Source organism: Cetorhinus maximus, chromosome 4 (assembly GCF_964194155.1).
Source record: "Cetorhinus maximus chromosome 4, sCetMax3.hap1.1, whole genome shotgun sequence".
Lineage (NCBI taxonomy): Eukaryota > Metazoa > Chordata > Chondrichthyes > Lamniformes > Cetorhinidae > Cetorhinus > Cetorhinus maximus.
This window is the reverse complement of record NC_135882.1, coordinates 164,187,221-164,319,929: the sequence shown is the minus strand read 5'-3', so window position 1 is coordinate 164,319,929 and position 132,709 is coordinate 164,187,221. Positions and strand designations below refer to the sequence as shown.

Below are 132,709 nucleotides of genomic sequence, written 5' to 3'. Positions count from 1 at the left end.
ACCACTATGCTACCCAAGACTGGTGCGTTGGATACAGCAATGGATTGTCCTAGGAACACTTATTTGAATGAATGTATCAAAAACAAATCTCCTAGTCGGTAGATATTAAAATTAGACGCTGGCGTAGTGGTAATGTCACTGGACTCAGACTCAGCCTTAATGCTCTGGGAGCATGGATTCAAATCCCACCTTGGCAGATGGTGGAATTTAAATTCAGTTAATAAAATGGAACACAAAGCTAATCTCACTTGATGGCAACCATGAAACTATCACTGATTGTTGTAAAAACCCATCACTCATGCCAATTAAGAAAGGAAATCTGCCATTCTTACCTGGTCTGGCCTACATGTGACTCCAGGGGCAGGTGGTGCCAAAGTGGTATTGTCACTGGTATTCCAGAACACCCAGGGTAATTCTCTGGAGGGCTGGTTTCGAATCCCACCAAGGCAGATGGTGAAATTTGAATTAAAAGTCTGATGATGATGAAACCACTGACAATTGTCATAAAGACTCTATAAGTGAGCCCTATAGAGGGAAGGAAACTCTTAACTGCCCTCTGAATAGGGCAATTAGGAATCGGCAATAAAGGGCAATAAATGCTGGCCATCCCATGAACAAATAAAAAAGACCCACAGCTCTGAAATAACCTGGGAAGCCACTCAGTTGAAGGACAATTAGGGATGAGCAACAAATACCGGCCAACCTTGCCAGCCACACCCACATGAAAGAATACAGAAAATAAGCCGAGCAGCTAATGAGACGTTAACCGAATTCAGAAGAAATTGTCCCCTTTATGAAATTCAGACATTATTGATACATAGCAATTGGTTTCACTACTCTGCGCATTCAAGGTTACTGTACCACAAGAATATTCTGATCCTGCTGAAGGCAGAGTGTAATTTTTGAGGAAAGGGTTAAAGGTTGGATTTACTGGGAGAGGTAAAAAGGATGGTGACTCAAATGAAGTATTCAAACTTATGAAAGCAAAGAGACTGATGAAGCTGATCCAGATAAATTGTTCACAAAGGTGGGGGGGGGGGGGGGGAGGAAAAAAGTTCAACCACTAGGAAAATAACTGAGCTACTTCACAAAGAAAACATATCACATTACTGGTGAAGATGGCTGAAGTAAATAGTGTAAAATGGGTTCAAAAGATGGCCAGATTATGTTTCTTTAGCAAACGCACGAACACGAAGCTTTGGTTACGCCGTTTGACGCCAGTGTGTTCAGAAACTCAAATCACAGGCAGTGAGACCAATAAAAGCTCTTTTGTAAGTATTTTTTTTAATAATAATATATTTAACAACCAATTCAACTTTCTAACATCATCATTTCTTGAACTTGGTCATCCTAAAAAATAAAAAGTTCAGTATCCAAAAATGTTTTAAACAAAAGTATATACTGGCAGGTAAAACAAAAATCAAGTAATGAACAGAGAAAGTTAACGAAAAAAACAAACACATTCCAGCAAGACATCGCTTCTTGTACATCTAACAACTCGGAAAACTGGTCCACTGAGGGCTTCAGCTTGAATCCACAATCATCCAAAATATCTTGCAGATTTAACTGGCATGTCAGTCTTAAAACACTGTACGTCAAAGCAGTCTTCAAGGGGTTAACTGCTGCAGTTAAGTCCTCTCTATTACTGCAGCTTCATGTCTTCAGGTACCAAAGAAGTTCCCAGCGAAAAATAGAGGTTTGCTCGCCTGCTTATGGCAGCTTTTCAAATGCAAAAACTAAGTATATGCCTGAGAAGAAAGTATGCAAAAAAAGAGTGGTTATTGTGGCTCTAATGACAATGTTCGTTTTCAGATACAAATGAACTGTCAGACATCACTATGTGCAATGGACGCCAAGATTTTCACAAATAGCTTACTTTATTATTGTTACTCACACCTTGACATGATATTAATCAGGAAATTAGGGGGAGAGTTCGGATATAAAGCGTGTGAAAAAGAAATAAAGGCTTGCATCTATACAGTGATTTTCACAACCATGACTTCGCAAAGCGCTTTGCAGCTAAATTAAGTATTTTCGAAGTATTGTAATGTAGGATGAGAGATCAAGAATTGAGAGCTTGATATACATGGATGGTCATCGCTGCCGAAAACATTTTTTATTCTTTCGTGGGATGTGGCGAGGCCAGTATCTGTTGCCCATCCCCAAGTTCCCTTGAACGGAGTGACTTGCTAGGCCATTTCAGAGGACAGTTAAGAGTCCATCACACTGCTGTGGGTCTGGAGTCACATGTAGGACAGATAAGGTAAGGATGGCATATTTCCTTCCCTAAAGGGAACTTGTTAATCAGATGGGCTTTTACCACAATTGATGCTGGTTTCATGGCCATCATTAGTGAGACAAGCTTTAAATTCCAGGTTTATTAATTGAATTTAAATTCCACCAGCTGCCATGGTGGGATCTGAACCAATGTTCTCCATTATCAGTCTCGTGATATTACCACTACACCGTCATCTTCCCCATTTATTGATCTTCCGCAAGAACGGCTAGCATTTACATAGTGCCTTTCACAGCCTCTGAACCCCCCCCAACATTTTTATAGCCAATTAAGTGCTTTTGAAGAGTAGTCACTGTTGTAGGAAATGCAGTACACAAGGCAAGGCTCCACAAAGTGCAATGTGGTAATGACCAGATGATCTGGTTGTGATTGTTGACTGAGGTGTAAATATTGGCCAGAGCAGCAGAGAGAACTCCCCTTCTCTGCTTTGAAGTAGTGTCACGAGATCTTTCACATCCAGCTTGTTCAACATCTCACCTAAAAGGCGACACCTCTTTATAACTCAGAACTCCCTCAGCACTGAACTGCTCCCGAACGTCAACATAGATATTTGTGTTAAGGTCTCTCAAGTGGGACTTCAAAAGACAACCTCCTGACTCAGGGGAGACAGTATGCCCCACTGAGCCACATGTGACACCTAGTGGTCACTGAGACACAGTGAGTCAAGACCTTTAAGACAGAGCAGGGTAAAAATTGTGAAAGGACAAGGAAAATGCGAGAAAATACAACCAGAGCGAGCTGCTGATAGTTTCACAGTGGAACACTACAATTAGCCAAATGTGCATTTCTGTCTAACTTCTTTCATAGAATCAAAGCAAGATGACAGCACAGAAGGAGGCCATTCGGGCCTTCAAGTTCATGCTGGCTCTCTGCAAGGGCAACTCAGCTAATCCCACTTGCCCACCATTTCTGAATAGCCCTATCAATTCCACAAATTCTCTCTCTTCAGATAATTATCCAATTCCTTTTTGAATGCCTTGATTGAGTCTCCCTCTACCACACTCCCAGGCAGTGCATTCCACAGCCTAACCATTTGCTGCTTGAAGAAGTTTTTCCTTAAGTTGCCATTGCTTCTTTTGCCAGTTACCTTTAAATCTGTGCCCTCTGGTTCCTGATACTTCCACTAATGGGAACAGTTTCGCCCTATACACTGTGTCCAGACCCCTCATGATTTTGAATACCTCTATCAAATCTTAACTTTCTCTTCTCCAAGGAAACAGCCCAGCATCTCCAATCTTTCCACAAAACTGAAGTCCCTTGTGCCTGCAGCTATTCTCATAAATCTTTTCTGCACCCTCTCTAATGCCTTCACATTCTCCCCAAGGTTGCGCTCGCAACTGGACACAATACTCCAGTTGAGGCTGAACCAGTGTTTAACACAGGTTTGCCATAAAATCTTTTGCTTTTCTACTCTATGCCTTCAATTATAAAGCCCAGGATTCTCTATGCCTTATTAACCACTTTCTCAAGGTGCCCCACCACCTTCAACATTCGTGCACCTATACCCACAGATCCTACCGCTCCTCTTCAGGATTGTTTTACATTGCCTCTCCTCATTCTTCCAAGCAAAACTTCTTCCAACACTTCTCTGCCAAATGTCTGTCCTTCCACCCTTAACACAGTATTCAGCTAGGACGCAGAGAAAGAGGAAAAGGAGGAAAGACAGAACTACTCCATTTTATAAACAAAGCCATAAGAATGTTGAAAAGCCCAGAAAGCACATCACATAATATAAAGAACTGGAAAAATGTGTTTCTTACGTGAGGCACAGCAGCTTTCTATTCTTACAGTACATACTATATCTACACCATCTATTGGCAGCAATAGTATACTGCAAGTTTTATTGCATTTTCATTCACACTTGCAGATCAAAACCAGGGAACTATGACATTATAATGGTTTCCAAAGTTTAAGAAACATTCCATCCACATTCAACTATTTTGGATAAACGTGAACCCGGTAAGAGATGACAAATCAATTTCCTTTATTTCAGAATATGCAATATAGCAAAATGAACGTGGATTGTACAAATCAGATTGGCAAGGGTGCCCTGATGTAAGCAAAACAATTTCTTGGAGCAGTAGTTTCTAGCGTCAACCAGAAAGCGGGCTATTCCTAACATGCAACGATTAATAAACGACCTCAAAGGAAAGGGGCATTGAGGCGACAGCAATCATAACATGATAGAATTTCGCATTCAGTTTGAAGGTGAAAAGTGTGGGTCTAAGGCCGTGTTTTAAAGGTAATTAAAAGGGTATGAAGGCAAAATCGGCTAGCTAAAGTAAACCGGAAAACTAGGTTACAAGGTAGGACAGTAGAGATGTAGTGGCAGACTTTAAAGATATATAATAACTCTCAGCAAAGATTTACCCCCGCGAAAAAGAAAGACTCTGAGAAGGATGCAACATCCATGGCTAAATAAGGACGTTAAGGACAGTATAAAATTGAAAGAAATACTGTACTGATCTGCAAAGATTAGTGGTAGGGCAGAAGATTGGACAGATATTAAGAACTAGCAAAGGAAAATGCTTTTGAGCTTGTAAAGTGCCTGGAAGCAGCAGAAACCAACTCGTTTGGAAATGAATTGTGCAGTATAACATTTCAGAAGAAGGGCGAATATCTACTTTTTGGCTGCCAGTATGGCTGAAACTTGGAGGAAGTAGTTAATGTCCCTGAGTTCCTTGTTTATTTTCCACTGTTTGAAGAACAAGTTATCTGACTGGATTGCACTGGTGAACAAGCAGTTCTGATTCAAAATTAGTTAAGATAGATTACCAATGCTGCCTCACTTGACTTATTGCTTTGGAAATTTAAATACGATTGTTGCAAGGAGGAAGAGGCACCACAATGTTTAAAATTAACATCTCCAAAAAATTAAATACAATTTTCAGACAATTGTATTGTTTTAATTGTTGGAATATGACTTTTAGTTAAAATGTCACCCACAGAATTATAGCGTTGTTACAGCACAGAAGGAGGCTGTTCCCCATAGTGCTTTAATTAGAATTTTTTTGTGCAGTACCAGTAAACTATTTAATATAAAAGTGGGCAGTCACAAATAGCAGTTTTGAGTTTGCACTGAGTTCATGAGAAACTTAACTTTTACACTGAATGGTAAAACATATCTGCCTTTGCAGTATGAAAAAAGATGGAATGTACAGTAACCAAGTGCTTTTCACACACAGAACATCCCAAAGCCAATGAATGACTATTGAAGTGAGGCCATTGCTGTAGGAAACATGGCAGCCATTTTGCTCGGATTTAAACTAAATTGTCAGGGGGATGGGATCCTGAAAAGTAGTTCAGAGGGGAGAGAAGCTGAGATGGAATTAGAAGTTAAAAACGCTAATGAGCGAGTCTGGAAGGCAGAGGAAACATAGGCTAAAAAGAAAGTGAGTTTAGCAAGGCTAAATGGAATATATTTTAATGCAAGGAGGGTGAGGAATAAGACAGGCGAGCTGAAGGAACAGACAGGCACGTGAGATATCATAGCTATGACCGGGATTTGGCCAAAAGGGCAAGATTGGCAGCTCAACATTCCTGGTTATAGGGTATTCAGATGAGATAGAGAGGCGGGGTAGAAGAGGAGGGGGGGTCGCAACATTGATCAAGGAATCAATTATAGCAGTGAGGAGGGATGATATCTTGGAAGGATCATCAAATGAAGCCATATGGGTAGAAGTAAAAAAACACAAAAGGGGCAAACACGTTGGTGAGTGTGTACTATAGACCCCCAAACAGTCACAGAGAGATAGAGGATCAAATATGTAATCAAATTTCAGAGAAGTGTAAGAACAATACGAGAGTAATAGTAGGGAATTTTAACTACCCAAATATTAACTGGGGTAGTTTTAGTGTGCAAGGTAGGGAGAGAGCAAAATTCTTAAGTTGCATCCAGGAGGATTTTTTAGCCAGTAAAGGGAGGAGGCAATTCTGGACCTAGTATTCAGAAATGAGTGTGGGCAGATGGAAGGCGTATCAGTAGGGGAGCATTTTGGAGATAGTGACCATAACCCAGTTAGATTAGAATAGTTATGGAAAAGGATATGGTTGGGCCTGGAATAAAAGTTCTAAAGTGGGGAAAGGCTAATTTTACTAAGATGAGATTCGATTTGGCCCAAGTGGACCGGGAGCAGCTACTTGCTGATAAAACTGTGTCAGAGCAGTGGGGTGCATTCAAGGAGGAAATAGCAAGAGTACAGAGCAAATATGTTCCTGTAAAGACAAAGGGGGGGGGGCCAAGTCCAGGGGAGACCAAGTCCGGAGAACCCTTGGGTGTCAAGGGATATAAAGGTTAGGATAAGGAAAGAGAAGCTTATGGCAGATAACGAGGGCTCAATACGGCACAGTCCTTAGAGGAGTATAAAAAGTGCAGGGAGGAACTTTTAAGAAGTATTTAGATATTCACTTGCATTGCCATAGCTTCCAGGGCTATGGGCCAAGCGCTGGATTATGGGATTAGTGTCTTCAGATCTTTGTTGACCAGTGCAGATATGATGGGCCAAATAGCCTTTCTGTGCTGTAAACGTTTGAATCAATGAGCAAGCTCCCACGAACAGCAATGTGACAATGTGATAATGACTAAAAGGAGGGAGAAATTAGAGTATGAGAGAAAGCTAGCTAGAAACATAAAAACAGACAGTAAGACAGTAAGAGTTTCTACAAGTATTTAAAAACTAAAGTGAGTGTTGGTCCTTGAAACAGTCTGGGAAGTTAATAATCGAAAACAAGGAAATGATGGAAGCGTTGAACAGATACTTTGTTTCTGTCTTCACTGTAGGAGACTTCGAAAACTTCCCAAAGATAATTGAAAATCAAGTGGTGAACGGGAGGGAAGAACTTAAAAATAACCACCATCACCCAGGGAAAAGGTACTGGGAAAACTATTAAAACCTAAAGTATGACAAACCCCCAGGACTTGATGGCCTGCATCCTAGGGTATTAAAAGAAGTGGCTGCAGTGAGAGCAGAGGCATGGGTTATAATCTTTCAGAATTCATTAGGTTCCGAAGGGCTCCAGCAGATTGGAAAATAGCAAATTTAACACCTTTATTCAAAAAAGGAGGAAGACAGAAAGCAGAAAACTATAGGCCAGTTGGCCTAACATGTCATAGGGAAATTGCTAGAGTTCATTATTAAGGGGGTTATAGCAATCATAATTTGATCAGGCAGAGTCAACATGGTTTTGTGAAAGGGAAATTGTGTTTCATTAGTTTATCAGAATTCTTTAAGGAAGTAACAAGCAAGGTGGATAAAAGGGAATATCTAGATGTGGTGTACTTGGATTTCAAAATACATTTGATAAGGTGCCACATCAAAGATTACCACATGCGATAAGAGAACATGGTGTAGGGGTAACATATTAGCATGGATAGAGGACTGGTTAGCTAACAGGAAGCCGAGAGTAGAGATAAATGGGTAATTTTTTTGATGACAATCTATAATCATTGGAGTGGCAAAAGGATCAGCGCTGGGGCCTCAATTGTTTATAATCTAGATCAAATGATTTGGATGAAGGGACAGATTTTATGGTAGCCAAATTTGCCAAATGACACCAAGACAGGTAGGAAAGTAAGTTGTCATGAGGAAGTAAAGTCTACAAAGGGATAGAGATAGGTTAAGAGAGTGGGCAAAACTTTGGCAAATGAAATATAACGTGTGAAAACGTGAATTTGTCCACTTTGACAGGAAGAATAGAAAAATCAGTATACTCTATGGCAAGAGACTGCAAAACTCAATGGTACAGAGGGATCTGGATTTCCTGGTACATGAATCACAAAGTTAGTATGCAGGTACAGCAAATGATTAGGAAGGTAAACTGAATGTTGCCATTTGTTGCAAGGGGAATAGAATATAAAAGTAGGGAAATTTTACTGCAGCCATACAGGACCTTGGTGAAACCACAACTGGAGTACTGTGTACAGTTTTGGTCTCCTTATTTGAAAAAAGATAAAATTGCATTAGCAGTTCAGAGAAGACTCACTCAACTCATTCTTGGAATGAAGTGCTTGTCTTACGAAGAAAGGTTAAACAGATTAGGCCTATATCCATCAGAATTTAGAAGAGTGAGAGGTGATCTTATTGAAACATTTAAGATCCTGAGGGGACTTGATAGGCTGGATACCGGGAGGATCTTTCCTCTTGTGGGAGAGACTAGAAGTAAGGAATACAGTTTAAAAATAAGAAGTCTCCCACTTAAGATTGAGAGAAAAAAAATTATCCTCGTCTTCGAGGGTCATTCCCCAGAAGGCAACAGAGGCTGGGTCACTGAATTTAATCAAGGCTGAGTTATAAGGATTTTTAATCGACAAGGAAGTCAAGGATTATAGGAGGCAGACAGGAAAGTAAAGTTGAGACCACAATCAGATCAGCCATGATGTTATCGAATAGCGGAGCAGGCTCAAAGAGCCTACTCCTGCTCCTAACTTCTTTAAATTCGTTCACAGGATGTGGGCGCCACAGGCCAGGTCAGCTTTTATTGCCCACCACTAGCTGCCCCTGAGAAGCACTGCAGGAACACCCACATGTAACAGGTCCTACATAAAATAGAGAACGTCGTTACTGGATCCCTCTATACTACTGAGTATTTTTGAAGGAGGAATTGATATCAAATGTTAATCAGGGCTTATTTAACTCCATATGGTGAAGAAACACTTATTTACAATTTGATAATCCAGTACTGGATAAGCAGAAATTTCCTTCAACTAAATATTAAGACTGAAGCCATTGTTTTCAGTCCCTGCTCCAAATTCTGCTCCCTAGCTACCAACTCCATCCCTCTCCCTGGCAACTGTCTGAGACTAAACCAAATTGTTCACAACCTTGGTGTCACAATTGACTCTAAAGTGAGCTTCTGCAGCAAGAGAACTGCTCCTTGGGGCAGACAGCACAGGCATGATGGGCCGAATGGCCTTCTGTGCTCTAACGACTCTGTGCTGATTCTATATTCACATCACCGCAAACACAACCTATTTCCACCTATTGCCTGACTTCACCTGTCTCAGCTCACCTGCTGCTGAAACCCTCATTTATGCCTTTGTTACCACATACTTAACTATTCTAACGCTGGTCTCCCACATTCTACCCTCCATAAACCTGAGGCCATCCAAAACTCTGTTGCCAGTGTTTTAACTCACAGCAAGCCCCATTCCCTTATTACCTATATAACGTGCTACATCGGATCCCGGTGAAGCAAGGTCTTGATTTTAAAATTCTCATCCTTGTTTTTACATAACTCCATCCCTATCTCTGCAATTCCTCCAGCTTCACAACCCTCCAAGATATCTGCACTCCTCTAATCTGGCCTTTTGCGTAACCCTGATTTTAATCACTCCACCACTGGTGGCCACGCCTTTAGTTGCCAAGGCCCAAAGCTCTGCAATACCCTCTCTCCCTCACTTTCCTTCTTTAAGATACTCCTTAAAATCTACCTCTTTCACAAAGCTTTTGGTCACCTGACCTAATATCTCCTTTTGCGACTCGGTATCATATTTTGTTTTACTGTGCTTCTCTGAAGCACCTCGGAACATTTTATTACATTAAAGGCACTATACAAATACAAGTTGTTGCTTTAGTTGTTGATATGAGTGGTGTCTGAGAGTTATACTTACTTGTAGCCTCCCACTCCGATTTGCTTAATGTTCCCTGTAAAACAAATATCACAAGAAAATAATTTTTTGCAGTGGCTCAATTGAAAAATTCATAAATGCATCGCCCATGAATTCTTGAATATCCTTGCTCAACATTTTAAATACTCATTGGCCCATCTTCAAAAAAAAAACTTTCATTTCCTGCTTCCCACAGGTGAGATCCTAAAATGGCTTTCCCTGCAGGTAACTTCAACAACTTTTTCTAATATAAAATGGTTATCAATTCTACAGCAGTGCAACACTTTCACAGGGCTTATTTTGACTGTTATGAACTCTACAAGGTAACCCAGCTTCAAAGTATTGCTGTCACTCTGTTCCAGAGTCAAATTATGGTGGGGAAGGGAGGGGGGGGCAGAGGGAGAAGGTAAACTAGAATTACCTAAGCATTTAAAAAACATTTCAGCATGTTACCTTAAGAAGCATGTTACCTTAATTACCTTAAGAAGTCTGAACAGCACAAGCACCTTGTCCCAAACTATCAGTATACTAAACAACACATGCACACTTGTGGCAATTTGCCATGGCAATTTACATTAATGGTTAGGCATTCATACAATGGATTTGAAATCAGAATCCTTACAGTGAAGGAGGCCATTCAGCCACCTTGTCTGCACCAGCTCTCCAAATGAGCAATTAACCTCGTGCCATTCCCCCGTCTTTTCCCTGTAACCCTGCATATTCTTCCCCTTCAGATAACAGTCTAATTCTCTTTTGAATGCCTCAATTGCTCCTCCACAGTCTCAGGTAGTGCATTCCAGACCTTAACCCCTGCGTGAAAAAGTTTTTTCTCATTTTGCTATTGCTTCTTTTGCCAATTACTTTAAATGTGCGCCCTCTTGTTCTTGGCCTGTGCCCAAACTCTTTTCTTTCAAGGCGGCCCACTGTCCCCGAAATGTTCTCCTACTGATATTCAATCCACTTGGCCCACCTCATTCCCAAGAACCAGGTCCAGCAGTCTTATTGGACTGGAAACATACTGTAGAAAATTTTCCTGAACACACTCTAGGTACTCTGGTCCCTCTGCCCTTTCCACTATTACCATCCCAGTCTATATTTGATTGGTAAACAGGGTCAGGTGAGTTCTTCTACTTTTTCTAATTAAACTGCTGCAGTCCATTAGCTTCAACAAAATAAGGTGAGGACTTTGGACTGTAGTAGGAGTGTGTGGAGTGGAACAAGGCCTCTATCTCAATTAGTATTATTCTTCTTGGGAGTTGCCAAAAATTAATTTCCCATTAATCTCTTATACGCATTATAAAACTGACAGTCACATAAGGAATAGCTCTGGCAATCTCCATTATTTGGCCTTTCGATTGGAAGGAATTAAAATGGGGATCCGGAAAAATTGCAAGTGACTTTTCAGCACAAAGGAAGGCCTAGGGTAATTAATTCGAAGTTATTAAAGTGGCACCATGTTCATTTAATTGCTCAAGATAAAAAGGAACTATTGAAACTTACGAGTGGCGCTCTTGCTTGTGGGTTCTTCAGGTAATGTTCTGCATGCACATAATTTTCCTTATTAAACCCATGGCTACCAATATTCTCTGCGCTAGGATATTGCTGTAAAATACACAAAAATAGTATAAATATTATAATTAAAGAGTTTTAAAACACATAATCTAAGTTGAAAACTTATTCTATTCATCAGTCTACCAGCTTCCACTTTACACTCAAATGCTTTAAGAAATTTAGAAAACCAGGTTCAGAAAACAAATTCATTAGTGAAGCGAGCGAACTTAACTGCTCAACGTTGAGGCGATGGGAAAACTTTCTATCACAACAGATTTCATACACAAAGCTTTTTCCAATTCATTCACAGGATTTGCTGTCGATAGCAAGGCCAACATTTACTGCCTACCCCTAAACACCCTTGTGAAGGTGCCTTCTTGAACTGCTGCAGTCCATGTGGTGTAGGTACACCCAAGTACTGTTAGGCAGGGAGTTGCAGGATTTTGACCCAGTAACAGTGAAAGAATGGTGATATAGTTCCAAGTCAGAATGGTGTGGCTTGAAGGGAAATTACAAGTGGTGGTGTTCCCATGCATCTGCTGTTCTTATCCTTCTAGAAGGTAGAGATCACAGGTTTGGAAGAAGCCTTAAGTTCCTGCAGTGCATCTTGTACACACTGCTGCCACTGTGCACCAGTGGTGGAGGGAGTGGATATTTAAGGTAGTAGATGGGGTGCTAATCAAGCAGGCTGATTTGTCCTGGATAGTGTCAAGACTCTTCAGTGTTGTTGGAGCCGCACTCATCCAAGCAAGTGGAGAGTATTCCATCACACTCCTGACTCGTGCCTTGTAGATGGTTCACAGGCTTTGGGGATACAGTAGGTGAGTTGCACACTACAGAATTCCCAGCCCCTGACCTGTTTTGTTTTAAATTCATTCATTCATAGGATGTGGGAGTCGCTGGCTAGGCCAGCATTTATTGCCCATTCCTAATTGCACTCGAGAAGATGGTGCTAAGCTGCCTTCTTGAAACGCTGCAGTCCATGTCGCGTAGGCACACACTCAATTCTGTTAGGGAGGGGACAATATTTAAATGGCTGGTTCCAATTAAGTTTCTGGTCAATGATAACCTCAGCATTTTGATGGGGGGAAATTCAGTAATGGCAGTGCCATCCTGGGGAGGTGGTTAGACTCGGTCTTGTTAGAAATATTGCCTGGCATTTGTGTGGTATGAATGCTGCTTGCCTTTTACCAGCCCAAGCCTGAATGCTGTCCAGGTCTTACTGCATGTTGGTACAAAGTGCTCCAGTGTCTGAGGACTTGCGAATAATGAACACTGTGGAATCAGCAAATAACCTCTCCTCTGGCCTTACGCTGGAGGGAAGTTCATTGCTGAAACAGCTGAAGATGGTTAGGCCGAGGACACTATTCTGAGGAATGTTTGCAGCAATCCCCAAGGGCTGAGATGATTTGTCTCCAACAACTATCTTCCTTTGTGCTATGTATGACGCCAACTAGTGGAGAGTTCTCCCAAAATCCCCCAATTTCCACTGATTCCAGTTTTGCTGAGGTTTCTTGGTGCCATAAACAGTCAAGTGCTGCCTTGATGTCGAGTACAGTAACTCATGTCACCTCGAGTTCAGCTCTTTTGTCCATGGCTGGACCAAGGCTGCAATGAGGTCAGGGGCCAAGAGGCCCTTGCAAAATTCAAACCGAGCATCGGTGAGCAGGTTATTGATCAGTAAGTGTCACTTGATAGCACTGTCAATAACCTCTTTCGTCATTTTACTGATGATTGAGAATAGATTGGTGGTGATAATTGGCTAAGTTTGGATTCGTCCTGTTTTTTGTGGACAGGACATAGGTGGATGCCAGCATTGTAGCTGTACTGGAACAGCTTGGCTAAAAACAAGGTTAGTTCCACAGCACTCCCTCCATCCCCAGCCCCTTTCCGATCCCCCTTTTTCCAATAATTTATATTTTTTAAATATATTTTTCATTTCCCACCTATTTTTAAATCTATCGTTTTACCTCCACCTTTTAGCCCATTTCGATCCCTTTCCCCCCACCCCACCCCCACTAGGGCTATCTGCCACTAGCTTGTCCTGCTTTCTACCCTTAATGTCCCCATTAGCACATTCCTTAGATATCACCCCCGTCAACGCCCCTTTGTCCTTTTGTCTACATCTTTGACAATCTCTTCTTTGCCTCCACCTAACAGTGGCCCTCCATCCAGCTCCACCTGTCCCACCGCCCCCTCTACCAGCTTATTTCACCGCATTTCTATTTTTTTGTTTAGTTCTGATGAAGAGTCATTCATACTCGAAACATTAACTGTATTCCTCTCCGCAGATGCTGTCAGGCCTGCTGAGTTTTTCCAGCTATTTTTGTTTTTGTTTTAGTTCCGCAGCACCAGTCTTCAGCATTTCAGCTGGGATGTTACTGGGGGCCATAGCCTCTGCTGCATCCAATACGATGTGCCATTTCCTGATATCTCATGCAGTGAATCGCATCAGCTGAAGACTGGTACCTGTGATGCTAGGAATCTCACAAGGAAACCAAGATGAATCACCCAATTGACAGTCCCAGCTGAAGATGGCTGCAAATGCTTCAGCCTTGTCTTCTGCACTGGCGCTCTGGGCTCCTCCATCATTGAGGATGGGATTGTTCATGAAGCCTCCCCTTTCTCCGGTTAGCTGTTTATTTGTCCTTCACTATTCATGGCTGGATGTGGCAGGATTGCAGAGTTTTGATCCGGTCTGTTGGTTGGATCCAATATGGATGGCCTCACAATTTTCCACATTGAACTCCATCTGCTACAGTTTGGCCCACTAACTTCATCAGTCCCTTTGCAATTTCCTGCTTCCATATGCACTGTTTATCTTTGGAGGCCCAGGCAAGTTAGGATGGAAGAGGGCAGGAACATGTCAGAAATGTGACGTAAACAGCCCCACCTGCCATCATAACCAACGCTGGGGATAAAGGGATGTAGCCGGAGGGTTATAAATCAGAATTACTGGAAAAATGAACAGCCAGGGCTTAATTAAATGTTGTTAATTCAAATTATTGGATAATTCAGTTTTTTTTTTTAAAAAGGACAAAATAGGCTCAAAAGCATAATTACATTTTGGAAAACAAAGTGAGACACGAAAATGCTGGTGTTATGCGAAATACAATTAGATTCCATGATAGCCAAGCTAATGTACAGAGAAACGATGGACCAAATGGCCTTTTATCATGACTTTTCTCATGTTGTCGTACAGACAGGGCAGCTTGGAAGGGGATAGCAAGATATCCTTAACTTCAAAAGATTTTAGGATATCCTTTTTTTTGGGAAACCGAGCAAAATACAGAGTCAAGCTCCAGCAAACGGGAATATCCAAACAGGGAGCTGGAGAAGCAATCCGCTTTATTGATGCAGAAGTTGCAATTTGTAATTTCTGTCACAAGATGTCAGTAATGCACTTTATAAATTCTGTCTCATTTGTAAAGCATTATGACGCTGAATTGCAACACAAATTTAAAATATAATCTGTGTCCGGGGGAATTTAGGGTTTTTTGTTTAATTTTATTTAAAACTTTTCCTCTATCCTGCCCCTCTTTACTAAAGTCCCTGTATAATGTTTCTAATGACATGCACCTACCCTTGTTAGAGAACACATACAGATGGGCCTATTCCTATGTTGTTCCAGTGTTATTCCATGTGTTCACGAGTGACAAGCTGACATAGCTCCCTACTCAGTGAATTGTCTTCTGTACTGGTTCTCATGAGAAACCTAGAATTCTCCCACTTGGAACTGGTCTATTTGAATAAAGTTCTTGATCACTGCACCTTCAATTCAAACACCTCTACTCATCTGCAAGTACTTACACTGAAAATTTTCTCTTTCCCTCCCCTTTTAAAAGTTTTACGGTGGCTTTACCCTCTTCTTTGGCCTCGATTGTTGCTAAAAAGCTTCCGGTCCTTCATGCATTCTATGGTTAACCTGTGGCATGTGCTAACCCTGTACAATCAACATTGTTGTTCAACAATTAAATCCTCTACATGTATTGCAAATCTCTCTTGCTGCAGCACGCTCTTTGCAACAGCTGCGCATCAAGTAGACATGTCTGCAAAACATATTTCAGTTTCAAAGTGCCCACTTCATATGAAATAAATTTTCAGTTTCATTTGTTTGCTGTTCAGCTCAACCTTTAGAAGTTCGCTGTACCACCATTACTTATCTAGCTATGACTTGCTGAAAGTATCATTCTGCATGAGTACGTCAGGCTGTTGCTCGACTAATCTGCAAGCCAGCTCTCCCAAATGTTGGCACACGTTCCTAGATGGTAGGTGAGGTAGTCTTTACAGGTTCGACTGGTCTGGGTGTACCTTTGATGTGGTTCTAATAGAAGCCTAGGTCAATGCCAAGTGCATCCAGTTTTCTTATACTTGCGTAGCAGTTTAGTACAACCGTGTGAAGGACGGTTAAGGGGCGACCACTTTGCTGCAGGTCTGGAATCACACATCAGCCACTCGGGGTAAGGATGGCAGATTTCCTTCCTTAAAGGACATTCGTAGACCAGGTGGGTTTTTATGAGAATCTGACAGCTATCAATACTAGTTTTACATTCCAGACATACTTAATTAACTGAATTTAAATTGCAGTAGATACACAAACTGTTTTCAATGAAAATCTAAAGGGCCCCCTAGATGGTTTAACTGCGTGGTGTCAAGAAAAACCCCATAAGAACTTAATCAACTGAAATAAATTCAACAATTTGCTTTTATACAGCATTTTTAACATAGTTAAATGTCCCAAAGTATTTCACAGGAGTGTCATCAAACAGAATTTGATACAGGTCCACGTAAGGAGATATTAGGACAGTTGACCAAAAGCGCAGTCAAAGAGGTAGGCTTTAAGGGGCATCTTAAAAGAGGAAAGAGAGGTAGAAGTTTAGGTTGAAAGGTTTAGGGCCCTATGTTATATCAACAATTTCCAGTTTCCTGGCCAAAACCGCCTCCTCTTCATCATGGACGTCCAGTCCATCAACACCTCCATTCCCCACCAGAATGGTCTGAGGGCTCTCCACTTCTTCCTTGAAGAGGCCTGAACAGCCTCCATCCACCACTACTCTCCTCCACCTGGCTGAACTTGATCCCTCACTGAACAATTTCTCCTTTAACTTGTCTCATTTCCTTCAAATAAAAGGTGTGGCTATGGATACACTCATGGGCCCCAATTACGGAACATTCCTTGTTCCAGTCCTACTCAGGCCCCCCCAAAATTCTTTTCCCGGCACATCGATGACTGTATCGGTGCCACTCCATGCTCTCGTCAGGACCTGGAAAAATGTATCTATTTTGCTTCCAATTTGCACCTGTCTCACATTCACATGGTCCATCTCGACACTTCCTTTCCCTTCCTCAACTTCTGTTTCCATTTCTGGTGGTAGACTGCCTACCAATAATCAGTACAAACCCACCAACTCCCACAGCCAACTCAACTACAACTCTTCACACACTGCTTCCTGGAAGGACTCCATCACATTCTCCCAGTTCCTGCGCCGCATCTGTTCTGACGATGCTATCTTCCAAAATGGTGCTTCTGATTATAGCTTCCTTTTTCCTGAGCAGAGATTTCCCCACCACTGTGGTTGACAGCGCCCTGAACCACGTCTGACTCATCTCCTGCACCTCTGCCCTCATCCCCTTCCCTCCCCCCACAATAGGGTTGTCCTTGTCCACACTTTTCACCCCACCAGCCTCCACATTCAAAGCATCATCCTCCACCAAACACATCTTCCCCTCAACTCCCCTGTTAGCATTCCGTAGGGACCGTTCCCTCCGCGACACCCTGGTCCACTCCTCCGTAACCCCCAAGAACTCATCACCGTCCCATGCAATTGCAGAAAGTGCAACACCTGCCCCTTTAGCTACTCCCTTCTCACCGTTGAAGGCTGGCTGTATGCCATGGTGATCAGTGCTGGAACCTCAACTTTTTGCAATTTATATAAATGATTTGGATGAAGGGACCGAAGGAATGGTTGCTAAATTTGCTGATGACACAGAGGTAGGTAGGTAAGTAAATTATGAAGAGGATATAAGGAGGCTACAAAGGGACATAGATAGGTTAAGTGAGTGGCCAAAGATCTGGCAAATGGAGTATAATGTGGGCAAATGTGAAATTGTCCATTTTGGCAGGAAGAATAAAAAGGCTTGTAATCTAAATGGTGAGAGATTGCAGAGCTGAGATTGAGAGGGATCTGGGTGTCCTACTGCATGAATCACAAAAGGCTAGCATGCAGGTACAGCAAGTAATTAGGGAAGCTAATAGAATGTTATCGTTTATTGGGAGGGGAATTGATTACAAAAGTAGGGAGGTTATGCTTCAGTTGTACCGGGCACTGGTGAGGCGACATCTCGAGTAGTCTGTACATTACTGGACTCCTTATGTAAGGAAAGGTGTAAATGCATTAGAAGCAGTGCAGAGAAGGTTTACTAGCCTAATACCACGAATGGGCAGGTTGTCTTATGAGGAAAGGTTGGACAGGTTAGGTTTGTATCCACTGGAGTTTAGCAGAGTAAGAGATGACTTGATTGAAACCTTTAAGATTCTGAGGGGTCTTGACAGGGTGGATGTGGAGAGGATGTTTCCTCTTGTGGGAGAATCCAGAACTAGGGGTCACTGTTTAAAAATAATGGGTCGCTCATTTAAAGCAGTGATGAGAATTTTTTTCTCTGAGGGTTTAGTGTTTTTGGAACTCTTTGTCAAAAGGCAGTTGAAGCAGAGTCTTTTAATATTTTTAAGGCAGAGCTAGACAGATCCTCGATTATCAGGAGTAGGCAGGAATGTGGGGCTCAGGTTACAATCAGATCAGCCATGATCTTATTGAATGGCAGAGCAGGCTCGAAGAGCCAAGTGGCCTACTCCTGCTCCCAATTTGTATGTACGTATGTAAGGCCCCAGACATTCCTTTCTGGTGAAGCAGCAATTCACTTACATCTCTTTCAATTTGGTCTACTATATTCGCTGCTCACAATGCAGTCTCTTCTACATTGTGGAGGCTAAACTCAGACTGGGTGACTACTTTGCAGAACACCTTTGCTCATCCCGCAAATATGACCCCAACATTCCGGTTGCTAGCCATTTCAATTCATCATCTTGCTCTCATTCTCACATTTCTGTCCTTGTCGACTGCAATGTTCCAGCGGAGCCCAACACAACCTGGAGGAACAACACCTCATCTTCCGATTCAGTGTTTTATAGCCTTCTGGACTTAACATCAAGTTCAACAACTTCAGGCCATTTTGATCTTTTTCTAATTTTTTTTCCCCCATAACCCTCTCTCCACAGGGTCATCTGCAATTTGTTCTCTCTCCACAGATGCTGCCAGGTGCTGCTGAGTTTTTCCAGCATTTTCTGATCTTATTTGAGGTTTAGGGTAGCACTTTCAGAGCTTGGGGCATGGATAGGTTAACAGCAACCAAAAGCACCTACTGACTTTCACAACTGAACAGCCAATTTTTTTTTTTTATTTGCTCATAGGATGTGGGCATCACTGGCTAGGCCAGCATTTATTGCCATCCCTAATTGCCCTTGTTCAGATGGAAGTTAAGAGTCAACCACAATGTTGTGGGTCTGGAGTCACATGTAGTCCAGACCAGGTAAGGACAGCAGATTTCCTTCCCTAAAGGACTAATGGGTTTTTGCGACAATCAACAATGGTTTCATGGTCATCATCAGACTTTTAAGTCCAGATTTTTATTGAATTCGAATTTCACCATCTGCCATGGTGGGATTCAAACCCGGGTCCCCAGAGCATTATCCTGGCTCTCTGGATTACTAGCCCAGTGACAATACCACTATGCCACCACCTCCCCAAAAATATGAAGTGTGACTATCAATACTAAAATATAATAAATGTAACTCAATCTTCAGATTCAACACAGGAGTCTGTGGGTTCTATAAAGTTCTGACTTCTGCCAAATTGAGACTATAAAGCTTTCTGTATTAACTCATGCCCTCCCACTGGGAAAGAAAACTGAGCCTTTCATTCACCACATATGCCTGAAAAACATCCCAATTATGACTCCTGATTTCAGCCATTCTAAACATGCTGAATTTTGCACCAAAACTTAATATTTCAAGTATTTTACCATTAACAAAAGAAAGTCAACACCAGAAAACCAATGATGCTTGCCCAGTGAGATGTGGCCATAATCTTCACCAGCTACTATTTCACATTACCTCTAATGACTTCATTTTCTTCAGCAGCATTTTATGTTCTGAATTCTGGACTTTATCTTTGAAAAATTCTGAAAAGGTCTTTTTTAAAACGAGTTTCATCTTGTGCTTTTTAGCCATCCTAGAAGGACAAAGAGCAATCATATAGTTTCTGTAAAATTACACTGAGCTTCATACTAAGAAACTATACCAAAAAGTAGCTGACCAATTGGGTGTGAGAGGGGGCAATAATGCATGGTAAAGGCTTTTATTCCCACAACAACCTCAATTGTTACAATTTAATTACCACACAAACACATTTACTAAACACACTAAAATGCTCACTTTAAAGTTTGTTGCAAGAAGTGGGTGACCATGAGCTAATGAAATTCTCTTTAGCAAGTCTACAATCCAGCACAAAATAAATTGGAACTTTAAAACTCCTTTTGTATTTCCTGATGTACGAGCTATTACTTCAAGAGTGGTAAGTCTCTTGCCCAAAATGAAAAAAAATATACACAATATTGAGAGACTACATAGCCAATTCATTCTACTTGTGCTTTGATTCCTTTAAAATTTTTAGCTGGGGGTAAAATGGTTAGAGGACAAAAAGTGGAAGATTCAATGCAAATAAAGGTATGTTTTCTCAAAAATAATCGACTGGGAGACTAAATAATGGAACAAATTACAAAGAAAGAGAGAGGAAAAAATGCAGAACATTCTTTTCAGAAAAGAGCCACAAAACCACATTTACATCTCTTCAGTGAACTGTACTATAGTTCAATTAAGAATTGCCTAGAACCCTGCAAGATCCCCAAAGCCTATGAAATATCCCCAGTTCAGCTTGGAGGAAGCCACCAGCAAAAGCTCTGACCTACCCCCAAAAGTATGGCTCTCAGCGTTACAGGGTGAACAACCTCAATAATTCACTTTCTACTGCACAGTATCACATGATTTTTAGGTTGACTCTCCTGTGCAGTACTGAGAGAGTGCTGTACTGAAAGAGGCACCATTTTAGACCTTACACTGGAGCCCTGTTTACCTTCATGCATGAATCCCAAAAAGCTAGCATACAAGTTTAGCAGGTAATAGGGAGGGCAAATGGACTGTTGGCCTTTATTTCAAAGGGAATGGAGTATAAAAATAGGGAAGTCTTGCTAAAACTATATAAGGCACTAATTAGACCTTATCTAGAATACTGTGAACAGTTTTAGTCCCCTTATCTAAGGAAAAATAAACTGGCATTGGAGGCAGTCCAGAGAAGGTTCACTAGGTTGATCCCAGGTATGGAGGGATTTTCTTATGAGGGAAGGATGAGCCTGTACTCATTGGAGTTTATACGAATGAGAGGCGAGCTTTTTGAAACATAAGATTCTTAGGGAGCTTGACAGGGCAGATCCAAGAGGTTGTTTTCCCTTGTGGGTGAGTCTAGGACCAGAGGGCGTAATCTCAGAGTGAGGGGTCACCCATTTAAAACAGAGATGAGGAAGAATTTCTTCTCCCAAAGGATTGTTAATCTGTGGAATTCTTTACCACGGAGGGCTGTAGAAACTGGGTCATTAAGCATATTCAAGGCTGAGATAAGACAGATTTTTAATTAGTAAGGGAATCAAGGGTTATGGGGAAAAGGCAAGAAAGGGGAGTTCAGGACTATTAGATCAACCATGATCTCACTGAATGGCAGAGCAGACTCGATGGGCTGAATAGACTACTTCTGCTCCTCCTTATGGTCTCATGGATATGAAAGATCCCAAAGCACTATTTCAAACAGGGGAATTCTCCCTCATTATCTTGGTTAATATTTATTTCTTAATCAACATCACTAAAAAAACAGATTATCTGGTCATAATCACGATGCTGTTTGTGGGAGCTTGCTGTGAGCAAAATGGCTGCCATGTTTCCTACAACAATGGCTTCACTTCAATAGTCAGTCATTCATTGGCTTTGGGATGTTCTGAGTGCGAAAAGCACTTGGTTACTGTAGGTTCCATCTTTTTCGTACTGCAAAGGCAGATATGTTTTACCATTCAGTGTAAAAGTTAAGTTTCTCATGAACTCAATGCAAGGATTAAACCTTACTGCTATTTGTGACTGTCCACTTTTAGATTAAATAGTTTACTTGGACTGCACACAGAAATTCTAACTGAAACACTATGGGGAACAGCCTCCTTCTGTGCTGTAACAATTCTATGATCCTGTGGGTGGCATTTTAACTGAAGGTCATATTCCAACAATTAAAACAATACAATTGTCTGAAAATTGTATTTAATTTTTTTAGAGATGTTAATTTTGAACATTGTGGTGCCTCTTCCTCCTTGCAACAATCGTATTTAAATTTCCAAAGCAATAAGTCAAGTGAGGCAGCATTGGTAATCTAGCTTAACTAATTTTGAATCAGAACTGCTTGTTCACCAGTGCAATCCAGTCAGATAACTTACTCTTCAAACAGTGGAAAATAAACAAGGAACTCAGGGACATTAACTACTCCTTCCAAGTTAAAGTCGTACTGGCAGCCAAAGAGTGGGTATTCGCCCTTCTTCTGAAATGTTACACTGTACAATTCATTTCCAAACGAGTTGGTTTCTGATGCTTCCAGGCGTTTTCTGAAGAGGAAAGAAAAAAGTAGAAGTAACACCAATGTCATTTAAAAACAGCATGTGAATAATGGTTATAAAAATGTAAAATCCTCAAACTAGATAAGATACCTAGATGACAAATTTGCATTGTGATCAGAGATAAGGCCAGATAAGGCTTGATTGGCACCACATCCACAAATATTCGCTTCCTCCACCACTGATGCACAGTGGCAGCAGCGTGTACACCAAAAGGCACTGCAGAAACACACCAAGGCTCCTTAGACAGTGCCTTCCAAACCGACGACCGCTACCATTTAGAAGGGCAAAGGCAGCAGATAGATGGGAACGCCACCACATGGAAGTTCCCCTCCAAGCCACTCACCATCCTGACTTGGAAATAAATCCTTCACTGTCGCTGGGTCAAAATCCTGGAACTCCCTCCCTAACAGCACTGTGGGTGTACCTACACCACATGGACTTCACTGGTTCAAGGCGGCAGCTCACCACCACCTTCTCAATGGCAATTAGGGACGGGTAATAAATGCTGGCCTAGCCAGCAACACCCACATCCCTTGAATGAATTTTAAAAAAGACTTACCAAATTCAGGATTGGAAAGTAGCTCACAGAACTGCAAAGGATCAAGAGGCAGAGCTGGAAACTAGAAATATTTGTTGTTGGGGGGAAACAAAGCTAAATTTTGAGGTCAAGTGGGTAAACACTTGGGAAAGTATAATTTGTGAAAGAAGGGTCAAAATGGATTGGGATAAGGCTCTTTTTTTTGGAAGATATCACCAACATAATAAACAAGCTTCCATGTTAGCAATTCATAGGCAAAAAGAAGGGCCCAGGAATAAGAGACAAAATTTAGTACTTCACAGAAAAAAGATTGAATTACAGGAAAATTGGGATAAGCATAAAATTCAACGTTGGCAAAAGATTACGAAATAGGTTCCAACGGGGTTAGTATTGGGACCCAAGATACCTCTAAAATACAGCATCAACTTGGATGGCATTTCAAAATAAGAAATAAGAATAAGACCTCAAAATTGGTGGTTACAAAGTTAGGAAGTCAGCCAAATTCAGTAAGATGAAGATTTCGCAAATATCCTTTCCAGCTATTTGCCAAGTGCTCGAGGCTCAGCTATTCACAACCCCTATCAATGACAGCAAGGTGGGCCGAGTGCAATGTGTTCAAGTTTGCTGAGGATACAAAGTTAGGTGGGGAAGTTAGCTATGAGGATGCAAAAAGGCTACAATGGGATATATGATAGATAGTTTAGTAGGCAAGGATGTGGCAAATGGTATTTAGAGTGGAGGAATATAACATTCGTGCCACACAAGTGCCAGGCAATGAACATCTCCAACAAGAGAGAATCTAACCATCGCTGCTTGACGTTCAATGGCATTACCATCACTGAATCCCCCATTATCAGCATCCTGGGGGATTACCATTGACCAGAAACAGAACTGGACCAGCCATATAAATACTGTGGCTACTAGAGCAAGACAGAGGCTAGGAATCCTGCAGTGAGTAACTCACCTCCTAACTCCCCAAAGCCTGTCCGCCATCTACAAGGCACAAGTCAGGAGTGTGATGGAATACTCTCCACTTGACTGGATGAGTGCAGCTCCAACAACACTGGGGGGGGTCAAGGGGTGAACCATTCACCACAGATCATTCTGTTTCTAATTTGGGAATAAATAATCAGGAGGGCAAATTCAGGAAAGTTATGAGGGTTCGAGTTGATAAATCTACAAACCCATCAGAACAGTATTTGGGTACAGCGTAAAAGACAAGGTACTGAACTGCATAAGAGGAATCAAGTTCAAGCCCAAACATATTGTTGTTGAACAAAGCACTCTTCAGACCACCTAATATGAGAAAAGATAATATGACAGGAGGTAGGTACAGAGGTGAATAACAAAAGGCAATTTCAAGGAGAAATGGTGGGGTAGCTGAGCGTGTTTTCTTTGGGAAGGAGTAATTTCAAGGCAATATAATTAAAGTTATGACTGTGAAGTAAACTTTCAAAAAACATTGGCCCCCACAGATAAATATTCAAATTCTTAGTTGAACATTAGCAAGGGAAGCAAAGTGTAACTTCTTCATGCAAAAGATACAGCTGTGCAATAGTTGCCAGGGAAGGCCTTTGAAGCAGAACATTTAACTAAGTTAGACACAACTGAATGCAGTTCTGGAAACTTGGGTCCAATTTAGGGTTTTGTCATTCGATCTTCCTGCCATTTATTTCCTCCCACACCCATGTTTCAATTTTGGTAAGGATGAAAATAGTTTACTCCAAGATAAATTCAGACTCACACAAGTTCAAATGCATTTGGTGTAGTGCCAATGAAGTACCCTCCAGGGCGCAAGCGATCACAGGCATTCTTCAGCATGGTGTCTGCCTGTTGCAATGTCTCGAAGGAATAATGGTAGACAAACTGACAGCTACAGATATCAAACATTATGTCAGGATTCTGATATTTCTCAGTCAGCAACTCCTAAAAAAAAAACAAGGCATTTACATTAAACGTACACGACTGAAACCAAAACCATAACCAAACAGGCTAAGAATGTAGGTTAATAATAAAGAAATATATGGTTCTTAAACACTTTTCTCCCAACTTCCTCTAAGAGCCTAATTGTGTCACACACTATGATCAGTTACTTTTGTTTAAACTAAAAGTTAATTGTACATTTTCCACCTTACTCCTTGTCATGACAATCTTAGCTAATTTTCTAAATTTCTTTAAATGGACAACATTTACAAAGGATATCGAGGGTTGTCAGAGGGTGCAGAGAAGATTTACTAGACATTGTTTCAGGCATGAATGGATAGGCTGGAGAAACTGGATTGCTCTCCTTGCAGTAGAGAAGGTTATGGGGAAATTTGATAGAGGCTTTGAAAATCATGAAGGGTTTTGATAAGAGTAAGGAGAGACCGCTTCCCATGACAGAAGAATCAGTAACTAGAGGGCACAGATTTAAGGAAATTGGCAAAAGGGCCAGAGGCAACACAAGGAGGAAAAAAACCTAACCTAGTTATGATAATCTGGATGCAAGAAAAGGTGATGGAAGCAGATTCAATAACAACATTCAATAGGGAGCTACATGAATATTGGAAGGGGAAAAAGTTGCAGGGCTATGGGAAAGAGCTGGTACAGGCATTATGGGCCAAACAGCCTCCTTCTGTGCTATTTTGTTATATGATTCTAACAATTGAAAATACTGCCACCTTAAGGGCAATTAGGGATGGCAATAATTGCTGGCCTAGCCAGTGAAGCCCTTGTCCCGTGAAAGAAAAAACAATACAGTTTTTAGTTAAAAATTGAATTTGTTACAATCACAATAATAGTGTTTGGTACTTAATTCAGCTTAGTTAGTTAGCATACACTCACCTCCCATATCTAGTCTCCCTCAATCTCCAGATAAGAAAGAATGCAATGCTGGTGAACTAACTCTACTTCCTTGGATGAAAGCTAAATGAGTTTGATGTCACAGATTATACACATTTAAGTGAATGATTAACAGCTGAGTAAATGGGTATAAAGTAAAATTGAGATTGCAACCAACTTCTGTACTGCAGAGATTTTTTGGAACCATCCTACACCACACAAGCAGGCCATTCAGCTCATCACCTTTATACCAGTTCTTTCCAAGAACAGACCGAATTTAATCCCTTTGTCCTACCCTACATCTTCCCACAGTTATTATAAAATCAGCAAAAACTCCAAATTACTGAATCACAGAATCTTAACAGCACAGGAGGCCATTCGGCCCATTGTGTCTGCACCGACTCTCCAAATGAGCATTATGACCTCGTGCCATTGCTCTGCCTTTTCCCCGTACCCCTGCACATTGCTTCTATTTAATAATCATCTAATATCCTCTTGAATGCCTTAATTGAACCTGCCTCCACCACACATCCAGACAGTGCATTCCAGACCCAAACCACTCGCTGTGTGAAAAAGTTTTTTCTCATGTCACATTTGCTTCTTTTGCAAATCACTTTAAATCTGTGCCCTCTTGTTCTTGATCTTTTTACGAGCAGGAACAGCTTCTCCCTGTCTACTCTGTTCAGCCCCAGCATGATTTTGAACATCTCTATCAAATCTCCTCTTAGCCTTCTCTCTAAGAACAACAGTCCCAACATCTCCAATCTATCGAAGTTTCTCATCCCTGGAACCATTCTTGTAAACTTCTTCTCATTCTCCCCAATGTGCTCACATCCTTCCCATAGTGTGGCACCCAGAACTGCACACAATACTCCAGCTGAGGTCTAACAAGTGTTTTATATAAATGCAGCATAACCTCCCTGCTCTTGTACTCTATGCCCCTATTAATAAAGCCCAGAATACTATATGCTTTATTAACTGAGGTCCGTGTACAGTTTACTGCATTCAATTTAAAGTTGCTAAACACAAATTATCTGCTAATCCAATTCTCAAACACTAAATTCCAAGTTAGCCTAATTGACCTTATTGGATAAAGCACTGAAAATAAATGTGAAGCAGACCATTTAAATTGGAAGAGCATTGGAAAAGTACAGGCATTTATAAATTTATATATTTATGTATTATGGTAGATTATAGAACTGAAGCATGTCCTAAACTTGAAGCATTTTACCTTGGTGCAGTCTGCTCTTACAAACTCTGCAGCAAAAAGCTGTTCGTTAGAGTAACATCTGTTTTTCATGTCACCATATCGCTGAACGCACTGTTCCACAGAAATATCAGCAATATCTGTTAGAGGAGAAAGGGAGAAAAAGAATTTTAGCAATTATTTTCATGAATTAAACATAAACTTAATTTTTTTAACCAACTTTATATTCATCATCATCTCTGTCTCTCTCTCTCTCTCCCCCAATTCCTAAGTAAATTCTGAGAGATGCTGTCTCTGGAACTGAGACAAGAGACCAATGCCCAGTCCAGCCTGAGATGGCAATGGGCAAATCCTGAGCCTAATTTAAGACAGGAAAGACAATAAGGCAATATTTAACACAAAAAGCATGTCTTCTTTCCAAGGCACTCGAGAAGGTCAACACCATCCAAGACAAAGCAGCCTGCTTGATTGGCACTCCATCCACCATCTTAAGCGTTGACTCCCTCCATCAGTAGCACTCCACCGAAGCACTGTGTACCAACTACAAGATGCACTGCCAATGTTTCTTTGATAGCTCCTCCCAAACATGCAACTTTTACCAACTAGAACAACATGGGCAGCAGGCCACACCACCACCTGCAAGTTCTCCTGCATGTCTCACACCATTCTGACTTGAAAATATCATTATAGGTGGGTCAAGATCAAGGAACTCTATCTCTAACAGCACCTTCGCCACAGGGACCAGGGCAGTTCGCCACCACCTTCTCAAGGACAATTAGTGACGGGCAATAACTACTGGCCTTGGCAACAATACCCACATCCCTGGGATGGACAACCAAGAAAAACCCTATGAAAATCTTATTTAACAATTTAACTGCTAAAATAGATTGTTTTGTGATCCAAAAAGATAAGCTTCATTTCACAAAGGGGTTAAGAAATAGTGAGAGAAATGTATTAAATTAAGTGGTCACCATTAACCTCGTTGGAAGAAACTGGCTTAAAAGGGCCTAAAAGCAAAAATTATGATGGAACAGAATGAAATTAGAAAATTATTCTTCAGTGACCAAATAAATTGGACTACATGCTAATTCTATTGGACTTAATAACTGCTAAACAGTTCCCATCGATGGGTTGAATGGCCTATTCCTGCTCCTATGTCGGTTAAAGCTTAAGTGCTGATGACTTAGTTTAAAACAGACAGCAAAAACATGTTTAGGGCGTTTTTTCCAACTATTTTATTTCTTTTTAAACAGGATTAAAAATTATCAATTTTAAAACACTATAGTTAGAATTTGCACGTCATTCGAGTCGTAAAATAAAGGTATATTTTAATGAAATTAACAAAATATTAATTCATGCATCAATGCAAAGATGAAAGCAAAGCACATAATTCAAATATTTTATAAACTGCTTGATTCTGGACCAATTTCCAAAACGGATTAAGTTTCTTCTCTCGTCTCTCCCGCAAATTACTTACCAACACAAACCAGTTTGTTAATCTGTCCTTTTTTCCACTTCAGTAAATCACCACCTTTTCCACAACCTAGGTCCAAGACAGAGATGTTGTGCCTATTCTTCTGCTTCACCTTTTCAAGATACTCTCCTGCAATAAAAAGCAAGTTTACCTCAAAATTCCTTGAACTTCAGAGTCTGCCTTTTATGAACTATTAATCATGTTTTTACCTGGAGGCCGGTTTGTTAGTAGTGGGCCATGAAATGGTAGCAGAAAATGTTAAGACGTGCACAGCTAGAGGTCGAGGTTACATTTGATCTATAAACTTGTTATCCTGTTTGGATGAATAGTCAGGTCCAAATTATAAACCCATCTTTCTCTTTCAGATGCTTGCCTTCCTACTGCACATTTTTAGTTTCAGGTTTCTAGTATTTTCTAGTCTTTCTACAATATAAAATGACCTGCTTGGTTACAACTTTATAAGCATATAATGGTATAGCCTAACTATTTTAGATTAATACTGACCACTCAAAGTTGTAGCAATTGCTCTCCAATGAATAAGTTTTCTGTGACCCAATAACTCCCCCTCCAATGGCATCACTATACCCAACAAACAAAACTCTCCCTATTTCCACAATCTTATGTTCTGCAGGAAAAATATGCAATGAATATACAGCAGTGATCGCCAAGTATTTCTGTGATCAGGCGATGGGAATAAATTGATCGATCTTCATTCTCATGATTTAGGCTGTCTTCGGAACCTTGCCAGGTTACCATTGACATATGCATGTAAAATTGAATGTAAATACCTTTGTCAATTCCACAGTTTCAGCTATTGGATGTTAAAATACAAATACGATAGCCTGTGATTTGGATGCTTTCTGCTGAACCACAGATTTGGCAGTCTATTCCGACATATTCAGCCTATGTGCGTTTCAATTTAAAGCGCCCTACATCAAGTGATATTTCACACCCTCGAGGTGGATGCAAAAGATCCCATGGCAGTGCTTTGAAAACAAGCAGGGGAGTTCTCCGCGGTGCTCTGGCCAATATTCTGGCGCAACTAACACCTGAAGGCAAATTATCTGGTTGCCACCGCCAATTATGGGAGCTTGCTATGAGAAATTATGCCAAAATTAGGAGAGCTAGTTCACAGACTAGTCAAGCAACAGCCGGGCAGTCATACTCACAGAATCATACCTTACAGGCAATGTCCCAGACACCACCATCACCATCCCTGGGTATGTTCTGTCCCATCGGCAGGACAAAGCCAGCAGAGGTTGCAACACAGTGGCATACGGTTGGGAGGGAGTTGCCCTGGGAGTCCTCAACATCAACTCCGGCCCCCAGGAAGTCTCATGGCACCAGGTCAAACATGAGCAAGGAAACCTCCTGCTGATTACAACATACCATCCCTCAGCTGATGAATAAGAACTCCTGCACGTTGAACACCACTTGGAGGAAGCACTGAGGGGGCAAGGATGCAGAATGTACTCTGGGTAGGGGACTTCAATGTCCATCACATCAGTAGGACAACTACTGAACAAGTCTTAAAGAACATAGCTGCTACACTGGGTCTGCGGCAGCTGGTGAGGGACCCAACAAGAGAGAAAAACATAGTTGACCTCATCCTCACCAACCTGCCTGCAGCAGATGCATCTGTCCATGACAGTATCGGTAGGAGTGACAACCGCACAGTCCTTGTGAAGATAAAGACCCGCCTTCACATTGAGGATACCCTCCATCATGTTGTGAGACACTACCACCGTGCTAAATGGGATAGATTTCAAACAGATCTAGCAACTCAAGACTGGGCATCCATGAGGCGCTGTGGGCCATCAGCAGCCGCAGCATTGTACTCGAACACAATCTGTAACCTCATGGCCCAGCATATCCCCCACTCTACCATTACCATCAAGCCAGGGGATCAACCCTGGTTCAATGAAAAGTGCAGGGGAACATGCCAGCAGTAGTTCCAGGCAGACCTAAAAACAAGGTGTCAACCTGGTGAAGCAACAACACAGGACTACTTGCATGACAAACAGCACAAGCAGCAAGCAATCGACAGAGCTAAGTGATTCAAGAACCAATGGGTGAGATCTAAGCTCTGCAGTCCTACCACATCCAGTAATGATTGGTGGTGGCCAATTAAACAACTCACTGGAGGATGAGCCTCCACAATCTTCAGCCAGAAGTGCCGATGATCCATCGCAGCTTCATCCTGGAGGTCCTCAGCATCACACGGTGCCAGTCTTCAGCCAATTCGATTCACTCCATGTGATATCAAGAAACTGCTAAAGGCACTGGGATACTGCAAAGGCTATCGGCCCCGACAACAATCCGGCAATAGTACTGAAGACCTGTGCTCCAGAACTTGCTGCACCCCTAGCCAAGCTGTTCCAGTACAGTTACAACACTGGCATCAACCCACCTATATGGAACACTGCCCATGTATGCCCTGTACTCAAAAAGCAGGACAATTCCAACCCAGACAATTACCGCCCCATCAGTCTACTCTCCATCATCAGTAAAGGAAGGAGTCATCAACAGTGCTATTAAGTAGCACTTGCTTAGCAATAATTTGCTCACTGGCACTCCATTTGGGTTCCGCCAGGGCTACTCAACTTCTGACCTCATTACAGCCTTGAATCAAACATGGACAAAAGAGCTGAACTCCCAAGGTGAGGTGAGAGTGACTGCTCTGGACAGCAAGGCAGCATTTGACTGGGTGTGGCATCAAGGAGCTCTAGCAGAATTGGAGTCAATGGGAATCAGGGGGAAAACTCTCCACTAGTTGAAGTCACACCTAGCACAAGGGAGATGGTTGTGGTTGTTAGTGGTCAATCTCACTTCCAGTACATCACTGCAGGAGTTCCTCAGGGTAGTGTCCCCGGTCCAACCACCTTCAGCTGCTTCATCAATGGCCTTCCTTCCACCATAAGGTCAGAAGTGGGGATGTTCGCTGATGATTGCACAATGTTCAGCTCCATTCGCGACTCCTCAGATATGGAAGCAGTACATGTCCAAATGCAGCAAGACCTGGACAATATTCAGGCGTGGGCTGTGGCTACAACAGGTCAGAGGCTAGAAATCCAGCAGCAAGTAATTCACCTCCTGACTCCCCAAAGCCTGTCCACAAGGCACAGGTCAGAAGTGTGATGGTATACTCTCCACTTGCCTGAATGTGTGCAGCTCCAGCAACACTCAATAAGCTTGACACCATCCAAGACAAAGCAGCCCATTTGTTTGGCACCCCATCCACAAATATTCACTCCCTCCACCACCGATGCACAGTGGCAGCAGTGTGTGCCATCTACAAGATGCACTGCAGAAACTCACCAAGCCTCCTTAGACAGCAATTTCCAAACCCACGACCACTGCCATATGGAAGGCCAAGAGCAACAGACATGTGAACACCGTCATTTGGAAGTTCCCCTTCAAGCCACTCACCATCCTGACTTGGAAATATATCGCCGTTCTTTATCTGTCGCTGGGTCAAAATCCTGGAACTCCCTCCCTAACAGCACTGTGGGTGTACCTATACCACATGGACTGCGGCAGCTCACCACCACCTTCTCAAGGATAATTAGGGATAGGTAAAAAATGCTGGCCTAACCAGTGACACCCACATCCAATAAATGAATTTAAAAAAGATGCTCTGTAAATGAAAGTTTTTTTTTTCATTCTTACATGGGGTGTGGCTGACGCTGACAAAGTGCCACTCAGTTCAAGAGCAATTAGGGATTGGCAATAAATGCTGGCCTAGCCAGTAACACCCACATCGCATGAATGAATAAAAAAAATGGCTGCCACATTTCCCACATTACTACGCTACATTAGTCATAATGGGTTTTTGGACATCCTGAGAATGCGAAAAATGGTGCATAAATGAAAGTCTTCATTTTCTTCCTCCCCCAAACAGGAGGTTGAAATGCAGTATAAATCAGAGATTACATACATACCAATAAGGACACTCTTGATCCAGTTGTTGAAGTTGCGCAAGTAAAAGATACGACTCTGACTACGAACTTCCAAACCGCATTCCTGAAGCTCATTGTAGTGTGCAGCCACTTTACTGCAGTGTCCTTCATCTATTTTCTGATTAAAAAAAAACAAAATGTTTAAAAAGTTAATACAAAAAATACTTTGCATAATTGCAGATTTTAATTTGAAAAATAATGTTGATGACATGGGTATTAAACAGCAAATGGAGATTGAAAAAGTTTTTGCCACAAATCGATTTTTCTATTGGTAGATTTACAATGTTTTTGGCAAAACCAACCATTTGGCCAACAGTGCAAGATTTCTACCAGTGACATTTAAGACTTAGCAAAAGGGTTAAATTTCAAAAATGCAAGTAGATTGCTCATGTCTGGTGTTCTCACAATACAAGAAGCAGACACTGTTGTTCAGGTGTCACATCTCAAAATTTACATACCATTAGCAGAAGCTAATCATCCCACATACATTCCCAGCCACTATGTTGCTTTTCTAAAGTGATGTTGCTCTATGGAACTCTAGTCAGTGATGATTTTAGCCAATAATGTATTGAAAGGAGACAAAGAGTAAATGTGAGCAAAATCCCTGATTTTTTTTTCAGAAAAGGAATCCATTATCAGGCAGCCGTGGAAATACATTTGAAAAAAATAAATCCAAAGTTTTCTGCTTTAAGATGCCTGTATAGATTGAAATCTTTAATTATGCACATAGATTTCTATTTTCCACTGAAAAAAATTATATGTCAGCAGATGCATTAGATGGCATTCGTGCTGCAATACCAAATCCATTTTGGCCACCAGTCTTCACATCATCACCCTGTCCATTTAACACAGCCCATGAACATTGCCAATTCTGAAGTTCATCAGGTCTTTTTTAGGGTCATTCAACAACATTTCACACATAAAAATTACGTCTTCATAATGGTTCTTTAGCTGTAGTTATTATTCAGATTGCCTTTAAAAACTTAAGTTACACCTCAGTAAACAAGGCTTAACTTTTTAAACATGGTTTCCAACGGAAAATGGGAAGTTCTCCGATTATGACCTGGAAACAAATCAGTAGCCTTCGTCAAGAAACCACATGAATAGCTACAACTGAAAGGGGAGAAGTTTGCATGCATAAAGGAGAGTGGCTTTTCTGAGGTTGTGATTAAGACACTGAGAAAAAGCACAGCACTTAACAGATTGCCAGCATCAAAAAACCAGGTGGCAAACACGATTCTCGCTGCACCATCATCACAAGGACATCAGTAGAGAGATGTCTTGTTTAGCCTCAGCATTTCCAGGTTAAGATAGCAAAGCACAAGCCAAGGTTTGTTTTTTATTTATTCTGTGACGAAAGCATAATTTTCACAATAAACCAGAAAAATATTATGAAGTAGGTTTATCGGGGTAAGTATACGTGATTTTGTATGTGTGATTTCATTACATTTGGAGTTGAGTAGACTGCAACCTTGAAATCAAAAGAAGCTAGGTATAGAAATGTGCTTGACATGCTGAGTAAACATAGATGCTGTCTTAGCATGCAAGGTATGAAGGGAATTTGCATTTTTAAATAAATGAAGGGATTGTTGGATTTCAACGGGATCTTAGTCTGTTTACAACTAGCCAGATAAGCAAGGCTAAGGGGTGTGGTTATTTTTCCCAGAGGTTACTGGCAATATTGGCAACATGAAAGTTTTTATATTATGAGGAAGATACAGTTTCAAAGACAAAGAACAATAGGCTTTACATATGAAAAAGAGAGAAACATATGTAAAAGGAGAATGAAAGGCTACGTAGGAGAAGGCCATGTAAGATCTAATGGGTGTGTGAGAAACAGCCTTCAAGAAGCCTCCAGCCATTTGTGCATAAGTCTGCTATGTAAAGAAACTGAAGTTTGGGAGACACCCATTTGGAATTCCACTGTCAAGTGGGTACTGTGTTAACTTGCTGATTTTGTTTTAAATCTAAAATCTATTTTGGACTGTTGCTTTAAAGGGGATATAACTGGGTGTCAGGTTAATTAGGAATTTTAGGAGTTGTTATAGTAGTAAGTAATTGTAGTCGTATGTATGTGCTTGAAATTTTTTATTTTCTTAAATATTTTAATTTAGTTTTTAAAAAAATCTCTAAAGGTCAGGGTGGACTCATTACTTCTGAATTTAGTGCACACATCTTCTCATGATAAATGCAAATTGCAAAACCATTGTGATAGTGTGACCAAGTTTCCATTGTGGATTTGGTCTGCCTGGCACACATCATCTGCCACATCATAATTCACGACATGTGGACATCACTGGCAAGACCAGCTTTTATTGTCCATCTTGAATTTCCCTCAAGAAGCTGGTGAGTCACACTCTCCTCTTGAATACAATCAAGTGGCTTGCTAGACCATTTCAGACAGCAGTTAAGAGTCAACTACATTGCTGAGAGTCTGGAGTAAGACAGAGATGGAACAAACCAGGTATGGATGGCAGATTTCCTGGCCTAAAGAACATTCATGAGCCAGATACATTTTTACAACAATCCAGTAGTTTTATGGTCCCAGATTTTATGTAGTTGAATTCCCGATATGTTGGGATTTCATATCTCTGGATCATTAGTTCGGTAACATAACCACTACACGAACAAACATCTATTTATCACTCTAGCTAGAAGTCTTGATCCTACAATTTCTGCTAGCTCAGCTTTGGGTTCCCCCAAATCCTTTACCGAGGCTGCACCCACCCCACCCTTTCAACCGAGGCTGCACCCCCCCCACCCCATCCTTTCAACCGAGGCTGCACCCCACCCCACACCCCCCCCATCCTTTCAACCGAGGCTGCACCCCCCCCCACTATCCTTTCAACCCAGGCTGCACCCCCCACCACCCCCCCCCCCCCCCCCCATATCCTTTCAACCCAGGCTGCACCCCCCACCATCCTTTCAACCCAGGCTGCACCCCCCCCCCCCCCCCCCATTCCCCATCCTTTCAACCCACCCCCACCCTTTCAACCGAGGCTGCACCCCCCACCCCCCCCCATCCTTTCAACCCAGGCTGCACCCCCCACCCCCCCCCCCCCCCCATTCCCCATCCTTTCAACCCACCCCCACCCTTTCAACCGAGGCTGCACCCCCCACCCCCCCCCAACCTTTCAACCGAGGCTGCACCCCCCACCCCCCCCCAACCTTTCAACCGAGGCTGCACCCCCCCCACCCCCCCCCCCCCCCCCAAATTCTTTCAACCGAGGCTGCAACCCCCACCCACCACCCCCATCCTTTCAACCGAGGCTGCACCCCACACACCGCACCACCCCCCCCTCTAAATAAACTTGAGGGTCCATCGCCTCCCTCGTCCCTTTTATAAAGCAGGGAGGGAAGCTGCTGTGTTTTGATTGTATGAAGTCCCTCTGCTCAGACTGCAGTCACAGGAGTCTTGCCGGGTGATAACCATTTCCCCCCCCCCACCAGACCCCAGACCCCGGCCCCCTCCCCCAGACCCCAGACCCAGGCCCCGGCCCCCTCCCCCAGCCCAGGCCCCAGACCCCAGACCCCGGCCCAGGCCCAGACCCCGGCCCAGGCCCCCTCCCCCAAACCCCGGCCCCCTCCCCCAAACCCCGGCCCCCTCCCCCAGACCCAGACCCAGGCCTCGGCCATCCCGTACCCGGACTTTCCGCCCGATCTCCTGCTCCTGCTCCTCCTGCCGCTTCCGTTTCTCGTGCTGTTTGACTCCGCTGCCGGGGTTGTTGACAGAAACGCTCTTCCCCGGGGTCTGGCTCTCATGCTCGGCCGAGCTGCTCATCTTTTCTCGGACAGTCTCCCGCTTTTTGAATCCAAATGGGGGCAGGGGTGGGGTGTAAAAAAGCTTCAAACGCACTCAGCGGCGTCCTACCACTACTTCCGGTTGGCAGATAACCTCTGACCCACCCCCATCATTTCTCCTTCCGGTTCATGCGCATGCCTGCGGTTGCCATGGAGACCGTTTCCCCATCCCACTCAAAGCTCGGTCCATTGGGACCAATACCAACTTGGAAGAGCCTCTAACAATGGGGAAAGACCTGCATTTATCTAGCATCTTTCACTACCACAGGACGTCTCAGATCACCTCACAGCCAATGAAATCCTTTTTAAAAGCGTGATCATTGTTGCCCATATGGAAAACGCAGCAGCCCAACTGTGCACAGCAAGATCCCACATGCAGCAAAATGTTCCACAAAGGAAGATCCAGCTCAAAATGCTCTTGCACAAGGAGGAAGGAGAAGATGATGGGCTCACATTGTTTTAAGACAACCAGGGTGGGCAAATGTTTTTGTTGTTGTTGTGATCTGGAACGTGCAGACTGAAAGTAAGCAGATTCAAGAGGAACTTTTAAAAGGGAATTGCATAATAACTTAAGAAACTTAAAAGAAAAAAAAATACTGGGTTACAGTGAAAGTGCAAGGGAGATGGACTGATTGGATTGCACTTTTAAAGAGCGCAAGCACAATGGACCAAATGGCCTCCCCCCGATGTCTGATTGGCTTCTATAATTTGCAGGACAAATCTGCCGTAGGAGGAGCATTTGTCTCTTGGACCACATACACTCAGGAAAGCGTGAGCTGGCATGGCCGCTTCACCCCTCTCCTCGCCACCCCCACCACGACCGCCACCCTCCCTGCAGCCGTGTCATGATGTCGTCAAAGTATAACCTGCCACTACTTTTACCTACAAAAGGCTCCAAGGCTGGATAGTTGCTTCTCCCTCAATAAGGACCACTGCCCCTTATCCCTCTATCATCACAAGGTGGCATTAGTCCACTAGCTAAACTCTAGGCAATACACACAGTTATAAGTTAGTTCTTTCAAAATTGTAAAAGTTGAGAGATGAATAGATCAGTAAAAAGTGACATTGCAGGGTGACCTGTATTTTAAGGAAACTTTGGTTCCTGGGAGACCATCTCGGCCATATTTCTCAGGCAGCGACAGAGCGACTGCTGGGGAGTCTCCTCTTGTTGCTGCCCTTGTATCTTTGGTGGATAAAATAGGGAGAACTTGACTGAAATTAAACCTACTTTAAAACACGGATTTTCATATTTACATGATGTATTATATATTGATCTATAATATGCGAACTTTAATGACTGTACACTGAATGTCACAATGCTGCTTTATTGCTGTTTTGATTTTGCTGGCATCTGGGGTCATGTTAATTTTCAAGAGGGTTTTTTATGTATTCTTTCATGGGATATGGGCATTGCTAGCTGGGCCAGCATTTGTTGCCCATCCCCAACTGCGCTTGAGAAGGTGGTGCTGCATTAAAATGGGGTCACATTGGAAAATAGTTTGCGATTGTGAACCAGACAGGAACGCTGTCCTTCAAGCATAGCATCTTTGATGCCTTAACTTCTAGCATGAAAATGGTGTGCATTATTATTTATAACACTTGGGCTCCTGACCTCATTAAAGCCTTGCACCAAACATGGACCAATGAACTGAGTTCCAGAGGTGAGGTGAGAGTGACTCACCTTGACATCAGGACAACATTTGACCAACTGCAGCATCAAGGAGTCCCAGTAAAATTGAAGTCAATGGGAATCGGGGGGGGGGGAAACTATCCACTGGTTGTAGTCATACTTAGCACAAAAGGAAGATAGTTGTGGTTTTGGAAGCCAATCATTTCAGCCCCAGGACATTGCTACAGGAGATCTTCAGGGTAGTGTCCTAAGCCCAACCATCTTCAGCTGCTTCATCAATGACCTTCCCTCCATCATAAGGTCAGAAGGGGGGTGCGGGTGTTCGCTGATGATTGCACGATGTTCAGCACCATAATCAACTCCTCAGATACTGAAGTAGACCATGTCCATATACAAAAACAGAATTACCTGGAAAAACTCAGCAGGTCTGGCAGCATCGGCGGAGAAGAAAAGAGTTGACGTTTCGAGTCCTCATGACCCTTCAACAGAACTAAGTAAAAATAGGAGAGGGGTGAAATATAAGCTGGTTTAACCCTCTCCTATTTTTACTTAGTTCTGTTGAAGGGTCATGAGGACTCGAAACGTCAACTCTTTTCTTCTCCGCCGATGCTGCCAGACCTGCTGAGTTTTTCCAGGTAATTCTGTTTTTGTTTTGGATTTCCAGCATCCACAGTAGTTTTTTTGTTTTTTTGTCCATATACAGCAAGACCTAGACTGATAAGTGGCAAGTAATGTGCATGCCACACAGGGTGCCAGGCAATGACCATCTCCATCAAAAGACTCTAATCATTTCCTCTTGATATTCAATGACATTACCATTGCTGAATCCCCTACTAAGAACATCCTGGGGGTCATCATTTACCAGAAACTTCACAGGACCAGATGTGTAAATACCGTTTCCACAAGAGCAGGCCAGAAGTTGAGAATTCTGTGGTGAGTAACTTACTTCCTGACTCCCCAAAGCCTCCACCATCTACAAGGCACAAGTCAGGTATCTGATAGAATACTGTCCATTTGCCTGGATGAGTGCAGTTCCAACAACACTCAAGAAGCTTGACACCATTCGGGATAAAGCAGCCCACTTCATTGGCACCCCATCCAGCAGTTTGAAATTCATTGCATCTACCATTGCAGCCATGTGTACCATCTACAAGATGCACTGCAGCAACTCGCCAAAGCTTCTTCAACAGCACCTTCCAAACCCATGGTCTCTACTACCTAGAGGAACAAGGGCAGCAGACGCATGGGAACGTCACTACCTGCAAGTTGAACACCACCCTGACTTGGATATTGTCATTCCTGCATCATCGCTAAGTCAAAATCCTGGATCTCCCACCCTAGCAACACTGTGGGTGTACCTGCACCACATGGACTGCAGTGATTCACAAAGGCAGCTCACTACCACCTTCTCAAGTGCAATTAGGGATGGGCAACAAATGCTGCCCTTGCCAGCAACACACACATCCCATGAACACAATGATTTCTGCAATATTCAGAAAGGGATGACTAGATTATTTACATGTTGCAGCACACTGAGAGGCAACTGCTTCATATGCACCTCCACCATGCCCCAGCTTCAGGGTAACATGAGTGAGCAGGAATTTGTCTGAGAATTGGACTTCAGCCCTTTGGAATGTGAAGCCTGCCATCCATGTTCTCTCAAGCCCATCCCTTGGCCTCTCAAGGGCAGAAGAGAAAACCTTTTTTAAATTGGACCCCAAGCCTTGACTTACCTGGAAATGTCCATGAAGCTCCCATTTGCTCTAAGATAGACTGCAGATTTTCAAGTCTCTCTCAATGTCAGAGCTATCAGAGCTACACTTCTACAGTGTCTCCAGCATGCCAGTTAGAAAGCTTGCAAGATTCCCAAAGGACTAAATTAAGTTTTCTTCCCTACTAACATGTTCCATGCGCAGCTCCAAAAGGTAGAAATCTACAAGGAAGAAATGTTTGTCTCTTTGCCTTTCAATTTGTGATTACTGCTCTGCTACCACCTCTTAGTCCTTATTACTGCTGGGTGTCTCATCTTCTGCTCCCATGGTCTCGCTATCTGATTCCCCAAAGTGAAAGTTTCTATGCTGGAAGGTGAAGAGTCTTTGATGGGCGTTTGTGATGGATCAGCTTTCTCTTCATCTCCGATTCTCACTATATCATCTTGTGAGGCCACAACACAAAAAGGGGACATAGGGAGTCACTAGGTCAGGATTAGTGCAATGCAGAGTTGTTGGAGGGTTGTAGAGATCAGAGGAGGTTACAGAGCTGGGTTACAGAGTTCAAGGTCATGGAGGGATTTCAATACAAGGATGAGAATTTTAGCTTTGAGGTGTTGTTGGACCAGGAGCCAATGTAGATCATTGAGCACAGGGGTGATGGGTGAGCGCTACTTGAAGATGGTTAGAATATGGGTAATAGAGTTTTGGAGGAGTTCTGGTTTATGGAAAGTGAAAGGTGGGTAGCTGACCAGTTTCAGCCTTGGAATAATCTAGGAATAAAAACGAACGAGTGGTTTGCCACAGGGATCAGTGCTGGGGCCTCAACTTTTTACAATTTATATAAATGACTTGGATGAAGGGACCGAAGGAATGGTGGCTAAATTTGCTGATGACACAAAGAGAGGTAGGAAAGTATATTGTGAAGAGGACGTAAGGAGGCTACAAAGTGACATAGATAGGCTAAGTGACTGGGCAAAGATCTGGCAAATGGAGTATAATGTGGGCAAATGTGAAGTTGTTCCATTTTGGCAGGAAGAATAAAAAATAAGCTTATTATCTAAATGGTGAGAGATTGAGGAGCTCTGAGATTCAGAGGGATCTGAGTGTCCTAGTGCATGAATCACAAAAGGTTAGAATGCAGGTACAGCAGGTAATTAGGAAAGCTAATTGGATGTTATCATTTATTGTGAGGGGAATTGCTTACAAAAGTAGGGAGGTTATGCTTCAGTTGTACAGGACATTGTTGACACCACAGCTGGAGTATAATGTACAGTACCAGTCTCCTTACTTAAAGAAAGATGTAAATGCGTTAGAAGCAGTTCAAAGAAGGTTTACTAGACTAATACCAGGAATGGTTGGGTTGTCTTATGAGGAAAGGCTGGACAGCTTAGGCTTGTATCCATTGGAATTTAGAAGAGTAAGAGGCAACTTAATTGAAACCTTTAAGATTCTGAGGGGTATTGACAGGATGGATTTGGAGAGGATGTTTTCTCTTGTGGGAGAATCTATACCTAGGGGTCACTGTTTAAAAATAAGGGGTCGCTCATTTAAGACAGAGATGAGGAGAATTTTTTTCTCTCAAAGGATTGTGAGTCTTTGGAACTCTCTTCCTCAAAAGATAGTGGAAGCAGAGTCTTTGAATATTTTTAAGGCACAGCTAGATAGATTCTTGATTAAGGGGGTGAAAGGTTATCAGGATAGGCAGGAATGTTGGATTGACGTTACATTCAGATCAGCCATGATCTTTTTGAATGGCGAGCAGGCTCGAGGGGCCGAGTGGCCTACTCCTGCTCCTAATTCGTATGTTCCGGCAGTGGATGGGCTGAGGCAGAGAACAGCGATTTATGGAGGCGGAGTAGGCAGTTTTCTGATGCAGAGGATATTGGGTCAGAAGCTCAGCTTAGGGCTACATTGGTTGCAAACAGACTGGGTCATCATGAGACAGTGGCCAGAGAGAGGAATGGAATGGGTAGTGAGAACACATGAATCTGTGGCGGAGGCTGAAACCAATGGCTTTGGTCTTCCTTGGATGACTTCAAAGTAAAGGACAAAAAGATAAGCCATTACAGGAGATTCTCTGGCTACAACTGGATAGGTAAGAGCAAATTATTTAAGGCCTTAATTTTGAGTACTTAAATCTACATAGTACAACCAAAAATGATTAATAGATTGGGACAAACGTTTAAACAAATGCTTCTCATGTTTACTATAAAGTAAGAAGGAAGGTGTATGTAGAGAAATCGCAATTACGCTCATTATAGTCTTTTGTTTGCTGATTACAGCAATTTCATAAACGTATTTCTTGGGAAACAGGCATATTTATTTGAATATAAACAAGAACAATCAAAATCTTGCACCAAATAGTTGTCACATTAGCAAAGAGGAAATTTTCCTTTAGGAGTTTATTGTGAAATAATTTTTGTTAAAAACCACACAAAAATGTAAAGATTTTATTTGGAAGATTGTTCATTCAGTAGAATAAATAAATGGAAATGTACACCTCAATATTTGCTGTAGTAACAGATGTGAATACACAAATATTTACAGCTTGCGTCAGCAAAGTACAACAGTTAATTGCTCACCGTGTGATGGTGAGTTCAGAAACCACTATGTGTAATGTGATCGAAAATAGGGAAAATGAACACTAGGAATAGAAATATTTTTCCCAGCAAACCGGAACCTGATAGTATTCATCGCAGAACAATGATAAATCATGCATACGTTTCATTATCACGTCCATGTAATTATTATTACCCAAAGCTACTTTTAAGATGTCATTGTACTGATCCTTAAATACACTTGAATGATTTCTCATATTGTGCTCAAATCAATGGTGATATGTTTGTATATTTGTGTATTCCCTTTGAAACTGGAGCTGAACATGAACTCACGATTGTCTGTCACCACAAATGTAAATGATCGTGGAGCCTGAATGTTTAGTTCTTGGAATTTTACAAATTTCTCTTTGTTGCTTTCCCAGCGGTAGATCTGGGTGAAGGAGTAGTCGCTCCCCAGAATGGCATACTGCCAGTTGTTTACTCTGAGAGGTTGAAACACCATGGCACCACGGGACGGAAAGGACTGTTTCACCACAAACCTGGAGTTCTCCCATTTCAGCATTTTGGAGTCCCCTATGAATCTGGTCAGGCAAATGTAGAGGTCATCATTGACGACAAAATGTTTCACTGCGTAGACATCCTCCATGTCAGGGATATCTGTGCGCCACACAAACTCCTTCTGGCTTTTACTCCACTGGAAGATGACAGGACGCTGGGAGCTACTTGATAGGATTAAATGAGGTTTGTTAGCTATTTCAAGGTATTCCACATCTGTGTCTCTGAACCAAGAATGCAGACTCTGATGGGAGTAGAATCCATTCCCATTCCATTTGTACACAGTAGTCGACCCAGCCTTGGACGTGTCTGCAATTACAAAGTACCACTCTCCTTCTATTTCAAATGTCTCAATGTCATTGGGTTTTCTGATTTTAAAATTGTCCACATCTTGCATCTTGATGAACTTGTTGGAAAAACCATCCCTTTTGTAGATATGGGAGCCGCCAAACAGCTGAGCCACAATGACAAACAGCTGAGCATCAATTATCAGTGGTTTGCAGAACACAGTAGAGCTGCCTACAGCAGGAGAAGGAATGTTAGTTAATAATGTGCAGAGAAAACAGAACCTAACACTGTTGTCATAGTTAGGGCTGTTACTTTTTGTCAAGTCCAAAGTTGGAATAAGGGTACTGGAGTAGGGTCTCAGGAGAGGGGGGCTTGAGGGTAAACATTTTTATAATTATATTAACAACAACTTTAAAGCAGTAAAATTTCCCAAGGGTGTTAAAACAAAATTTTGTGCCAAGCCACATTAAGAGATATTAGGACAGGTGACCAAAAGCTTAATCAAAGAGGTAGGTTTAACAGCATCTTAAGAGAAGTGGAGAAGCAGAGGTTCAGGGAGGAATTTTTTAAAATTAGGGCATGGCCTCTAATAGTGAAGCAATGAAAATCAGAGTTGGGCAAGAGGCCAAAGCTGGAGATCTCAGATTGCCAGGCCTAAAACTGGACAGGTTGCAACAGCAACTTGTATTGATATACCATCTCTAGCATAATAAAATGTCCCAAGGCGCTTCACAGGAGCGTTGTAATGCAAAATTCGAGCCACATAAGCAGATATTAGGTCAGGTGACCGACAGTTTGGTCAAAAATGTAGGTTTCAAAGAGTGTCTCAAAGGATGAAAGAGGGATAGAGAGGCAGAGATGTTTAGGAAGGCAATTCCAGGAAATAAGCCCCAGGCAGCTGACACCACAGCCACCAGTGGTGGAACGATTAAAATTGGGGATGACAAAGAGCCCGGAATTAGAGGAACACAGGTATCTTAGAAGGCGCATATGGATAGAGGAGATTACACAAATAGGGAGGGGTGAGGCCATGGCAGGATTTGAAAACAAGGATGAGAATTAGAAGTGCTGCTGAACCAGGAGCCAATGTATGTCAAAGACCACAGGGGTAATGGGTGAAAGGGATTTGGTGCGTAGGGAGCTTGTACATGAATCAAGTAGGTAGCATACAAGTATAGCAAGCAATTAAGAAGGCTAATGGTATTTTGACTTTTGTTACAAACGGATCAGAGTATAAAAGCAAAGGAATTTTACTACAATTATACAGGACATTGGCAAGGCCACACCTGGAGTACAGTTTTTGGTCTCCTTATTTATGGAAGGACATACTGGTACTTGCCCTAGAAGGACTGCAACAGAAGTTTACTAGACTTGTTCCTAGCATGAGGGGATTGTCCTGAATGGAGATTGGTAGATTAGACCTATATTCCCTGGAATTTAGAAGAATGAGAAGTGATCTAATTGAAGCTTATACATTTTTAAGGCGCTTGACAAGATAGATGCTGAAAAATGTTTCCATTGACAGTGGAATCTAGAATAGGAATTGCAGTTCCTACATAAGAGGTCGGCCATTTAGGACTAAGCTGAGCAGAAATTTCTTTACTCAAAGGATTGTGAATCTCTGGAATTCTCTACCCTGGAGAGTTATAACTACATTCAAGACAGAGGGCAATAGATTTTTGGTTACATGGGGAATTAAGGGATATGGAGATAGTGCAGGAAGGTGGAGTTCAGGTAGAAGATCAGTCATGATCTTATTGAATGGCAGAGTACTCTTGAAGGGCAAAATGACCTACTCCAGCTCCTATTTCTTATGTTTTGGATGACCACAAGTTTACAGAGAGTAGAAAGTGGGAGGCCAGCCAGGAGTGTATTAGAATAGACAAGTCTAGAAGTAATAAAAGTATGGATGAGGGTTTCAGCAGTAGTTGAGCTGGCAGGGGCGGAGTCAGACAATGGTATGGAGATAAAAATAGGTAGTCTTAGTGATGGCATGAATATGCAGCCTGAAGCTCATCTCTGGATTACACGACACCAAAGTTGCGACTATTGCCAGGAAGAGGGATGGAGTCAGTTGCTCGGGAATGGAGTTTGTCACATGTATCAAAGCCAACAGTTTTAGTCTTCCCAATATTTAATTGGAGAAAATTCCTGCTCATCCAGTACGGAATGTCAGATAAACAGTGTGATAATTTAGCAACAATGGAGGAGTCAAATGAGAAGGGTTGGTGAGGTATAGCTGGCTATTGTCAGCGTACAAGTGAAAATTTATGCTGTGTTTTTAGATGATCTTGCTGAGACATAGCAGGTAGATGAGAAATAAAAGGGAGCTAAGAATTGAGCCGTGGGATACACCAGGAGCAATAGTGCAGGAGCAGGAAGAGAAGCCATTGCAAGTGATGCTTTAGCTGTGATTTGATAAGGATGACAATAGAGAGGAGTTGGAGGAGGATGGTGTGGTCAACCATGTCAAAGGCTGCAGGCAGGTCAAGAAGGATGAGGAGGGATAGTTTATCTTTGTCACATTTACGTAGGATATTTGTGATTGTGATAAGAGCCATTTCAGTACTACAGCAGGGGCAGAAACCTGATCGGATGGATTCAAACATGGAGTTCCTAGAAAGATGGACACAGATTTGAGAGACAACAACACATTCAAGGACTTGAGAGAAAAGGGAAGTTGAAGACGGGGAAGTAGTTTGCATGGACAGAGGGGTAAGGGGTTGGTTTTTTGAGGAAAAGGTCAGTGATGGCAGATTTGAAGGAGAGATGAACAATACTTGAAGACAGAAAACTGTTACCAATATCAGTTAACATGGAAACCAGCAAGTGGTCAGCAGCCTATTGGGAAAAGGGTCGAGGGAGCTTGGACAGATCATTTCAATTTCAACACCGATCACTGTTTCAGGGAACTGACCAAGCATACCAATAATGATGTCATAGTTTCTGAAAACCATCTCCACATGATCCCATTCAAAAAAGCTGCACCTCCCCACGAGAGGCTGAGCGACAACAACGTTGGCATCATTCATGAAAGTGAAGGCTTCAATTGAAAGGGACTGAAACTGTAAAGACTGATCAAGGACAAATTCTGAAAGATTAAAGAGGAAAGGAAATGGGATTAATTAAGGTGTGATTTAGGTCTTTCCATTTTAATCCTGATAAAGAGATTTGCTGCAATCACCTGTAGTTATGCAGTCGAATTCCTTCAGTGAGAGATTGTTAATTTTATCATTCTGATACTCCACTGGACTGGCACAGTCAATCTGATCCACCGTCGCATTTGTGCTGCTTAACCATTCCACCAGCCATTTCAGTTTGCAATCACAATGAAAAGAATTCCCTCTCAGATCTCTGCAAAGAAACATAATTCCAATTGAGAAATGGTTCATTGGTGATTCACAGCTGATGGAAGAACGTCATTATTCCTGTTCTTGAAAACAGGTACTTCACACAGTTTGAAAATGCCAGACTTAACAGCTCTGGGCTGCAGTATCTCTGCATTCGAATATTTTAAACAAACTTAAGCTAATTTTCCAAGCTTTTTGACTACTAAATTTGCAACATGCTTTAAGGATATAAGAAAGTCAAAAAAAACAAACAATTCCAAAGTATCTTCTTCATGTCTTGCTTAGCCTAGTGAACAAACAGGAGCTATTTTCTGCTTTCCAAATCTGTTGTGAGAATATTAAATATAAAGGTGCATCAGCAACAAAGTTTCAGGAATAACTCATTTTCTTTGGCGATGTTTTAACCAGACATCAAAAAAGAAATGTTTCTACTAAAACCCACTTTCACAGCCATATTTCCTTCCTCAGTGACTGTCTCCGTCTCCGACTTACCCCACGTGGATTTCAACTGAAGTTCCATCCCTCATGTTTCGAACCCAGCCAGGATTACAGGTATCTCCGGGACATACAACGCTCCTCGGACTGCTGTTCTCGTCGCATTCTGAGATCCACACTCAGTGCCATGCGCCGCCAGATGAACACACTCGACCTCTCCCTCCAGCAGCACCGACTCACCCTTTTTCGAAGCTGCGCGTGCCCCCAGTTTCATTTTATTCTTCGTCACATCTGACGCCTCAACAAGAAACTTTGTCTCTTTCTTTCAGGTCCAAAGGAACGCAAGCTCCAACAACTCATCGACACCAACACCCATCCAGGACCCTCTACCCCTGCCTGTCCCTCTGACCCCATCCCGTCTTCCAGTCCCAGCCCCGGCCGTGTATTCACTATACCCCCTGACCTTCCCCTCTCCGATGCTGAACTTTCAGTGCTCAGCAAAGAACTTAGTTTCATACCCTTACGTTCTCATCTCAATGAATTTCGGGCTCGGCACGATGCTGAACTCTTCTTCCGCCGCTTTCGTCTCCGTGCTCACTTCTTTGGGCAGGAGTCCTCTCCCTGTTCAACGGATCCTTTTACCCACCTCCAATATTCTCCCTCCACCTGGACCCCTCCCTCTGGATTCTTACCTTCTCTTGATCTTTTCATTGAGAACTGTCGGCGTGACATTAGCCATCTCAATTTCTCTGCTCCTCTCACCCATTCTAACCTGTCTCTCTCTGAACTTACTGCACTCCGTTCTCTCAGGTCCAACCCTGACATTGTCATCAAACCCGCTGACAAGGATGGTGCTGTTTTTGTCTGGTGCACTGACCTCTACCTCGCAGAGGCTGAACGTCAACTCGCAGACACTTCCTCCTCCCTCCCCCTGGACCATGACCCCACCACTGAACATCAAGCCATTATTTCCAGGACTGTTACTGACCCCATCTCCTCTGGAGATCTTCCTTCCACAGCTTCCAACCTGACAGTCTCCCAACCTCGGACGGCTCGCTTCTACCTCCTACCCAAAATCCACAAACAGGACTGTCCCGGCAGACCAATCGTGTCAGCCTGTTCCTGCCCTATGGAACTCATTTCTTGCTATTTTGACTCCATTCTCTCTCCCCTTGTCCAGTCCCTTCCCACCTACATCCATGATTCCTCTGACACCCTACATCATATCAACAATTTCCAGTTCCCTGGCCCCAACCGCCTCCTCTTCACCATGGACGTCCAATCCCTCTACACCTCCATCCCCCCACCAGGATGATCTGATGGCTCTCCGCTTCTTCCTCGAACAGAGGCCCGAACAATCCCCATCCACCACTACTCTTCTCCGTCTGGTTGAACTTGTTCTCACACTGAACAATTTCTCCTTAAACTCCTCTCACTTCCTCCAAATAAAAGGTGTGGCTATGGATACCCACATGGGCCCTTTATGGGGTATGTGGAACATTCCTTGTTCCAGTCCTACTCCGGCCCCCTCACACAACTCTTTCTCCGGTACATCGATGATTACTTCGGTACTGCTTCATGCTCTCGTCTGGACCTGGAAAAATTTATTAATTTTGCTTCCAATTTCTACCCCTCCATCATTTTCACATGGCCTATCTCTGACACTTCCCTTCCCTTCCTTGACCTCTCTGTCTCAATTTCTGGTGATAGACAGTCCACCAATATCCATTACAAGCCTACCGACTCCCACAGCCACCTCGACTACAGCTCCTCACGCCCCGCTTCCTGTAAGGAGTCCATCCCATTCTCTCAGTTCCTTCGCCTCCGTCGCATCTGCTCTGATGATGCCACTTTCAAAAACAGTTCTTCTGACATGTCTTCCTTCTTCCTTAATCGAGGTTTTCCACCCACAGTGGTTGACAGGGCCCTCAACCATCACCCGCGCATCCGCCCTCACACCTTCCTCTCACTCCCAGAAACATGATAGGGTCCCCCTTGTCCTCACTTATCACCCCACCAGCCTCCGCATTCAAAGGTCCTCCGCCATTTCCGCCAACTCCAGCATGATGCCACCACCAAACACATCTTCCCTTCACCACCCCGGCGGCATTCCGCAGGGATCGTTCCCTCCGGGACACCCTGGTCCACTCCACCATCACCCCCTACACCTCAACCCCCTCCCACGGCACCTTCCCATGCAACGGCAGAAGGTGCAACACCTGCCCCTTTACTTCCCCTCTCCTCATCGTCCAAGGGCCCAAACACTCCTTTCAAGTGAAGCAGCATTTCACTTGCACTTCCTTCAATTTAGTCTACTGCATTCGTTGCTCCCAATGCGGTTTCCTCTACATTGGAGAGACCAAACGCAGACTGGGTGACCGCTTTGCAGAACACCTTCGGTCTGTCCGCAAGCATTACCTAGACCTCCTTGTCGCTTGCCATTTCAACACTCCACCCTGCTCTCATGCCCACATGTCTGTCCTTGGCCTGCTGCATTGTTCCAGTGAAGCTCAACGCAAACTGGAGGAACAGCACCTCATCTTCCAACTAGGCAATTTACAGCCTTCCGGACTGAATATTGAGTTCAACAATTATAGATCATGAACTCGCTCCTCCATCCCCACCCTCTTTCCGATCCCCCCCTTTTTTTCCAATAATTTATATAGATTTTTCTTTTCCCACCTATTTCCATTATTTTTAAATGTATTTCCATCCATTGCAGGAGGGGGTTGTGCAAAGCATTCCCAATGCAGAAGTAAGTAGTTCTCAATATGATCAGAAGAATTATATGGGTAAGCTGCACATAGGTGATGAAAAAGGCTTACTGGACAGATATTAATTGACTAAAGTGTAACACTAAAATAATATGCAATTATCTATATTGTTACACATGCAGTCAAAGGAGATGTTAAGATCAGCAGTGAAAGGCAAGAAATGCCCAAGTGACTCTGACTTAACTTTGTCAATTCTCTTCCAAATCTTCCAAGAAGGCTTCTGGTGAGGTTAAGCCCCAATCAACGTAATGTGCAAGGAGCTCCATCAATTTATTATTTAAATTCAAAATCATTCACTCCACAAGTCATCAATTCACTGGGTGTTAACTTGTAGTCTTAAAAAAACAGTGCCTGTGTTCAAGTCCAGAAGCTTAAAACTGCAGCTGTGCACTCCTGCTGGGTATGACCGAGTGGGAAAATAGGAGTCAATAATAATCAGCCAGCAGGTTCTGTGCTAAGTGCACCAGGTAACCTGCTGACTCAACTTGAAAGAGTGCAGTGAGATCCAAAATAAGCAGCCAGCCATCGACTGATCTCTGTTCTATAGTCCGAGGAAACCCGGAAATCGAGGTATTGTACAATAATGTACTAAAACTGGTGCATGCTGTTCATGCTTCAAGCCTCCCCAACTTCTCTCTAAGAACCCTCTGTCTAAAAATCCAGGCTGCCTCCCCGTGAGCAGTTGACCACACGGTACCTACCAATTAAGTGCAAGCATGGAGCAAAGCAAAGTCTCTGCAATACCATTGCATTATCCAAACCAATAAATAGTTTACCTGCACATTCAGCACATTCAGGGTCAGCTGAAAGAAATCCAAGATGTGCCAAGGTGAACTAACATGACTGCAGCTCTGCCAATCCCAGAATATCTCCTAGTCTCTAGGAATTCCTGCCCTTTGAAGGCCAAGACAACCCCCAACAAAACAAATAAACTCAGGGCAGAATCTAAGCAGAACTTTTTACTACCTTGACCCTAGATTACCAAACTCAGCAGTATCTCTCAGAACGCCACTAACATATGACACACACCGCTCTGCAAATTCCGCACGGTCAACACTCAGACGGAACACTGACAAGGAAGAGTGAGAAGATTATTTCACTGAAGATGACAAAAATATTTTGGAACTAAGAGCCCAAGAGTCCTAACCCCTGACCAGAGACCAGAACTTAATGGCAAAGATAGATGACTTTGACAATTGAGGACATCAGAATACTGTTTGCAATTGAAATGGTATGGCAGTATAATGGTTATGTTTATGGTTATGAGCTCTGAAGAAGTCATACGGACTCGAAATGTTAACTCTGTCTTTCTCTCCACAGATGCTGTCAGACCTGCTGAGTTTTCCAGCATTTTTTGTTTTTGTTTCAGATTTCCAGCATCCGCAGTATTTTGCCTTTATCTTAGTGTTTAATTCGCTGCCACTTCTCTTCCAGGAATGCCTACCTTGAAGAAGTACTGCTGTTCTCTCCGACAGGATTTCCACTTGTCTCTTTTGCCCTATTCACCTTCATTGCTTTCCATTTCTCTCCTGGTGTTTGACAAGGTGTTTATTAAAACCCGCTTTCACAGCCATATTTCCTTCCTCAGTGACTGTCTCCGTCTCCGACTTACCCCACGTAGATTCCAACTGAAGTTCCATCCCTCGTGTTTCGAATCCACCCAGGATTACAGGTATCTCCGGGATATACAACGCTCCTCAGACTGCTGTTCTCGCCGCATCCTGAGATCCACACTCAGTGTCATGCGCCGCCATATGAACACACTCGACCTCTCCCTCCAGCAGCACCGACTCACCCTATCTCAAAGCTGTCCTTTCTCCCAGTTTCATTTTATTCTTCATCTCATCCGACACCTTAACAAGAAACTTTGTCTCTTTCTTTCAGGTGCTAAGCTCCAACATCTCATTGATACCAATACGCATCCAGGACCCTCCACCCCTTCACGTCCCTCTGACCCCATCCCATCTTCTAATCCCAGCCCGTCCTGTGTATTCACCATACCCCCTGAGCTTTCCCTCTCTGATGCTGAACATTCAGTACTCAGCAAAGGACTCAGTTTCATACCCTTACGCCCAGCTCTGAAGAAGAGTCATACAGACTCGAAACGTTAACTCTGGCTTTCTCTCCACAGATGCTGTCAGACCTGCTGAGTTTTTCCAGCATTTTTTGTTTTTGTTTCAGATTTCCAGCATCCGCAGTATTTTGCCTTTATTATAATGGTTATGTTACTAGATTAGTAACCAAGAGGCCTGGATTGACGCTCTGGAGATATGAGTTAAAATCCCACCATAGTGGATGTGGAAGTTGAATTCAACTAATTAAATCCGGAATAAAAAGCTAGTATCAGTAATGATGATAGTAAATCCCATCTGGAAACCTACCATCCTTCTCCTGTCTGGCCTATATGTAAGTCCAGACCCACAGCAACATGATTGGTTCTTATTTGCCATCTGAAATCGCCTAACAAGCTAGCTACTCTATTGTCTGGAGGACAATTGGGATGGGCAATAATTACTGGCTTTGCCCAAAATACCCATATCCTGTGATTGAATAAAATAAGGTAAATGTCTCTTCTTTATCCAGAAGATCCTCTGATTGACAGCAAAATGGAACAAACTCCACACAGAGCACATAGCTGACAGAGAGTGACAAACTGTCCACTCCATCCTTATCCAGGAACAAATTTCAGGTGAGCTGTAGCATACAGGAATACTGTGCTAAACAAGGACTAGCTATTATGAACATAGAGAGAAGTCTAGGAAGCTTCCCTTGTATATACTGCAATCAGGAACAGAACCAGAGACATCACTTCACAAAGCAACTGGTGAGATGATCAGCATTCAATATAAATCAGTAAGGAGGTTACTATCTCAGAGATTCAAGCTGCTCAACAGGAAATTACAGGCATCTAGCTGCCTACTCAAGCCTGCAAATGCCTGAGAAGAGGTCGCACAAGGTAGATTCTCCAATCCCAGCCAATAATATCCAAAAATTGGTCAAAACCTGCAATCTAGCAAAGTCCCAACGTCAGATGGATATCCTGGAGAATCTTAAAATCTATTCCCCCTGTTGATGAGGCTCTTCCGCCACACAATGGATTTAAGCAGTCTAGCAGATGTGGAATCAGAAGTAGCACATATTCCAATCCATATAGTCAGGAAGGCAGTCAAGGATACACCTACCACTGTAAGATGGAAGGCAGTTGACAGTATTGGACAGTCCAGCTACAAGAGGTGATTGCCTGAAACAAAGACCTCATCCAAAACATGTGGAATGGAGGCAAGCAGCACCTGACCAACCCTACTGTACCCTTTCCTGTCTCAGATGCTCAGAAAAGATTAGTTGACTTTAATGGAAAGTAAAATCAGATTGGGCATAAAACAAGCAGTTGATCAATTCTGTCAGGTCCAGCCAGATGGGTAGATTAAAACTACTCCCATGGACAAAAAAATCTTGTAGGGCATCTGCTAAGAAGATGAAAATGATGTACAGATTGCACTTGGAGCTAGGAAGATATTGACCTTGAATCCCTATTGTGTAATCAGTGCCTGCATGATTTCGTCCAATCTCCTACCATAACCACAGAAGGAGATTGGCACAGAACACAGCAAAATGGCATAAATAGCCATTTATCTAAATTTCTGTGTGGTTTCTGCTGATCTTGCACTGAACATACACTGGTAGATCAGGAAAATGTCATGACCATTCCACCACCTAATGAGCCTTTGGGCTTGAGTGCATTTTTTTAATTCATTCACAGGATGTGGGCTTTGCTGGCTGGGCCAGTATTTATTGCCTATCCCTAGTTGCCCTTGAGAAGGCTGTGGTGGGCTGCCTTCTTGAATCACTGCAGTCCATGTGGTGTAGATACACCTGAGTGCTGTTTGGAAAGGAGTTCCAGGATTTTGACCCAGCAGCAGTGAAGGAACAGCAATATATTTCCAAGTCAGGATGGTGAGTGACTTGGAGGGGAACTTCCGGGTGGTGGTGTTCCCATCTGCTGCCCTTGTCCTTCTAGATGGTAGTGGGTTCGGAAGGTGCTGTCTAAGGAGCCTTGGTGAATTCTTGCAACGCATCTTCGAAATGGTACACACTGCTGCCGCTTTGCGTCGGTGGTGGAGGGAGTGAATGTTTGTGGATGTAGTGCCAATCAAGCGGGTTACTTTGCCCTGGACAGTGTCAAGCTTTTGAGTGTTGTGGGAGCTGCACTCATCCAGGCAAGTGGGGAGTATTCCATCACACTCCTGGCTTGTGCCTTGTAGATGGTGGATAGGTTTTGGGGAGTCAGGAGGTGAGTAACTTATCACAGGATTCCTAGCCTCTGAATTGCTCTTGTAGCCACAGTATTTATCTGGCTAGTCCAGTTCAGCTTCTGGTCAATGTTAACCCCCAGGATGTTGATAGTGGGGGATTTAGTGTTGTAATGCCATTAAACATCAAGGGGCGATGGTTAGATTCTCTCTTGTTGGAGATTGTCATTGCCTGGCACTTGTGTGGTGTGAATGTTACTTGCCACTTGTCAGCCCAAGCCTGGATATTGTCCAAGTCTTGCTGCATTTGGACATGGACTGCTTCAGTATCTGAAGAGTCACGAATGGTGCTGAACATTGTGCAAACATCAGCAAACATCCCGACTTCTGACCTTATGCTGGAAGGAAAGTCATTGATGAAACAGCTGAAGATGGTTGGACTGAGGACACTACCCTGAGGAACTTCTGCAGTGATGTCCTGGAGCTGAGATGACTGACCTCCAACAATCACAACCATCTTCCATTGTGCTAGGTATGACTCCAACCAGTGGAGAGTTTTCCCCTGATTCCCATTGACTCCAGTTTTGCTAGGGCTCCTTGATTCCACACTTGGTTAAATGCGGCCTTGAAGTCAAGGGCAGTCACTCTCACCTCACCTTGGGAGTTAAGCTCTTTTGTCCATGTTTGAACCAAGGCTGTAATGAGGTCAGGAGCTGAGTGGCCCTGGCAGAACCCAACCTGGGCGTCAGTGAGCAGGTTATAGCTAAGCAAATGCCATTTGATAGCACTAGTGATGACACCTTCCATTACTTTACTGATGATCGAAAGTAGACTGATGGGGTGGTAATTGGCTGGGTTGGATTTGTCCTGCTTTTGGTGTACAGGACATACCTAGGCAATTTTCCACATTGCTGGGTAGATGCCAGTGTTGAAACTGCACTGGAACAGCTTGGCTAGGGGCGTGGCAAGTTCTGGAGCAAGTTCTTGATATTACATGGAATGAATTGAATTGGCTAAAGACTGGCATCTGTGGTGCTGGGGCCTCTGGAGGAGGCCGAGATGGATCATCCACTTGGCACTTCTGGCTGAAGATTGTAGCAAACACTTCAGCCTTGTCTTTTGCACTGATGTGCTGAGCCCCCCCATCATGGAGTGTGGGGGTATTTGTGGAGTCTCCTCTTCCGGTGAGTTGTTTAATTGTCCACGAGCATTCACGACGGGATGTGGCAGGACTGCAGAGTTTGGATCTGATCCATTGGTTGTGGGATCACTTAGCTCTGTCTATCACTTGCTGCTTATGCTGTTTGGCACGCAACTAGTCCTGTGTTATAGCTTCATCAGGTTGACACCTCATTTTTAGGTATGCCTGGTGCTGCTCCTGGCATGCCCTCCTGCACTCTTCATTGAACCAGGGTTGATCTCATGGCTTGCTGGTTGTGGTAGAGTGGGGGATATGCCAGGCCATGAGGTTACAGATTGCGTTCAAGTACAATTCTGCTGCTGTTGATGGCCCACAGCGCCTCATGGATTCTCAGTCTTGAGTTGCTAGATCTGTTCGAAATCTATCCCATTTAGCACGGTGATAGTGTCACACAACACAGTGGAGGGTATCCTCAATGTGAAGGCAGGACTTCATCTCCACAACAACTGTGCGATGATCACTCCAACCGATACTGTCATGGCCAGATGCATCTGCAACAGGCAGGTTGGTGAAGATGAGGTCAAGTATGTTTTTCTCTCTTGTTGGTTCCCTCGCCACCTGCCACAAACCCAGTCTAGCAGCTATGTCCTTTAGGACTCGGCCAGCTCAGTCAGTAGTGGTGCTACCGAGCCGCTCTTGGTGATGGACATTGAAGTGCCCCACTCGGTCAAATGCGGCCTTGATGTCAAGGGCAGTCACTCTCACCTCATCTTGGGAGTTCAGCTCTTTTGTCCATGTTTAAACCAAGGCTGTAATGAGGTCAGGAGCTGAGCGGCCCTGGCGCAATCCAAACTGGGCGTCAGTGAGCAGGTTATTCCTAAGCAAGTGCCACTTGATAGCACTGTTGATGAGCTCTTCCATTACTTTACTGATGATTGAGACTAGACTGATGGGACGGTAATTGGCCGGGTTGGATTTGTCCTGCTTTTCGTGTACACCCAGAGTACATTCTGCGCCCTTTTCACCCTCAGTGCTTCCTCCAAGTGATGTTTAGCATGGAGGAGCACTGATTCATCGGCTGAGGGAGAGCGGTGCATGGTAATCAGCAGGAGGTTTCCTTGCCCATGTTTGACCTGATGTCATGAGACTTCATGGGATCCAGAGTCGATGACTCCCAGGGCAACTCCCTCCCAACTGTAAATCACTGTGCCGCTACCTCTATCAGTGGGACAGGACATACCCAGGGATGGTGATGGTGATGTCTGGGACATTGTCTGTAAGGTATGATTCCGCGTGGATGATCATGTCAGGCTGTTGCTTGACTAGTCTGTGAGACAACTCTCCCAATTTTGGCACTAGTCCCCACATGTTAGTAAGGAGGACTTTGCAGGTGAATAGGGCTGAGTTTGCCGGTGCCTGGGTCAATGCCGGGTGGTCCGTCCGGTTTCATTCCTTTTTTGAGACTTTGCAGTGGTTTGATACAACTGAATGGCTGAGTGGGCCATTTCAGAGGGCATGTAAGAGTCAACCACTTTGCTGTGGGTCTGGAGTCACATGTAGGCCAGACCAGGTAAGGACGGTAGATTCCCTTCCCTAAAGGACATTAGTGAACCAGATGGGTTTTTACGACAATCGCCAATGGTTTCATGGTCATCATTAATTTTTTTTAAATTAAATTCAAATTCTACCATCTGCCATGGAGGAATTCGAACCTGGATTCTCAGAATATTACTCTGGGGGCAGAATTTTGCCCTTGGCAGGGGCGCTCGGTGGGGTACGGCTGGGAAACCGGCCGCCACCCATGATCAGCACCGCACCGCGATTTTACACGGGTGGGCCAATTAAGGCCAGCCCAGCGTGGAACGTGAGCAGCAGCGCTCAGCGATGCCTGTGCGAGCAGGGAGAGGAGGGCGAGCAGGCCCAAAGCAAACTTCACACATGTGGGGGAAAGAGCGCTTCAATCTCCCTGAGGCACGGCGCTGTCTCAGGGAGATGAAGCGCTGTTTAAAAAACATAATGAAGAGAATAAAAATGTCATAAAACATGTCCCCTCATGTGACTCTGTCATGAGCAGGGACATGTTTCTCATTCAAGTGTGAAATTTTTATTTTATTTTTATTTGCTCCAGGAAACCTCATCCTGCCCATGGATGAGGTTTCCTAAAAAGTGCAAAGTCCGCTTGGCGTTTTCGTCTGCCCACCCACTGTAAGGTTGGACAGGCAGCATAAATTTGAAATGAATTACCTTTTTAATGGCCTTAGTAGTCCTTTTAATTGTCGGCGGGCGCGTTGCTGACTCCGGCGCATGCCTGCCGAACAAAATATCACAGGTCTATGCGATGAGGTCGGGACACTCGCCCAACGTCATCGCACATCATTATATGCTCAGCTGGGTCGGGCACTCGCCCGCTCGCCGAGCTCAATATTCTGCCCCGGGTCTCTGGATTACTAGTCCTGCAACAAAACCACTGCACCATCGCCTCCCCTGTATGGCCACTTTATTTACTGTATGGTTTTTATTTGCACACCACATTCTATATTCAGACCTTTTATTTTTCAGAATCAGACTTGTCTAAAACATGTTGTGGTCGAATTCCACAGGTGTTCACTTGATCTTTCACTACAACTTTGATGCAAAATTGTCAGAGTCCCAGTAAAATAGTATAAATGATCGTGCAGTAATCTTTTGACACCCTGTTTACGCTCCCAAAATACTGCACTCCTCTTAATTGCTTAAAAACTTGCAAACTCATGGATTCAGGAGGCATTCTACAAATGATATGAGAGAGGACAGTGAAAATTGATCTTTGACAGTGATGCAAAACAGGCAACAGTGAATTGGCAGCCAATTTTACACAGTAGAACAGAAAATCAGATAGGGTGTAACATGGACAGCCAATCTAGAAAGTCCATTTTGTGCTACCCACCGCACCCCCACCCCACTCCCTCATTGTTTTGGAATTTATGATGTGTCAGAGAGCCTTTTAAAGTATTATGGTATGTTAAACAAAAACAGAAACAGAAATACCTGGAAAAACTCAGCAGGTCTGGCAGCATCTGCGGAGAAGAGCACAGTTGACGTTTCGAGTCCTCATAACCCTTCAACAGAACTAAGTAAAAATAGGAAAGGGGTGAAATATAAGCTGGTTTAAGGTCGGGGGGGGGTGGGGTGATGAGGACTCGAAACGTCAACTGTGCTCTTCTCCGCCGATGCTGCCCGACCTGCTGAGTTTTTCCAGGTATTACTGTTTCTGTTTTTGTTTTGGATTTCCAGCATCCGCAGTTCTTTGCTTTTATCTATTATAGTATGTTATTTTGCATAAATGCTTACAATGCCATTAGATCAGCAACGTAAACAATCAGAATTACAGATCATTCTTACACATTAGTCAAGGCATCCAGCCCTTTGAATACATCCTTTGGAAGTGTCTTCAGGTTGTTATTTGCCAAGCTTCTGTCAAAACAAAAATGGAGAAATTAAGTTAATGTCAGTTATTTTAACATCATATTTGGTTTTAACTTGTGGTGCATTGTTTGACAAGTTCAAGACTGGCCTGCAGTGAGACCAACTAGGATCCCAGTTTTATAAACATAACAAAGGAGCCAACTTCAAAGGAGCCTCTTATAAAATCTGATCCTGCTTCAAATGAACTTGTATTGACAAAAGTTTAATCCATGGTCACTTTGGTTTTAACCCTACTGCCCTACTTATCTGTTAGATACATCATTGTATCGATATAAATTTAATGAGTGCAAATCAGAGAGACTTGTTTCAAAATGCAGGTAACATATTAAATTTATTCTACTTATTTATAAATATTACTTCTGACACACTTTTAACTTTAATATATTGTCCGTCCAAATTTTTTTTACAAAGTTCATGTTTTAACTATGAGAATATTTCTTCAGGGTCCTATGAATCTTCTGCCCAGTGTTATATCATGTAGTTTAGTGGCTTGGTACTTCTAATGCATTTATAAGATGGTGGGAGAGATGATAAGTGGGAAACTGGGAGTACTTAAACTGGCATGGATGCTCCGTGTTATCAGGATCTGTTAAGCAATCAATCCAGCTTTCAAATGCTGCTTCCAAGTTGAGGTACCATGTTTCTCAGATAGCATTCTAATTTATCAGAAACTTGAGCACGTAATCCTGGCTGACATTTCAGAGCAGTACTGAGGGAGTGCTGCACTGCTGGACATGCTATTTTTCGGATGAGACATTAAACCTGGTCTGCCTTCCGAGGAGTGCGTAGAAAGATTCCATGGAACTATACAAAAAGTGAAGGTGGTGGGGTAGTGGTAATGCCAGTGGACATTCATGCTCTGGGGACATGGGTCTGAATCACACCACAGCAGCTGGTGGAATTGAACTTCAGTTAATAAATCTGGACTTAAATAGCTAGTCTCAGCAATACTGACCATGAAATCATTGTCAATTGCTGTAAAAGTCCACCTGGTTCACTAATGCCCTTTAGGGAAGGCCCACAACAATGTGGTTGATTCTTGACTCCCTCTAAAATGGTATAGCTAGCCACTCGGTTGTATCAAACCACTACAAAGTCTACAAAACGAAATAAAACTGGAATGACCACCTGGCACTGACCTAGGCACCGGAAATGACAAGTGCAAACTCAGCCCTGTCGACCCTGCAAAGTCCTCCTTACTAACTTCTGGGGGTTTGTGCCAAAATTGGGAGAGCTGTCTCACAGACTAGTCAAGCAACAGCCTGACATAGTCATCCTCACTGAATCATACCTTATAGATAATGTCCCAGACACCACCATCACCATCCCTAGACATGTCCTGTCCCACCTACAGGATAGACTGACCAGAGGTAGTGGCACAGTGGTATACAATTGGGAGGGAGTTGCCCTGAGCATTCTCAACATTGACACTGGACCCCACGCAGTTTAATGGAATCGGGTCAAACATGGGCAAGGAAACATCCTGCTGGTTACCACCTACCATACCCCCTCAGCTGATGAATCAGTGCTCCTCCATGTTGAACATCACTTGGAGGAAGCACTGTGGGTGGCAAGGGCATAGAATGTACTCTGGGTGGGGGACTTCAAATGTCCATCACCAAGAGTGGCTGAGACCTAAAGGACATAGCTGCCAGGCTAGGTCTGCGGCAGGTGGTGAGGGAACCAATAAGAGGGAAATACCTGTTTGACCTTGTGCTCACCAATCTACCAGCCACAGATGCATCTGTCTGTAACAGTATTGGTAGGAGTGACCACCACACAGTCCTTATGGAGACCAAGCACCACCTTCATATTGAGGATACTCTCCATCATGTTGTGTGCCACTACCACTGTGCTAAATAGGATAGATTTTGAACAGATCTAGCATCTCAAGACTGGGCATCCATGAGGTGCTGTGGGCCATCAGCAGCAGCAGAATTGTACTCAAACACAATCTGTAGCCTCATGGCCCGGCATATCCTCCACTCTACCATTAACATCAAGCCTGGGGATCAACCCTGGTTCAATGAAGGCTGCAGGAGGGCATGCCAGGAGCAGCACCAGGCATACCTAAAAATGAGGTGTCAACCTGGTGAAGCTACAGCATCAGGACTACTTGCATGCCAAATAGTGAAAGCAGCATGCGATAGACAGAGCTAAGAAATCCCACAATCAACCAATCACATCTAAGTTCTACAGTCCTGCCACATTCAGTCATGAATGGTGGTGGACAATTTAACAACTCACTAAAGGAGTAATCTCCACAATTATCCCCATCCTCAATGCTGGGGGAGCCCAGCACATCAGTGCAAAAGACAAGGATGAAGCATTTGCAACAATCTTCAGCCAGAAGTGCCAAGTGGATGATCCATCTCAGCCTCCTCCAGAGGCCCACGGCATCACAGATACCAGTCTTCAGCCAATTCAATTCACTCCATGTGATATCAAGAAATGGCTGAAGGCACTGGAATCTGCAAAGGCTAAGGGCTCTGACAAAATTCCAAAAATGATACTGAACACTTGTGCTCAAAGTCCATCTACAATATTGGCATCTACCCAGCAATGTGGAAAACTGCCCAGGTATGTCCTGTCCTCAAAAAACGGACAAATCCAACCCAGCCAATTATCACCATCAGTCTACTCTCGATCATTAGCAAAGTGATGGAAGAGGTCATTGACAGTGCTATCAAGCAGTACTTATTCAGATACAACCTGCTTACTGACACTCAGTTTGGGATCCACCAGGGCCATTCAGCTCTTGACCTCATTTCAGCCTTGGTCCAAATATGGACTCAAGGGGTGAGGTGAGAGTGACTTCCCTTGACATTAAGGCCACATTGAACCAAGTATGGCATCAAGGAGCCCTAGCAAAACCAGAGTCAATGGGAAAACTTTCCACTGGTTGGAGTCATACCTAGCACAAAGGAAGATGGTTGTGGTTTTTGGAGGTCAATCATCTCAGTCCCAGGACATCACTGCAGGAATCCCTCAGGGTAATGTACTTGGCCCAACCATCTTCAGCTGCTTCATCAATGGCCTTCCATTCATCATAAGGTCAGAAGTGGGGATGTTCACTGATGATTGCACAATGTTCAGCACCATTCGCGACTCCTCAGATACTGAAGCACTCCGTGCCCATATGCAGCAAGAGTTGGACAACATTCAAGCTTGAGCTGACAAGTGGCAAGTAACATTCATGTCACACAAGTGCCAACCTCGCCAACAAGAAAGAATCCAACCATGCCCTTTTTACATTCGTTGACATTACTGCTGAATCCCCCACTGTCAATACCCTGGGGGTTACCATTGACCAGAAACTGAACTGAAACAGCCATATAAATACTGTGGCTACAAGAACAGGTCAGAAGCTGGGAATTCTGCAGCGTGTAACTCACATCCTGTGTCCCCAAAACCTGTCCACCATCTACAAGGCACAAGTCAAGAGTATGATAAAATATTCTCCACTTGCCTGGATAAGTGCAGCTCCATCAACACTCAAGAAGCTTGACACCATCCTGGACAAAGCAGCCCGCTTGTTTGGCACCGCATTCACTCCCTCCAACATCCACTCCCTCCATACCAGTGCACAATGGCAGCAATGTGTACCATCAACAAGATGTACTGCAACAACTCACCAAGGTTCCTTCGACAGCAGCTCCCAAACCCGTGACCTCTTCCACCTAGAAGGACAAGGGCAGCTGATGTTTGGGAACACCACCACCTGGAAGTTCCCCTCCAAGCCACAAACCATCTTGACTTGGAAATATATCGCCATTCCTTCAGTGTCATTGGGTCAAAGTCCTGGAACTCTCCCCCAAACAGCATTGTGGGTTTACCTACACCACATGGACTGCAGTGGTTTAAGGAGGCGGCTCACTACAACCTTCTCAAGGACAATTAGAGAAAGGAAATAAAAATTCTGGCCTGGCCAACAATGCCCACATCCAGAGCTGAAGAAGGATCATACGGACTCGAAATGTTAACTCCGTTTTCTCTCCACAGATCCTGCTGAGTTTTTCCAGCATTTTCTGTTTTTGATACACAATTCTTTACTTGCCTGAGTCTTCTCTTCCTCCAATAAATCAAAAAAAGAAACAATCTTGACATCATCCTATTTTAACTATTAAATTCATCTCTTTCTGTCCAATTCTTTTCAACCTTGGCAGTGCCTTGCACTTTGTACTTTGGTCTTACATCAGGATTGCCCAATTAAAAAAAGATACCTCTCAATAAGGCAGTGATCCAATTACAATCCACAGATGATAATTATTATCTATTCACACATAGTCCTTGAAACTCTTTCGAGTTATCAACAGTCACAGATTGCAACTCTTTCGAGTACAATCACAGTTCTTGGTTTCCGGGAAGTTTGCAGTGCTATTTAAAGCTCCTGATTGGATTAGTGCTTTAGACTTGCTAAGAGTATCTATTACATAATGTAATACCAGCCAACATACTGGTAAGAGGGCAAAAGCTACATGGCTTGTGACTGCCCCAGAGAGGGTTCTTGAAATCTCAATTGCATCAAATTGCTGATTTATTTCCTTTGACTGAGACAGAACTCTGCTATATCCCTTGAGAAGCCTCTAAGATTGGTGTCGTAAAATAACCTCGGCCCTGATTCTTGCTATTATGCATTTTCCTTTTCAACCTTGTAGATAAATCCAATATAGATAGGACAGGAAGCCCCAGAGGCAAAGCACTGCCCTTCTGTATTGGGATCTACAGTTCCAATTTAACAAATTTCACGGGAAACCAAAATGACGAATCAGTATAAGATAGATAAATGCCTGGTAGGGAAACGTTTCTCAAGAAAACAACCACGCCACAAAATTGTCTTTTTTAGAAATGCAAATTAATATTTTAAAATGGCACACACCTGCAGAGAATATTTTCTGTGCAGCTCAGCTCCCTACCCCAAATCCCATTATATGATGCTTATTTTTTTTCTATTTCCAATAGTCAGCTTTATAAGCTCCTGAATAAGACCACCAAATTGTGGGTAGTCTTGAATCATGCGCCAACTTACATCCACTTGGAGCTGTATTTGAAGCTGTCAAAGCTAATTTTAGGACTTTTACAGTCAAATTAAATAGTGGCCCTGAAACACAGCATGTTTATCACAGTAATTCCAGTAGGACGCTGACAGAAATCCAAGAGAAATAGCTTAAATGGCATTCATGGTCATTTTGCACGTGGTTTCCACTGATATCTCAACCAAGTTATGGCAGGATGCCAGTGGTAATTCTGCAGAATTCCGGACTGACCCAGGGCCGGAGTTTCATTCTATTAGCCTGGGCTGTATTCCAAACCAAGGAGAGTTGAACCAGACAAACAGGATTACCCAGTACAAAAACAGGCCATTCAGCCCAAACAGTCCATGCCGCATTTATGCTCAACCTGCACCTCCACCCATCTTTCTTCACCTAAATTTATCACCGTAACTCTCAATTCTCTTCTCCCTCAAATATTTGTCTAGCTTCCCCTTAAATGCATCTATACTGTTTGCTTTAACCACTCCGATAGCAAGTTCCACATTTCACCATTCTTTGGGTAAGAAGCCTCTTCTGAATTCCCTGTTGGATTTTTTCATGACTATCTTATAATTAATGCTCTATAATCTAGTTATGCTCTTTCCCACAAAAGAAAACATTTTCTCTGCGTCTGCTCTGTCAAAACCTTTAATAATTTTAAAGACCTAAAGGTTACCCCTCATTCTTCTTTTTTCAAGAGAATAGAGACCCAGCCCAGTAAATCTTTTCCTGATGTGTATACCCATGCATTTCTGATGTTCTTCTTCTTCTCCAGGCAGCATCCTAGATTATTTGAGTGTGGCTGAACCACAGCTTATGCCGTGATTTTACTACAGAGCAGTGCAAAGAGGCAAGCCCCACGTCTACCTCAATTGGAACGGGAATCATACCCATGCTATTGGCATTATTCTGAACCCCATTTAGCCCTCTGGCCTAATGAGCTAACCGGCCCCCTTTCTGTTATTATTCCTTGTAAATCTTCTCTGCACCCTCTCCAGTGCCTCTATATCCTTTTTATAATATGGCAATCAGAACAGCACACACCACTCTAAGCATGGCTACAACCAAGGATCGTTACAGGTACATAACTTCCCTATTATCAATTCTGTCCCTCTAGGAAATAAAGCCTAGTTTTTATGGTCTTGCTAATCTGTATCATAACGTTTAGTTATTGATGTATTTGTACTCCGCCATCCAACCTAGACTTGCATCTTCCAAGTAATCAGTCACCTCCCTATTCTACTTCATATTTATCTGTGTTGAACTTCGTTTGCCAATTATTTACCCATTCTGTAATTGTATTAATGTCCTCCTGTAATGGTACACATTATGCTGCCTCCCTCTGGAAAACAAACACTCACATATAATTATGGTTTAAATCACAAGAGGGGAGAATTTCTGTGGGGTTTTCCAATCTCCCTTTACAACTTTGGCAGTGGAATAGTCGAAATTCCAGAAAAATTGTATAAACTGGCATTTTTTTTTTTTAGCCACCCATGCCATTTCTCCAAATGTTCCGCGATCTTTCCCAGAGAACCACCATGGAAATTTCAGGTGAACAACTTCAATAACCCTTATGGGAAGATGGTAGCGTAGTGGTAATGTCACTGGGTTAGAAATCCAGACACCCAAGCTAATGCCCTGGGACATGGATTCAAATCCCACCACGGCAGCTGGTGGAATTTAAATTCAGTTAAAAAATCTGGAATATAAAGTTAGTCTCAGTAATGGTGACTATGACAACGATCATCGATTGTTGTAAAAACCCATCTGCTTCAGTAAGGCAATCTGTACCCGATCTAGCCAACATGTGATTTGAGACCCAGTCTTAACTGCCTTTTGAAATGACCTAACAAGCCACTCAGTTCAAATGCAATTAGCGATGGGCAACAAAAGATGGCCTTGCCAGCGATGCCCACATCCCAGGAAAGAATAAAGGAAAAAAGTCTATAGATGTATTTAGGGGGAAGCTAAGTACATAAAAGAATAGGGAGTTATACTGTTGGAGTTGGATGAAGTAAGGTGGGACAAGGTTCATGGTGTTGAGTACAGAAGCAAGTATGCTGAACCTTTATAAAGCTTTTGGTTAGCAGGTCACAACACTTTAGGAAGGATGAGAAGGTGCAAAAAAAAATGATCAGAATGGTTCCAGGGATGGGGGGGTTTCTGTTGCAAGGTTAGGTTGGAGAGGTTGACATTGTTCCTCTTGGAGCAAAGGAGATTGAAGGGAGATTTAATTGAGATGTACAAATTATGACAGGTAGGCAAGGAAAACTGTTCACGTTATTTGATAGTACAAAGACTAGGGGATACAGGTTTAAAGTTTTGGACAAGAAATTGGGGTGAATGTGACGAAGAAAGTTTATACACAGTGAGCGGTAATGACCTGGAACTCACTGCCCACGAGGGTGGAAACAATCAATAATCTCGAAAGGAAATTGGATGGGCACTTGAAGGAAATAAAGCTACTACAGGGACCGAGCAGAGGAGTAGGACTAACTGGGTTGCTCTGCAGAGAGCCAGCATGTACTCATTGGGCCAAATGGCCTCCTTCTGCGCCATAAATGACTCTATAAATTGAAGGAAGTAACTAGCCAAAGTCCACAAAGGACCAAAGGCTTCTCTTTCTATTACAGAGAGACAATTGGTTATATCACAGAATTATTGCAGCACAGAAGGAGCCATTCAGCCCATCATGTCTCCACAGCTCTCTGAATGAACAATTCAAGCATGGGCAAGACAGGAGGTGGACCTTCATGAACTACCACAACCAGCACAGGGATTGAATCTGCACCATTGGCATCATTCTGCATTATACTCCAGCCATCCAGCCAACTGCACTAACTGACCTCATGACTCTATTTGGAGTATAAACACTGGCAGAGAGTGGTTGGGTCAAATGGCCTGTTTCTGCGCTGTAAGTTCTATGTAATTCTGTGTAACATTTAGATAACATTTTATATTGTCGTGAGTATTGTATTAAGTTTATATATTGTATCCTGTCTACATTACAGCTTATGTAATAACCCACAGATCATAGAACACAGAAGGAAGCCATTCAGCCCATCGAGTCAATGCCAGCTCTCTGTAGAGCAGTCAAGCCAGTCCCATTCCCCCGCTCTATCACTGTAGCCCTGTAACTGTATTTCCCTCAAGTGCCCATCCCATTTCCTTTTGAAATCATTCATCTATTCCACATCCGCCACACTTATGGACATTGAAAAAGCATGTGCTAGATAAGGGGTTGCTGGAACTGAAATATTTAAAAAATTGAAAGGAATGCCAACGGGGAAATTAGAAATGCAAAGCGGTCGCATGAAAGTAGATGGTGGTTCACATACAGGGTTATAGGCAATAAATTGTAGGCACGATCAAAGAAGCGATGGGACTATTTAGATAGGATGCTATCAAATATATTGATTTCAGCACAACACACAACATGAGACATTATTGGCTTTCATTACGATTTCATAATTGTTTACTACTTTTCCTTGAGAACAGTTGTCGTTAAGGTATGGGGGTCATATGCTGTGTTAAATGTATAGGTTATGTCGAGTAAGAAAGGATATACTTACAAGTGAATGAGAGACTTGAGCCCTCGAAAAGCATACCTTGAGATGGACTGGACCTTGTTGTTTTCTACAAACCTAGGTGGAAGATTCGTGTTTCAGTACTCGCATATTAATCATAGTCAATATTACGCAGCATGAACATGTCTAGATTTGTCACCTACTTACAGGTACTCGAGTTGAGAAAGACCAAGGAAGGCGTCATCCCCAACAGCGTCAAAAGAATTTGAAGTAAACAAACTGTTAGGAAAGTAATAATCAGAACAATAATAATTTTTCTTTTCCGAAAATATCTGACATTATGATTCATACAGACAAAATTTACACATTTCTCAACCACACCGTGGGAGGTGGGTTTTGTTTTTTGCTGGATGATCCTATCTGATCGGGTGGTGGAGTAAGATTCAATTGGCAATTTTCAAAGGAAAATTGGATATATACTCGAAGGTGAAAACGTTTGCAGGGATATGAGGAAAAAGCAAGACGGGGTCAGACTAACTGGGATAGCACTTTCAAAAGGGCTGGCACAGAAAAAAATGGGTGGAATGGCCTCCTTCAGCGCAGTAGGATTCTACGATTCTATCTGTATGCCCAAACGGAGGGAGTCAGGTCAATGCTGGAAATAAAATACTTTTCCACATGCTGAAATACGGGGTGGAATTTAATTCCACATACAAGGGCAGGCTGGGAGGTGCTGAGGACCGTAGAATTGTGAGGGAAGGTAAAGAGCGGAGAGCTCAATTAAGTTAGGGATGGAGCAGGACAAAGACAGCCTTCCTTCCTGTCTGGAGGCTAATTGAGGCCCTCAAATGGCCAATTAATGGTCACTCATGAGCCTCGTCCACCGACACTGGTAAGGGCGGTATGCCACATGAGGGGTGGGGGGCGGTTCTGGGCCACCCAGTCAAACCCGGCTGTTTCTCTGTGGGCTCAGGGGCCCTCCTAACCAGGCACCCTGTGACCCAGAAGGGCTAAATATTGACAAGGGTGTGGTAGCACTGAAATAAAAACCCTGCCCTCCACAACAAACATCCCTGCCTGTTGCCGGGACCTGCCTACCTAGACTCAGCAAGCCCCACAAACGTACCTCCGTTCCGAAACATCATCCATTGCTGCTGGCCCAGGGTAGCTGCAGTACCAGCAGTGGCCACCACACCTGGTGATACAGCTGGGACTGAAGACTTGCCAACTCTCTGATTGGCCAGCAGCTCCTGAAGGCGGGGCCTCTGCCCTTAAATACCTGACTGCCATGCAATCATATTGGGGCTATCAAAAATGGCCATGATGGGTTTGCCTCCAGCTTTCTGGTTGGTGGACAGGGCCACCACCACCACGGCAGCCATTAAATCCAGCACAAGTGTCAACACCAAAGAGTTCCAGGTCAGAAAAAGAAAAGGCAAAGTGTAACATATTGTAATAGCTGAGCATTTTGTTATATTACTCTCTCTGTTGAGGAGATTTTTAAAAAATTCATTCATGGGATGTGGACGTTGCTGGCTAGGTCAGCATTTATTACCCATCCCTAATTGCCCTTGGGAAGATGCTGGTAAGCTGCATTTTTGAACTGCTGCAGTCCATGTGGTGTAAATAAAGTTGTTCAATAATGGCTACCTACTGTGAAGCCACACTCCCAGTGCAATACACAACAGAAAGATGGTGATGAGGCTGGGATGGAATTTTCTTTTACATTTCATTTGAGAAATTAAGGGCTGAAAAACATTGTGACACATTTTTGGAACCCCGAGAGTTGAGTTTGAGGAAGTTTGAGCAATTTGGAAGATTGTTCCACGTTCAGATACACAATGAGTCACAACAGTACATAAGGAGAAAAATAGCCCTGAAGGCAGATTTGGAGACAATGGGAGGAAATCTTTTTTTGATTCATTTACAGGATGTGAGCGTCGCTGGCTAGGCCAGCACTTATTACCCATCCCTAAATGCTCTTGACCCTAACAAAGAGTAATTACAAATGAAGGTTATACATTGACTAAAAGTAAATAAACTAGGAGATTAAGGTAAAGTAAATGTGATGGAGCCAGATGCGTTTGAGATGGCCCTTATTTGGTTCAAGGAAGGGAGTGTCATCTCCAGCGGCAGCACAGCTTCAGAGATGAGGATTGATTTTGATGGCCCAGCAGCATGATTTAAAAATTGTAAATCAGCAGAACATGCAAATGTAGGCATTCTTTCGGGATTTCTCATGAAGACTGATTCATTTCTAGCCACTGAATTACCTGTGAATTACTTTACATCCATAAATAACATTCCAGTGTCTGCCAGAGAAATTAGTGAAGAAACTCTCTAGGATATCACAACTGAGCATCATTAACTGAGCATCACGCTCAGTAAATTGCCCAATTATGTCATGAATGTCTGGATTAAAGGGTGTGGTGATGAGAAATTGCAGGAGTAGTTCACACGTGGAAATGAACTGAGTGTAGATCAAGGCTGTCTGCTATGGGGTTTAAGAGTCATTATTCCACCAAGGCTCAGAGACAGATTGTTAAAGGAACTTCATCAAGAGCACACAGGGATACTCTGTTTGAAGGCAGTAGCAAGAAGTGATTTTTGGTACCCAAAGATAGGTAGAGATATTGAAGAGTTGGTGAGAAGTTGTGAAGAGTGTTTCAGAATGAGAAATGGTTCAACCAAGGTTCCTTTCAATCCATGGTCAAACACAAGAAAACCGCGGGAACGAGAACATGTTGATTTCTTTGAACTGGAAGGGAAAGAGTACTTTGTTTTGGTCAATAACGAATGGAAGTGGGTACATGTTGAATCTGTGCCCAATATTACAAATGGTAAAAGTTTTGAGATTCTGAGAATCAGTTTGCAATTTATGGGTTGCCAGAGATGTTGGTATCAGATAATAGTCTACTGTTTACTTCAGAACAGTTTGAAATATTCCTGAGTAAGAATGGAGTCAAACGCACCCAACTATCACCAGAGCACCCAGCATTGAATGACACTGCAGAAAGAAGTAGTACAGATTGTGAAGAGATCTTTGCAGAAGTATTTACTAGGTGACAAGCTAGGCGGGATGAGGTTTCATGCAGGGTTTTAAAAAGTTTAATAAAGTTATAGTGTAAATTGTGAACATGTCCCATCCCATGTGACATTGTCACATGAGGGGGACAGGATAGCGAATTTTTTTTTCTAATTTTTAATCTTTTTCAAAGTGGAAGCAATCTCCCTGAGGCTGCACTTAGCCTCAGAGAGATGTACACTCTTTCGTGCGCATGCGCAAAAGAGTGCACTCTCGCTTTTAGGGAAGCCCCCCCCCAACCCGCACAGGAAGTGCATAGCGCTTCCCGCCAGACATCACGCTGGGCGGGCCTTAATTGGCCCGCCCACTTAAAATGGCGGTGCTGCCCGCTTCGCTGGCGGGGATCGGCTCCCCATCTGCCCGATAGGCAGAAAATTCTGCCCAGAGAGTTCAGTGTTGGTCAGAAAGTCATGGTGAAAAACCACCAAAGTGATAATGAGAAGTATGTGATTGGAATTGTTGTAAAGAGTCTAGGTGAAATCAAATATCTAGTGAAGACTGGATCTATCAGTAGATCATTTGCTCGAAAGAGGAAATCTGACAAAGGGAGAGCTTGAGAAAACTCCTAAAATTAACGTTCCTCCTACAGTCCTAAGTGAAAATCAGAAAGACAGTGAACGTCACAACAAAACTGAAAGCTTTGCCACTATCACAGAATCCACAAGCACAGCAAAATGAGTCAGGTTCTTTAATTATGGAAACCAATCAATGTCACAGTCCCAACCATTAAGTGGAAATAAAAGCAAAATACTGCGGATGCTGGAAATCTGAGACAAAAACAAAAATTGCTGGACAAACTCAGCAGGTCTGACAGCATCTGTGGAAAGGAAGACAGAGTTAATGTTTCGAGTCCGTATGACTCTTCATCAGAACTCTTCATCATTAAGTGGAATTGATAGTCGAAGTTCAGGGTTGACACAGTCAGAGATGTGGAGAGAGCAGAGCCAGGCTAATGGAAATGGAGGAACAGGAAGAGAAAGAAGCAGAGAGATTAATTGAAACTATGTAGGAAGAAGAAAAATATTGTTCTTTTCATTACTTCATGTCAAATGATGATATTTTTGTTAAACACATATTGGTATTAGGGAAAATGTTTTAGCATGTAAATTATTCTGATAATTTTGGTCCTATATATGTTTTGTAAAAACAAATGTGCAACTGTTATAGAGGTGATTTTCCAGGCAACTTTTCTTGGTGGAAACATTGAACTTTATTTACAAGACCCCCAACTTCAAGAGAGTGGTGGGGGGGGTTGGGGGGCGGGGGGGGTGAATACTAGCACCAGTCAGGTGAAGCTATGCAGTTTCAGAGGTTGACAGCTCCAGCCAACCTTAAGTTCAATAATGGCCATCTACTGTGAAGCCACATTCTCAGTGCAATACACAACAGAAAGATGGTGATGAGGCTGGGATGGAATTTTCTTTTACATTTCATTTGAGGAATTAAGGGCTGAAGAACATTGTGACGCATTTTTGGAACCCCTAGAGTTGAATTTGAGGACGTTTGAGCAATTTGAAAGATTGTTCCACGTTCAGATACACAATGAGTCACAACAGTACATAAGGAGAAAAATAGCCCTGAAGGCATTTTTGGAGACAATGGGGGGAAATCTTTTTTTGATTCATTTACGGGATGTGAGCGTCACTGGCTAGGCCAGCATTTATTACCCATCCCTAAATTGCTCTTGACCCTAACAAAGAGTAATTACAAATGAAGGTTATACGTTGACTAAAAGTAAATAAACTAGGAGATGAAGGTAAAGTAAATGTGATGGAGCCAGATGCGTTTGAGATGGCCCTTATGATCACATTTGGTTCAAGGAAGGGAGTGTCATCTCCAGCGGCAGCACAGCTTCAGAGATGAGCATTGATTTTGATGACCCAGATGTATGATTTAAAAATTGTAAATCAGTAGAACATGCAAATGTAGACATTCTTTCAGGATTTCCCATGAAGACTGATTCATTTCTAGCCACTGAATTACCTGTGAATTACTTTACATCCATAAATGACATTCCAGTGTCTGCCAGAGAAATTAGTGAAGAAACTCTCTAGGATATCACAACTGAGCATCATTTACTGAGCATCACGCTCAGTAAATTGCCCAATTATGTCATGAATGGCTGGATTAAAGAGTGTGGTGATGAGAAATTGCAGGAGTAGTTCACACGTGGAAATGAACTGAGTGTAGATCAAGGCTGTCTCCTATGGGGTTTAAGAGTCATTATTCCACCAAGGCTCAGAGACAGATTGTTAAAGGAACTTCATCAAGAGCACACAGGGATACTCTGTTTGAAGGCAGTAGCAAGAAGTGATTTTTGGTACCCAAAGATAGGTAGAGATATTGAAGAGTTGGTGAGAAGTTGTGAAGAGTGTTTCAGAATGAGAAATGGTTCAACCAAGGTTCCTTTCAATCCATGGTCAAACACAAGAAAACCGCGGGAACGAGAACATGTTGATTTCTTTGAACTGGAAGGGAAAGAGTACTTTGTTTTGGTCAATAACGAATGGAAGTGGGTACATGTTGAATCTGTGCCCAATATTACAAATGGTAAAAGTTTTGAGATTCTGAGAATCAGTTTGCAATTTATGGGTTGCCAGAGATGTTGGTATCAGATAATAGTCTACTGTTTACTTCAGAACAGTTTGAAATATTCCTGAGTAAGAATGGAGTCAAACGCACCCAAATATCACCAGAGCACCCAGCATTGAATGACACTGCAGAAAGAAGTAGTACAGATTGTGAAGAGATCTTTGCAGAAGTATTTACTAGGTGACAAGCTAGGCGGGATGAGGTTTCATGCAGGGTTTTAAAAAGTTTAATAAAGTTATAGTGTAAATTGTGAACATGTCCCATCCCATGTGACATTGTCACATGAGGGGGACAGGATAGCGAATTTTTTTTTCTAATTTTTAATCTTTTTCAAAGTGGAAGCAATCTCCCTGAGGCTGCACTTAGCCTCAGAGAGATGTACACTCTTTCGTGCGCATGCGCAAAAGAGTGCACTCTCGCTTTTAGGGAAGCCCCCCCCCCCACCCGCACAGGAAGTGCATAGCGCTTCCCGCCAGACATCACGCTGGGCGGGCCTTAATTGGCCCGCCCACTTAAAATGGCGGTGCTGCCCGCTTCGCTGGCGGGGATCGGCTCCCCATCTGCCCGATAGGCAGAAAATTCTGCCCAGAGAGTTCAGTGTTGGTCAGAAAGTCATGGTGAAAAACCACCAAAGTGATAATGAGAAGTAGGTGATTGGAATTGCTGTAAAGAGTCTAGGTGAAATCAAATATCTAGTGAAGACTGGATCTATCAGTAGATCATTTGCTCGAAAGAGGAAATCTGACAAAGGGAGAGCTTGAGAAAACTCCTAAAATTAACGTTCCTCCTACAGTCCTAAGTGAAAATCAGAAAGACAGTGAACGTCACAACAAAACTGAAAGCTTTGCCAGTATCACAGAATCCACAAGCACAGCAAAATGAGTCAGGTTCTTTAATTACGGAAATCAATCAATGTCACAGTCCCAACCATTAAGTGGAAATAAAAGCAAAATACTGCGGATGCTGGAAATCTGAGACAAAAACAAAAATTGCTGGACAAACTCAGCAGGTCTGACAGCATCTGTGGAAAGGAAGACAGAGTTAATGTTTCGAGTCCGTATGACTCTTCACCAGAACTCTTCATCATTAAGTGGAATTGATAGTCGAAGTTCAGGCTTGACACAGTCAGAGATGTGGAGAGAGCAGAGCCAGGCTAATGGAAATGGAGGAACAGGAAGAGAAAGAAGCAGAGAGATTAATTGAAACTATGGAGGAAGAAGAAAAATATTGTTCTTTTCATTACTTCATGTCAAATGATGATATTTTTGTTAAACACATATTGGTATTAGGGAAAATGTTTTAGCATGTAAATTATTCTGATAATTTTGGTCCTATATATGTTTTGTAAAAACAAGTGTGCAACTGTTATAGAGGTGATTTTCCAGGCAACTTTTCTTGGTGGAAACATTGAACTTTATTTACAAGACCCCCAACTTCAAGAGAGTGGTGGGGGGGGTTGGGGGGCGGGGGGGGTGAATACTAGCACCAGTCAGGTGAAGCTATGCAGTTTCAGAGGTTGACAGCTCCAGCCAACCTTAAGTTCAATAATGGCCATCTACTGTGAAGCCACATTCCCAGTGCAATACACAACAGAAAGATGGTGATGAGGCTGGGATGGAATTTTCTTTTTCATTTCATTTGAGGAATTAAGGGCTGAAGAACATTGTGACACATTTTTGGAACCCCTTGAGTTGAATTTGAGGAAGTTTGAGCACTTTGAAAGATTGTTCCACGTTCAGATACACAATGAGTCACAACAGTACATAAGGAGAAAAATAGCCCTGAAGGCATTTTTGGAGACAATGGGGGGAAATCTTTTTTTGATTCATTTACAGGATGTGAGCGTCGCTGGCTAGGCCAGCACTTATTACCCATCCCTAAATGCTCTTGACCCTAACAAAGAGTAATTACAAATGAAGGTTATACGTTGACTAAAAATAAATAAACTAGGAGATGAAGGTAAAGTAAATGTGATGGAGCCAGATGCTTTTGAGGTTGCCCTTATGATCACATTTGGTTCAAGGAAGGGAGTGTCATCTCTAGCGGCAGCACAGCTTCAGAGATGAGCATTGATTTTGATGGCCCAGCAGCATGATTTAAAAATTGTAAATCAGCAGAACATGCAAATGTAGACATTCTTTCGGGATTTCCCATGAAGACTGATTCATTTCTAGCCACTGAATTACCTGTGAATTACTTTACATCCATAAATGACATTCCAGTGTCTGCCAGAGAAATTAGTGAAGAAACTCTCTAGGATATCACAACTGAGCATCATTTACTGAGCATCACGCTCAGTAAATTGCCCAATTATGTCATGAATGGCTGGATTAAAGAGTGTGGTGATGAGAAATTGCGGGAGTAGTTCACACGTGGAAATGAACTGAGTGTAGATCAAGGCTGTCTCCTATGGGGTTTAAGAGTCATTATTCCACCAAGGCTCAGAGACAGATTGTTAAAGGAACTTCATCAAGAACACACAGGGATACTCTGTTTGAAGGCAGTAGCAAGAAGTGATTTTTGGTACCCAAAGATAGGTAGAGATATTGGAGAGTTGGTGAGAAGTTGTGAAGAGTGCTTCAGAATGAGAAATGGTTCAACCAAGGTTCCTTTCAATCCATGGTCAAACACAAGAAAACCGCGGGAACGAGAACATGTTGATTTCTTTGAACTGGAAGGGAAAGAGTACTTTGTTTTGGTCGATAACGAATGGAAGTGGGTACATGTTGAATCTGTGCCCAGTACCACAAATGGTAAAAGTTTTGAGATTCTGAGAATTAGTTTGCAATTTATGGGTTGCCAGAGATGTTGGTGTCAGATAATAGTCTACTGTTTACTTCAGAACAGTTTGAAATATTCCTGAGCAAGAATGGAATCAAACGCACCCACATATCACCAGAGCACCCAGCATTGAATGGCACTGCAGAAAGAAGTAGTACAGATTGTGAAGAGGTCTTTGCAGAAGTATTTACTAGGTGACAAGCTAGGCAGTAATTTCCAAGTTTCTCTTTGACACAGGCTAGACAATTTCCTGTTCTCTTACAAAATAGCCCCACAGTCTGCCACAGGTTGCTCACCTTACAAATTAATGTGTAAACACACTCCTAGGACAAGGTTTAATCGCTTAAGCTTGGTGCCAACAGCAAAGTAAGAGAAAAGCAAGACAAAGTAATATTGAGTCATGATGCGCGAGGCATGAAACTTAGACAGCAGAATTTTGCCATCTGCAAGCAGGGGGCGGGGCCCGCTCGCCAACACGGGATGATGTTAGGTGGAACCCCCAACGTCATCCCGCCCCATTTAAATTTTCAGGAAGGTGGGGGCGCAGCAAAATCAGCTGCAGGCCCACCAACCTGTCAATGGCCAATTGAGGATCATTTAAACAATTAAAGGACGTGTCCATCTAACCTTAAGATTGGCGGGCAGGCCAGGAGCCCCGGCGGGCAATAGATAAAACATGAAACCTCATCCAGCGGCGGGATGAGGTTTCATGCAGGGTTTTAAAAAGTTTAATTAAGTTATAGTGTAAATTGTGAACATGTCCCATCGCATGTGACATTGCCACATGAGGGGAACATGTTAGCCAATTTTTTTTTCTAATTTTTAATCTTTTTCAAAGTGGAAGCGATCTCCCTGAGGCTGCACTTAGCCTCAGGGAGATGTATGCTCTTTCGTGCGCATGCGCGAAAGAGTGCACTCTCGCTTTTGGGGAATCCCAACCGGCCCACACTCTTCCTGCCGGACATCACGCTGGGCGGGCCTTAATTGGCCCACCCACATAAAATGGTGGTGCGGCCCGCTTCTCCGGCGGGGATCGGCTCCCCGCCCACCGGTGATTGGGTCGGGCCCACCCACCCGACAGGCAGAAAATTCTGCCCAGAGAGTTCAGTGTTGGTCAGAAAGTCATGGTGAAAAACCACCAAAGTGATAATGAGAAGTAGGTGATTGGAATTGTTGTAAAGAGTCTAGGTGAAATCAAATATCTAGTGAAGACTGGATCTATCAGTAGATCATTTGCTCGAAAGAGGAAATCTAACAAAGGGAGAGCTTGAGAAAACTCCTAAAATTAACGTTCCTCCTACAGTCCTAAGTGAAAATCAGAAAGACAGTGAAAGTCACAACAAAACTGAAAGCTTTGCCAGTATCACAGAATCCACAAGCACAGCAAAATGAGTCAGGTTCTTTAATTATGGAAACCAATCAATGTCACAGTCCCAACCATTAAGTGGAAATAAAAGCAAAATACTGCGGATGCTGGAAATCTGAAACAAAAACAAAAATTGCTGGACAAACTCAGCAGGTCTGACAGCATCTGTGGAAAGGAAGACAGAGTTAACGTTTCGAGTCCGTATGACTCTTCACCAGAACTCTTCATCATTAAGTGGAATTGATAGTCAAAGTCGAAGTTCAGGCTTGACACAGTCAGAGATGTGGAGAGAGCAGAGCCAGGCTAATGGAAATGGAAGAACAGGAAGAGAAAGAAGCAGAGAGATTAATTGAAACTATGTAGGAAGAAGAAAAATATTGTTCTTTTCATTACTTCGTGTCAAATGATGATATTTTTGTTAAACACATATTGGGATTAAGGAAAATTTTTTAGCATGTAAATTATTCTGGTAATTTTGGTCATATATATGTTTTGTAAAAACAAGTGTGCAACTGTTATAGAGGTGATTTTCCAGGCCACTTTTCTTGGTGGAAACGCTGAACTTTATTTACAAGGCAGCAGCAGCAACTACACGTGTGCATCAAACTCTACGGGCAGGATTTTTGCCTCATCAGGCAGGCACGCCGGGCAGGCCTGGGAGCAGCCACAAAACCGACCGCCGCCCGCGATCGGGCCCCGACTGCGATTTCACGCTGGCTGGCCAACTAACGGGCAGCCAGCGTCAATCGTGCACTGAAACGCTCAGCACTGCCTGGGTAAGGGTGTGGGGTGCGGAGGAGGGCAAGCGTGAAAGTCAGCGCATGCGTTGGGGTGGGGGTTGCGCTCGCTGAAAGCTCCCTGAAGGCACGGCGCTGCCTTCGGGAGTTGAAGATTTCTGACATGAAAATTAAAGACGAGAAAAATAAGGAAAACGTGTCCCCTGATGTGGCCCCTTCGCTGAGAGCAGGGACATGTTAAAAATGAGTTTTAAAAGTCTTTTTTTAATCAACGGTTGAAACCTCATCCCACTTGTGGATGAGGTTTCGCAAAATTGTCAAGGCCACTTGGCCTATTCGCCACCCCCAACTGTAAGGTTGGACGGGCACCAAAAAATTCAATTCATTTAATTGATTAAGGGCCTTAATAGCCCTCTTAATGGTCGGCAGGCACACTGCCGCCTCTCACGCGTGCCCACCAACCGAAATATTGCGCGATTGTGCAATGATGTAGGGACACTTGCCCAATTCATCACGCACTATTTTTCTCCTGTTTAGATCGGGCATGCACCCGCCCGACAAGGGAAAATTCTGCCCTGTAACTAAAAAACAACTCTCTTATAGAGGTTCCCCGTGCTGCAAACCCATTGGTTTACACAGATCATGTGATCTTACAACACAGGATTATTCTTAAAGCTACAGTCCTATGTTTATCAAAACTATAATTGCTACATTCCTCCCCCTTTAACTTTCCTGTACATTTTGTATTTACAAGGATATTTATCTCATGACATTACAATATTTACACAGGTCATGAAATTACAAGCTCAGTCTTTCAGGTGGTTTCCTGATCCGTGTGGAACACCGTAGCTCTACGACTTCCAATTCCTTGACAGGAACCACATTCTCTGGAGCCGCATTAACATCAGGTACCTCATTAGACACAGGCAGCTCGGTGTCGTCCTGCTCTGACAGAGACATCAGTCATGTTTATCCCTGGTTGAGCAACTTCAACAGGAACCACAGGTTCAGCAATGGTCACAGGTGCAACATCATTTTTTTGGGGTGTTTCCCTTCTTCTTAAACGATCTACATGCTTATGGGTGATCCAGCCCTCCACTTCCACGTGGTACGACAATGGTCCAATCACAGAGCATACTTCACAAGGTAACCACTTGCGTCCTCCGCCGAAATTCCTTACATATACTGCTTCTCCAATGGTAAATTGTCACTCACGACTATGCAAATCCATGAGTTGCTTTTTGGTTCCCTTGACTTTTCCCCACCTTCCCTTCCAAATTAAGAAGTATCAGCCTTAGTCTTGTTTGAAGACAGTGCCTCCATAAGACATAGGTGCAGAAGTAGGCCATTTGGCCCATCGAGTCTGCACCACCATTCAATGAGATCATGGCTAATTTGATAATCCTCAACTCCACCTTCCTGCCTTTTCCCCATGACCCTTGATTCCCTTACCAATTAAAAATCTGTCTATCCCAGCCTTGAGTATATTTAATGACCAAGCCTCTACAGCCCTCTGTGGTAAAGAACTCCACAGATCCACTACCCTCTGAGAGAAGAAATTACTCATCATCTTCATCTTAAATGGGTGACCCCTTACCCTGAGATTATGCCCTCTGATCCTAGGCTCTCTCACAAGGGGAAACAACCTCTCAGCATCTACCCTGTCAAGCCCCCTAAGAATCTTATATGTTTCAATAAGGTCGCCTCTTATTCTTCTAAACTCCAACGAGTACAGGCCCAACCTATTCAACCTCTCCTCATAAAAAAATCCCTCCATACCCGGAATCAACCTAGTGAACCTTCTCTGGACTGCCTCCAATGCCAGTATATCTTTCCTTAGTTAAGCGGACAAAAACTGTTCACAGTATTCTAGGTGTTGCCTAGCAGTGCCTTGTATAGTTTTAGCAAGATTTCCCTATTTTTATACTCCATTCCCTTTGAAATAAAGGCTGCCATTCTATTTGCTTTCCCTATTACTTGCTGAACCTGAATGCTAGCTTTTAGTGATTCATGCACGAGGGCCCCCAAATCCCTCTGTGCTGCAGCTTTCTGCAGTCTTTCTCCATTTAAATAATATTCAGCTCCTCTATTCTTCCTTCCAAAGTGCATAACCTCACATTTTCCCACATTATATTCCATCTGCCAATTTTTTGCCCACTCACTTAACCTGCCTATATCCCTCTGTAGACTCTTTGTGTCATCCTCATTGCTTGCCTTCCCGATTATTTTTGTGTCCGCAAACTTGGCGATAGTACATTCACTTCCCTCATCCAAGTTATTAATATATATTTGAAATAATTGTCGCCCCAGCACTGATACCTGCGGCACTCCACTAGTTACAGGTTCCTATCCTGAAAATGCTCCCTTTATCCCAACTCTCTGTCTTCTATTGCCAATCCTCTATCCATGCTAATATGCTACCCCTAACACAATGGGCTCATATCTTATTAGGTATCTTTATGTGCGATACCTTATCGAATGCCTTTTGGAAATCCAAATATATTACATCTACTGGTTCCCCTTTATCTATCCTGCTTGTTGCCTCCTCCAAGAAATCTAATAAATTTGTCAGGCATGATTTCCCCTTCATGAAGCCATGCTGACTCTGCTTGATTATATTATGCATTTCTAAATTCTCTGCTATTACATCCTTTGTAATAGACTAACATTTTCCCAATGACAGATGTTGAGCTAACTGGCCTATAGTTACCTGTTTTTTGTCTCCCTCCCTTTTTGAATAAGGGTGTGACATTGGCAGTTTTCCAATCCTCTAGGACTTTTCCAGAATCTGAGGATTCTTGGAAGATTACTACCAGTGCATCCAATATCTGTGTAGCTACTTCCTTTAATATCCTAGGGTGCAACCCATCAGGTCGAGGGGACTTGTTGGCTTTTAGCCCCATTAGTTTCCCTAGTACATTTTCTCTAGTGGTAGTTATTGTATTTATTGCCCCCGCCTCCCCCCACCCCCGCCCCCCAACACCACTTTTGCCCCTTGATTATTTAATATTTTTGGAATGCTATTAGTGTCTTCTACTGTGAAGACTGAAGCAAAGTATTTATTCAACTCCTCTGTCATTTCCTGGTTACCCATTATTATTTCCTCAGCCTCATTCTCTAAGGGGCCTATGTTTACTTTGGCCTCTCTCTTCCTTTTTATATATTTAAAGAAGCTCTTACTATCCATTTTTATGTTACTTGCTAGTTTACCCTCAACGTTTATTTTCTCCCTCTTTATTATTTTTTGGTCATCTTTTGTTTTTAAAACTTTCCCAATCCTCAGGTTTATCGCTAATCTTTGCCACTTTGTATGTTTTTTCTTTCAATTTGATACTATCCTTGACTTCCTTGGTTAACCATGGTTGGTTTAGTACCTTCCTAGAATCCTTCTTTCTCAATCTTTGTTGTGAATCATGAACTATTTTCTTAAATGTCCGCCATTATTCATCAACCACCTTTTCTGCTAAACCCCTATCCCAGTCCACTCCAGCCAACTCTGCCCTCATTCCATTGTAATTACCCTTATTTAAGTTCAGCACAGTTGTTTCCGATTCAAGTTTCTCACTCTCAAACTGAATGCTAAATTCTAACATGTTATGGTCACTGTTGCCTAGGGGATCTTTTGCTCTGAGATAATTTATTAAACCTGCCTCATTACACATTACCAGATCCAAAAGAGCCTTGTCCCTGGATGGATCCACAACATATTCTTCTAGGAAACTGTCCCAAATACATTCTATGAATTCTTGCTCGTGGCTATCTCTGCCAATTTGATTTTCCCAATCTACACGAAGATTAAAGTCACCCATGATTAATGTACTGCCTTTTTTACATGCCCTCATTACATCCTGATTTATTCTCTGTCCTACAGCATAGCTACTGTTAGGGGTCCTATGAACTGCTCCAACCAGTGTCTTCTTCCCATTCTTATTTCTTACCTCCATCCATATGGTATCTACATCTTCCGATCCAAGATCATTTCTTGCTATCGTACTTATTCCAAATCTTACTAACAAAGCTACCCCACCACCCTTTCCTTCCTGCCTGTCCTTTCAATAAGTCACATACACCTGAATATTTCATTCCCAGCTTTAATCTCCTTGTAACCATGGGCAGAATTTTTCAGTTGCCGTGCAGGGGCGGGCCCGACAAGCATAAAATGACACGTGATGACGCCGGGCGTGCGTTCCGACGTCATTGTGCTGAGTTGCGATGTTTCATTCAGCGGGCACGCACTGGAGTTGGCTGTGTGCCCACCGATATGTAAACGGCCCATTAAGGCCATTAAGGATCTAATCAAGGTTATTGTAATCGCTGCCTGTCCAACCTTAAGATTGGCGGGCAGGCGAAAAGGCCAATCGGCCTTCGCGTTTTTTAGGAAACCACGAGCGGGATGAGGTTTCCTAAAGTCTTCATTGAAAAATTAAAAATTTGTCACATAAATAAAAACATGTCCCATCTCATGTGACACAGTCACATGAGGGGACATGTTTAAATAAATTTATAAGCCTTTTATTTAAAATTTTCAGAAGCCCTTCAAACTCTCTGAGGCAGCTCCGTGCCTCAGGGAGATTGAAGCGCTCTTTAGCGCGCATGCGCAAAAGAGCAATGGCCCTGACTCTCCCTCCTCTCCCCACCTGCACAGGTCACGCTGAGCGCTACCAGTCGCGTCTTACGCCGGGCGGGCCTTAATTGGCCTGCCCGTGTAAAATGGCAGCGCGGAGACGATCGCGGGCAGCAATCGACTCTGTGACCACCCCGCCCGCTCCCGCCTAGCCTGCCCGCCAACTGAAAAATTCAGGCCCATGTCTCCATAATGGATATAAGATCATACCCATTAACCTCTATTTGTGCTATTAATTTATTTATCTTGTTCTGAATACTACGTGCATTTAAATAAAGAGCCATTAATTTTGTCTCTTTACCATTTTTTTCCCCCTTTGACCCTATTTGCTGCTGTTTTATTATGTTTGTACACTCTGTCCCTTCCTGTCACATTCTGGGTAACATTACCTAAATAGCTGCCCTGTAAGGCTGCCATATCCTTTTGCTTTGTATGCCTACGTATCCCCTCTCCAGAACCGCCCACCCCCCACTCTATTTAGCTTAAAGCCCCTCTCCACAGCCCTAGTTATTCAATTTGCCAGGACACTGGTCCCAGCATGGTTCAAGTGAAGCCCAACCCACCAGAACAGCTCCCTTCTACCCCAGTACTGGTGCCAGTGCCCCATGAATTGAAACCTATTCCTCCCACACCAATCTCTGAGCCACACATTTAACTCCTTGACTTTATTTATTCTATGCCAGTTTGCCCGTGGCTCAGGTAGTAATCCAGAGATTATTACCTTGGAGGTTCTGTTTTTTAATTTAGTTCCTAATTGTTCAAACCTGCTTTCTAGTCCTAAGAATGTTGTTGGTACCAACGTGGACGATGACAACTGGATCCCTCCCCTCCCACTCCAAGTTCCTCTCAGCCCTGAGGAGATGTCCTTAACCCTGGCACCAGGCAGGCAACACAGCCTTCAGGACTCATGGCTGCAAAGAACAGTATCTATCCCCCTAATTATGCTGTCTACTACATTCCTCTTTCCTCCCCCCACTTGAATGGCTCCCTGTACTACAGTGCCGTGGTCAGTTCGCTCATCCTCTCTGCAGTCCCCGCTCTCATCCACACAGCTTGCAAGAACCTAGTAACTGTTGGAAAGTTGCAGGGACTGAGGCTCCTCGAACGCTACCCCCCGGGTCCCCATACCTGCTTCACCTGCAGCCACAACCTCCTGTCCCTGATCACAGGCCAAATTTGAAATGCCTAATCCGAGGGGAGCAAAGTGTCCGGGTAACTTTCCCCCTCACTGATGTAGCGCAGGGTCTGCAGCTCGGACTCCAGCTCCCCAACTCGGATCCGAAATTCCCTGAGCTGCAAACACTTACTACAGATGTGTTGTACTGCAGCAACACATCACCCATCCTGCCATCACTATCGTATTTAATTTAATTTATTTATTAATTACTCTAGTATCCCTGCTCTTTACACTTTATTGTAATTTTTTTTACACCAGTATCAATCTTATACTCAACAAGCTATTTTTAAGAAAAAGAGAAAAAAAGACTATTTATTAAATAGTTCTAGAAATGGTAGTTGCTGGGGTGAAGTGCGTTACCTGTGGGATGTGGGAAATCTGTGACGCTTCAAGTGTCCCGGACAACTACATCTGCAGGGAGTGTACCCAATTGCAGCTCCTCACAGACCCGCATGGATCGGTTGGAGCAGCAGTTGGATACACTTAGGAGCATTCAGGTGGCGGAAAGCGTCATTGACAAGAGTTTTACAGACGTGGTCACACCCAAGGTACAGACAGATAGATGGGTGACCACTAGAAGGGGCAGGCAGTCAGTGCAGAAATCCCCTGTGGCTGTCCCACTCTCTAACAGGTATACCGCTTTGGATACTGTTGGGGGGGGATGGCCTATCAGGGGTAAACAACAGCAGTAGCCAGAGCAGTGGCACCACGGCTGTCTCTGTTGTTCAGCAGGGGGGGGGTCAAAGCACAGAAGAGCAATTGTCATAGGGGACTCTATAGTCAGGGGCTCAGATAGGCACTTCTGTGGTCGTGAAAGAGACACCAGGATGGTATGTTGCCTCCCTGGTGCCAGGATCCAGGATGTCTCTGAGCGGGTATGGGACATTCTGAAGGGGGAGGGAGAACAGCCAGAGGTCGTGGTACACATTGGTACTAACGACATAGGCAGGAAGAGTGATGAGGTCCTGCAGCGGGAGTTCAGGGAGTTAGGCAGAAAGTTAAAAAACAGGACCTCTAGGGTTGTAATCTCAGAATTACACCCTGTGCCACGTGCCAGTGAGGCTAGAAATAGGAAGATAGTGCAGCTGAACACATGGCTGAACAGATGGTGTAGGAGGGAGGGTTTCCGATATCTGGACCAGTGGGATTTCTTCTGGGGCAGGTGGGACCTGTACAAGAAGGACAGGTTGCATCTAAACTGGAGGGGCACCAATATCCTGGCTGCAAGGTTTGCTAGTGTCACTCGGGAGGGTTTAAACTAGTATGGCAGGGGGGATGGGAACCGGAGCAATAGGTCAGCAGGGGAAATAAATGACTGGGAACCAGTGAATATGGCCAGTAGGACTAAGAAGAAGGGCAGGCAGGGAGAAGTTACTGAACACAGTGGGACTGGGGGTCTGAAATGCATTTGTTTCAATGCGAGAAGTATAACAGGCAAGGCAGATGAGCTTAGAGCTTGGATTAGTACTTGGGACTATGATGTTATTGCTATTACAGAGACTTAGTTGAAGGATGGAAAGGATTGGCAGATAAACGTTCCAGGATTTAGATGTTTCAGGCAGGATAGAGAGGGATGTAGAAGAGGTGGGGGAGTTGCACTGCTGGTTAAGGGGAATATCACAGCTGTACGACAGGAGGACACCTCGGTGGGCTCATGCAGCAAGGCAATATGGGTAGAGCTCCGGAATAGGAAGGCTGCAGTCACAATGTTGGGGGTTTATTATAGGCTCCCAGTTGCCAGCGGGAGATTGAGGAACAGTTATGTAGGCAGATTTTGGAAAGATGTAAAAGCAATAGAGTTGTTGTGGTGGGTGATTTTAACTGTCCCTATATTGACTGGGAATCACTTAGTGCTAGGGGTTTGGATGGTGCAGAATTTGTAAGGTGCATCCAGGAGGGCTTCCTGAGACAATATGTAGATAGTCCAACTAGGGAAGGGGCAATACTGGACCTGGTATTAAGGAATGAACCTGGCCAGGTGGTCAAAGTTTCAGTAGGGGAGCATTTCGGGAGAAGTGACCATAATTCAGTAAGTTTCAAGGAAAGGTGGATAAGGATAACAGGAGTCCTCAGGTTAAGGTGCTTAATTGGGGGAAGGCTAATTATAACAATATTAGGCAGGAACTGAGGAATCTAGACTGGAGGCGGATGTTTGAGGGCAAATCAACAACTGACATGTGGGGGACTTTCAAACGTCAGTTGATAAGAATTCAGGATCGGCATGTTCCTGCTAGGATGAAGGATAAGCATGGCAAGTTTCAGGAACCTTGGATAACGAAGGATATTGCGAGATTAGTCAAAGAGAAAAGGGAAGCATTCGTAAGGGCTAGAAGGCTGGGAACAGATGAAGCCCGTGGAGAATACAAAGAAAGTAGGAAGAAACTTAAGCAAGGAGTCAGGAGGGTTAAAAGGGGTCATGAAAAGTCACTGGCAACCAGGATTAAGGAAAATCTCAAGGCCTTTTATACATATGTAAAAAGCAAGAGGGTAGCCAGGGAAAGGGTAGGTCCACTCAGGGACAGAGGTGGGAATCTGTGTGTGGAGCCAGAAGAAATGGGAGAGATACTAAATGAATACTTCTCATCAGTATTCACCAAAGAGAAGGATTAGCGGTCGATTTGTCTAGGGAAGAGTATGTAGATAGCCTGGATCATGTTGAGATCAAAAAAGAGGTGTTAGGCGTCTTGAGGAATATTAAGGTGGATAAGTCCCCAGGACCAGATGGGATCTACCCCAGAGTACTGAGGGAGGCAAGGGAGGAGATTGCTGGGGCCTTGACAGAAATCTTTGCATCCTCACTGGCTACAGGTCAGGTCCCAGGGGACTGGAGAATGGTCAATGTTGTTCCATTGTTTAAGAAGGGTAGCAGGGATAATCCAGGAAATTACAGGCCGGTGAGCCTTACGTCAGTGGTAGGGAAATTATTGGAGAAGATTCTTCGTGACAGGATTTACTACCATTTGGAAGCAAATGGGCGTATTAGTGAGAGGCAGCATGGTTTTGTGAAGGGGAGGTCATGTCTCACTAACTTGATCGAGTTTTTCGAGGAAGTGACAAAGATGATCGACGATGGAAGGGCAGTGGATGTTATATACATGGATTTCAGTAAGGCCTTTGACAAGGTCCCTCATGGCAGACTGGTACAGAAGGTAAAGTCGCATGGGATCAGAGGTGAGCTGGCAAGATGGATACAGAATTGGCTTGGTCATGGAAGACAGAGGGTAGCAGTGGAAGGGTGCTTTTCTGAATGGAGAGCTGTGACTAGTGGAGTTCTGCAGGGATCAGTGCTGGGACCTTTGCTGTTTGTAGTATACATAAATGATTTGGAGGAAAATGTAACTGGGCTAATTAGTAGGTTTGCAGACGACACTAAGGTTGGAGGAGCTGCAGATAGTGAAGAGGATTGTCAAAGGATACAACGGGATATAGATTGTTTGGAGACTTGGGCGGAGAAATGGCAGATGGAGTTTAATCCGGACAAATGCGAGGTAATATATTTTGGAACGACTAATTCAGGCAGTAATTATACAGTAAATGGCAGAACCCTTAAGTGCATTGACGGGCAGAGGGATCTGGGTGTACAGGTCCACAGGTCACTGAAAGTGGCAACGCAGGTGGATAAGGTAGTCAGGAAGGCATATGGCATGCTTGCCTTCATTGGCAGGGGTATTGAGTATAAAAGCTGGGAAGTCATGCTGCAGCTGTATAGAACCTTGGTTAGGCCACACTTGGAATATTGCGTGCAATTCTGGTCGCCACATTACCAGAAGGATATGGAGGCGTTGGAGAGGGTGCAGAGGAGGTTTACCAGGATGCTGCCTGGTCTGGAGGTTATTAGCCATGAGGAGAGGTTGGAGAAACTCAGATTGTTCTCACTAGAGCGACGGAGATTGAGGGGCGACTTGATAGAAGTTTACAAAATTATGAGTGGCATGGACAGAGTAGATAGTCAGAAGCTTTTTCCCAGGGTGGAAGAGTCAATTACTAGGGGACATAGATTTAAGGTGAGAGGAGAAAACTATTGAGGAGATGTGCGGGGCAAGTGTTTTACGCAGAGGGTAGTGAGTGTCTGGAATTCACTGCCAGAGGAGGTGGTGGAAGCAGGTACGATATTGGTGTTTAAGAGGCAGCTTGACAAATACATGAATAGGATGGGAATAGAGGGATACGGACCCTGGAAGTGCAAAATGTTTTAGTTGACGGGCAATATGATCGGCGCAGGCTTGGAGGGCCGAAGGGCCTGTTCCTGTGCTGTACTTTTCTTTGTTCTTTGTTCTTTGTTCTAGCCCTAAACACAAACTAAAGACCTTACTTTTACTTTAAAGACTAGAAATACTCACCAATCATTCTGCAGGTGTTGCACCTGTCATAGTGTGGGGGGTCTTTTCTGTTGTGAAATAGGAAACAAGCAAGTTTAGTTTCCAATGATTCACCTGTTAACTTTTTTATTCCCACCTTAAAACTGCTCTTTCCGCCAGTCCATTAGATGACGGATGGTCTGGTGTAGTCTTCACGTGGTCGATACCATTCAGGCTGACGAACATTTGAAATTCAGAGCTAGTAAGTGCCATTACCTGAGATGATTACTTCTGGCAATCCATGGAGAGCAAAGCTTTGGCGCAGTTTTTCTATAGTAGCACCTGATGTTAGTGACTTATCCTCATAAACGTCTAACCACTTGGAATGAGCATCTATAAACAGTACAAACATGGTTCCAAGAAAAGAACTGACGTAATCTATGTGCAATCTCACCTAGGTTCTACCCGGCCACTCCCATGGGTGCAATGGGGCTGCCACCGGCAACTTTTGTAGCTGCTGACATTGCTCACAGTGTTTTACCACCTTCTCAATATCGCTGTCCATTCCCACCACCAAAGATAACTTTGTGCTATAATCTTCATTTGTGAGATTCCTGGATGGGCACTGTGTAGCTCTACTAAGAGTGGTTCCCTTTCTTGTGAAGGAACCACGACTCATGCACCCCATAATAGAATACCAACTTGACTGCTGATCTCGTGTCTTCGGTTGAAAAATGGCTTTGAATCATCAGAGACTGGTTCCTGGGACCAACCCTGTAACACTTGGTCTTTCACTCGAGACAGGACAGGATCATGATTCTTCCAGCTTCTTATCTGCCACAGGCTGGTGAGGAATCCAGGAAATTCATCACTCATACAAGCTCTTGGGGACTTGGGACATGGTCATTGTTCTCTTGCAAAGGAAGGTGACTTAGGGCATCAGCATTGGCTATGTGAATCCCTGGTCTATGCACAAAGGTATGCTGACAAAATTAGGGCCCATCTTTGAATTCGTGCAGAAACTATGGAGGGATAGGCTTTATCCCACCAAACAGACCTAAAAGAGCTTTGTGGTCAGATACTATCGTGAAATGTTGTCCATGCAATTTTTTTTTAATTCATTCTCAGGATGTGGACTTCGCTGTCTGGGCCAGCATTTATTGCCCATCCCTAGTTGCCCTTCAGAAGGCGGTGGTAAGCTGCCTTTCTCAACCGCTGCAGTCCACGTGGTGTAGGTACACCCACAGTGCTGTTCAGAAGGAAGTTCCAGGATTTTGACCCAGTGACAGTGAAGGAATGGCGATATATTTCCAAGTCAAGATGATGTGTGACTTGGAAGGGACCTTGGTGGTGTTCCATCTATCTGCTGCCCTTGTCCTTCTAGATGGTAGTGGTCGTGGGTTTGGAAGGTGCTGTCTAAGGACCTTTGGAGAATTTCTGCAGTGCATCTTGCAGATGGTACACACTGCTGCTACTGTGCATCGGCGGTAGAGGGCGTGAATGTTTGTGGATGTGGTGCCAATCAAGTGTGCTGCTTTGTCCTGGATGGTGTCAAGCTTCTTGAGTGTTGTGGGAGTTGCGCTCATCCAGGCAAGTGGAGAATATTCCATCACACTCCCAACTTGTGCCTTGTAGATGATGGACAGGCTTCGGGGAGTCAGGAGGTGAGTTACTCGTCGCACAATTCCTAGCCTCTGACCTGCTATTGTGGCCATAGTATTTATATGGCTAATCCAGTTCAGTTTATGGTCAATGGTAATCCCCAGGACGTTGATAATGGGGAATTCAGTGATGGTAATGCCATTAAACATCAAGGGGCGATGTTTGGATTCTCTCTTGTTGGAGATGGTCATTGCCTGGCACTTGCGTGGCATGCATGCTACTTGCCAATTGACAACCCAAGTCTGGATATTGTCCAGGACTTGCTGCATTTGGACATGGACTGCTTCCGTATCTGAGGAGTCGCGAATGGTGCTGAACATTGTGCAATCATTATCGAACATCCCCACTTCTGACCTTATCATGGGAGGAAGGTCATTGTAGAAGCAGCTGAAGATGGTTGGGCCAAGGACACTACCCTGAGGAACTCCTGCAGTGATCTCCTGGAACTGAGAGGACTGACCTCCAACAACCACAACCATTTTCCTTTGTGCTAGGTATGACTCCAACCAGCAGAGAGTTTTCCCCCTGATTACCATTGATTCCAGTTTTGCTAGGGCTCCTTGATGCCACACTCAGTGAAATGCTGCCTTGATGTCAAGGGCAGTCACTCTCACCTCACCTCGGGAGTTCAGCTCTTTGGTCCATGTTCGAACCAAGGCTGTAATGAGGTCAGGATCTAAGTGGCCCTGGGCATCAGTGAGCAGGCTATTGCTAAAGCTGATGTCACTTGATAGCATTGTTGATGACCCCTTCCATCACTTTACTTAAGATCGAGAGTAGACTGATGGGGCAGTAATTGGCCAGGCTGGATTTGTCCTGCTTTTGTGTAGAGGACATACCTGGGCAATTTTCCACATAGCCGGGTAGTTGCCAGCATTGTAGCTGTACTGGAACAGCTTGACTACAGGTGTGGCAAGTTCAGGAGCACAAGTCTTCAGTACTATCGCCGAAATATTGTCAGGTCCGAAAGCCTTTGCAGTATCTAGTGCCTTCAGCTGTTTCTAGATATCACGTGGACTGAATCAAATTGGCTGAAGACTGGCAGCTGTGATGCTGGGAACCTCTGGAGGAGGCCAAGATGGATCATCCACTTGGCACTTCTGGCTGAAGACTGTTGCGAAACCTTCAGCCTTATCCTTTGCACTGAAGTGCTGAGCTCCTCCATCATTGCGGACGGGGATATTTGTGGAGCCTCCTCCTCCAGTGAGTTGTTTAATTGTCCACCACTATTCACGACAGGATGTGGCAGGACTGCAGAGCTTAGATCTGATCCGTTAGTTGTGGGATCGTTTAGCCCTGTCTATCACTTGCTGCTTTCACTGTTTGGAACGCAAGCAGTCCTGTGATATAGCTTCACCAGGTTGACACCTCATTTTTAGGTATACCTGGTATTGCTCCTGGCATGCCCTCCTGCACTCTTCATTGAACCAGGGTTGACCTCCTGGCTTGATGGTAATGGTAGAGTGGTAGATATGCCAGGCCATGAGGTTACAGATTGTGTTTGAGTACAATTCTGCTGCTGCTGATGGCCCACAGCGCCTCATGGATGTCCAGTCTTGAGTTGATAGATCTGTTCGAAATCTATCCCATTTAGCACGGTGGTAGTGCCACACAACATGATAGAGGGAATCCTCAGCGTGAAGGCAGGACTTCATCTCCACAACAACCGTGTAGTGGTCACTCCTACCGATTTTGTCATAGACAGGTGCATCTGCAGCAGGTAGGTTGGTGAGGATGAGGATCAAGTATGTTTTTCCCTCTTGTTGGTTCCCTCACCACCTGCTGCAGACCCAGTCTAGCAACTATGTCATTTAGGACTCGGCCAGCTCGGTCAGTAGTGGTGCTACCGAGCCACTCTTGGTGATGGACATTGAGGTCCCCCACCCAGAGTACATTCTGTGCCCTTTCCATCTTCAGTGCTTCCTCCAAGTGGTGTTCAACATGGAGGAGCACTGATTCATCAGCTGAGGGAGGGCAGTACATGGTAATCAGCAGGAGGTTCCCTTGCCCATGTTTGACCTGATGTCATGAGACTTCATGGGGTCCGGAGTTAATGTTGAGGACTCGCAGGGCAACTCCCTCTCGACTGTATACCACTGTGCCACCACCTCTGCTGGGCCTGTCCTGTCGGTGGGACAGAACATACCCAGTGATGGTGGTGTCTGGGACATTATCTGTAAAGTATGATTCCGTGAGGATGACTATGTCAGGCTGTTGCTTGACTAGTCTGTGAGACAGCTCTCCCAATTTTGACACTAGCCCCCAGATGTTAGTCAGGAGGACTTTGCAGAGTAGACAAGGCTGAGTTTGTATTTGTCGTTTCTGGTGCCTAGGTCGATGGCAGATGGTCTGTCCGGTTTCATTCCTTCTTTGTGACTTTGTAATGGTTTGTTATAACTGAGTGGCTTGCTAAACCATTTCAGAGGGCGTTTAAGAGTCAACCACATTGCTGTGGGTCTGGAGTCACGTGCAGGCCAAACCAGGTAAAGATGACAGATTTCCTTCCCTAAAGGGCATTAGTGAACCAGAAGTGGTTCACCAGAACTGGAAGATTTTGGACGAGCTTAATTTAACCTCTTTCAACCATTCACGACCTAGAAGGCTTGTTCCTTCACCTTCTACCACCATCACTGGTAGTTGTGCTGTTTGGTGTCTATAATGAACAGTTACTCGGGTGATAGCTTTTACCTGGATTTCTTCACCTGTGTATGTTTACAACTTGGCAGAAGTTTGTTCCAAATGTAATTGTTCAGCACTTTTATTTAAATATCCTAAAGTGAGTTCTCCTACTATAGTGGTAGAAGCACCCGTCTCTACTTCCATTTTAAGGGTTTACAATTCACTGGCAATGTGACAGTGATTGCCTCTGTCTTTCCCGCTTTCATGTTGAATAAGGAACAAATGTCAGAATTGGTGGTTTTTGGTTCTTCCACACTATATACTTCCTTGGACTTTGTTTGTTGCCTGGCAACAATCTCACTTTGCAATGTTTCAACTTTGTCCACTTTTGTGACAAAAATAATACTCCACCTTTTTAAATTGCCAATCGTTAGGCGTATGATTGTTCCCACATCGATAAAAGTTAGTTTTTGAATTTGCTGCTACGCTGTTTCCTCTAAATTTTCGTTAGCTGGGGCTATTTCCTGCTTCACGGCAGAATCCAGGCTTTTCGCGCCACTTTCAGCTGACTGTTCCCGCCCAACTGGGGAAACGGTGCCGTTTTGCACACCTTGAATCACTTGTGAATCCCTTACAGCGCTTTCCATCGCAAGTGCCTTTTCTAACACTTTCTTAAATCAAGATCCACTTCAGCCAGCGATCTTCACTGAATAGTATCCTCTTGCACGCCAGAGACCAAATGATCCATGAGCATATCATTCAGGGTTTCATCGAAATCACAATATTCCGTTAGTTGTTTTAATTTCCTCACATAGGTAGCAATGGCCTCCCCCAGGGCTCTATTCCATGAATTGAAACTGAACCTCTGCATTGTGACTGAGGGCTTGGGTTGGAAATGTTGCTTAACGTGGTCTACTAATTCACTGAAGGTCTTCGAATCAGGGGCACAGGGGGCCATCGCGCTTCAAATTAAGCTGTAGATCTTGCTCCCACAAAAACTCAGGAGAATTGCTCTCCTCTTTTCCTCCCCCACGCTTTTGTTGGCTTGAAGTAGAACTCAAGATGTTCTATATATTGAGACCAATCATCTGTGGCTGGCTCAAAGGGATCAATTCTGCCAAACTGTGGCATCTTGGATGAGTATATCTTCCTTTCTTTTTAACAAACTTAGATACGCACAACCACTGGGCGAGGGACAGTACCGGATCTGATTTATCCTTGTCGCCAGTTTGTTATGGAGTTGATTTTCCAGTCAACTTTTCTTGGTGGAAACATTGAACTTTATTTACAAGACGGCAGCAGCAACTACCTGTGTGCATCAAACTCTATGGCCAGGATTTCCCGGTCGGGGAGCGGGGGGCGGGGCCCGCTCGCCGACGTGTAAAATGACGCAGGATGATGTCGGGCGGAACTCCCGACGTCACCCACCTCATTTCAATTTTCAGGTCGGCGGGGGCTCAGCCGAATCAGCTGTATGCCTGCCGACCTGTCAATGGCCTATTGAGACCATTGACAAAGTAATTAAAGTAATTAGTGGATCTGCCCGTCCAACCTTAAGGTTGGCGGGCAGGCCGGGAGCCCTGGCAGGCATTGGAAAAAGCACGAAACCTCATCCACAGGCAGGATGAGGTTTCATGTAGGTTTTTAAAAATTTAATAAAAGTGTAACTAAAAGTGATGGCCATGTCCCAACTCATGTGACAGTGTCACGAGGGGACATGTCGGGGAAATTTTTTTTTTCTGTTTTTAACAGTTTTTAATGTGGAGTCGATCTCCCTGAGGCAGCACTTAGCCTCAGGGAGATGAATGTGCTCTTTCACGCACTGGGCGGGCCTTAATTGGCCCGTTAATGTAAAATGGCGGCACCCCCCCCTCCCCAATTGGGGGCGCCGATTGGAGGCGCGTCCACCCCTGAAAATTCTGCCCTATAACTAAAGAAGAACTCTCTTCTCGAGGTTCCGTGTGCTGCTAACCCATTGGTTTACACAGATCATGTGATCTTACAAGGCAGGATTATTCTTAAAGCTACAGTCCTACATTTATCAAAACTATAGTTACTCCAGCAACCCAACCTGTTAAATTTCAGGTGTTGTCGATATTGGTTTAGTCATATTATATTTTAGGAAATTATGTACATGTACCATTTTACCTTTGAATGCAAAAGTTGTTTTTTTTAAGTGAAGAGGGAATGTAAAATGTAATGTTGTATTAGGCAATAATGTTGTATTTACCCTCTCTGCTGCCCTCTCTGTTGGGGTGGTGTAAATAAAGTTGTTCAATAATGGCTGTGTGCTGCAAATCTACATGCTAATCTTTTCACAGCGCAATACACAACAGATAGATTCACCTAGAGATCTCTTGATACCCCACTTCAAGTTACTTTAAATGTAACATTAGCTGGGCACTCTTACGACATCAATTTGATGTTGCCATTTTCTGTGTCAGTAAGATCTTTCTGATTGAGCTGCCAATTAGGCACAAAAATAATGCCAAGTTCCAGTTTCGCCTCTCTCCTTCCAGCAGATGATATTGGTATTGCCAAGAACTGACCAATTCACTTATCTCAGCAGACAAAGTCAAGTGATAAGCAGCACTGAACCTCAAACTGCAGGCAGTAATGCAACTTAATATCATTAGGGTAAATTTAGTGATTCAATGCTGCCTGCAGGGAACAGCATCTGAAGGAAATGCAGGTCAGCAAATCAGCACTACAGTGCTGAAGCTCTATTTCCAACCTATACTTCTTCCCAGAGCCCACTCTTTTGAGATTTGACAATACTGGGAACACATAAAGACTTGGAGAAATTGTGCAGGAGTATCACCAGGTAACTCATATATTTCACACGCCTAATGCATAAACTTGCTTCAGAAATGATGGCAACTTGCATATCAACTTTCAAGTGATGAAACTGTCTGTAATTGTGTGCAGGATAATTCCCTCCACTTCCCTACTTGCCCTCGATTCCATGATATTTGATTTTTCTATTTACTAATGCTGCTAAACAAAAAAGGTGAATTCGGATCCTTCACTTTATTCATAGAGGAATAGAGTACAAAAGCAAGGAGGTTATGCTAAACCTTTACTGATTACTAAACCACTGTTTAGTTCTCAGCTGGAGTATTGTGTTCAGTTCTGGGCACCACACTTTAGGAAGGATGTCAAGGCCTCAGAGAGGGGACAGAAGTGGTTTACTAGAGTGGTACCAGGGATGAGGGACTTCAGTTATGTGGAGAGACTAGAAAATCTGGGGCTGTTCTCCTTGCAGCAGGGAAGTTAAGAAATTTGCTGGAGGTGTTCAAAATCATGAACAGTTTTTATAGCGTGAATGAAGAGAAACTATTCCCAGCAGCAGAGGTGCCAATATCCAGAGGAGTGGCAAAATAACCAGAGGCAGCAGGAATGCACCGCCTGAAAGGGTGGTGGAAGCAAATTCAAAAGTAACTTTCAAAAGGAGATTGGATGAATACTTGAAGGGAAAAAAAATGATGTCTGTTGGCAAAAAGTAGGATTAATTGCTGTTCACCCATCAACGCTGTGCTTGCTGACCTACACTGGTTCCCAGGTAAACAATGCCTCGATTTTAAAATTCGCTTCCTTGTTTTCAAATCCCTCCATAGCCTGGTCTCTCCTTATCTCTGTAATCTCCTCCATTCATCTGCATTCATCTAATTCTGGCCTTTTGTGCATCCACAATTTTAATTGCTCCACCATTGGTGGCCTAGGGCATAAGCTCTGAAATTCCATCCCTAAACCTCTCTACCTCCCTTTCCCTCCCTAAGACACTCCTTAAAAGCTACTTCTTTGATGAGGCTTTTGGCCATCTGCCCTAATATCTCCTTATATGGCTCGGTGTCGTATTTTGTTTTATAGGACCTCTGCAAAGGACCTTGTGACCTTATGTTAAAAGTACTATATGAATACAAGTCATTGTTGTTGCTGTTGTGTAGGGAGGGTAGTATAGTGGTGCCAACCTTGGCTCAATGGAACACCCTCGCCGCCAAGTGAGAGGTGGTTTAAGTTCCAGTCCAGAAATTTGAGCACATATGTCTAGGCTGATATTTCAGTTCAGTACTGAGGGAATACTTACTGAACTATGGGCATGAAAACTAAATTAGAAAAGCACAAAGATTTAAGATTTAAAAATGACTTTTCTACAGAAAAGTAAATAAGTGGATTAAACTCCCCAAAAAACTAATACTATGCCAATTAAAAAGCACATCAATTAACACCTAAAATAGTATTGAAAGGCATGAGATGCATGTAATCGAATACTCTATGGTTCTGTCCTTTGTGTCTATAAATACATAATCTAATTCTCAATGCCTAGGATATGAGCTCAGGGTAAATTAAGCTGGAAGAAACAAAGGATAGATTAATACACAGTAAATTTAAAATGTTCATTAGGAAATATAACTTTACTCAGAGTGCAACAAATTATTGGAAAACTAGAGTAACAGACAAAATGACATTGTGCAGCACTTAGCAATTATGGAAAGGTCAAGAAATGAAGGCACAGCTTAGGCTACAAAGATATGTTGGAATTTGGACTCTATGGCCCAGATTTTTGCCTCCAGGTCAGGTGGGCAGAGAGGGGAGAATTCCCAGCTCTGTGAACCCAACCTTTAAAAGTGGCAGCCTGCAGTTCCAATTTTCGTTTGGGGGGGGCTGCTGGATTAGAACTTGGGCCTGCCCTCCCAGAACAAGTGCCCAAGCTGCCGGGTGCGGAAATGGGCTGGCTGGTAGGCCTGCCTCTGTACTCCAGCACTTTGTTGAATTCAATTAAAACAATGATTAAAACAAAAAACAGCCCTCACAACCCTCACCCTCACACATCTCCCATGCTCCATCCATGCCAGCCTATGCCAACATATCTCTCCCACTAATCCCCATCCCCTCATATCCCCTGTGCCAACCCCCATGCCCCTCTACCCACCCACCCCCATGATCACTTTTGCCCCTTATGTTCCCCACATCCCCGTGGCACTTTATAGACCCTATGGCAACTTACTGCCAACCCATGTTCCCCACCCACCAGCCTTTGCCCGTAGCCCTCCATGCTACATCACCTAGTATCCACCATGGGCAAACTTCAGGAGCCATGTTGACACAAAATAAAGTTTTGTGTCCATTGATGAAGTCACTATTTTCTACAAAAAAACACTCTCATTGATTTTTAAAAGAATTCAATACGTAGAAATTCCTTCAACTAATCTCTTATGAACACAAACATTTCTATGCTATAACCACTAGGAGCTCTCAATCAAACTGCTCTCATAACAGGCAACCCACTCTGATAATGCTTGTTTGTAAAATCAGACATTGCAGCACAAATCCTATCATGATAACCCCAAGATTTATGTCAACAGACAGAATAAAATATCAAGCACTGATTTTTCTTGAACACTAGACTTTTTCAAAATTTAAATCCCAGTAGAGTTAACTCTATTGACAGCTTTGACAGTTCCAATGGCTTTTGACAGTTCCAATAAGTTTTGACAGTTCTTTGACAGCTTGACAGTTCATTGACAGCTTGACCATTCCTTGACAGCGTGACACTTCTTTGACAGCTTCAGCAGTTCCAATGAGCTTAGGCACTTTTTACACACGTCTACATCTAACAATCCAAAGGGTACCTTACCTTTACAAAGGCTATCCAAATGAATCCACCAAGTTCAGACCTGCTCTTACCTGGTCTAATCTGCACAGACCGGGTTTCACACTCCTGGCCTACCAAAATCTTACTTCAGTGAAGCCAACTAATGATCTGATTGGCCAGCTGCCTCCGTATAATGTGCAAGCACGAACCCAAGCCCCGACTCCAGTCCTGTCCCCACGAAAATAGAAGACTTAAGATTTTCGGCAATTTCCACTATTTTCGCCATGACAGAGAGCCTCTCCATCATGGTGAAAATCTGGGCCCATGTCAATAGTTGGCCCTGATGGAGAGCAGCAGCAAAGGGGGCTGTTAGGGTGGGTGAGGGAGGGGGACGCTTTCAACCAAAAAAGAAGAAATGGGTGAATATTCTCTTCCTGTTCCCCTGAGCTGTCATATACCATCTGGTCGGCAAGGGTTCGGCAGGTAGGCCACACTTGGAAATGAAGTGGGATTCAGCCCCTCCCTCCCATTCCATGTAGCCCAGCCCAATCTGTGCCTGGTACAAGCCATGACCACAATCCACCACCATCCCCTGGACCCCCCGACCCCCCCCCCGCAACCCCACCAATCCCACCCCCTTCTTCATCGACATCCCTACCCCTGGAAAAACTCTAGAGCTGTATACGCCATGTCTCTGTTTCTTTTCTTTGTCCATTGTGTGTGGGGAAGTGGGTGTTCCCTGGGAGTAAGGGTCAGGAAAATTGGATCTAATATATTCACTACTTTCATTGTAATTCTCCACAATGTGTACTTCATTTTTAAAAAATTTGTTCTTGGGATGTGGAACAACACTTGCACTGCAATGTTTATTGCTTATCTCCCGTTAACCCGAGAACATTATGTGGCAATGTCACAGTGTGGAACTGGAGTCACATGTAAGCCAGACCCATTAGGGCTGGCAGGTCATTTTCCTATACGGTGTTAGTGAATACATTTGATTTTTACAAGTCAACATTTGTGTGATGGCAATCAGTAAATTGGACTTGAACTCACAACTCACAGACGGGTTGCTAGACTTATTAATATGGAGTCAGGTGGGTTAGATTTGTGTGTTTCTTTCTATTATTAACCAGGATGAACAGCCACCTTCCCAGCCCTTTTCATTGCAAAACTCCAGAATGTCAAGATGTTAAACCTGCATACGTTAGAACCGGCCCAGCCTGGAGATTTTTCTTGAAGATTTTAAGTGTGCCGATTTTAATTTTCAGCGTCATCATCATCGCAGCATTTGTCCATCAATTAAGGTTAATTTGTCATGTTTCCTTATAGCTTAATAGGTAGCTACACTGCGTGTTCTGGCAGTCACCCAGTCAGATCAGGAAATCCCCAGGTTTGCGTGCTGGTCTGTACCATGTTAGCTTAGTCCACCAAAAAAAACGAGCGCTTATCATGCGGTTCTAGTGTCCTTGAGTAAGGGATGGAGAAATTAGTGAGGATTCCTGCTGCTGATTGTTCTACAGTAATTCACGTCGACCATGCACAATGAATAAGTGCGTGATGAGGACGTGGTCACACACAGATGGGAGAATTCTCATTGAAAGTAGCACATCAGGTTCCTCATACAGACATGATGAATGCCTACCTGGAAAGTTGCTAAATGACCATGAAGGAAAAAAAGATCAGAGAGATAAAGAAAGCTTGGTAAAGAAATGCAAAGCGCAAGCAGAAACTTTTCTACTCACTAGGTAACTTGTTCTCAACCTGCAGGGAGAGCCCCATCTTTCCCTGGCTCTCCTCAAGTACCACAGCTGATACCGAGAAGTCAGTAGGGTAGGAATGTGAATCAGTGCATAGGCACCATGAAGGAGATCGTGGACTGCCCGCCTCATTCCAGCAGGAAGGTCAGACAGCAGTCAATTCACCAAGTTTGCTGCCTCCAATGTTTTAAACATGATTCAAATCCAATATACATATTTATGGTTAAATCTGGGTTGTTACAGCAGTTAAAACAGTTAATAACCACCATAGATAAAAAGCAAAATACTGCAGATGCTAGGAATCTGAAACAAAAATAGAAAATGCTAGAAAAACTCAGCAGGTCTAATAGCATCTGTGGAGAGAAATAAAGCAGAGTTAACGTATCGAGTCAATATGACTCTTCTTTAGAGCTAAAGGGAAGAATTCTCCCCCCATCGGGGGGGAAGTGCAGGAGCGCGCGTGGGTTAGGGCACCTCAGATCGGCGCCCGCAATCGGGGGCGCGCTGCCATTTTACGTGGGCAGGCCAATTAAAGCCCGCACAGCGCGAGGTCCACCAGGAAGTGCTATGCGCTCCCTGTGCGGGCGGAGGGGATTCCCTCAGCCGAGCGTGCGCTTTTTCGCACATGCACATGAAAGAGCGCATTCATCTCCCTGAGGCTAAGTGCTGCCTCAGGGAGATCGGCTCCAAATGTAAAAATGGTAAAGGTGCGAAAACAAAATTTCCCTGACATATCCCCTTATGTGACACTGTCACATGAGTTGGGACGTGTCCATCACTTTAAATCAAACATTTATAAAATTTTCAAAAACCCTCATAAAACCTCATCCCGCCCGTGGATGAGGTTTCGTGCTTTTTCTGAAGCCCGCCAGGGCTCCTGGCCTGCCTGCCAACCCTAAGGTTGGACGGGCAGGTCCATTAATGAGGTTAATGACTTTGTCAATGGCCTCAATTGGCCGTTGACAGGTCGGTGGGCGCACAGCTGATTCGGCTGCACCCCCGCCAACCTGAAAGTTGAAATATCGGGAGCTCCGCCCAATGTCATCCCACGTCATCTTATACGTCGGCAAGCAGGCCCCGCCCCCGACTTGCCGACCTAAAGATCCTGCCCAAAGAGAAGTAAATGTGATGAAATTTATACTGTTTAAGGACAGTGGGCCAGGTGAAGCTGGATAGAAGGCCAGTGACAGATGGAGGCAAAGGAGAGATTGCCAGAGATGTCACCTTGGATGGTGAGGAGGGAGGAGGTAAAGGGGCAGGTGTTACACCTTATGCTATTGCATCGGAAGGTGCCATGGGAGGAGGATGAGCTGTTGGGGGTGATGGAGGAGTGGACCAGGGTGTCCCGGAGGGAATGGTCCCTATGAAATGCCGACGAGGGGGGGTTTGGGTGAAGGGAAGATGTGTTTGGTGGTGGCATCATGCTGGAGTTGGTGGAAGTGGCGGAGGATGATCCTTTGAATGTGGAGGCTGGTGGGGTGAAAAGTGAGGACAAGGGGGACCCTATCATGGTTCTGCGAGGGAGAGGAAGGTGTAAGGGCAGAAGCAGGGGAGATGGGTCGGACATGGTTGAGGGCCCTGTCAACCACTGTGGATGGGAAACCTCGGTTAAGGACGAAGGAAGATTGGCCGAGTAGTGGATGGTGTAGAGGATAGCCATAATCTCCAAAACGATATAGATGGGTTGGTGGAGTGGGCGGTAAAGTGGCAGATGGATCTTAACATAGAGAAGTGTGAGGTCATACATTTAGGGAGGTCAAACAGTTACAGGGATTACACAATAAATGGGAATATACTAAGAGGGGTAGATGAAGTGAGAGATCTTGGCGTACAAGTACACAGGTCCCTGAAGGCAGCAGTTCAAGTAGACAAGGTTGTAAAGAAGGCATATGGAATGTTCTCCTTCATTGGCAGAGGTATAGAATATAAAAGTAAGGATATAATGTTGGAATTGTATAAAACACTGGTGAAGCCACAACTGGAGTATTGTGTGCAGTTCTGGTCACCACATTACAGGAAGGACGTAATAGCTCTGGAGAGAGTGCAGAGGAGGTTTACAAGAATGTTGCCAGAGTTAGAAAAGTGTAGCTATAAGGATAGATTGGATAGGTTGGAGTTATTCTCCTTAGAACAAAGAAGGCTGAGAGGTGACTTGATTGAGGCGTACAAAATTATGAGGGGAATAGATAGAGTGGGCAGGATAAAATTGTTTCCCTTGATGGAGAATTCTAGAACCAGGGGACATAGGTTCAAGATAAGTAGCAGAAGGTGTAGGGGGGACATGAGGAAGAACTTTTTTACACAGAGGGAAGTGGGTGTCTGGAATTCGCTGCCCAAGTTGGTGGTAGAGGCAGAAACTTTAAACTCTTTTAAAAAGTACCTGGATCTGCACCTTAAGCGCTGTAAGCTGCAGGGCTATGGGCCGGGTGCAGGAAGGTGGAATTAGAAAGGACACCTGGGTGTCCTCAGGCTGGCATGGACAAGATGGGCCAAATGGCCTCCTTCTGTGCTGTAACTTTTCTATGGTTCTATGGTTCTATGTCAGAAGCGCCGTTTTGGAAAGTGGCATCATCAGAACAGATGCGACGGGGGCGAAGGAACTGAGAGAATGGGCTGGAGTCCTTACAGGAAGGAGGGTGTGAGGAGCTGTAGTCAAGGTAGCTGCGGGAGTTGGTGGGCTGGTAGTGAATATTGATGAACAGTCTATCACCAGAAATTGAGACAGAGGTCAAGGAAGGGAAAAGAGATGGACCATGTGAAGGTGATGGAGGGGTGGAAATGGGAAGCAAAATTGATAAATTTTTCCAGGTCCAGACGAGAGCATGAAGCAGCACCGAAACAGTCATCGATGTACCAGAGAAAGAGTTGTGGGAGGGGGCCTGAGTAGGACTGGAACAAGGAATGTTCCACATACCCCATAAAGAGACAGGTATAACTGGGGCCCATGCGGGTACCCATAACCACACCTTTTATTTGGAGGAAGTGAGACAATTTTAAGGAGAAATTGTTCAGTAAGAGAACAAGTTCAGCCAGACGGAGAGTGGTGGTGGATGGGGATTGTTTGGGCCTCTGTTCAAGGAAGAAGCGGAGAGCCCTCAGGCCATCTTGGTGGGGGATGAAGGTGTAGAGGGATTGGACATTCATAGTGAAGAGGAGGCGGTTGGGGCCAGGGAATTGGAAATTGTTGATATGATGTAGGGCATCAGAGGAATCACGGATGTAGGTGAGAAGAGACTAGACAAGGGGAGAGAGAACGGAGTCAAGATAGGAAGAAGTGAGTTCTGTGGGGCAGGAACAGGCTGACACGATCGGTCTACCAGGACAGTCCTGTTTGTGGATTTTGGGGACCTTTTTCCAGCATTTTCTGTTTTTGTAATAACCATTGTATCAGGTTGCTGAGTATTTCCAGCATTTTCTATGTTTACTTCTAATTTCCAGCATCTGCCATATTTTGCTTTAGTATTAGCACCCTTTTTCCATGCAGTACAAATTGTTGTTCCCTTTGAAAATCTGTCCTGATGAGTACAAGATGAAAAGCTTTGACAGCATGTCTCTTTTGTCAGCAATACTCATTGAATAATTAATGTTAATGAAAGCAGGAAATGCTGGGAAAACTCAGCAGGTCTGGCAGTATCTGTGGAGAGAGAAACAGAGTAAACATTGCAAGTCCATGGGCAGAATTTTCCCCACGTCGCTCCGATCAGGGGCGCGCCGCCATTTTACATGGGCGAGCCAATTAAGGTCCACCCAGTGTGACGTCCGCCAGGAAGCGCTATGCGCTCCCTGTGCGGGCGGGAGGGGGGTGGTATTCCCTAAGCCGAGAGTATGCTCTTTCATGCACGCTAAATGCTGCCTCAGGGAGATCGGCGCCAAATTCAAAAATGTTAAATATAGAAACATAACATTTCCCTGACATGTCAGAGTTGGGACGTGTCCATCACTTTTAATTAAACTTTTATTAAATTTTTTAAAACCTACATGAAACCTTATCCTGCCCGTAGATGAGGTTTCATGCTTTTTCTGAAGCCCGCCAGGGCTCCCGGCCTCTCCCGCCAACCTTAAGGTCGGACGGGCAGGTCCTTTAACGAGTTCAATTACTTTTTATATGGCCTCAGTTGGCCGTTGACAGGTCGGTGGGCGCACAGCTGATTCGGCTGCGCCCCCCGCCAACCTGAAAATGGAAATGACGCGAGGTGAGGTCAGGAGTTCCGCCCGATGTCATCCTTCGCCATTTTACGCGTCGGCGAACGAGCCCCACCCCCCCCGCCATTCGCCAACCTCAATATCCTGCCCCACACGCTTATCTCTCCACAGATGCTGCCAGACCTAGCTGAGTTTTTCCAGCATTTACTGTTTATATTTCAGATTTCCAGCTTCTGCAGCATTTTGCCTTTATCTCATTGGATAATTAGATAATTAGGATATCTAATTGGTTAAGTTCAGAATCACCCATCCAGCAGGCTTTTCCATGGAGACAGGAGGAGACAGAGAACTAATTGAGTTTTGACAAATAGAGAAAACTTTAATGAGGTGAAGGAGGTACCTTTCCCTGGGGTACATGTACTGGTTCAGTAAAAATTCTTATTTTTATGTAGGGTTTCACTGACATTGAGCATTCTAACATTTGCCACATGCACTGCACTCCGATTGTTTTTAGCTAGCAGCTGCAGAACATCTGGAAGCAGACACACAAGGCAAATGGTTCTTTGAGTTTGTGAGCAGTTAATTTGATGCCACACATGGTTGCATTCATGTCATATTGAAGAAGGAAATTTGGATTTAATCGTGACCCATTGAGATTAGGAAGAACATCTTCATAGTGACAGAAAACCTAACAACAGCTTGCAAACCTCTAAACATGTAAAATTGACAGGCAGGGAAGGACCAGCTGGTTAAGCCTATCCACAGTTCATGATGGCAGGGGTCTCCTGCCAGGATACTTCCCAACCCAGGCAGCCATATAACCTCCTGGGAAAGGTAGAAAAGGAAGGTAAAACAAACCAGCTGCAATAATAATAACAACAAGTTGAATTTAGATTAAGCCTTCAACGTAGTAAACCATCCCATGGTGTTTCAAAGGAGCATTATCAAACAAAGTTTGACACCAAGCCACATAGGAGATATTCAGATAGGTGACCAAAAGGTTGGTCGAAGAGTTAGGTTTTAAGTAACATTTTAAAGGATGAGAGAGAGGGGGAGAGATTTGGGAAGGGAATTCTAGAGCTTAGGGCCAAGGGAGCTGAAGGCATGGCCGCCAATGTTGAAGCAAAGAATATCTGGGTTGCACAAGAGGTCAGAATTGGAGGAATGTAGAGATCTCAGATGGTTGTAGGGCTTGAAGATGTCAAAGGGATCAAAGATTAGGACCCATGGGATTGGTGGTAATGCATTAGCATAGATTAAGGATTGCTTAATGGACAGAATGCCTACCAAACTGAAAGTCTATAGATCGATATTCCTGCCTACTCTACTCTATGAATGCGAGACATGGACTGTGTAACAGTGTCATGCCAAGAAACTCAACCACTTTCACTTGAGCTTCCTTCAGAAGCTCCTGAAGATCAAAAATGGCAGGAGAAAATACCAGATACTGAGATGCTCTCCCAAGCTGGCATCCACACCACATTGAGACAATCACAATGCAATTCGACTGGTCATGTAGCCAGAGTGCCAGACACTCGCTTACCAAAGTGAATCTTTTATGGAGAGCTTGAGTTTGGGTGTGCTCTCATGGTGGTCAAAGGAAGTGTTACAAGGATACTGTAAAGGCTTCAGTTAGGAGTTTTGATATCGACTCAAAATTCTGGGAGAAGCTTGCCCGGGATTGCTGCACCTGGTGCAACCAAATAAAAAGCAGTGCGGCTACCTTCGAACGCAAGCACTTATCAGAAGCAAAGAGAAAATGCAAAGAGAGTAAATCTCGAGCCAACAATTCATCCAAAACACAAACATATCCTGTCTTATTTGCATCAGAACCTTCGAGGCAAAGATCAACCTTAGCAATCATCCACGTCCCCACCGAACCCTACCAAACACTCCACCTGATGAACATGGTCATCTTCACTTGAAGGATGAACAACACAATGGACAGAATACAGAAAGCAGGAATTAACGGAACATTTTCAGGTTGGCAGGCAGGGGGAATCTGCAAGGACCAGTACTTGAACTGCAGCTATTTACAATCTACGTTGATGACTTAGATGAGTATAAAGTATCCAAGTTTGCTGACCGATGCAAAGTTAGGTGGCAAGTAAACAGCGGAGAGGACACAAAGAGGCTGCAGAGGGATACAGATGGGTTGGGTGAGTGGAAAAGAACGTGGCAGATGGTATACTACGTGATGAAGTAGAAACTAGTGCTTTGGTAAGGAAAATAAAAAAAGATACTTTTTGAATGGTGAGAGATTGAGAAGCGTTTGCATTCAGAGCGTGTCCTTGTACAAGACTCACAAAAAGTTAGCCTGGAGATACAGCAAGCAATTAAAAAGGCAAACAGTGTGTTAGCTTTTGTTAAAAAGGGATTGGAGTATAAAAGTAAAGAAATCTTACTACAATTATATAGGGCTTTGATGAGGCCACACCTGGAGCAGTGTGTGTAGTTTTGGTCTCCTTACCTCAGGAAGGATGTGTTTGCATGAGAGGGAGCACAACAAAGTTAGCTAGACTGGTTCCTGAGATGAGGGGATTGTCCTATGAGAAGAGATTAAGCAGATTAGGTCTATATTACCCGGAGTTTGGAAGAATGAGAGTTGATCTAATTAAAACATATAAAATTCTTAAAAGGCTTGACAGGGTAGATGCTGAGAAAATGCTTCCCTTGCTGAGGAGTCTAGAACATGGGGTCACAGTCTCAGAGCAAGGAGCTGGCCATTTAGCACTCAGATGAGGGGAAATTTCTTCACTCAAAAGGTTGTGAATCTTTGCAATTCTCTACCCCGGGGAGCTCTGGTTGCTCAGCCATTAAGCATATTCAAAACAGAGGTCAATTTTTGGGTTCAGAGGGAACTAAGGGTTTTGGGGATAGTATGTGAAGGTGGAGTTGAGGTAGATCAGCCATAACCTTGTTGAATGGTGGAGCAGGCTCGAAGAACCAAGTGGTCTATTCTGGCTCCTATTTCTTTTGAAGAAAAAAATTACTCTGGAAAATTCCCCTCCCATCCCTTCAGATGATAAAGACTAATTCAAGAGATCACATGAATTAAAGGTTATTGATAAATTCAGTTACCTTCTACTGGTGCAATTCCAGTCAAGGACCAATCCAGCCCCTTCTTGAAGGTACGCAGAGTGTCAACATGCACCACACCAGCCGGCAACCTCTTCCACAAGCTTTATGACCCATCATATTACCAGAAAACTTAAAGGTCAGGTGACAGGCTGGTAATATTTTTGATCTTCCCCTGACCTTCTTGACCCCACCAAGCCTACAATTCTTGAAGACCGAGGCAAGTTAGAAATCTGGGTACAGAGGTCAGCCTTGGCTCAGTGGGTAGCGCACGACCTGAAAAGTTGTAGATTTGAGTCCTACTCCCGAAACTTATGCACATAATCTAAGCAGACACCATAAAAGATCCCCTGGCACTATTTTGAAGAAGAGGGGAGTTCTGGCCAATATTAATCCCTCGGCCAATGTCACTAAAAAAGTAGATTATTTGATCGTTATTTCATTGGTGTTTGGGGGAGATAGCTGTGTATCCTACATAACAACAGTGACTATATTGCACAAGTATCTCATTGGTTGTAAAGTGCTAACTCCTTCCCCTCTTCCTACTTTTCCCATGTTACTTGGGGTCACCACAATGCTGGTTGATCGCCTCCATTTCAATCATAATTTTTTTTTTAAAAAAGGATTTCACAGGTGGCTTTACAGCCATATGCCTTTCCTGCTACTGACCTTCCACATTTTTGTTTCAGGCTGGGGGGGCCACTAGCACTGATATACATTGGCTCACCTGCACCAGTGGCTGGATTCTTTCATAGCCAACAAGTTGGGATTATGAACCTGGGATCTTCCAGCTCAGAAGTGGAGAGCTACCCACTGAGCTACTCCAGCTCTACAAGCTGTTTCCTCTCTATCATGGTAAAAATGGGCTACCTGCAGGTGGACAATCTAGCCACCATAAGCAATCTCTGATGACCAACAAGTGGTACGTCACATGTAAGGCTCCTAGTCCAGTACAAGATGCACTAAGAGGTTTTTTTATAGCCATAATTATGCAGAATAATGTTCAAATTATCTATCAAAGTGAATCTTCGTACAAGTCTATTTTCAATGTTACTCCTACAGTACTGCCTTGGACCTGAAACACTTTTTTTTTGAAGAAATTTCAGTTTTTACAATGTCCTACTCAATCAACCCTCCTTCACGGCAGTATTGAGCTAATTCATCTAAATAAAAAGTAATCCTGCACTGTTACAAATTTTGCTGCAGTAATACTCCTCCAGTTCTTGTAGGATTGAGAAACTAAAGGTTTATGATTCCTTTGTTGAGTTTGGCTGCAATACCCCAGATACTCAAATATCTCTTTCTCTCCAAATATTACAAAGTTATTGGGAAGGATTTGCATTGCATTTTGTGGATCTCACCACCAACATCTGAGTCAAAACTAATGTGCTTTTAATTCACTGCTTGAAGATTAATATGTTAAAAAAAATACAAATCATAAGTCCTTCTTATACAATGTAACATCACTGATAATTTACACCTATTGCTTTTGAGTTTCCCAATGCAGATATCTGTAAATATTGAATATATCCCTCATTATTTTTTAAAATTACACTATGATTTAAAACAGTCTTGTTGATTATTTTACCATTTCCAATGAAAATGTTAGTATTAACCACTCCTTGTACTTGACTGTGTTAAATTATCCCAGGGACAGCAACTGCTGGAACATTAAACCCCTCCTAACACACCCTCCAACTAATACAGTCGCTGCCTCAATGCCACAAAATTATATGAAAAGAGTCTCCATTAATCCACTGAATAAACACAGAAAAGGAGCTGTGATCTTACAGGAGCTGCAGAGAGGGCATGTGTAAAAAGCTGCCTTGTGGGATTTCACTGAAACCAGACTTCACAAACGACCTGTAAACAAAACACACCAATTAAAATGTCAGAATTCTGCACCCTTTCAATCAATCAAATCACGTACATTTGTTGACTGTCTACACGTCCGTCAACATTTGACAGCAACATCGAAATACTCCACAACACCATTAACAATTCGGCAATCTGCATTCGCAGTGGTCTATTTTTAGATGCTGTGACACAAGGGTGTAACATAGGTGAGATGCTTTCAGCAGCCATGCAACATTATATAATAAACACAGCCTAGCTTCTCTGCTCCCATTAATGTCAAATGACAGTAAAATTATATGCCACAGATACAGTACTTACAAGGAAACTACACCGGGAGGAAAATTGTGAGGGATGGATTTCCTATTTTCACATAAAGCGTTATCCTTGGAGCAAGTGCATCCGGCAGGACATCTCATCTGCTTAGATGTCTTTGCTTCAATTAAAAGCAACAGATACATAATCCACAACAGCAAGCAGAATCTTTTTGTAGCATTTTCCATTCTCCCGTACACTTCTTGTGCGATCAATGCAAAGAATGCCCCAGAACTGGTTGATGCTTTAATCCTGCGTCTGAAAAGCCAAACTCTGTTTCTCAAATGCCTACAACAGCATTTCAACTGATTTATATTTCACTAGTGCAGCAGAGCTCCTCATACACTGGTCTGTCTCCATTCCACCAACATGAGGGTGAACCCAAGAAATGATTTCTTATCGATGGCAATACAAAAACCTCTAGCCCCTTTTATTTATTTTTATGTATATTTTTTTTTAAATCTCTGTAACCTTGCATTACCTTTATTGAGTCAGTTTTTACCCCCCCCAGTTATTTATCCACATTTTACATTTTTGCAAAATGTCATGTGGACCCTTTGGAATAAAATGGTATATTCTGAAATCCTCTGGGAATTTATTAAAGGAAATGTTATGGATGGATCTTCAATCCCAATACACTGTTCATCGACTGTATGTGTGGAGGTGCAGTGGGGAAAATTAAATAGAGCATACTGTAATACAATGGTAACCATGGAAAGCATACTGCACCATTAATACTGTTAGTGCGGAAGCCTTTTCAATAAAAACTGATTCTGTTTACAGAGCATCCTGAGAAATTGTGTCATTACGAAGCCTACAAATAAATTCATGCGCAATATTTAATATTATGCTAAATATATATTGTCATTCCCAAGTAATGACAATTGATTTGAAATCTAAACTTAAAGATTACAGCTGCAGTACCTGTAAAAATCCAATTCTGTACTTCAGCTCTTTACACCTGCAAAGCTATATTTTGCTTTGAATAGAGAAAGCTCAGACTAATTTAATGTGTTGCTGCTTGCAAAGCTAAATGTAATGCATCATATTGTGAGTTGCATGGATATGACACATATGCAAAGTAATTTCTATTTTTAGCTACAGTGTTAACAGTGTGATACAGAAGATGCTGTGCTGACAAGCAGAACAAGCGAGGGTTCACGTTGCTGATTTCCCACTTGAGTCACTGAGCAGAAGGAACAAGCGAGAGGCGAGCGAAGCTCAGAGGTATGCAAGAGCAGAAGAGTCTCACCTACTTCTTATGGAACAGCTCAAGATCAGCATTGGCTGAGATGTGACAGCAGGCTATACACTAAGTCAATACATTCCAAAAATAATTCATTGAGCGAAGCATTTTGAGACATTTTGATATAATATGACGTAAAAACCTACTTAAAAATACAAAGAAGGAGTTGCAAACGCAGACTGGGTGACCGCTTTGCGGAACACCTTCGGTCTGTCTGCAAGCATGACCCAGACCTCCCTGTCACTTGCCATTTCAACACTCCACCCTGCTCTCATGCCCACATGTCCGTCCTTGGCCTGCTGCATTGTTCCAGTGAAGCTCAACGCAAACTGGAGGAACAGAACCTCATCTTCCAACTAGGCACTTTACAGTCTTCCAGACTGAATATTGAGTTCGACAATTTTAGATCATGAACTCCCTCCTCCGTCCCCACCCCCTTTCCGATCCCCCTTTTTTTTCCAATAATTTATATAGATTTTTCTTTCCCCACCTATTTCCATTATTTTTAAATGTATTTCCATCCATTGTTTTATCTCTACTTTTTAGCCTATTTCGGTCCCTTCCCTCCACCCCACCCCCACTAGGGCTATCTGTCTCTTGATCGTCCTGCTTTCTACCCTTAATGGCACCTATTAGCACATTCCTTAAATAATATCACCACCGTCAACACCTCTTTGTCCTTTCGTCTGTGACATCTTTTGGTTATCTCCACCTATCACTGGCCCTCTATCCAGCTCTACTTGTACCACCCCCACCCCCCCTAAACCAGCTTATATTTCACCTCTTTTCTATTTTTCCTTAGTTCTGTTGAAGGGTCATTCGGACTCGAAACGTTAACTGTGTTCCTCTCCGCAGATGCTGTCAGACCTGCTGAGTTTTTCCAGGTATTTTTATTTTTGTTTTGCACTTCTATGTTGCCTTTCACAACCTCAGGACATCCTAAACCACTTTACAGCCAATGAAGTACTCTTTGAAGGGTAGTCGCTGTTGCCGTAGAGCGATAGCGCAGAATTTTACGTCCCAAGGTTGGGCGGGCGCCCGACCCAGTCGGGCACAAAGTAACGCGCGATGACATCAGGTGAGCGTCCCGACGTCATTGCGCAGTCACGCGATATTTCGGTCGGCGGGTGAGGGCGGGTGCCGGAGCCGTGCCCGCCGTTAATTAAGAGGCCACTTAAGGCCATTAAAAAGCCAATTGATGCCGGTTTTTCATTGCCCGTGCGATTTCGTGCTCGTCGCACTGGCAAAGTGGGCAGGTGGCAAGCCGACATTTTCAAAGACCTCATCCACGGGCAGAATAAAAAGGGTGAGCAGCATTGCCAGTGTCAGTTTGGTAGATAGTTTCCTACTGGTGACTTATTGGTACTTGGCAGCTTCATCTCTGTTCGGGGCTTCATTCTTAGCATTTCCCGGCTTCATTTCAGGTCTCCTTGGTGTCCCCAAGGCCCCCAGGGGATTAGACCGTGTGGACCCTTCCAGGTATCAGACAGCCTTCCGTTACCCTGGTAATGGGGATTGTGGTCTCCGCTGGAGGCACCTCCTCTGAGGAGGAAGAGAGGGGCAGAAGGGAGAGGGGGCCAGGTGTCCCAATGCAGCTTCCATGGGAGCGATCGGTGGGAGGAGAGGCGCAGGCACAAGGGGTGCAGGGCCAGCAGGTATTCCAAGGTGGAAGAGGCCACAGAAGATGCATTATCCTGCTGCCAGGGTTTACAGGCAGCGATGCAGCTACCTCAATGTGTCAGAGGTGCAATGCCGCTGGAGTCTCCACCTCTCAAGGGAGACCGTGACCTCCATTTGGTCAGATGATTGGACCTGAGATCAGCTCCGACTATGTGGGTGGACTCCCCATGTCAGTGGCTCTGAAGGTCACAGTGGCCCTCAACTTCTATGTCTCCGGCTCTTTCCAGGCCTCAGTGGGGGATCTGTGGGGAGTGTCCCAATCAGCTGTCCATAGTTGCGTCAAGCTGGTAACAGAAGCTCTGTTCAGGCGGGTAATGACATTTATTCTTTACCATACAGACGAGGCCAGCCAGAATGAACAAGCCAGAGACTTTGCAGCAATTGCTGGGTTTCCCCGCATCCAGGGTGCAATTGACTTCACACATGTGGCCATCAAGGCGCCAGCAGGTGAGCCCGGTGCCTTCGTCAACAGGAAGGGATTCCACTCCATGAACGTGCAGATAGTGTGTGATCACAGGATGCAGATTCTGCAAGTCTGTGCAAGGTACCCAGGCAGCTCCCACGACACTTATATCCGGAGACACTCCCAGATGCCGAGGCTCTTCAGTGCTCCAGCCCGGCTGGATGGATGGTTCCTGGGTGACAAGGGCTATCCATTAAAGAGGTGGCTCATGACGCCTCTCTGCCACCCAAGAACAGAGGCAGAGCAGTATTACAATACGAGTCAGACCTCCACAAGGGTGGTGATAGAGAGGACCATAAGTCTTCTAAAGATGCACTTCCGATGCCTGGACCGTTCAGGGGGTACACTACAGTACCCTCCCCAGAGCAGGTGTCACTGATAGTGGTTGCATGCTGCGCTCTCCACAATCTGGCACCGGTAAGGGGGGACCCACTGGAGGAAGAGGATCTTGGCCCAGCTGCAGAGGCCACAGAGGATGAGTCCAGTAGTGAGTCAGAAGAGGAGCACGGTGAGGAGAATGCTGTGGGCATGGAGGCGGCTTCAGTAACCTCCAGGGAGTCAGGGATGCCTTGATCCAACGCTCCTTCAGCTAGGCTACTAAAGATCAGCTTCAACTGCATACCAGGGCTGCTGTCTCCATCCTGGATGTCTGAAATTACCCTTTCATTTGAACCTAAAGTCCACTCAGTGCCTATGCAATAAAATGTAGAGCCACTCATGTCCAGCATTACATACTGGCCTACCCTGCACCAAAAATATAAAAAGGTGAAGCATACTCGGACCATTACGACAATCTTTATCGCATTTTGACAAACCAAAAAAATTTACATAACCTTTTCTGGTCTTTGTTCCCAGACCAGTTAAGATAAACTAAACATAAATGAACAGAAAATCACCCTTGAACTGTCCCTCTTCTGCTCATGGTGCCTTTAACTTACGTTTATGAATGCTACGTCTTGGTGCTCCCCGAGTTGCTGGCATTTGCATTGGAGACAGGCTGCTGACTCTGCAGTCCTATTGGTCTTGATGACCTTGGTGAGCGTCCTCTGGTCAGTGGAGCCTGTGCTGGCCCCGCCTGGGAGGGAGCTGCCAGTTCCACAGCTGGTATCTCCCCAGTCGCCGCAGCCTCATCAGATGTCACGGTCACTGGTGGAGGAGTGGAGGAACTGCTGCCATCATCCAGAGCACCCTGAGAGGAGTCCACAGAGATGACAAGCAGCTCGAGCGCCAATATGAGGTTGCTCTGGGTCTCCACCGAGGTGCTGGTATCTGCGCCGGTGCCTGCTTCAGACAGAGGGTGTGACACAGGTGCAAGTGAAGCCCAGTGTTCCTCCTGAGTCAGGGATGGCCCCTCGGGGTCCACAGAGTGAACACCTGCTGGTGAACCTAAAAGGGAGAAGAAGGACATGTGTCATTAGTTAAAGTCACTACACTGTCACTGTGCATGTCAGGGACCCTGGTGAGACAATGGAGATCTGCATCATGGTGCCATCGTCTCTCAATGATCAATGGGGACTCCAGGTTTGAGGCTCCCATCAATGAAGGGACTACACTAGAAAGGATGCACAGTCCAAAATTCTCACCTCTGTGTGCATGGCATTCTAACATTCGTCTGGCACCCCCACCTGTCTACGCCCGGTTGCACAGGGAGCGTGCCGGCTCTTGAGCCTGAGGCCATCCTGCTCGAACCTGGTCAGCAGCAGCAGGTTGGGCAGGGCCTGTACACGACCTCTCTGACTGGTTATGGCTCATCTTCTCCTGAAAGGACAGAGGAGCATTGATTAGTCCCCTCTCTACCTGCAGCGCCATTGCAGCCTGGCCGACCCCAGCTGAGGAACATCTCCAAGGGCACATCCAGGTCATGCCCCTCGAGCCGCAAGGCACTCAGTCCAAGCAGCCAGGGCTTGTCCCCTTGGCCAGCTCCGGCGTCATTAACAGTTGGCACTCAGACTCTAACGCTCCTGAGGTCCACGGGGGGATGGCCGCACCTTAACACTTCTGCACACTGACCAGTGCCAACAGGGTACACACCCTTCCTGAGCTCAGCAGGTCGTTGAACCGCATCCGGCACTGCACCCATTTGCGCCGCACCATATCATGGCCGCTCACCAGTGCAGTCACCTCCCCCGTGCCCTTTTGGCGAGGTACAGGGGCCTCCTCCTCCCATCTCAGGGGACAAGAGTGTCCCTCCTGACAGCCACCTCCTCCAGCAGGGCAGCGAGACACTCATTTGAAAAGCGGGGGGGTCCAAGTGCCCACCCGACCTGCCCTCCCGCCTGGCGTCTCCAGCCGCACTCGACTCCATAACTTGAAAGTTGAAGACTATGAAAAGACGTCCTTCCATGGCAGCCTTCCAGGGGCTGCCTGGGCCATTTGTAAACCAGCCTCCGGGTCGCCATTGGACCCGGCGGCCAACAGGCACCTTCCCCCACTCAGCCTTTCCAGACCAGTGACAAGCCATGTTTCACACCTGAAATCGCGGTCAGGGGCCGATCGCTGCTGGCGGACTGTTCCCTGGCTGCTCCTGAGCCCGCCCACCACACCTGCCCGACAATCTCAAACTCCTGTCCATAGGGTGGAATTTTCTGTGCCCACTGGCGTCGGGTGTCATGGCGGACGTGAGTGGACAATATGGCAGGAAGGCCAAAAATTGGTTTCACGCCATATGAACATACAAACAAGGAGCAGGAGAAGGCCATTCAGCCCTTCAAACCTGCTCCACCATTTAGTAAGATCATGGCTGATCTGATAGTAACCTGAAATCTGCATCCCACCTACCCACGATAACCTATCACCCCCTTCCTTACCAAGAATCTATCCACCTCTGTCTTAAAAATATTCAAAGACTCTGCTTCCACCGCCTTTTCAGGAAGAGAGTTCCAAAGACTCACGACACACTGAGTGAAAAAATGTCGCCTCATCTCTGTTTTATATGAGCGACCCCTTATTTTTTTAAACAGTGACCCCTAGTTCTAGATTCTTCCACAAAAGGAAACATCGTCTCCACATCCACCCTGTCAAGAACCCTCAGGATCTCATATGTTTCAATCAAGTCACCTCTTACTCTTCTAAACTCCAGCAGATACAAGCCTAGTCTGTCCAACCTTTCCTCATAACAACCCACCCATTACAGGTATTAAGTCTGATAAACCTTCCCTGAACTGCTTCCAATGCATTAACATCCTCCCTTAAATATGGTGACCAAAGCTGAACACAGTACCCCAAATGTGGTCTCACCAGTGCCCTGTACAACTGAAGCATAACCTCCCTACTTTTGTATTCAATTTCCCTCACAATAAATGATAACATTCTATTAGCTTTCCTAATGACTTGCTGTCCCTGCACACTAGCCTTTTGTGATTCATGCACTAGGACACCCAGATCCCACTTTACCTCAGAGCTCTGCAATCTCTCACCATTTAGATAATATGCTTCTCTTTTATTCTTCCTTCCGAAATGGCCAATTTCACATTTTCACACATGATACTCCACTTGCCAGATCTTGGCACACTCACTTAACCTGCCTATATCTTTTTGTAGCCTCCTTATGTCCTCTTCACAATGTACTTTCCTACCTATCTTTGTGTCATCAGCAAATTTAGCAACCATCCCTTTAATCCCTTCATCCAAGTCATTTATATAAATTGTAAACATTGGAGGTCCCAGCACTGATCCCTGTGGCACGCTACTCATTACATCTTACCAACCTGAAAAAGACCCAATTACACCTGCTCTCTGCTTCCCGTTAGCCAGCCAATCTTCTATCCATGCCATCATGAAACCAATCGTCCACTCTGCCTGTCGCCAGACATCGGGAACGTCATTATAATACATCTACATATCACAATAAGCCCAGCTCACCGGAATCAGCCCCCACTCTGGATCATCCTATCACACCGGCGCGATTGCACACCGACGTGTTTCACAACAGCATTTATAAGGCGTGCACCTGGCGAGCTGCACCTCGAGGGGAACTCAGGGGTGAGTGCACAGTAACGTTATGCAGCACTCGCCAGGGTCGCCTGTTCGACTTCAAGGTTGAGGTGCCACGCATTCAGGCGAGGGCACAGGCAAGTGCCCTTTTCCCGGTTGTCTGACAGTGCAGTACAGGGGCAAGGGCTGCCCTGCAGTTGATGGTAGCTAGTGCACAAGGAAATGTTTGGGGGCGGGGGGGTGGGGGGGGGGGAGTGGCCATTCCTCCATAGCTGAGACAGTTCAGACACAACCACGTTGACATGCTTGGAGTCAGACCTCTAGCTCATCTGCCCACTGAAGCAGCCCATAGGCATGAAAGTGGCGCCAAGTGCTTCAGAGCTTTTCACCCCTCAGTCACAGACTGAAAACTAATGAGCATTTTAAGGGGGCTGCAGAACAATTGGACACCTGCACACGTTGTACAATCTCCTTGTGAAAGCTGACAATGGAGCAGTCTCTGGTGGAGGTGCACACAGCCCCTTGCAATGTCAGCATCTCAGTTTGGACCAGTCTCCCCCATGGTTCAAGCTAACAGTGTAGCCTTGCAGTGTGAGTTAGGAGAAGCCTGCACCTGAGCTGAGAGCACAGCATGCAGTCCAGTGGGCAAAGCTGCTGCCAATCAGTCGGGTGGAGTGAGGCAGAGGTGGGTGGGGTATTTTTCGGGCAGCCATGCAGCGCACTAAACTCTGGCCATCCAAGTGGTGGCCAGCAATCTCTGGGATGTGTTAAGGAGCCTTCAGACTTAACCAAGAAAGGCTCTTAGAACACACAAGCTAACCCACAAGTTTCTCTCTTTCATCCTGCTGGAGGAGTACATCAGGAGCATGGAGCCTGCTGACCTAGCTGTGTGCCTCATGGGGTACAGAGAGTGAAGAGCTGTGGAGGCTCCTGACTGGGCAGAGGGAGGAGCAGCACCCTCAAGAAGGAGGGGCGGCTGGGGTTCCTGTGCATCTTGCTGAATAGCCATTGTTCGTAGGTGCCCAACTAGATCCAGGGTCTATAGACAGCGCATGTCATTCCTGCAAATGACTGAAAACCAGTGTCGCCTAAGACTGCGCATGTCCAGGGAACTGGTCAGTCACATCTGCCAGCTACTGCAGGACTTGGCACCACGGGGACTTGGAAGGCATCCCCTGCCAGTGGCCATGAAAGTAAATATGGCGCTCAATTTTTACGTCAGTGGCTCCTTTCAGGGATCCACAGGTGACCTCTGTGGGATATCACAAGCCTCCACACACAAATGCATCCATGAAGTCATGGACGCCAGCTTCACAAAGGCACACAGCTTTGTGCATTTCACCCAAGATCAGGAAAGCCAGGGAGCAGGAGCGCTGGGATTTGCCCAGATCTCAGGGGCCATTGACCACTCATGTGGCGCTCAGATCTCCATGGCGACAAGCAATCAGCTACGTCAATCGCAAGGGCTTCCAATCGCTGAATGTTCAACTGGTGTGTGACCACCACAAACACATCCTACAGGTCTGCACACAGTTCCCACAGAGTGTCCACGACTCTAATATCCTTAGCAGGTCTCAGATCCCTGACGTCTTCCAGGGTGCACAGAGGCTGCCTGGTTGGCTCCTCGGGGACAAGGGCTACCCACAGAGGATGTGGCTGATGACACCTGTGTGGCAGCCTCAGTGCGCAGCAGGGAGAAGGCACAATGAGGCTCCTGCCTAAGTGCGGTGCAAACTCCTGCTACAATGTGCACCTTGGCAGAGCAAACAATTGGAATATTGAAAGTGAGGTTCCGGTGTCTGGACCAGTCTGGTGGAGCCCTGCAATGCAGGCCACAAGATCGATGTCCTGGACCAAGGTCTCCATGGTGGTCACCATCTTACCAGTGTTGACCCCAGTGCATTGCCATGCCAGTGCCATCACCCCAGACTGAAGGCGGGCGGACTCCTCCATCGTGCCTTGCAATCTGAGGAGTGCAGCGGACATCCCTTCCTGATGTTCCCAAGCTTGCCTTTGCAGCTCCAGCAACTGAGGTATGACCATCCAGAGACTCCTCATCTGACTCAGACTCTGAATATTTCTGGCCTCCAGCAGTTCCTCCGAGTGCTGGAGACCCGGGAAGTCCCTGTTTCCGCCTGCTGTGGATCAGACAGTGCGATGTGCTCACCAGATTGTGACCCCGAAGCTACTCTAAAACTTGGTCCCACCGAAGTGTGTGTCCCTGCGCAGGTGGAGGGTGTGGGTGAGCGCTGTGACAGGACTTCAATGAGGGTTTCAGTAGATTCCTCTTCTGAGGTGTCTTCATGGCTTGAGTCGAGGACCTGGATCGTGGACTCCCTCAGCTGTTTCCCAGATGTGCCTGCGAAAGCAAGGGGAGATAATTAGTGCATGGCAGTGGCCTGTGAAACAAGACACATCACTCACAGCACGGTTGTCTGATGGATGTTGCAGTGCAGGAACCTCACTTGGTTGAGCACCACCGACCTCACCGTCAGCACAGGAATGGTTCAGATCCTCGCCGGCCAGCTGGATGGCTCTGTTTTCAAAGTCGGTGAGGGCCCTGATATCAGGATTTCCTCCACCAGCCTGTGACCTCTCCCTCTGGCGATGTGCCAGCTTGTCCTGTATGAATACAGATCACATCCCATGAACGTATAAAAAAAAACTGGCTGTGTGTGAGATCCCTGTGGATTTGTGATGGGTTTGTGAGTGTGCGAATTGAGAGTGATGAGATGAGAGGAGTTCATTCATCCTATTTCGGCACTGGGTGGCTGTCCTCTTTTGCAGGGTGTTGGCACTGACCACCGCTGCCACTGCCTCCCAAGCTGGATTGGTGATGTTGCTGCCCCTCCTGCCTGGGGGGTAGAGGACATCAAGGCGGGCCTCCACGCCGTCCAAAAGGCGTTACAGGGACACGTCACTGAATCGGGGGGGGGCTGCAGTCTTCTTGCCTTTCGGGGCCATATCTCCTGTGCAGCAATCCTGGGCTGGGAGCACTGAGAGGTATGCATGCAACTGCACTTTAAGTATGGTGCCCGGCGTGATAAAGCAGTGAGGTGATGGGTGTGGCAGGCGAATGAGAGGCCGCCTCCCAGCTACCCGGCCTGTTTCCCGAGAATGCATGATTGACGAGGCGGGATTGGGACGATACGGTGTGAAAAGCTGCTACTGCTGCCGGCGGGTAAAATGTTCTTTTTCCCTCCCGCTACCGTACTTAGTGCAAATCTGGGATGATTCCACCCGTAGATTCATAGAATCATTTACAGCACAGAGGGAGGCCATTTGGCCCATTGGGTCCATTCTGGTGCTCTGCAGAGCAATCCAGTCAGTCCCACTCCCCTGCTCGATCCGTGTAGTCCTGCAGGTTTGTTACGCTCAACTGGCCATCCAATTTTCTTTTGAAATTATTGATTGTTTCTGATTCCACCACCTTCAAGGTCAGCAAATTCCAGGTCATTATCACTTACTAGGGTAAAAAACGTTCTTCTTCACATTAATTTGGGGGCTGCATCTCTTACCCAAAACCTTAAATCCATATCCTCTAGCCCTTGTACCATCAGCTAATGGAAACAGTTTTCCTTTGTCCACCTTATCAAAACCCATCATAATCTTGCACACCTCTATCAAATCTCCCTTCAAACTCCTTTGCTTTAAAGAGAACCATCCCAGCTTCTCCAGCCTAACCTTGTATCTAAAATCTTTCAACCCTACAACAATTTTGGTAAATCTCCTCTGCATCCTCATATGGATCCTCATATCCATCCTAAAGTGTGGTGATCAGAACTGGGATGCAATGCTCTAGTCAGGGCCTAAACAGAACTTTATAAAGGATCAGCCTAACCTCCCTGTTTTTGTACTCAAATGCTCTATTTATGAAGCCCAAGATACCATGTGCTTTGCTAACCATCCCTTAATGTGTCCTGCACCGTCAAAAATTGATACACTTGCACCCCCAGGTCCCACTGTTCCTGCACACTCTTTAGAACTGTGCCATTAAGTGTATATTGCCTCTTCCTAAAACTTCTGCCAAAATGTGGTATACAGTCAGCAGGGGGTTGCCCTGGGAGTCTTCAACATTGACTCCAGACCCCATAAAGTTTCATGGCATCAAGTCAAACATGGGCAAGGAAATCTCCTTCTGGTTACCACGTACTGCTACGCAAGAAGCTCAACACCATCCAGGACAAAGCAACCCATTTGATTGGCACCCCACCTTAAACATTCACTCCCTCCACCACCAACGCACAGTGGCAGCAGTGTGTACCATCTGCAAGATGCACTGCAGCAACTCACCAAGGCTCCTTCAACAGCACTTTCCAAACCCATGACCTCTACCACCTAAATGGACAAGGGCAGCAGATACATGGGAACACTGCCTCCAGCAAGCTCCCCTCCAAGCCACACACCATCCTGACTTGGAACAATATCACCATTCCTTCACTGTCGCTCAGTCAAAATCCTAGAATTCGCTCCTTAACAGCACTGTGGGTGTACCTACACCACAGGGACTGCAGCAGTTCAAGAAGGCAGCTCACCACCACCATCTCAAGGGCAATTAGGAATAGGCAATAAATGCTGGCCTAGTCAGTGACACCCACATCCCATGAACGAATAAAAAAAGGCAATTTGTATCATCCTCACTGTTTATCACTTCTCAAAATTTGGTATCACTGGCAAATTTTGAAATTCTACCCTGTATTCCAAGATCCAAGTCATTAATATATAGCAAAAAAAAAACAGTGGTCCAAGAACTGATCCTTGGGGAACACCACCATCCTCCAGTCTGAAAAATAACATCTACCACAACTTACTGTTTTCTGTCCTTAAGCCAATTTTTTATCCAATTGGACACTGACTGTCCTATTCCATGAGCCACAATTTTGTTAACCAGCCTCTTCTTCATCAAAAAAATCGATTAGGCTAGTCAAACATGATCTGCCTTTTACAAATCCGTGCTGGCTCTCCTTAATTAACTCAAACCTCTCCAAGTGCCTGTTGATCCTTTCCCCTGATTATTGTTTCATTACCCTTCACTGATGTTAAACTAACTGGCTGGTAGTTGCTGGGGCAGTTCTTGCATCCTTTCTTGAATCAGGTTCTCACATTTGACAATCGCCAACCCTCTGGCATCTCCCCGACATCTAGGAAAGACTAGATGATTGTGGCAAGCCTTTCTGCTATCTCCATTCTCATTTCCTTTAGCAACCTGGGATGCAAGTCATCTAGGCCACTCGAAGCATAGCCAGCCTTTCCAGTACCTCCTCCTCCTTTTCAATTTTCACACTATGCCTCCACTATCTCCACTTCTACCGATAATTTGTCAGATTCCTCTTCCTTAGTAAACATGAATACACAGAAGTTATTAAGTATTCTAGCCTTATCCTGTGCCTCTAAGCATATATCATCCTCTCTGTCCTTAATAGAAACGACTCCACCTCTTGCTACCCACTTACAATTTACATGCTGATAGAAGATTTTTGGGTTCCCTTTTATGCTGACTTCCATTCTCTTTTCAAATTCCCTCTTCACCAGTCTTACTTTTCTCTTCACCTCCCCTCTCAACTTATTGTCTTTATACGGGCTCGCACGTGGAGACAGTGGCATAGAGGTAATGTCAGTAGACTAGCAATCCCAAAGGTCCAAGCTAATGCATTGGGTTCAAAACCCCCATAGCAACTTACTTAATAAATGTGAATATAAAGCTCATTTCAGTAATGGTGATCAAGAAACTATCATTGATTGCTGTAAAAGCCCATCTGGTTTGCTCATGTCCTTTAGAGAAGGAAATCCGCTGTCCTTACCTGGTCTGGCCTACAAGTGACTCCAGACCCACAGCAATAACTACCTTAACTGCCCTCTGAAATGGCATAGCAAATTGTTTCGTGCAAGGGCAATTAGGTATGGGCAACACATGCTGGTCTTGCCAATGGTGCTCATGTCCCTTGAACAAATAAAAAAAAGAATCAACTCTTTAACCTTTAAGCTTTCGGTTACCTCTCTTAATATCTTCTTAGGTGGTTCCGAGTTAGATTTTTGTTGGTAACTCTCCTGTGAGGTGGCTTGGGATGTTTTACTATGCTAAAGATGCTATATAAATGCAAATTATTGTTGCATCATCCGTAGAGCCGCTGGATTTTCTCCGTCCCCCTGGATCAGCAATTTCCTTGCTGTAAATCCCTTCCTATTCCTCCGTTCTTATCTGGTCAGGCACAGGCACACGTTCCTTCATTGAGAAAACAAGTTACGCCATTGTCAGGTGGTTTGCAGATGCACAATCTCGTTCTTTAAGCAGAAGGCAGAAAACACCTTTATTAATCCTTGTCCAGCTAAGCTCCAGTCACAAGGCTGTCCATTTTACATTTTTCAGTTAGTTCAACCACCCTTTGTCCGCCTCTGCAATCAAGACTGCCAAGCGCCATTCACAAGTATGAGAATCGTATCTAAAGCACTCCATCTACAAGCATAAGTAAAAATTAGATTAAAAGAAAACTTGGGTTAAAAATGGGATTACAAAAAACTTAAAAAAACAGGAGTTGGCCGTAAGTCTTACACAGCCAGGGCTGAGAAGCTTGCCATCTATGTTTTAAAGAGACCCAAACCATGAAAATGGTTCGAGCCCCCTGATGGATTCATGCAACCACATACACACCACCAACCTCATGTCTACTTTGGCCAAAAATTCTAAACCACCTAAGATATATCTACACGTATATTTTACCTGAACTATTACAGACAAACCTACACACCGCATAACTCATGTGGCAAAGCAACTGCTATCCACTGAGCAAGCAGGTATCTGACACCCAATGATGGGTGGCTAACACCCAGCAGATGCCTCAATTGACCAGAACTCAGGCACCCTGAAGCTAGCCAGTCAAGCAGACTCAAATAGAAGGATAGGAATTGAACACTGGCCAGTCCAACTGAACTCTGTAGCTCAAAAATAAGGAATTTACTCTATCGGCACAAAGATGCCTGGCTAAAAGAGGATTGTGCAGATCATAATTTTCTTGTTTTATGAGAGGTAAAGCAGGAGTGATAACTTTACAAAGAATTACAAAGAATTTACAGCACAGAAACAGGACATTGCGTCCAATTGGTCTAGACCAGCCTTTATGTTCCACATGAGCCTCTTCATCTGGCCCTATCAGCATTATATTTCTACCTCTTCCTTCCTCTAAATCCTTCTATACAAATTCTTCTATACAATTTGCATCAACCGCTCCTTACGGTAGCGATTTTAACATCGTAACAATTCGCGGGATAAAGGCATTCCTCCTGAATCCCCAATTGGATTTATTGGTGACTGTCTTATGTTTATGGCCTTTAGTTTTGTTCTTCCCTACAGGTAAAAACAGTGGGTGGAATCTTGTGCCCTCACCTGTGGCGAGTTTGGTGGGAGGGATGAATTTAATTCGGCTAAATCGGGTATTTAATCTGGTGGGACACTGCTACCTTTCCACCTCCACCCCAATTAAGTCCGTGGCAGGAAGGCCTGTAGACAGCCTTCCTGATCCGCCACCATTGAGGCTCTTAAGTGTGAAATTAATGCCCACTTAAAGGCCTCATCCTGCCACCACTGGTATTAACCCTCGCGGGGAGCATGATAAGCAAACCCTCGCATGTTTCCTTGCAGGCTCCCAGAGTGGGTCCCTCATTCAAAAGCACTCAGTGCCTGATTGAGGGACCTGGCATCAGGAAGGGGGCACCTGCTAAAAGCCACCCCCCTGCATTTGCTGCCAAACCCCCGCACCGCCGCTCCCCCTCGACTCCCACCCCACGATACACCTCCCATCATCACTCACCTGTGCCTGGGACCCTCCTAGACCACAGGTGGGTGTCGTACTTGCCCGGTTGTGTTGATGAATACAGAAGAGTTGCTGGCCTCTGATTGGCCAGAAGCTCTCATCACGTAGGACTTCCGCCTCCAGGTCCTTGATCCAGGGGGGAAGGCCCACCACTGGCCACAGGCCTCCTCAAAAAGAGGCAATAGGGGTCTCGCTGGCTCTCCAGCTGGCGGCCAAGACCCCTGTTGCCTCCACAAAATTCCACCCACTGTTTCTCTGTCTACTCTATCAAAACCTTTCATAATTTTAAAGACCTCTATTAGTCGACGACCAGCCTTCTCCATGACAGACTTAAAAGCTCCAGAATGTTCAGTTTTTCCTGATAGCTGTAACTCCTCAGTTGTAGTATTGGTTAAATTCTGCTTAATGTGAATTTAGCTCAGACAAATATAATCTTTATGATCATAGATGCGTCTTCAGCGGAGATGCTGTGCTTTATGCTCACTGCCATATTGAGGGATCTGGGTCAAGGCCCTTGAGGTCTGGGAATCTCTGAAAGGAACTCTATTATCCAACAAATGCACAATTTGCCAGGATTCTACACAGCAGAGTTAATCAAAAATATAAGAGTCAGAGCCATGAAAAATGCTTGTTTTGAAACTCAGCTCCTAGATCATACACCACACAAACAATACACTTTACTGCATCCAAGTCAAGTGTGTTACTCTCTCAATGTGGGCTGAGTGCTTTACTGAAATTATCATAGGTGCAGTTCATGCCCTTGGGATGTAACATGCCGCAGTATATGTAACTTATATCAGAAATAAAAAACCGAATGGTAGAAATAAGAACTAAGATAATTGCTAACACTTTAATAGAAAATTAATCATAGAATTCACAGGCGTAGGCCATTCGACCCATCTTGCCTGTGTTGGCTCTGTGGAATAGACATCCAATTACCTGCAGTCCTACTTCCCTGCTCTTTCCCCCATAGCCCTGATTTTTTGTTTCCATTTTAAGTAGATATTCAATTTTCTTTTGAAAGTTATAATTGAACCTGCTTCTACTTTCCTTTCAGGCAATGCATTTCGGATCATAGCAGCCTGCTGTGTTATAAAAAAATCTTCTTATCTCCCCTCTTTTTATTTTTTGCCAGTGATCTTAAATCTGTCTCCTCTGGTTACTGGCCCTCCTACCAGTGGAAACAGTTTCTCATTATTTACTCTATCGAAACTCTTCCTGTTTTTGAACACCTCCACTAAATCTCCCCACAACCTTCACTGCCCTGAGCACAATCACAGCTTCTCTAGTCTGTCCATGTAATTGAAGTCCCTCTTCCTTGGTATTCTGTGGGAAAACCTCCTCTGCTCCCTCTCCAAGGCTTTGACATCCTACCCAGAACTGGATGTGATGCTCCAGTGAGGACTAATCAGTGATTTATAAATGTTTAGCATAACTTTCTTGGCTTTGGAAGGCTGTAAAATAGCTTTCTCCAAGGGAATTCTTTCAGATTTATTTGTTGGGAGAGAAGATAACCCAGCAGGAATCAAAGGATACTCCCTTCACAAGGGTGAGGATTTAGATCCTCACACAGATATCGCAGGATGTGTAGCCCCAGCAAATGGTTCCTCGATATATCCATGGAATTATGTGTCAGGAGGCCTTGGTGTTCTGTGGATATGTGTGCAGATGGTTCCAAGACCTGTCACTTTGTGGAGAAGCTCCACAAATAATGACATTGAAACCCCTACTGCCCTGCCCATCTGCCGCACAGCTTCTGCGAGTCTTCCATGTGGTTCTGTGGCTCTACAAGTGTTGCCTTTTCATAGATCTGTGAAGATCCTCAAAATGCACAAATGACACAGTCTTGCATTTCCTCAGCCCCCAGGAACATTACTCAACTCCCAAAACCATCTCCTGGCTTCCCAATGAGTTGTGAATCATCCTGTATCAATCACTCATCTAGAGTATCTGTATCACCCCAATTTAACCAAACTTGGCTGGTGAGTACAAACAGGCTGGACCAATGTCCACTGGCAGTGCCGTGAGTTGAGGTTATGCCATTGGATCATTTCCATCTCTCTCTGCAGAAAGTTTCTTGTTTCCAGATATTTCCCAAGTGAGGAGAGCAAGAAATGTAGTGACATTCCTGCTAATTACTGTTAGCCTCAAGTAAAGGTCTCCTCAAAGTATAAGCCCCAAGAAAGAGAAATCTTGTCTGACCTCTTTGGCTATCAGCAATTGGCACAAGTATGTGGAAGCAGGCATCTTGCGCCTCTCCATCCTCCTGTAGCATTAACTTAGCGATTGCCAGGAGTTCCATTGCTTCCTCATTGAAGACAAACTTTCCCAGGAACTGTGCACAATCTTTCCCTGCAAGAATGCTTGTTACTGTCAGACTTGCTCAACTTGACAACTATTTGAGAAGATCACCTCTTCTCGTGTGGAATTCCCACAGCAATAGGAAAGCTTCACGGCATCACAGTGGGCATACATTGCAGGATGCTGCATCCACCGAATTGAAAGCTCTCTTCTGCCGGTGTCTCTGCAGATCATTTAATGTACTTATATTTTGGAGTGTGCTTTTAGGATAAATATAGGTCCACTGCCTGAATCATCAAAATTATACATTGTCTGCAGCCTTCAAACCAACCTCTTGTTCTCCTTATATAGTCCTTAAATGTAACCCTGCATTAGAGAGAGATCCTGAAGTTTAGGGTTAGGGTTGGGGATTTGCTGTTCAAAACTCATGCTACTTTCTTTCACAAGATCTTCAGTGCTTTATTGGCATTTCTTTTGCCAACTCGTCTCAGTATTCTACTCACTTGCCCCGTGGAACTCTCAGTTAAAAGAGCAATAAGGAGCGATGAGGGAGTAGTGATAATATCATTGAACCTATAATCTAGGGACCCATACTAGTGAAATGGGTTCAAGTCTCATCATAGCAACTGGTGGAATTTAAATGCAGTTCATAAAACCTGGAATTGAAAGCTAGTCTCAGTAATGGTGACAATGACAGCTATCGTTTTTTTTAAACAGAAAATACTGGAAAAATTCAGCAGGTCTAACAGCACATGTGGAGAGAAAGACAGGGTTAATGTTTCGAGTCCGTAGGACTCTTCTTCAGAGCTAAAGAGAAGTAAAAATGTGATGAAATTTATACTGTTTAAGGGGAGGTGAAGCTGGATAGAAGGCCAGCGATAGGTGGATGCAAAGGAGAGATTGCCAAAGATGTCATGAACAAAAGGACAAAGGGGTGTTAATGGTAGTGGTACGGGCTAAAGGAGGTGCTGGTGGTGGCATTAAGGTCGGAAAGCAGAATGTGATAATAGCAGGATAAGGGTAAGCACTCTGGAAAGAACAACATGAACAAGTGACAGATGGCCCTTGTGGGGGTGGGGTGGGGGGAGGGGACGGTGGTGAGGAAAAAGATTGAAAATAGGATAAAAAGCGGGGATAAAACAATGAATAAAAATGAAAATAGATAAAAAATAAAAATAAGTGGATAAAAAATAAAAAAATAAAAATTAATATTGAAAAAAGGGGTGAGGATGGAGGGTAGAGTTCAGGGTCTGAAGTTGTTGAACTCAATGTTAAGTCCGGAAGGCTGTAAGGTGCCTAATTGGAAGATGAGGTGCTGTTCCTCCAGTTTGCGTTGGGCTTCACTGGAACATTGCAGCAGGCCAAGGACACTCAAGAAGCTTGACACCATCCAGGACAAAGCAGCCCACTTGATTGGTAACCTCCTCCATAAACATTCACTCCCTCCACCACCAATGCACACTTGCAGCAGTGTGTACCATCTATAAGATGCACTGCAGGAATTCACCAAGCCTCCATAAACAGCACCTTCCAAACCCACGACCACTACCATCTAGAAGGACGAGGGCAGCAGATGCTTGGGAACACCACCACCTGCAAGTTCCCCTCCAAGTCACTCACCATCCTGACTTGGAAATATATCGCCATTTCATCACTGTTGATTGGTCAAAATCCTGGAACTCCCTTCCTAACAGCATTTTAACAGCTGTCCAATATGGCAGCTCACTACCACCTTCTCAAGAGCAATTAGGGATGGGCAATAAATCTTGGTCTGCATCCCATGAATGAATAAAAAATATGTCTGAGGGAACAATACCACAATATTCATACAACACACTACCAAAAGTCAATTCTAGGGGTGTGCAGCACTGGTCCAGCCTTCCCATTTCATGTTGTCACAATTAAGCATTAAAGTGGCTTAAACCCCCAGGTTGGAAAATTTTGTTTTAAAATGTTTTCTGTTACCTTTCATCTTGCAACAATTCAATGGAACTTACGCCAAATTTATTTAGATGGTAGTAAAGCTTGGGTCTAACTCAAAATAATCTGTTTCGCACAAGCATCTAGAACCTTCCACTTCTAATGGAAGCCCAGCTGAATCCAGAATATCTTAAACCCCAACAGTGAGAAACTCACTTAATATTTTATACAAGAATCTTGTTGAAACACTTAGGTTAAGACTTTAACCTTGCTTTGGTCATAAAGAGATAACTTCCTGCATGATGCCCAATCAGTTCATGTGATGTATAATCACACGGCAGTTCATATTGATTAAACATTTGAAGCTATCATTTAGCAACAAAGCAAATATGTTTTTTTTTCCTGGGGAGTCTGGAATTCAGGCTTAAAACCTAAGCAGATAACATCATTGTTCGTTCAATTAGCTTATCATAAATAATTCAATTAAAGCCTACTTAACAGCTAGCCATAAAATTTAAGCTGGCTAAATCTTTCTTCAAATCCCTATGGCAGCTTCCTATACAAAATCTAATGGGGATATTTTATCTAAACCAGGCTCATTCTTATAAATTAGCAAAGAAGTAAAAAGAAAGTTGTGCATTTATGTAACATCATTCATGACCACTAGAGCTCCCAAAGCACTTTACTCCCAACCAAGTACTCTTGAAGTAGAGTCACTGTTGTAATGTAAGAATAGAGAGAAAAAAAAATTGTATTGGATGGTCCACAGGTAAAAACAACTTGTATTTATATAACACCTTTCACATAGTAAAATGTCCGAAGGTGCTTCACAGTTGCTTTCCCCAAAAAATATACTTTATTCATAAAATTTATAAAAGTACATTACAAAACGTCTTTAAAAATCACAGAAAGTGCAATAAAATTCATACAACATTCAATAATTCAATTGAACTTACACCAAATTTATTTGGATGGCAATAAAGCTTGGGCCTAACTCAAAATAATCTGTTTCGCAGAAGTATCTAGAACCTTCCACTTCTAATGGAAGCCCAGCTGAATCCAGAATATCTTAAACCCCGACAGCTCACTACCACCTTCTCAAGAGCAATTAGGGATGGGTAATAAATCCTGGCCTGCATCCCATGAATGAATAAAAAGTATGTCTGAGGGAACAATACCTCAATATCCATACAACACACTACCAAAAGTCAATTCTAAGGGTGTGTAGCACTGGTCCACTCTCCGCATTTCATGTTGTCACAATTAAGTATTAAAATAGCTTAAATCCTCAGGTTGGAAAATTTTATTTTAAAATGTTTTCTGTTACATTTCCTCTTGCAACAATTCAATTGAATTTACACCAAATTTATTTGGATGGTAATAAAACTTGGGTCAAACTCAAAATAATCTGCTTCGCACAGGTAACTAGATATCCATACAGCATGTTCCACTTTGAGGTGCTTCAATACGATTGTAATACACTTGATATTTACAATATACATTCCATGTTAGGCACACAGCCTGAAGGGAAAACATTTCAAATTGAAGATTACAGAGAGTACAAAAGAATTTAACTTTTCTTCATACAGCATGTTGCACTCTGAGATGCCTCGATTTGATTCCAAAACTCTTGATATTAATAATATACATTCCTTGTGAGGCATACAGTCATGGGGTCCCATACAGTTTCTGGGTGTACAATAACTGAAAGAAAAAGAAAAATAGCTGGAAAAACTCAGCAGGTCTGACAGCATCTGCGGAGAGGAATACAGCTAACCTTTCGAGTCCGTATGACTCTTCTTCATAACTGAAAGGCCTTAGACAGCGACCTTTCCCCATTCACCAAGCAAAATTTAACACCAAGCCTCCAAAAATTCAACACGGAGATATTCGGCAGATAACCAGAAGCTTAGTTAAAGAAGTCAGTTTTAAGGAGTGTCTTACAGGAAAAGAGAGGTAGAGATGTTTAGGGTCTTGGCAGCTGAAGACCAGGCCGCCAATGGAGGAGTGATTAAAATTGGAGCTGCTCAAGAGGCCAGAATTGGAGAAGCACAGAGATCTTGGAGGATTGTGGGGCTGGGTCAGGAGAGGCAGGGCAGGGAAGGATTTAAAAACAAAGACAAGAATTTTGAAATGGAGGTATTTCTTGACCAAGAACCAATATGGGTCAGCAAACACAGCAGGGGTTGATGGGTGAACAGGATTTGGTTCAAGTATGCACATGGTCAGCAGAGTTTCAGATGACCCCCAGGTTACAGAGGGTAGAATATAGGAGACTGTCCAGGACTGCGTTGGAATCGTTAAACCTAGGGACAACAAATACATAGTTGAGAGCTTCAGCAGCAGAACAGCTGAGGTAGCAGGGTCACGTGACTATAAAAGTTTAACGTAACTTTGTTTTGAACATGAGTTTTTACAAAATGTACATTACTCATAGAATTTCTTAACGTACCTCATGTAAAAGTTCAAAGTTGGTGTGATGCAAATTGCAGAACAGTTGTTTCTTCCAGATATTACACCATTCTGAGGTGCCTCACTATACTTATAATTACAGCTTATATTTTCAATATTAATTTCATGTCAAACAAACATACAGTTTTACGGTTTCCTGCCCAGTTTGTACTATGGTGGGAGTGCCTCTACCAGTGGACCTTTGACCCTTTGTGACGGCTGCCCTAAGCTTTGGTGCCTCCCTCAGCGGATAATCTTGAACCTTGGAACGTGCCAGTCTGTAACGGTTTTGAACATCACAAGCTGCTGGTTCAATATGAGTTTAGCATAACTTCCTTTTTTCCCCCAAAAATATATTTTATTCATAAAATTTCTAAAAGTACGTTACGAAACATCTTGATTTTAAAAAATCACAAGAAGTGCAATAAAATTCAACTTGCCTCCATATAGCATGTTCCACTTTATGAGATGCTTCAATACAATTGTAATACTCTTGATATTTACCATATACATTACATATTAGGAATGCAGCCTGAAGGGAAAACGTTTCAAATTGAAGGTTACAGAGTACAAAAGAATTTAACTTTTCTTCATAACAGCATGTTGCACTCTGAGATGCCTCAATACAATTTCAAAACTCTTGATATTTACAATATACATTCCCTGTCAGGCATACAGCCATTGGGTCCCATATATTTTCTTTGTGTACAATGACTGAAAGGCCTTACACAGCGACCTTTCCCCATTCTGCCTCAGTTTAGCATAACTTCCCTGCTTTTGACCTTGCTGAACATGATGGCTGTTTTTTATTTTTTATTATTTTTCATTATTATTATGATGGCTTTTTTTTTCCTGCGTAGTTGGACTTCCTTAGTTGGACTACGTCTTTCACATTCAACCAACTAACAGGTAACAAAGTGGTAAAACCACTAAAATAACATCTTTAAACAGCAACATTAGAAGGACATGAAGCCAACATGGGCAGTAAACACGTGGAGCCAGTAATGGGGGAGGTATGGGTTCCCGGCGCGGAGCTTTCTAGGAATTGTAGTCCCTCCGTCCGGTGACGCCATTGCCCCGGCGGGTGATGTACTACAATTCCCAGAGTTCCCCACGCCGGACCTGACGCTGGGCGCTAGCTCGCAGCAGAGGCGGCTCCGAGTGGAGGCGCAGGCGCAGGTTGCGGCCTCGGGGTGGGGGGGAGACGCAAGTAAACAAGACTCCCCTCACCCAAGCGACCGCACCCCAGGACGGTTCGAATACCGGGGTGAGAAAGGCGGGCGAGAAGGTTAGTGGCTGATCAGGAGCTGAAGGAGTAACCGAAGCCCGAGTGAGGCAGCCGGGTCCGGACCGCCTCTGCAGCGCGGTTAGGCGGGGAGGGGGAGGGGTGGGGGGTGGGGGAGAGAGGGGGGGGGGCGGGAGGGGGGGAGAGAGAGGGGGAGGGGGGGAGAGAGAGGGGGAAGGGGGGAGAGAGAGGGGGAAGGGGAGAGAGGGGGAGGGGGGGAGAGAGAGGGGGAAGGGGGGAGAGAGAGGGGGAAGGGGGGAGAGGGGGGGGAAGGGGGGAGAGGGGGGGGAAGGGGGGAGAGGGGGGGGAAGGGGGGAGAGGGGGGGGAAGGGGGGAGAGAGGGAGGGAGGGGGAGAGGGCGGGAGAGAGGGAGGGAGGGGGAGAGGGCGGGAGAGAGGGAGAGGGGGGGAGGGGGGGAGAGGGGGAGGGGGGGGAGGGCGGGAGAGGGGGGGAGGGGGGGAGGGGGGAGGGGGGAGGGGGGGAGGGGGAGGGCGGGAGAGAGGGGGAGGGGGGGGAGGGGGAGGGCGGGGGAGGGGGAGGGCGGGGGAGGGGAGGGCGGGAGAGAGGGGGGGGAGGGGGGAGGAGGGGGGGGAGAGGGGGGGAGGGGGGAGAGGAGGGCGGGAGAGAGGGGGGGGAGGGGGGAGGAAGGGGGGGAGAGGGGGGGAGGGGGGAGAGGAGGGGGGGGAGAGGGGGAGGGAGAGGGGGAGGGAGAGGAGAGAGGGGGGGAGGGGGGAGGGAGAGAGGGGGGGAGGGGGGAGAGAGAGAAGGGGGGGGAGGGAGAGGAGAGAGGGGGGGGAGGGAGAGGAGAGAGGGGGGGGAGGGAGAGAGGGGGGGGGGAGGGAGAGAGGGGGGGGGAGGGAGAGAGGGGGGGGAGGGAGAGGGGGGGGGAGGGAGAGAGGGAGGTGGGAGGGAGAGAGGGGGGGGAGGGAGAGAGGGAGGTGGGGGGGAGGGAGAGGGAGGTGGGGGGGGAGGAGGAGGGGAGGGTGGGGGGAGAGGAGGGGGAGGAGGAGGAGGAGGGGGAGGGGGAGGAGGAGGAGGGGGGAGGAGGAGGAGGGGGGGAGGGGGAGAGGAGGGGGGGAGGGGGAGAGAGGGGGGGGAGGGGGAGAGAGGGGGGGGAGGGGGAGAGAGAGGGGGGTGGAGAGGGGGGAGGGGAGAGGGGGGGGGGGAGAGAGAGGGGGTGGAGAGGGGGGGAGGGGAGGGGGGG

General features: G+C 44.3%; 3 protein-coding genes across 4 annotated transcripts in view; 1 reads left to right on the top strand and 2 right to left on the bottom strand.

Annotated features, from left to right (window-relative positions):
• Positions 1 to 1,267: 1,267 nt before the first annotated feature.
• Positions 1,268 to 36,087, bottom strand: rnmt (RNA (guanine-7-) methyltransferase). Its single transcript, XM_078541095.1, has 10 exons — positions 35,856 to 36,087; positions 32,195 to 32,330; positions 28,257 to 28,382; positions 26,804 to 26,919; positions 24,497 to 24,678; positions 22,038 to 22,202; positions 19,624 to 19,741; positions 11,403 to 11,504; positions 9,906 to 9,939; positions 1,268 to 1,748 (listed from the first exon to the last, which is right to left on the bottom strand). The coding sequence occupies exons 1-10, from the start codon at positions 35,991 to 35,993 to the stop codon at positions 1,711 to 1,713; spliced, it is 1,155 nt and encodes a 384-aa protein (XP_078397221.1). The 5' UTR covers positions 35,994 to 36,087; the 3' UTR covers positions 1,268 to 1,710.
• Positions 36,088 to 41,791: 5,704 nt separating this feature from the next.
• LOC144680002 (leucine-rich glioma-inactivated protein 1-like) lies at positions 41,792 to 108,748 on the bottom strand. The gene is made up of 8 exons (XM_078541075.1): positions 108,425 to 108,748; positions 108,041 to 108,112; positions 66,942 to 67,013; positions 66,780 to 66,851; positions 58,088 to 58,159; positions 45,941 to 46,110; positions 45,683 to 45,847; positions 41,792 to 42,987 (listed from the first exon to the last, which is right to left on the bottom strand). Exons 1-8 carry the CDS (start codon positions 108,604 to 108,606, stop codon positions 42,167 to 42,169), a joined length of 1,626 nt encoding a protein of 541 aa, XP_078397201.1. The 5' UTR covers positions 108,607 to 108,748; the 3' UTR covers positions 41,792 to 42,166.
• A 22,592-nt stretch (positions 108,749 to 131,340) lies between these two features.
• mims1a (mitochondrial inner membrane scaffold 1a) overlaps positions 131,341 to 132,709 on the top strand; it is a 7,429-nt gene continuing 6,060 nt past the window's right edge. Inside the window, exon 1 of one of the 2 annotated variants that reach the window (XM_078541091.1) lies at positions 131,341 to 131,487. The gene's annotated coding sequence lies outside the window, so the exon portion shown is untranslated. Of the gene's footprint in view, positions 131,509 to 132,709 lie in introns of both variants that reach the window. The other variant, XM_078541090.1, reaches the window with a different exon arrangement.

Coding starts and splice junctions, on each gene's coding strand:
- rnmt (XM_078541095.1), bottom strand. CDS start 35,993: ATGAGCAGCTCGGCCGAGCATGAGAGCCAGACCCCGGGGAAGAGCGTT. Junction 28,383..32,194: donor GATCAAGAGTGTCCTTATTG/GTATGTATGTAA, acceptor TTTTTATTGCAG/GAGAGTATCTTGAAAAGGTG. Junction 9,940..11,402: donor CACAAGCAAGAGCGCCACTC/GTAAGTTTCAAT, acceptor TTTGTTTTACAG/GGAACATTAAGCAAATCGGA.
- LOC144680002 (XM_078541075.1), bottom strand. CDS start 108,606: ATGGAAAATGCTACAAAAAGATTCTGCTTGCTGTTGTGGATTATGTAT. Junction 108,113..108,424: donor CCTCCCGGTGTAGTTTCCTT/GTAAGTACTGTA, acceptor TTTTGTTTACAG/GTCGTTTGTGAAGTCTGGTT. Junction 42,988..45,682: donor AAACTATGACATCATTATTG/GTATGCTTGGTC, acceptor CTCCTGCTGTAG/GCAGCTCTACTGTGTTCTGC.